This window comes from Gorilla gorilla, chromosome 21 (assembly GCF_029281585.2).
Source record: "Gorilla gorilla gorilla isolate KB3781 chromosome 21, NHGRI_mGorGor1-v2.1_pri, whole genome shotgun sequence".
In the NCBI taxonomy this organism is placed as follows: domain Eukaryota; kingdom Metazoa; phylum Chordata; class Mammalia; order Primates; family Hominidae; genus Gorilla; species Gorilla gorilla.
In genome coordinates this window covers 49,514,103-49,657,212 of record NC_073245.2, presented here as the reverse complement: position 1 = coordinate 49,657,212, position 143,110 = coordinate 49,514,103, and the positions used below count along the sequence as shown (strand labels likewise).

At 52.5% G+C, this 143,110-nt stretch overlaps 1 protein-coding gene and 1 pseudogene across 12 annotated transcripts; one reads left to right on the top strand and one right to left on the bottom strand.

The window, feature by feature from the left end:
• The first annotated feature begins 14,279 nt into the window (after nucleotides 1–14,279).
• On the top strand, nucleotides 14,280–15,081 carry LOC101147490 (large ribosomal subunit protein eL8-like; annotated as a pseudogene).
• Nucleotides 15,082–55,473: 40,392 nt separating this feature from the next.
• On the bottom strand, nucleotides 55,474–133,029 carry SRC (SRC proto-oncogene, non-receptor tyrosine kinase). 12 transcript variants are annotated; one of them, XM_055373483.2, is made up of 16 exons: nucleotides 132,920–132,999; nucleotides 95,736–95,809; nucleotides 78,099–78,266; nucleotides 76,491–76,744; nucleotides 74,709–74,808; nucleotides 74,406–74,423; nucleotides 67,867–67,899; nucleotides 66,889–66,987; nucleotides 66,605–66,708; nucleotides 64,568–64,717; nucleotides 63,036–63,191; nucleotides 60,595–60,774; nucleotides 59,210–59,286; nucleotides 58,302–58,455; nucleotides 58,010–58,141; nucleotides 55,474–57,719 (listed from the first exon to the last, which is right to left on the bottom strand). In XM_055373483.2, the coding sequence occupies exons 4-16, from the start codon at nucleotides 76,738–76,740 to the stop codon at nucleotides 57,511–57,513; spliced, it is 1,662 nt and encodes a 553-aa protein (XP_055229458.1). In that variant the 5' UTR covers nucleotides 76,741–76,744; nucleotides 78,099–78,266; nucleotides 95,736–95,809; nucleotides 132,920–132,999; the 3' UTR covers nucleotides 55,474–57,510. The 12 variants fall into 12 exon arrangements, with proteins under 12 accessions (XP_055229458.1, XP_055229456.1, XP_063558304.1 ...); XM_055373481.2 differs by lacking the exon at nucleotides 132,920–132,999 and adding an exon at nucleotides 114,746–115,119; XM_063702234.1 differs by lacking the exon at nucleotides 132,920–132,999 and adding an exon at nucleotides 113,764–114,106.
• Nucleotides 133,030–143,110: the final 10,081 nt, after the last annotated feature.

The window sequence follows — 143,110 nt, the reverse complement described above, 5'->3', positions numbered from 1 at the left end:
GCCCATGTGGTAAGGAAATGAGGCCTCCTGCCAACAGCCCTGGGAGGGAGCCATCTTGGAAGCAGATCCTTAGCCCCAGTTGAAGCCTTCAGGATGCAGCAGCCCCAGCTGTCAGCCTGACTACACCTCATGAGAAAACCTGAGCCAGAAACACTCAACCAGGCTGCTCAAAGAATTTTGACCTCAGAAACTGTGAGAAAATGATTTTGTCATGTTAAGCTGATTGCATGGGCGTAATTTGTTGTTATGTTGTAAAAGATGATACACCAACTTAAGGAATCTGATATTTCTCACAGGAGCAATGGGGTGCAGTGGAAGGCGTTAGAGAAAGGAAATGACATAAAAAGTTCTGGGATTAGTGCTATGGTCTGAATGTTTATGTCCCCCCACAAAATTCATATGCTGAAATCCTAATCCCCAGGTGATGGTATTAGGAGGTGGGGCCTTTGGGGGATGATTAAGTCATGAGGACTCTACTCTTATGAATGGGATTAGTGCCCTTGTAAAAGGGGCCTGAGGAAAAAAACAAACAACTCCATTAAAAAATGGGCAAAGGATATGAACAGATACTTCTTAAAAGAAGACATACATGTGGCCAACAAGCATATGAAAAAATGTTCCACATCACTGATCATTAGAGAAATGGAAATCAAAACCATAGTGCAATACCATCTCACACTGGGCAGAATGGCTATTATTAAAAAGTCAAAAAATAACAGATGCTGGTGAGGTTGCAGAGAAAAGTGAATGCTTATACACTGCTGGTGAGAATGTAAACTAGTTCAGCCACTGTGGAGAGCAGTTTGGAGATTTCTCAAAGAACTTATAATAGAAATAATATCTGACCTAGCAATCCCATTACTGGGTATATACCCAAAGGAATAAAATCATTCTACCATAAAGACACATACATGTTCATCATAGCACTATTCACAATAGCAAAGACCTGGAATCAACCTCAATGCCCATCAATAGTGGACTAGATAAAGAAAAATGTGGTAAATATACACCATGGAATACTATGCAGCCATAAAAAAGGACAATATCTTGTCCGTTGCAGCAACATACATGGGGCTGGAGGCCATTATCCTAAGTGAATTAATGCATGAGCAGAAAACCGAATACTGCATTTTCTCACTTATAAGTGGGAGCTAAACACTGAGTACACATGGACACAAAGAAGGGAGCAATAACATAGAGGCCTACTTGAGGGTGGAGGGTGGGAAGAGGGTGATGATGGAAAAACTACCTATCAGGTACTATGCTTATTACCTGGGTAATAAAATAATCTGCACACTAATGCCCCGAGACATGCAATTTACCTATATACCAAATCTGCACATGTACCCCATGAATGTAAAATAAAAGTTGGAAAGAAAAATGAATGATTTTCTTAAAAAGTGGCCTGAGAGAGACTCCTCACCCCTTGCACCATGTAAGGACACAGCTGAAAGGCACTGTCTATGGACCAGGGAGCCTTCATCAGACACCAGATCTGCTGGTGCTGTGACCTTGGACTTCCCAGCCTCCAGAACTTTGAGAAATAAATATTTGTTGCTTGTAAACCACCCAGTCTATGGTAATTTGTTATAGAAGCCTGAACAGAATAAGGCATTTAGAAAGAATTTTCTTGGTCCCAGAGTGAAGAAGGGATTGGAAGTCACAAGGTTCACAGAACACTTCATAGAGGTGTAGACTCTGAAGCTAGGTGTCTGTGCCACACAGCTGAGCCAGGGAGTTGTACTCTGGGCAGAGGAAGAAGCCTGTGCTGGGGCAAGGAGGCCAGACATTGCCTTATGTCAGAGGTGGTAGGTGTAGGTAGAGAATGAGATTCTGAGAATAACTGTGAATGGATGGTGAGCTGCTTAGGCCCTGAACAGGCCTTTCTACCCCTTCCCCATCCTAACCTCAGCCAGCACCAGCAGTTGCTCCAGGATGTGTTGGGCACCTACAGAAACGCTGCTCAACTTAAATCCCTGTGAGCCCCACAGTCAAGCCGACCTATCCCCACTGTGCACTGGGGATGCAGCAGTGAATAAACAGACAAAATTCTCTGCCCTCATCAAGCTTCCATGTTAATGGAAAAAAGACAGGTAAAGAGCAGAAGGAGGTTAGGGGACAAAGACAGGCAATTAATTTTTTTTTTTTTTTTTTTTATTGATCATTCTTGGGTGTTTCTCGCAGAGGGGGATTTGGCAGGGTCACAGGACAATAGTGGAGGGAAGGTCAGCAGATAAACAAGTGAACAAAGTTCTCTGGTTTTCCTAGGCAGAGGACCCTGCAGCCTTCCGCAGTGTTTGTGTCCCTGGGTACTTGAGATTAGGGAGTGGTGATGGCTCTTAACGAGCATGCTGCCTTCAAGCATCTGGTTAACAAAGCACATCTTGCACCGCCCTTAATCCATTCAACCCTGAGTGGATACAGCACATGTTTCAGAGAGCACAGGGTTGGGGGTAAGGTCACAGATCAACAGGATCCCAAGGCAGAAGAATTTTTCTTAGTACAGAACAAAATGAAAAGTCTCCCATGTCTACCTCTTTCTACACAGACACGGCAACCATCCGATTTCTCAATCTTTTCCCCACCTTTCCCCCCTTTCTATTCCACAAAACCGCCATTGTCTTCATGGCCCGTTCTCAATGAGCTGTTGGGTACACCTCCCAGATGGGGTGGTGGCTGGGCAGAGGGGCTCCTCACTTCCCAGTAGGGGCGGCCGGGCAGAGGCGCCCCTCACTTCCCCGACGGGGCGGCTGGCCGGGCGGGGGGCTGACCCCCCCACCTGCCTCCCGGACGGGGCAGCTGGCCGGGCAGAGGGGCTCCTCACTTCCCAGTAGGGGCGGCCGGGCAGAGGCGCCCCTCACCTCCCGGACGGGGCGGCTGGCCAGGCGGGGGGCTGACCCCCCCACCTCCCTCCCGGACGAGGTGGCTGCTGGGTGGAGACGCTCCTCACTTCCCAGACGGGGTGGCTGCTGGGCAGAGGGGCTCCTCGCTTCTCAGACGGGGTGGCTGCCGGGTGGAGGGGCTCCTCACTTCTCAGACGGGGCGGCCGGGCAGAGACGCTCCTCACATCCCGGACGGGGCGGCAGGGCAGAGGTGCTCCCCACATCTCAGACGATGGGCAGCCGGGCAGAGACGCTCCTCACTTCCCAGATGTGATGGCGGCCGGGAAGAGGCGCTCCTCACTTCCTAGATGGGATGGCGGCCGGGCAGAGATGCTCCTCACTTTCCAGACTGGGCAGCCAGGCAGAGGGGCTCCTCACATCCCAGACGATGGGCGGCCAGGCAGAGACGCTCCTCACTTCCCAGACGGGGTGGCGGCCGGGCAGAGGCTGCAATCTCGGCACTTTGGGAGGCCAAGGCAGGTGGCTGGGAGGTGGTTGTAGCGAGCCGAGATCACGCCACTGCACTCCAGCCTGGGCGCCATTGAGCACTGAGTGAACAAGACTCCGTCTGCAATCCCGGCACCTCGGGAGGCCGAGGCTGGCAGATCACTCGCGGTTAGGAGCTGGAGACCAGCCTGGCCGACACAGCGAAACCCCGTCTCCACCAAAAAAATACGAAAACCAGTCAGGCGTGGCGGCACGCGCCTGCAATCGCAGGCACTCGGCAGGCTGAGGCAGGAGAATCAGGCAGGGAGGTTGCAGTGAGCTGAGATGGCAGCAGTACCATCCAGCTTCGGCTCAGCATCAGAGGGAGACCGTGGAAAGAGAGGGAGAGGGAGACCGTGGGGAGAGGGAAAGGGAGAGGGAGAGGGAGACAGGCAATTAATTTTATAGACAGTAAATATATACATAGAGAGAAATACACAAGGTAATGGGGCATTACAAGTTGAGGTAGTTTCAATTCTAAGTAAAGTGATATCTTATCTCAGGCTGCTATAACAAAATACCATCTATTGGATGGTTTAAGCAATATTTATTTTTCATTGTTCTGGAGGCTGGGAAGTCCAAGATCAAGGTGCCAGCGTATTTGGTGTCTGGTGAGAGCCCTGTTCCTAGTTTGCAGATGAAAGCTTTCTTGCTGTATCCTCACATGACACAGAGAGAGGGATCTGGTCCTCTGTTCCTCTTCTTTTAAGGGAACTAATCCCATCATGGATGCTTAACCCTCATGACCTCATCAAAACCTAATCACTTCCCAAAGGCCCACTTCCAAATACCACTACACTGGGCATTAAGGCTTCGACACCTGAATTTTGGGAAAACACAAACATTCAGTCCATAGCAGGTGGTTAGGGAAGGGTTCACTGAGAGGGTAACATGAGCACTTGTGAAGTGAGCAAGTTGGCCACGTGGATATCTGGGGGAAGCGTTCCAGGTAGAGGGAACCAAGTGCAAAGGCTCTAAGGTGGGATCATGACTCCCAATGTCTCTAGTAACCAATAAAGAGCTTTATGAAAATTAGAAAAAAAAAAAAACTAGGCAAAACATTGGAAACAATTGTTTGCAGACATTGAACAACAGGCAGTAGCATAAGACAGTGATCCCTGAAGAAAGGTAAGCAAATCAAGTTAGCTCTACAGTTCACCCAGCTTTCTGTCTGGAGGCATCTTAGGTGCAGGGAGGGGAAATTTAAATAGAGTCCAGCAGTATTGCTGAGTTGATCTTTGAGACCAAGAACAAAGTTCAGGTAGGCTTAGGTGGCTGTAAGTTGAGGGGCAGAGTACCTGACTGAAGGAAGAAAAATAGCTCCGGAAATCTACATGTGTCCTCTTGAATCACTGCCATGTGCAAGGCTTCAGGTGTGTAGGGTGAAATTCCCTGAGGCCAGACAAAGAAAGACTGAAGCATTTTAATTTGAACAATTCCCAGAATTCACACAGGTTAGGAACTATCCCATAAGTAAAGGCTACTGTGGACCCACCCTAAAAGAGCTTAAAAATAAGCCTCAAAATGATCAAAGTAATTAGCAAGTAATTTAACTGCATGCCACTCTTTAACAGAAGACAACACAATTCCAGACCATCAATAGTGTAACATTTACAATGTCCAGCATCCAATCAAAAATTCCTAGACAGGCCAAGAACCAAAAATTGTAGCTCATAACTAGGAGAAAAATCAGTAAATAGAAACAGATCCCAAAATAACAGATAATGAAACAATTAAGCAAGAATGCTAAAGGTCTTTTCTATCTATATATTTAAAAGAAATAGACAATCTTTCTTCTAAGCAGAGGCAACACCAAACCAGGGCTCACGGCTTGGAGAACAGAACAAGGGCTGGGTTGTGTCCTCCACTGACATCCTCTGCCAGGTGCCCTCATGCCATGAACAACCATAGGTGACAGCCCTGGTGTCTGTCTGCTCAAGGAACACCAAGGAGGCCCATGTGGCTGGAGCAACATGAGCAAGCGGGAAAGGAGTGGGAGATGAAAGGAGAGAGGTAACAGGAAATAGACTGGGTAAGGCCTGTGGGCCATGGTGAGAATATTAGCTTTTACTGTGAGTGACACGGAAGCTATGGGAGGATTTAAGCAAAGGTGATTCATGATTCTTCCAGAGGTTAATGGAGGATGAAGAGGGGGTGGGAGTGGAGGATGGACAACAAAGGAGGAAGCCTCTTCAGTTGTCCAAGCACAAGATGCTGGGGCCTGGCCAGAGAGAGGGGCTGAAGGGATTGGGGTTAGAAGGGTCTCAGAGTGGTCCCTTGGAAACAGACTTGGCAGGAAGTGGGACAGATGTGCCGTGGGCAGCAGAAGGAGTTAGAAATGGCTCAGTCTCCCACTGCAGCCTGAGGCAGGCAGCGGGGCTCAGTGCTAATGCGAACTGGAAGAGAAACACATCTCAGGGTGTGAAGATGATGCAATGGGTTGGATTCTCCTGTGAAGGAATCTAGTGGCTTGAGAAGAAGAGAAAAAGGTGGGGAGTCTTGGTTGCAGGAGCAGTTGGGGAGATGTCATCACAGAGGGCAGGGGATGAGTTCATCCGGGGAGTGTGTGAGGAGTGAGAGAAAGAGAAGGAAAGGAAGACAGACCAGACAGGCAGACCCTGCCCCAGAGTTAGCTGAGCATGCTACAGATGGCTGGATGGAGAGGCAAGCAGATGAAATGTCCATGAGAGTGACAGAGAGGGTGGAAGCCAACCCTGACCATGCCTCAGGAAGAGATGACCCACTTACACATACACACAAGTACACACACACACAGCAGGAATGATGCGTGGACAGAGCAAATTCCATAAGTTTCCTCTGGAGAGCAGAAGGAAGTGCAGCTGAGGAGGATGAAGGCAGGGGTGGGAGAAGGGGGCTCGGAGAGACAGGCCCACAGACAGGCAGAGACACAGGGGCAGTACACAGTGGGGGCACACACACTGACTCACGTATGGGAGCTGTCCAGCTCCTGGAAGATGCTCAGTGTCCAAAGTGAGTGGATGAATGGATGGCAGAGCAAGTGGATGCACAGCGGTGAGAAGTCACCAAGCGAATGAGAATCAGAAGGAGAAAAAGCTCCAAGTAAAGAGGAACCCACAGATGTGACCCAGGGTGAGACACACAAACACAGTTGTGTTGCAACATGGGGACCAAATCTAGAGGGAATATGGAATAATGAGAGAGAATGGGAAAAGGAAGGAGAGAGATTCAGAGAGGCAAAGAGGCAGATGTGTGCACACACAGACAGACAGAAAAGCAGGCACACGGCAGCCTGATCACACACTGGGGACCCTAGAGTGAGACACAGAAAGAGGCCATGCACAGAAGCTGCTACCACCTCACCAAAAGAGCAGGGACACCAAAATGCTCATCGGCAGGAGGAAGCCAGCTCAACCATTGTGCATCTGATGAAAGAATGTGATGCCTCTCAATTCTGACACGGAAACAGACCCAAGACACATTGCTGAATGAGGAAGGCCACTGCCAAATCACATGCACAGTGTGTAGTATTTATGTTCAAACAACAATAACCAAACCAACAATAATAGAACAAGTTTTCTCTTCTTTCCTTCCTTCCTTCCTTCCTTCCTTTCTTTTTCCTTCCTATCAATCATCTAGCTAGCTAGCTACCAGTATAATGCACATCAGTCTAATAACTGAGGATCCATGTGGGAAAATAAGTAGAAATCAGGATTTGGGAGGAGGTTTCAAAGGAGACTTTAGTCCTTCCTTCCTGAAATTTTAGTGTTTTTGTTTCAACTTGAAGTTCCTCCAGCTTCAGACATTCCTCAGTCTTCCTCTGTGCTGACACTCAAGAGAGAACTCAGAGGCAGGCTCTCAAGATGCCCATGGTCTGGCAGGAAAGATCCCCCCAAACACATGCATGTGCCTGGCTGTTCCTAGGGGTGTGATCCTGTGATGCTATGGGGGCTTTCAGGGGAGAGGCCCTGGGACTTCATCAGGGAGGATGAAGTGCCTGAGCCAAGAGAAGCCTTGCTGTGTGCCAGGCAGACAGGTGAGAGGCGTTCCTGCCAAGGGCAGCTTGAGCAAAGGCCAGGAGGTGGGGAGAGGCTGAGTCTTTCTGCACTGCAAGAGGTTCCTTGTGACTGCCCTGTCGGGCAGAAGGATAAGTCACCAAGAGTGTGAGGGTTTGGCCTTGTCCAGAGCCTTAAAGCAGGAAAAATTGGCTTGAAGTTTATCAGGAGGGTGGGGAGGTGGGGAAGCTGGCTTAGTGGGGTTAGGCCAGCGAAGGGTGAGCTGCCAGGTGGAAGATTTAGAAAGGTGGCTTGGGTGGCCTCACCAAGTGTAGACAGGAAGGGGCAAGGCTGGAGATGGGAAACCCGGGAGGCCCTGGGAGCTGACACCCAGACGGGATGGTGGTGGTGTGCTGGAGGCACAGCCCTATGGTGGGACTGGATGTGGTCAGAAGGAGTCAAGAAAGTGCCTGAGACTTGGTCTACTTGTGCGGAGGATGGGGAGCTGGGCAGGTGAGGAGGTTGGAGAAAAGAAGAGCAGTGTGGGAAGGGCAGGGAAGTGTCTAGTCCTGTGCTCAGGTACATGGATGTGCAAGTCCCAGTTCAGGAGAGAGCTCTATGTCCAAGAAGGACAATGGGTGGCCACAGATGTCTTGGGGGTGGAGGAAGCTGCCCTTGGGGGACGGGCAGGGCAGGAAGGGGTGGAGGACTGAGCCCTGGGAAGCATCAGTACTGAGAGGTGGATGGAAGAGAGAAACTGCCCAATGGGTGGGAGAAAAGCCAGGAGCACCCAGTGTCCTGAAGGAGGAGACAGTGGCCTCCCAAGCAAGGATGGGCACCCCAATCAGGACCCCAATGGGCCAGGAGAAATGAGGAGGAAAAAGGGACCATGGGCTTTGGCAAGAAGGAAGTCTATGGAGAGCTCTCTTGAGAACCGTGGTGGGCTCAACGTGGCTGAGGTCCCTTGCCAAGGATGGGGTATGCGTGGGCTGGGAATGGAAGCAAGTAAAGCCAAGGGTCCCTTTCCCAGATTTTCTGCAGATGGACAGAGAGAGAAGACAGAGCATGGGAGGAACAGGTCACCAGAACACATCTCTCATGCTGGAAAGCAGACTCAGGAGGAGGGAAGAGGATGGCTGTCACCAGGGCAACCATGCTGGCCATGGGATGAAAGGAGCAAAGGAGGAGATGGGAGATTTGGGAGAAAGAGTCAGCACAAGTTTAAAGGAAGGAGGTGGGGAGAAGGGGAAGCCTGGATTTCTGTCCCTGGAGATGGAGGATGAGAGCATAAGATGAAGCCTGGAGAGGAGAGAGGTTGGTTGGAGCCTGGGGAGTCTATGATGCTGGGAGTATGACTGAGTGGGGCTGAGGACAGGACAGTGAGTAGACAGGTCTGGGACAGGGGAGATGAGCACAGAAATGCAGAGGAGTTTGTGTGCAGGGACCTCTGAAGCCCTGGTGTGGATAGTATGGCCCATGGAAGGACAAGGGCAGAGGGGTGAGGACACAGCCCTGGGGAGCACTGATAGTAGAGATCAGGAGGAAAGAGAAGGGTCTGAGAAAGTGGCCAAGACAGAGCAAACACATGCATATATGCACATGCAAGAACACACACGGTGATGCTTGGAGACTTCCAAAGTCCCTATCACCCCATCTTCCCATGGGTGGTAACTGGTCCTCTCTCCCCCTGGACTCCTTAGAACACAGCCAGGGATTTTGGAGTCTTTGTCTTCAACAGAGCACTCAGGTGCTCAATGTATGTCAGGTGGTAGGAGGGAGGGATGGATGGATGGATGTATAGATGGATGGATGGATGAAAGAGTAGGTGGATGAATGGGTGGGTGGACATATGTATGGATGGGTGGATGGATAGGTGGGTGAATGGGTGGATGGGCAGATGAATGGCTGAATGAATGGATGAATGAATAGATGGATGAGGAATGAGTGGATGGATGGATGGATGGATGGATGGATGGATGGATGGATGGATTGATGGATGGGTGGGTAGATGTATGGATGGAAGGGTGGATGGGTGGATGGGTGGATGAATGGATGGATGGATGGATGGATGGATGGATGGATGGATGCATGTATGGATGGATGGATGGATGCATGGATGCATGGATGGATGCATGTATGGATGGATGGATGGATGCATGGATGCATGGATGGATGGATGAATGCATGCATGGATGGATGGATGGATGAATGGATGGACAAAGGAAGACAATTATCCCCTCATCTCCACACGATGCTGCAGCAGGGACTGAGAGAATGGGGGCCTTTAGCAGCCCCTCGGAGAAAGAGTTGGCAGGGAGGGGGAACAGATGGGCCGTGGGTGGCTAAACAGGAGTAGTCAGAGACGATGCAGGGCTCCTGGCTGCAGCACCACACCGAGGAAGGCACTGACATTCAGTGTTAATGAGAACAGGAAAGGGGCCAGTTTGTAGTGCAGAGATGATTAGATGAGTTTGAGGTACCTCTGGAGGGCCCCAGTCAACACTGGCTCCAAATCTGTGGCATGCAACAGAGAATGAAGGTGGGTGATTTTCAGACGCAGAAGGAGATCGGGGGGTGTCCTTACAGAGGCCTCTATGCCCAAGGTGCATAAGGGGCACCTCTTGTGCAGAGGGCAGGTGCAGCGCAAGAGGAGGGAAAGAAGAGGACAGGAGAGGACAGATGGACAAACCTTGGTCCAGAGCTCACCAGGCATGTTGTGGATAGATGGAGTTCATGAGAGTGACAGGGAGGGTGGGACCCAGCCCTGACCATACCTTACAGAGAAGTGACTCACACACATGTGCACCTGTGCACACACACAAAGAGTAAAACTCTCCAAGCCCCAGAAAGAGAGAGAGGGAGCTGACAGGGAAAGTGGTAGGCACACACACGCACGAACATGTGCGCACACATGCACAGAGCAGGAATGACGCAAATCCAATAAGCCTCCTCTGGAGAGCGAGAGGGAGTGAGGCTGAGCAAGATGCAGGAAGAGGCAGTGTTGGCGGGGCACATCAATAATAAAGTTAAAAAATGAAATGAAGAGGGGGCGGCAGGACCCTCGGGGAGCTGAGACGCAGGCAGATGCAGAGATGCGTGCACATGGAAGAGGAAGGAAAGACGGGGGAGGACAAGCCTGACAAAGGGCCTAAATAGAGGGGTGCACAGTGGGACCCACACCTCCACACAGAAGCAGCCACAAATCGTGACCCTTGGGGCAAGGGCCAAATCTGGAGAGGAGGAGAAGAAACGAGGGAGAGGATGAGGAAAGATGAAGGAAGGAAGGAGAGAGACAGACTCCCAGAGACCTGAAGAGGCAGCACATTCCACGGACAGACAGAAAAGAACCCACATACTGTAGACGAATTCTGAGGACCCCCCTGCCCCGCCGCCCCACCACGCCAGAACCCAGCAGAGGGCAAGGCAGAAGAGGAATCAGTGACAGATAAGGTTGTGGTGACATTATCTGTCATGGTGAAAAGGGCAAAACACCCATGTCCATCCACAGGAGAGCTGGTCACCCACAGTGCAGCTCTCTCCCGAAAGACCCAGATCTGTGAAACAGGGTGCATCCTGGGGTATGCTTGCACACTGGCCCTCTGGGGAGAATGTTCCCTATGGGTTGCTTGTGCCCGCTTCTGTAGTGTAAATACTACCACCATGGCCAATTTCAGGCTAGCATCATGCCATCGCTGAGCAGGATGAGGAAGAGGTGCCCACCTCAGCTCTTGCACACCAATGACGGTGCACTCACATGTTCGTGGAAAGAACTCGAAGACTCACCACTGGACAGACAAAGCTATTGGCAAAATTTACACAGAGTAAATGGTATTTATATTTTAAACAACACCCCACCACCACCAAATGCAGCTCTATTTTATTTAGATGAGAGGACACATATAGGCTGTGTGTGGACAGGATCACACAGAACTGGCCACAGAGGTTCCCCTTTTTGGGGGAATTGGAGGTGGGAAGCGGGAGGGAGAGAGAAGAGACTTCAGCCTTTTGTCACGCTTTAACTTTGTGAAAGCACAAAAAATTTTAAAAATTTTGTGCAAAAATAATTTCTTCATGTACCACACATAATTAAAAACTAATTTTTTAATTAGGAGAGGAAGAAAATGGAAGGAAAAAAGGGAGCACGAGAGTGAGGAGGAGGGAGCGCTCTCCTCAGTCTGTCTGTCCTCAGTTCGTCTGTCCCTCCGGCCTCTGCCATAGTCACAGCCATTCAGCAAAGACAAATCAGATGCAGGTCCTGCCCTCAAGGTGCTCACAGCCTGGGGGTGGGGAAAGTTGCCCAACACACATATATCTGGGTGCTCCGGACACAGAATCCTCACCCAATAGGTCAGGGGCCCCCAGGAAGAGCTTAGCAAGGACTCTTTTGAGGAGGACAGGGGGCTTCCCAGGGCCTCCCATGACCCTGCTCAGCACAGCTGCAGAATGAGAGGGGAGATGCTGGATGGGGTCAGCATGAGGACGGTCACACAGGCTCTAGGGAAGGCTGCCTGGGGGGGCAGAGCACAGGGAGAGGGAGGATGGGGCCCTGGGGACATGGACACAGAGGGCTGATGGAAGCCAAGGAGGCTGCAGAGGAAACAGGAGAAGGGTGGCCCGAGAGGTAGAATCAAGGAAAGAAAGGGGCTGAGAAGCCAGGAGAGACCCCCAGCATCAGAGGCCATCAATGGAGAGAAAATGGGCTGTGGGGTTTGGAGGCCTCTTTTCTCCCCATTGGCAGGTACAGAGCAGCTGCAGGGGTGAGCAGGATGGGAGGGAGGGAGGGAGTGGCCACAGCCAGGGATGAGAGTTCCCACCTGGCTGGTCTGGGATGAAAGAAGGCATAGGAGGAAGAAGGGAACAGGTCAAGGGAGAAGGAAGGACTCCTGGGTAGGAGTGGGGTGAGCTTGCCCACCTGCTGAAACAGCGCAGGGGAGGGTCTAGGGGAGGGGACAGCTGTTGCCTGGGCAACGGCAGTGCCTGGGAGCACAGAGAGGATCAGAGAAGAAGATGGGAGAGGGCCCTTAGAGGAGGAAGTGGCCCTGGGCTGGAAGTGGGAGGCAGGCAGAGGGCATGGGGCCTGCCTGTTTTCAGTCCTGGATTTGGGAAAACGGGGAAAACACAGAGCCTGTGGAGGACTTAGTGAGTCAATGCTGTTGGCAGGGTCTTCAGTGGGCTGCATGGTTGAATGCGCGCTGCTTCAGCAGAGAGATCTAGCGTGGGCCCAGAGATGTGGACATCTCTCCCTTTCACACACCACACACACTGTGAGGCACAGTGACACAAACACATGGGTGGCATCTATCACCCCATATTTTCATTGCAGATGGTGAGTCTGCTTCCTCATGGACACAGATGCACCAGGATGTCTCCTGGGCTCTGGGAGCTGTGTGTTTTGTTCAGCAGAACATCCAGTAGGTGTTCAGTGTATGCTTGTTGGATGGATGGATGGATGAATGGGTGGGTGATGGATGGGTAGATGATGGATGGGTAGATGATGGATGGGTAGATGATGGATGGGTGGATAGATGAATGGATGGGTAGATGGATAGAAATGATGGATGGATATGTAAAAAATGAATGGGAGGAAGGATGGAAAGAAAGGAAGGAAGAAGGAAGGAAGGAAAGAAAGGAGAGAAGAAGGAAGGAAGGAAGGAAAGAAGGAAGGAAGCAAGGAAGGAAGGAAGGAAAGAAGGAAGGAAGGAAAGAAGGAAAGAAGGAAGGAAGGAAGGAAGGAAGGAAGGAAGGAAGGAAGGAAAATAGATGGATGTGTGGGTGGATGAATGGATGGAGTGGTTACACAGGCCTATGGTCCAGGCATGAGATGCTAAGGCCTGCTGTGGCCAGGGCTGAGGCGTTGGGTTAGGGTCTTGAACAGCCCCTTGGAGGAAGATTCAGCAGCAGGAAGGGGAGACAGATGTGCCATGGGTGACAGGAGAGGGAGGTGTCAGAGATAACTCCTGGCAGCTGAGATAACTCCTGGCAGGTGGTGGTGCTCAGTGCTGAGACCAGGAAGTGTGTGGCTGGCCCTGGGAGGTGATGGGTTGGAATGTGAAGATGACTTGTGGGTGAGAAGCTCTGGGTCCATATTGGTTTCAAGTCTGATTCTGCATTTGAGGGCAGAGTTCGGATGGCAAGTGAGGGATAGCGGTGTCAGCCAGAAGATTGGGACCAGGACAAGGAGTGGGGCCTGATCTTGGAGGACAGGAGGAGGAGATGGAGTCGAGAAGGAGAGGGGAGGACATAACAGATCATAGCCTGGAGCTCAGCGAGCACTGTGCGTGCAGAGGGATGGGGGCAGGCTGGGCCGGGGTGTTTGCAGCTAGCTCGTCTGTAATAGTGATCATGGGGAAGCAGCTACATGCCCATCCACAGAGTGGCATCAACCACCATTCACCTGGCCTCCGCACTACCATGCAGCAGAGATTCTGAGTCCTGGAAGCCATCTGTGATCCGCTGTTGTGCAGAAAAGCCCACCACAGAGCAGGTGTGCCTGGTTCAATATGATTCTCATTTGACATCAAAACCAAAGCCAGCACCACCCACAGGACTTGCCTTTTTTCATGAGAAAATATCATATACAGAGAGTGGAATGATTCTCCCAAATCAATACTGAGATTACTTCGGGGGAGCAGTATTTGTACCCTGGGCTAGATGGGATGGGAAGTGGACAAGAACACCGGTCTTATGTACAACACTTTGATTTTTGCTTTTTACAAAGACAGTGGGTCCGTGAATGACTTGTGTAATTAAAAATTAATTTTACAGCCAGGTGCTGTGGCTCATGCCCCTGTGGTCCCAGCACTTTGGGAGGCTGAGACAGGAGGATCACTTGAGGGCCAGGAGTTCAAGACCAGCCTGGACAACATAGCATGACCTCATCTCTACAAAAAAGTTTTTAAAAATCAGCTGGGTGTACTCTCTCCTCTCACTGCCCAAGATGCCGAAAGGAAAGAAGGCCGGGGGATGAAGGTGGCTCCAGCCCCTGCTGTCGTGAAGAAGCAGGAGGCCAAGAAAGTGGTGAATCCCCTGTTTGAGAAAAGGCCTAAGAATTTTGGCATTGGACAGGACATCCAGCCCAAAAGAGACCTCACCCGCTTTGTGAAATGGCCCCGCTATATCAGGTTGCAGCATCAGAGAGCCTTCCTCTATAAACGGCTGAAAGTGCCTCCTGCAATTAACCAGTTCCCCCAGGCCCTGGACCGCCAAACAGCTACTCAGCTGCTTGAGCTGGCCCACAGGTACAGACCAGAGACAAAGCAAGAGAAGAAGCAGAGGCTCTTGGCCCAGGCCGAGGAGAAAGCTGCTGGCAAAGGGGACATCTCCACTAAGAGACTACCTGTCCTTCAAGCAGGAGTTAACACCCAGTCACCACCTCGGTGGAGAATAAGAAAGCTCAGCTGGTGGTGACTGCACACGATGTGGATTCCATCAAGCTGGTTGTCTTCTTGCCTGCCCTGTGTCATAAAATGGGAGTCCCTTACTGCATTATCAAGGGGAAGGCAAGACTGGGGCATCTAGTCCACAGGAAGACCTGTGCCACTGTCGCCTTCACACAGGTTAACTGGGAAGACAAAAGTGCTTTGGCTAAGCTGGTGGAAGCTATAAGGACCAATTACAATGAGAGATACGATGAGATTCACCGTCACTGGGGAGGCAATGTCCTGGGTCCCGAGTCTGTGGCTCGCATCGCCAAGCTCAAAAAGGCAAAGGCTAAAGGACTTGCCACTAAGCTGGGTTAAATGTACACTGTTGAGTTTTCTGTACATAATTAAAATGATACAAATTTTGCTTCAAAAAAATTAGCTGGGCATAGTGGCACATACCTGTAGTCCCAGTTACTCAGGAGGCTGAAGTGGGAGGATCGCTTGAGCCCAGGAGTTAGAGGCTGCAGTGAGCTATGATTGTGCCACTGCGCTCCAGCCTGGGCAACACAGCAAGACCCTGTCTCAAAAGAAAATGAATGTTATAAAGGGTGAGGGGAGAGGCGGCAAAGGAGGAGCAAAAGAGACTAGTAGAAAGACACACCTTCCATTTGTCCATCCTCCTCTCCAACTTGAGACCCAAAAGGAAGCCAGGTGCAGGTCCTCTTCTCAGGAAGCTCCATGTCTGAGCGAAGAGAAAGATGCCCTCATACCCATGCCCAGGGGCTCCTGGAAGACAGGAGTCAGCCAGCAAAGGCCTCTGTGGGGAGGACCCAGGGCCTCATTGTCCTCATTGCACCTGCCAGTTGTACACTGTCCTCCCACCCAGTTTCCTCACTCTTATCTAGTTTGGATTCCACAGTCCCTCTCTCTTTGTTGTTGAACTTGCAAAGCCTCAGCCCTTCAACTGCACAGACTTTGATTCTCCACTTATTCTCAGCCTCCTTTGTTTTTTTCAATGATGCCTTATTCTTAATACGTGGAGGGGGAAGGAAGAAGAAGGAGGCCAGAGGTGGAGTAGGAGGACGTACCTGTAGGGTGTTCATAGGGAGACTCCGTCTCCACCCCTAGGCAGATGGGAGCTTACATCTGGACTTTACTGTGTGCAAAAAGGCATGGACAGTAAGCCACCCTGTTTCCCAGAGAAAACTGCCCCAGCAGAAAAGGCAGAACAGGAAGAAGCGGCAGGAAGTTCAGGCCTGGGGCTCTGGACCTTGCCTGAGCCTGGTGGTGGGTTCAGAGCCAGCCACAGGTAGCCATAGAGAAGTGGGGCTGTGGAGAAAACAGCAGAGCTTAGGGTTCCCTCCCCAGCACTTCTGTGCACAGGAGTTGGTGGGGGGCAGGGCAGGAAGGAGACGTTAACAGAAGGCCAAGATCTCAAGAGAATTTCTCCCTGAACTCTGGGCTTCTGCAGGGCATAGCCTGGGGTTTGGGTGTCTGTGTCATAATCAGAGTACCTAGGAAGTGTCCAACTGATGTTTGGTGGTGGAGGGATGGATGTTGGAGGGATGGATGGATGGATGTGGTTCAGGCACTAGATTCTTACATCTGGGCTGAGGCAGGGGCTGAGGGGATGGAGAGGGATTATCTACCTGCCCTTTTGAGGGAGATGTGGCAGGAAGAGGGGACAGATGGACCATGAAGACAGGGATAAGAGCAGCCAGAGGTGACTTGGTGCTCCTGGCTGCTGAGCCCTGGGTGGCAGAGATGCTCAGTGCCAATGAGAATGGAGATAGAGCACCTCTGGTGGGTACAAAAACAATGCGATGGCTTGAGCTGGGCAGGGCTTCATCAAGCTTAAGTCTGTGTCTTAAGGGGAAGGGAAAGGGTCTGGGCTGCATGAGGGGCCGAGGGGGTGGTGTCAGCACAGAAAGCCGTGGGTGAGCACATCCAGGGAATGTGTGCAGAGCAAGCAGAAGACTCCAGATAGGCCTTGGGGCCCCATGGTGTGAGAACAGACAGAGGGGGAGTTAGGGAAGTAGAGGAGGAGAGACAGGACAGACAGACCACCCTTGGCACTGAACTAACTAAGCAGTTTATAGACAAATAAAAGAGCAGGAGACAAACAGCAAGGAGAGTGACACAGAGGGTGGGGGGCAACTTTAGTCACAGCTCAGAGCAAGAGATGAGACCCACATGTGTGTTCACAACAGTGACTGGAGAGGAAAAAAGGACATGGGTCCTGGCACTCAGTAGCTGCTGTGTTTGTGGATGGATTGATGGATGGATGGATGGATGGATGGATGGATGGATGGATAATGAATGAATGGATGGAGAGATGGATGGACGGATGAATGAATGGATGGGAGAACAGATGGAGAGATGGATGGATGGATGATGAATGGATGGATGGATGGTTGGATGGATGATAGATAATGGATGAATAGATGGAGTGGAAGGATGGGTGGATGGATGGAGTAATTCAGGGAGTAAGAATAAAATCAGATAAAAGAGCCAGGAAGAAAAAGACTCCTATGTGACCACTTTGCTGGTCATCATTGTGATAACCAAAATTTCCTCTGGGAAAGGGGGTGGAAACTAGGATCAGGAAAATCAATAAGAAATTTAGAACTTTAGAGCAAAACTCCACAAGCCCCAGAAAAGAGAGAGCTGCAGGGGAAAGTCAGCCAGCACACGCACAAAGCACACACACACACACACACACACACACACACACAGAGATACACTGCAAGAATGACGCACAGCCTCAGAGCAAAATTCAATAACTCTCCTCTAGAGAGAGGGAAAGAGCAGAGATGAGCAAGACAAAGTCAGATACAGGAAGAGAAGGGGGAGTAGACGTCAATAAAAGTTGAAAACAAGAGGGGGCGTGAGCCATGCCAGCAGGCAGTGGGGGTGGCAGGCAGAGGCCCAGCATGGGCTCACAGGGGAACCAAACCCTCCAAAAGGTGTGCCACTCCGCACATGGCACCTGGGAGGGGCTCCAAGCACATTGGCTGGATGGATGTGTGGATGGGGATGATGGGTGGATGGAGTAACCCGGAGACTAAAAACAAAACCTGATAAAGGGCTTGGAGAGAGAAAGTTCTAGATGCCCTCTACTTCCCCTGTCCCTTTCACCCTTCTCCTTTGCTCTAGGAGGCTGATGACACCCTTCAGGGAGGTGCCCTGCCCTCTGGCTTCCAGCTGGGCTTGGCCAGTGAGATGGCCAGCAGGAGATGATGGGGGAGGAGAATGAGATAAGGATGCCTATCCCCCCGGGTCACCTCAGGCTGGGTGGTCCCTCTCCTAGAGGTCTCAGCTCCCAGCAAGGCAGCCCCTCTAGGTGACAGTTTGCCTCCAGGGCCTGGTCATTCATTACTTCCACCCTTCACCCCTTAGGGAGTAGGGGGTGGTCACAGCCTCACAACTATTAGCTCTAGGTTTCTGCAAAATCCCACATCCTACAATATAGCACCTTTGTAAACAAACTCGCCTCAGATTTTCCTAAATTTAAGTGTTCCATCCCTTTCCTGTTAGGACCCTGACTAACACAAACCCACAGTGAAAAAAATAGACAACACAAACACACACGCCCCATGCTGGGACACATAAAGTGACAGCTACATCTAGAAAGAACAGGGAGGGATGAGAAGCTGAGAGGGAACAAGAAAGAAAAGGAGACAGAAAGAGTAACCCAGGGCCCCAGGAGGCGGAAGGGAGAATGCGCTAATGGGAAGGGGAAGCAGGGACACAGGTGTTCGTGGCAACCTCATTTTAATTACGGAAGAGTAGAAACCATCTAAATGCCCATTACCAGAAGAACGGCCAATAAACCATGACAGCTCTGCCTGCTGGAATACTATGCAGCTGACAAAAAGGCAGATGGACAGCTTTATATATTGAGATGGAAGGAGATCCCCAAAATACGTCAAGTCAAAGTCCCACTGAAGAGCAATATTCATAGCTCAATGCAATTTCTATGGGAAAAAAATGCCCTAAGCCAAAACCTACCAAAAAAATCAGATTCTTTATTTATTTATTTATTTATTTATTTATTTATTTTTATTGATCATTCTTGGGTGTTTCTCGCAGAGGGGGATTTGGCAGGGTTACAGGACAATAGTGGAGGGAAGGTCAGCAGATAAACAAGTGAACAAAGTTCTCTGGTTTTCCTAGGCAGAGGACCCTGCGGCCTTCCGCAGTGTTTGTGTCCCTGGGTACTTGAGACTGGGGAGTGGTGATGGCTCTTAACGAGCATGCTGCCTTCAAGCATCTGTTTAACAAAGCACATCTTGCACCGCCCTTAATCCATTCAACCCTGAGTGGATACAGCACATGTTTCAGAGAGCACAGGGTTGGGGGTAAGGTCACAGATCAACAGGATCCCAAGGCAGAAGAATTTTTCTTAGTACAGAACAAAATGAAAAGTCTCCCATGTCTACGTCTTTCTACACAGACACAGCAACCATCTGATTTCTCAATCTTTTCCCCACCTTTCCCCCCTTTCTATTCCACAAAACCGCCATTGTCATCATGGCCCCTTCTCAATGAGCTGTTGGGTACACCTCCCAGACGGGGTGGCGGCCGGGCAGAGGCTGCAATCTCGGCACTTTGGGAGGCCAAGGCAGGCGGCTGGGAGGTGGAGGTTGTAGCTAGCCGAGATCACGCCACTGCACTCCAGCCTGGGCAACATTGAGCACTGAGTGAACGAGACTCCGTCTGCAATCCCGGCACCTCAGGAGGCCGAGGCTAGCAGATCACTCGCGGTTAGGAGCTGGAGACCAGCCCGGCCAACACATCGAAACCCCGTCTCCACCAAAAAAATATGAAAACCAGTCAGGCGTGGCGGCGCGTGCCTGCAATTGCAGGCACTCGGCAGGCTGAGGCAGGAGAATCAGGCAGGGAGGTTGCAGTGAGCTGAGATGGCAGCAGTACCGTCCAGCTTTGGCTCGGCATCAGAGGGAGACCGTGGAAAGAGAGGGAGAGGGAGACCGTGGGGAGAGGGACAGGGAGAGGGAGAGGGAGAGGGAGAGGAAAAATCAGATTCTATAGGGGAAAAATATACATTTTTATGTTTAAAAATATGTATGTAGTATAGAATGATTCCTGCTAAAGTAAGAACTGGTTTTCCCCAGAGGAAATGGCTAGAGAACAGGATGGGAGGAGTGAGTGTCAAAGGAGACCTTTAATCTTATTTGTAATACTTTACTATTTATGCAAAGATGATGTGGTCATGTGTCACTCAAGTAATTAAATATTCATATTTTTTTCAAGACAGGCTCTTGCTCTGTCACCCAGGCTGGAGTGCAGTGGTGAGATCACAGCTCACTGCAGCCTCGTCGAACTCCTGGGCTCTGGTGATCCTCCTGCCTCAGCCTCCCTGGTAGCTGGGACTATAGGCACATATACCACCACACCCAGCAAATTTTCTGATTTTTTTTGTAGAGACGAGATTTCACAATAAGCGTTAATGTTTTGAAAGAGAAAGAGAACAAGAGAGTTAAAGGAAGAGAAGAGATCCTCTAGAAAGACACAACTTTCATCCATCTGTCTGTCTGTCCTCCCCTCCAGCCAGCCTCTCCTCCATGCTGAGCACCAGACACGCAGACTCTTCTTAAGAAGCTCAAAGAAAGATGTCCAAACCTAGCCGTTCCTGAGGGTCCCAGTGCCCTTGGGGGGCAGGGGAGCTTCTCCAGGGGAAGGTTCAGCAGGGCTCTCTGTGGGGAGGACACAGGAAGGAGCCCTGTGGAGGCCATGGCCAGGGGAACAGCCCCTCAGGGCAATGGATGTGGGGGTCCCAGCTCAGCAGGAAGAGTTGGCCACAGACACAGTCAAGGTGTGAATGGACCCTATGGCCTGAGAGGGGTGGAACCGACCCACAGAAGAGTTTGTGCAGCAGGTTGGGGAAGGCAGGGCCTGGCCTGGGGAGCGCTACGACGCAGCAGATCACGGAGCAAGAGGATCCACCAAAGCAAACAGGAGAGGTGGCAGGACAGACCCTCACTGTCCCAGGAGCTTAGGGAGGAGAGGGATCCCGGTCCTGGCACCTTGACCAGGACCCCTCATGAACGAGGGGAGAGGAGGAGATAAAAGATCCTATTCCATTTGGCAAACAGGTCAGTGGAGGCCCCAGGTGAGCCCCGTGGTGGGCTCAAGGTCGGGGCAGGTGGTGGTCACAGAGGGCCAGGGAGGGAAGAGGAGAAAGAGCCTGAAGTTCCATCTCAAACTCCTCTGTGGACGGAGGAGAGAGCAGATGAGAGGGAGATGGGAACAAAAAGTCAGTGGAGGGAAGTGAACAAGTTTGCCTCTGAAAAACCCAGGAGAGGGGAACATGGCGTTGCCAGGGCAACCACACGAATGGGGTAATGGAGAGGAGTGAAGGGAAGACGGGGTGGGAGTGTGGCTTAGAGGAGGCAAACCTGAAAGGTGGGGGCAGTAGAGGGGAAGGGCGCCCGGACTCGAGTGCCCAGGGATGGTGAAGGGGAGCACAGGGGAAGGATTGGGAAGTCAAGGATTTCTCCCTGGGCTTAGAGAGTTTGTGATGCTGGTGGGACGTCCAGGAGGTGGGGGCGGGTAAGAAGATGTTTAGATGCGTGGGCCTGGGGTGTACGTAGGGGGGCCTGGGTGGACACAGAGGCAAGCGGAGGGAATCTCAGAAGCCCCACAGGTGGGCGGCCTGGCCCGGGGAGGGGGTATGCGTGGACGGGTGCAGATGGAAGAACACAGCCCAGGGCTGGCTGATGCTGGAGGGGTGAGGGAGGAACGGGTGTGGAGAAGTGGGCAATGCAGAAAGACACCACACGCACACATACACACAACACACAACACAACACACACACAACACACACATGCACACGCACACGCACAACGCACACACACAACACACATAACACAATATACACAACACACACCCACATGCACACACACATTACACACACACCCTGAGTGTGATGCTCGGTGACCCAACCCAGTCTTCTTGTGATATAACAACTGGTGTGTCTGCCCTGGACTCCAAGTTTCTTCAGGACACAGCCTGGGTGGGACTCCGGGCTCTTCACCCTCAGCAGCTCACACACAGATGTTCAATTCACGTTTGTTGAATGACTACTGGATAGATGGGCGGGCAGACACAGACAGATGAAGCAGGACAGGAAAGGTGGGAACCAACCTTGACCTTGTGTACACACTCATGCGCACACTGCAGGAATGATGAACAAACAGCCCAATTCAACAAGCTCCCCCGGAGAGTTGGAGGAGCGAGGCTGAGGGAGCAGGAGACAGAGGCACCGAGAGAGGGGGTGGTGCATCAGAGAAAAGTTTGAAAAGTCAAGGAAGGGGAGCAGAAGCCTGGGGAGGCAGACAGGCGGAGGAGCAGGCGCGCAGCCCACCCGCCGGCTCCCAGGAGGCGCTCACGTGTTTTTGTTAGGTGGGTGGTGAACGCCGCAGCATAGAGAGGGCAACCAAGCCTGAGAAAGGCCTCAGGGGGGAAAGCCCCCAGGGCGACGCAGATGCCCAATGACTCCCACACCTGCCCTTCCCGCCCCACCGGCCCCCCTCCTCCTCCCTGCTCTGGGCTGGGGAGGCTGAGCCCCGTGGATGAGCCTTGGGCCTACAGCTTCGCGCTGGATCTGGCCACTGGGGACCCCCAGCAGGAGAGTGGAGGAAAGAGGGAGGGAGATCAGCATGTCTGCTCCCCTAGAGCTCAGGCTGCTGTGCCCTCTGCTCTCAGCTGCCCTCTCAGCTGCCTTCTGGAAACTTCTCCTCCCTTGTTCCTTCGGATTCACTGGAAATCACAAGTTTGCTGCTCTCCTGGCTCCTGCACCCCCTCCCTCGGCACCTTTGTAAACAGACCCTCCTGAGGCTTCCTAGATTGGAGGGAGACATCTGTTTCCTGTTGGGGCCTGAATGAAGATAGGAGCAGGGGTCAAAGGGCACCTCAGTCCTACATGGAAGGCTTCAGTTTTTTACAAATACAGTGGGTCCTTATAGCATGTGTGGAGTTAAAAAATGATTTTCCAAAAGGAGATGGGAAGCAACAAGGGGAGAAAGAGTAAGAGGGTAGAAGAGCAGAGCTCGCAGATGCCCCGTCTGTCCTCATCTCCACACTTCCCTCAGTGCCAAGACCCTGAGAGAGGTCACACCCAGGCCCCACAGAGCCCGTGGCCTGGCGGGAACAAGGACGACTACAAGCCTGGTGCTGAGTGCTCCCAGGGGAGTGCTCCCTGCATCCAGGAAGGCCCAAGGGAAGGCTCATCGGGGGCTTCTCTGGGGAGGACAAGGGCCCTCTGGGGAGGACAAGGGCCCAGGCCTTCTTCTCTACAATGGTGGGGCGTGGGAGAAGGGGACGGAACCTGGTGGCCACTCCACATGGAGCCTCCCCGTCAGGCTGATGACATCTGGGCTCTGCATAGAGGGCCAGAGTGGAGCCTGGCCAGGGTCAGCCTTGGAAGGGCAGGAAAGTGCTGGGGAGCAGGCAGGGCAGGGCCCTGGAGCACCGGAGTCCCACGCAGCTGGAAGGAGAAACCCTTCAAAGGAATGGAGGAGGCCCAACTGAGAGGTGCGGGAAAGTCTGGCCTCCGTGTCTGGGGCCCAGGGAGAGGCTGCTGTCCAGAAGCCAGCACTGGCCTCCATGGGGCAGGGGAGCGAAGAATGGATAGGCTGCAGGTTTGTCAAGGAGCAGGTAGGCAGACTTGCGGGGCACTATGAGGGGCTTAGGGCAGGGGTCCTCAGTTGCAGAGGGGAAGGCAGAGAAACCTCCAGGCCTAATACTCCCTCCCCAGCTCATCTGTGGCCAAACAGGAGGGAGCCTATGAGGGCGCACAGTCTCACCCCCACCTCCACCGCCTCATCTACCTGCTGAGAGGGCCATGGGGAAGAGAGAGCGTCAGGTGGGGGTGGGAGTGAGATTTTGCGGAAAAGATTGTGAAGACCTGGGGCAGATTAGAGGTGGGGCAGGGAGAGGGGAGGGGTGGCCAGACAGCTGGGTCTGGGAGTGGGGGTGGGGGTAGGAGGATGGAGAGTTTGATCCTGGCTCAGGGAGTCTGTGAAGCTGGTGGAACCAGTGAACAGAGCAGGGGAGAGAATAGTGAACATGTGATGTCTGGGGCTTGAGCTGAAGAGCCGTGATGGGGGGACACTGAGGTGAGGCAGCTTGTGGCAGGGCCTTTGAATTCCCAGGAGTGGACAAGCAGGGAGATCTCAGGGAGGGGGAGAAGCAGAAGGGGGAGGCGCAGCTGCAGAGGTGTCTGCGCTAGAGCAAGGAGGAGGCAAAGGGGCTGGAGAAGTAGCCAGGAGTGACCCCACCCATGCACACATGCACCCACACACATACACACATGCACACACACACATGCACACGCAGGTGCACACTCATATGTATACACATATGCACACACGCACACATGTGCACATGCACACACACTGTGATTTGCAGCGTGACATAAAGTCTTAGGAAGCCTCCATCAGCCATCTTTTAGTGCAGGCATAACTGCTCTGTATTCTCCCTGGACTCTGAGCTCCCACAGGCCATGGCCTAAGGCTTTGTGGCCTGTGACTCCAGCGAATACCCAGTGGGTGCTCAGTGCAAGTCTGTTAATGGATGGATGAAAGGATGGACGATGAGGGGATAGGTAATGGGGGAATGGATGATGGGTGGACAGAAGATGGGGGGATGAATAATGGGAGGATGGATGATGGGGGATGGATGGGTAATGGGGGAGATGCATGATGGGAGGGTGGATGGATGACGGATGGATGGATGATGGGGGATGGATGGATGATGGGGACATGGATGGATGATGGGGGTGAATGGATGATGGGGATGGATAGATAATGGGGGATGGATGATGGGGGATGGATGGATGGGGGTGGATGGATGATGGGGACATGGATGGATGATGGGGGATGAATGGATAATGGAGGGATAGATGGATGGATGCTCCCGGCATCACAAACCTGACAACTGGGCTATGTCAGGGGCTGAAGTGATCGGAGTGGGGAGGGGGCTGCTTAGCCACCCCTTGGAGACAGACTTGAAAGGAAAAGAGGACAGATGGGTAGTGGGCAGCAGGAGTGAGTGGAATCAGAGATGACTCGTGCTCCTGGCTGTGAAACCCCAGGTGGTAGTGAAGCTCAGTGCCAATGATAACTGAGTGAGAAACGCATTTGGAGGATGGGGACAAGATGTGCTGGGCTTGAGTGAAAGAGCCCAGTCTGTGTGAGCCACGATTCACCGGCAGGAAGAGGAGAGAACAAGTAGGGTCTGGGCTGCAGGGGATGCTGGGGTGTCAATGCGAAGAATGACTCTGTGAACCTCAGGGAGCTGGTGAAAAGCTGGGGAGGGAATGATCCAGGACAGGAACGTGGGGCCCCAAGATGTAAGGGTAGGTAAAGCAGAAGGAGTCAGGAAGGAAAGAAAGAGACAGGACAAACAGGCAGACCCTGGTCCCGGCTCAACAAGTATGGTGTGTTGGATGGATGGACTGGCAGATGGATGAAGAATCACTGAGAAAAACAGAGAGGATGGAATCCAATGAAGACCAACATATGTACACATGTGCATGCACACACAGCAAGACCTGGAGAAAGTGGGAAACTTTATGAGCTTGAGAAAAAGAGAGGGAGCTAGGGGGAAGCTGTGCGCACACATGTGCGTGTGCACACACATACAAACACACACAGCAGGAAGGATGCACCAACTCAGAGCAAAATTAAATAACACTTCTTGAGAGAGTGGGAAAAAAACACACTGAGCCAGGAGACCAAGACAGAAGCTGGATGAGCAAGATGATGTGTACATTCAAAAAATTAGAGCATGGGAAGTAGAGCGAGGTGGGGTCTTCAGGGAGATGGCCAGGCAGGCAGGTGAGACCCAGGCACATGCGTGCACACAGACACCCTGACACACACATGGCCAAGCTTGAACACCAGTTCCTGGAACAGGCTCAGTGCATTTTTCTGAATGGGTACACGGTGGGTGGGAGGATGGGTGGGGTAGCCCAGAGGGTGAGAACAAAAACCTGAGAAAGGCCCCAGAGAGGAGTCACCTGAAATTATCCTAATTTGGTTGTGATATCACTTTCCTGATGGGACCTGTTACTGTTACATAAACAGAATGGGGAACAGACAACACACACACTCCCCACACACATACTCAAGAACTAGGGCCAAGTCCAAGGGGAACTGGGAAAGATGAGGGAGAAACAAAGGGCAAATGAGGCCAAGAAGGGGAGTGACAGAGCACTTGGAGACCCCAAGAGACAGATGAATGCCCAGACAAGGTTTGGAGTGCCCTGGAACCTAAAAGAGGGAGCCAGAAGGAGACGTGTGTTTTCACTGCAGCCTCGTCTGTAGTGGTGAAAAGGTAGACACAACCAAAGTGTCCTTCCCTGGGGAAATGTCTAAATAAACCCCAGTGCCTCCCTTTTCCAGAATCCTATGCAGCAGAGGAAAAGAATGTAGTGCAACTCTCTGTTCTGAAGGGGTAAGAGGGCCCTATGGGGGCTGCTGGAGGTAAAAGCCCCTGGAGAACAATGTATACAGTATGAGGCCATTTCTTTAAAAAACACCAAACAGTATTCTGCATTTTCTAGAGGAATATATATGCTTCCATTTCCAACTGTTCATTGACTTTTTTTTTTATATTGGCCATTTTTACATTGGCCTTTTATTGTGCAACCTTGCTAAACTCACTTTCTAGTTCTGGGGGGGGGTTGTAGATTCTTTGGAAGTTTCTATATAGATAGTAATGTCATCTGCTAATGGAGACAGTTTTAGTTCCTCCTTTCCAATCTATATCTTCTTTTATTTCTTTTTATTGTCTTATCGCACTGGCTAGGACTGCCAATATCACGTTAAATAGAAAGACTAAAAGCAGGTGCCCTTGCCTTGTTCCTGATCTTAAAGGAAAGCAGTATCATCATTGGCTTTGTTTTGGGCTGTTTTATGAGAGAGAAAGAGAGAGAGAGAGAGAGAGAGAGAGAGAGAGATGAATTTTTTCCCACTAATTTGATAACTTAGTTTCCTCTTAGGAAAGAGAGGATTGGGGACCAGGAGGTAGGGTGGTGGGTACAGTGGAAGAGACTTTAGTCTCATATGTAATGTTTTAATCTTTTAAGAAGAAAATGTATTTGCATATCACTGATGAGATTGGAAAGTAAAAGTAATTTTGGTTAAAAAAAAATAGAAGAATGACAGGAAGGGGAGAAAGGGACTGATAAAGAAGAGGATGAGGCCAGGCGCAGTGGCTCATGCCTATAATCCCAGCACTTTGGGAGGCCAAGGTGGGTGGATCAGTTGAGGCCAGGAGTTCGAGACCAGCCTAGGCAAAATGGTGAAACCCCATCTCCACAAAAAAATACAGAAAAATTAGCCAGGTGTGGTGGCATGCCCCTGTAGTCCCAGCTACTCTGGAAGCTGAGGTGGGAGGATCACTTGAGCCCAGGAGGTCAAGGCTGCAGTGAGCTGTGATTGTGCCACTGCACTCCAGCCTGGGTGACAGGCTGAAACCCTGTCTCAACAATAAAAGGAAGAAGAAGAAGAAGACAAAGAGGAAACCCACAGACATACATGCCTTCCGTCTATCTGTCCATCCCCTTCCCCACCCAGCCACACACATCCCTAGCCTTCCTCTGTGCTGACATCCACAGAAGACCCTGACATCAAGGTTCACAGTCTCGTAGGGGAGAAAAGTGCCCAAACCAAGGCATGCCTGGCTGTTCCTTGGGGGAGCTCTTGGGAGATGATGGGGGTCCTGGGGGAAAGAAGCCAGCAGAGGCTTCATCAAAGGGGACATACAGTGTCTTATTCTTGAAAGATGGGTTTGGGAAGGGAAGGAAAAGAGGTCATTGTAGCCGATGGTGAGGAGGAGCCCATAAGACACCCATAGGGACCTCTCACATTGGGCAGATGAACGTGCAAAGGACAAGAGACTGAAGATCTGGCACACAGGAGGTGGGTAGAGGGCCCTGCCTGAGCACCTTGGCTGGCACAGAGGAAGCAGGGGTGGCAACACTGAAGCCAATGGCTCCCTCCCCAGCTCTTCTGATGATGGAAGGAGAGAGGGGACAGAAGGGAGACAGATCAAGATAAGAGTTTCTCTACAGGTTAGAGAGAAGTGGGCATGCTCCCCAGCTGAGAGCAGCCAGGAGAGAAGGGAGAATGGCCGTTGTCAGGGCAACAATACTGGCCATGAGGATGGAGAGGACCAAAGGGGAAGACAGGGGAGAGATGTTAGAGGAAGAATCGGCAAGAAATTAGAGTCAAATTGAAAATGGATATCTCTTCCCCATCCAAGGAGGAAGAGAAGGTGTCTGGGTTTTTGGTCTCAGAGATGGGGGTGGGAACAAGGAAGGGGAGTGGGGATGTTAAGGGGTTTGGTGCTATCTTGGCAAGTCTGTGGTGTTGCTGAGCATCTGAGTGGATTTGTCTAGTATAGCATCTACCACAAAATATTTAAAAATGGAATAACTGAATAAAGTAATAAATTAACAAATGAATAAATGAATGAGGCAAACCAGAAGTTATATCAAAGCCCACTATGTGAGAGAGAAACAGAAATATGACCCACAGTGACACAGACAGGCACAGACATGGGTGTGCATTCACACACTCACACACACACACACACACACTATGATGCACTCACAAAGGGGAGGCCAAACCTGTGTGGGCTCAGAGAGAGAACCCTGAAGCCAAGAGACAAGGAAGAAGGGAGCTCAGAGAGCAAGTCAGGGAGGCAGAGAGGTGAGTGGAGGGCACAGAGGTGAGAGCTATTAAGGAACCAACCTGAAAGGACCTGAGCCATGCCTGTAACCCACAAGAATTGACAGAGCGCCTACTGCATGCCAGACAGTGCTGAATGACCAAATTACAGCACAGAGCAGAACAGATCCACCCTGCTGGGTGGATGTACATGAGCACCGTCTGCGTGAAGCGCATCTCTGCAGCCCTGATCAGGGACAGCATGGTGCAGGCACACTAATCATGGAAGGACCTGGGCCAAAGCGGGAGGACACAGCCCTGGTGGAGGGTTGGATGGAGGAAGGAGGTATGAAAAAGTGATAAGTAAGACAGATGCCGGCTAGGTGCAGTGGCTCACGCCTGTAATCCCAGCACTTTGGGAGGCCGAGGTGGGAGGATTGCCTGAGCTCAGGGGTTCAAGACCAGCCTGGGCAACATGGCGAAACCCCGTCTCTACCAAAAATACAAAAATTGGCAGGGCATTGGTTCATGTGCCTGTAGTCCTAGCTACTCAGGAGGCTTAGGTAGGAGGACTGCTTGAGCTGGGGAGGCAGAGGTTCCAGTGAGCCGTGATTATGCCACTGCACTCAAGCCTGGGTGACAGAGCCAGACCCTGTCTGAAAAAAAAGAGAGAGATCACTCCCCCAAACACACTGTGTGATGACAAAAGGGACATAAAGTCTTGGTAAGTCTCCATCACCCATCTTGAAGGGCAGTGACAACTATTCTGTCACCCCTCTGGACTCTGAGCTCCTGCCTTTGGGGCCTGTGTGCCCAGCAGGGACCCAGTGTGTACTCAGTGCAAGTCTATTAATGGATGGGTGGGTGATGAGTGGATGGACAGATGGATGGATGGATGGGTACAGTGGTCCAGGCTTCAATTTTCTAGGCCAGGGCTGTGGCAGGGGCTGATAACATGGTGGGGGTTGGGGGGTGCTGAGCAGCTTTTGGGGAAAGATTATACAGGAAGAACAGATGGGCTGTGGGCGGCAGGAGAGTGAGGACTCATAGATGACTTGGGGCTCCTGGCTGTGGACCCAGGCAGGCAATGACACTCAGCGCTAACGAGAACAGGGAGAGAAACACATCAGGGGTGCGGAAATGATGTGGTGAGTTTGTCATCCACTGAGTTTGTGATACCAAAGACAGCTGAGGATTGGCTTTGAGTATCCAACTTGTGAGCATGAGGGCGACCTGGCCCTTGGGGCCGTCGGCACCAAGGGCAGGGCAAGGTGGTGCAGAGGAGGAGGGTGGAGCTCAGGACATGCACCGGGGCCCCAAGATGTGAAGGAAGGTGGAAGAAGAGGACGAGAAGGAGACAAAGGCAGGGATGGCAGACAGTGTGCATTCACACATGCACACACGTACACGTAATGGAGCAGCCCAGGTCCTGACATGAAGCAGGTGTTTAATCAACCTCTTGTGGATGAATCAACAAAAAGATGGAAAAGGTGTAAATGACAGTGACCCAGAGACCAGGAACCGCCCATCCCAAGTCCCAGGGGGAAAGAAGTGAGAGACTGACAGATGTACACACACACACACACACACACACACACACACACACACACAGCATGAATGGCTTGCAGACTCAGAGCAAAAACCCAACAAGGCTTCTCTGTAGAGAGAAAGGGAAAATGTGGCTTTGGAAGGAGATAAAAACCCAGGCATTGAGGGAAGGGAGATGGGACCCTCAGACACACAGCAGGGACATGGATACAGGCACCCTACAGATACAGGCACAAACTCACCTCTCACTGACTGGCACAGAATATTTTAGATGGATGGATGGGCGGGTGGATGGATTGGTGGATAGATGGATGGATAAATGGAAGAGTGGATGAATGGATGGGTGAATGGATGAGTGGATGGGTGGGTGAATGGATGAGTGAGTGAGTGGGTGGGTGGATGGATGGATGGATGGATGGATGGATACATGAAAGTGAATGAATGGATGGGTTGATGGATGAGTGGGTGGAGAGATGGATAGATGGATAAATGGAGGAGTGAATGAATGGATGGGTGAATGGATGAGTGGATGGGTTGATGGATGAGTGGATGAGTGAGTGGGTGGATGGATGGATGGATAAATGGAAGTGAATGAATGGATGGGTGGTTGGATGAGTGGATGGGTGGATGGATAGGTGAGTGAGTAGGTGGGTGGAGAGGAGGATGGGTGGATGGATAGGGGGTGGGTGTGTGGATGGATGGATGGAATAATCCAGAGATGAGAACAAAACCTGATTGCTTCTCAGCCTTTTGGCTAATATCGAGTGAGAGCAACACATGATAAGGGTCCAGAATATGAGAGATTCACAGATGTGTCCACACACACATATCACACATCTACACTGTCTAGCATACCATCCACCACAAGGTATTTAAAGATGGAATAACTGAATAAAGTAATAAATTAACAAATGAATGAATGAGGCAAACCAGAAGTTACATCAAAGCCCACTATGTGAGAGAGAAACAGAAATATGACCCACAGTGACACAGACAGGCACAGACATGGGTGTGCATTCACACACTCACACACACACACACACGATGATGCACTCACAAAGGGGAGGCCAAACTTGTGCGGGCTCAGAGTGAGAACCCTGAAGCCAAGAGACAAGGAGGAAGGGAGCTCAGAGAGCAAGTCAGGGAGGCAGAGAGGTGAGTGGAGGGCACAGAGGTGAGAGCTGTTAAGGAACCAACCTGAAAGAACCTGAGCCATGCCTGTAACCCACAAGAATTGACAGAGCTCCTACTGCATGCCAGACAGTGCTGAATGACCAAATTACAGCAGGGAGCAGACCAGACCCAGTCCCGGCTGTCCCGGAACTGACCCTCCAGTACAAAAGACAGAAAGAAAGGAGGAGTAAATTAATGAGATCATTTCAGATAATGATAAGAGCGAAGAAGAGGATAAAGTAGGCTGGTGAGACTGAGTCCGGGGGATGGTCAGGAAAGGCCATCCTGAGGAGGTGGCATCTGAACCTAGCACTGAGTGACAAGAAGGAAGGACATAGCCTTGTGGATTCCTGGGAGGAAAGTCTTCCAGTCTGAAGGAACTGCAGGCTGAGCCCTAAGACAGGAATGAGCTCGGTGTGTCTGGGGGACAGCAAGCAGGTCAATGGGGCTGGAACCAAGCAAGTGGGAGGGAAGCAATGCAGGAAATGAAGCCAGAGCTGGGATCAGGGTCACATCATGTCAGATTTTGTAGACTATGGCACAAAACTTGGATGTTATGAGCAGGAGGTGGCATGATACTGTTTACAAGATCCCTCTGGTTCTAGATGGAGAATGAGTTGGAAACAGGAGTAAAAACAGGGAGCCCACAGAGGAGGCCGGGCTGGTGTCCCAGAGGAATGATGGGGGCTTGAGTTAGCATGGGGCAGCTAGGGTGAAAAACATGGAATGGATGTGGGGAGCTTTGGGAGTTAAGTCAGTACTTACCAGTGGATTAAACATGGATATGAGTCATGGAAGAACAGGGGGCTCCAGAATGACTTCTAGGGTCTTAGAGTGGTATCATTTACTGATGTGGGAAAGACTGGGGAAGGAGCAAGTTTCTGGGAAGATGGAATGAGTTCTGCTTTGGACATAGTGAGTTTGAGATGCCTCCTGGACATCCAAGTTGAGATGTGGAATGGGCAGTGGAGTCGAGTTCAGGGAGAGCTGGAGTTAGGAAGACATCAGCAAATAGATGGTGTTTCAACCCAGGGAGCTGATGGAGATCAGGAGAGGGTGTGGGTACAAAAGAGAAGGGGGCCATTTAGAGGTTGGGGAAGCAGCAGGATCCGGCAACAGAGACTGAGAAGGAAAAGTACAAGAGTGTCGTATCATGAAGGCTGAGACGAGTGAATGTTTTGAGACTGAAGAAGTGATCAACCTCATCAGGCACTGCTGATGGGACAAAGAAGACGAGGCCTGAGGAGTGACCGCTGGATAGGACAAGATGGAGGTCACTGGTGATCCTGCCAAGAGCAATGCCAGCAACAAAGTGGGGATGGAAGGCTAATTAGAGGGGCTAAAGAAAGAATAGTTGGGGATTGACTTCCAAAGTCTTGTTTTGATCAAAGACGTGCTCAAGCAAATGAGGTGGAATGGCAGCACATGAATGCTGGGGAGTGGGATGGCTCAAAATTGAGATTTCAGAGTTGGCACTGTCATTGTATGGCAAGACCAAAGATGTGATCATAGCTGCAGTTGAACAAAGGACAATATTTTGGGCACCGTGGAGGTCCAGATCACAGTGTTGGCTATGCCATCCATGTTGGCATTGAAGTTATCAAGAATGGCCACAGAATTCAGAATAGAGAAGACAGAGAACCAAGAAACAAACAGTGATTGAGGGGACACAAGAAGGGCTTGGCAAATGACCACCCCAGTGAGAAGTACTAGTGGAAGTAAACAACACAGAATTAAGAGTGATGTGGGGTGCCCTCCATGGTAGGGCACATGGCAGTCTTCTTTACCAGCACAAGGACCCCAGACAGAGAAGGAGCGAGTGTAGGTGATGACGCTGAGTCCACATGGTCCAGGTGGAGCAGCAGGTGCCTGAGGGACCTCGAGGTAGAAACCTCCAGGAAATAGCTAATCAGAGGCTCAGAATAAAAGTTAGGCAAGAGACAGAGACTCCAGAATCATCAGTATTTGTGTGGTTATTGAAACAGTGAGGAAAAGAGGGGAAAAGGAGTCACGAGGAGGGCTGGGGATGCAACCCTGAGGATGAGAGAGGGTGGCATGTCTGGAGAGACCCTTGTTTTAGACGTGTGTGTGTGTGTGTGTGTGTGTATGTGTGTGAGATACAGGGTCTCGCTCTGCCGCCCAGGCTGGAGTACAGTGGCACAATCTTGGCTCACTGCAACCTCTGCCTCTTCACCTCAAGCGATCCTCCCACTTCAGCCTCCCAAGTAGCTGGGATTACAGGTGCCTACCACCATGCCCAGCTATTATTTTAGACTTGAGTGGTAGCTGTGCCAGGTCCTGAAGTGAGGGCAGCCAGGCAGAGGCCCAGCTTGGAGGATTGAAGTCAGGGGCTCATTTGGAGTATGTGACGTTTGAGTGGCCACAGACTGACACATGGAGATGGCCACGGGGCAGCTGGACATCCATGCCTGGGGTTCAGGCCCAAGCTAGGAATCATCAACACAAGTCTTGCTGGTTTTTCAAGTCATAGGACTGGGTGAATCAGGATTCCCAAGGAAGTGAGAAGAGAAACAGAGACCGAGAAAGAGAAGATAAGCAGACATTGAGCCAGGGGCTCACCAACGTTTCAACAACCTCTACAAGGGGTTCTCCAGGGGCTGGTCATTGGAGGACATGAGGAGAAATGCGGGAGGGACATCCCAGAAAGTGCTGAAATGCTGCCGAGAGTCAGAGGAAGAGAAAAACTAACATTTAAAATGTCCATGAAATTTGGCAGCATGGGGACCACCTATGAGCTTGACCAGGGCAGAGGCATCAGGGGAAGGGGCTGATGGGAGTGGGTGGAGGAAATGGGGCTAGTGGCGGTGGCGGGAGTGCAATTCTTTCCCAGAGGTTTTCTAGGAAGAAAGGAAGGAAAGGAATGGAGCTGTAGCTGGAAGAGAGATGAAGTCACGGGAAGGATCTTTTTCTAAGACCGGAGAGGCTTGCAGGCTGGCTCAGGAGACCCAGGGCATTTCCAAAGGGCAGCCATCATTCAAAAATAGTAAAAATTGTGCCCTAGAGAAAAGGAGTGTGGGGGACGGGGAATCTGAGAGGAATATAAGGAAAAGAAAATGGCATACCCATGGGGTCGTTCACTCATTCATTCATTCAGAAAATCTTTAGTCACAGCTACCCGTTTAATCTTTAATTACAGCTACGGATTGCAAACCTGGCCCTGCCGCAACAGCTTTTCGGTATTTGCCTAATCCTCGAGATACTCCATGAGGAACATGTCGTCACCAGCTTCGTTAACGGACACGGGGACTTAGGAAGGTAACAGGTGTTTGAGTAAGAAGTGGAGGGTGAGAGCGGAGGTGGTGGGCCAGGGAAGGGGCCCCAGAGGACAGTCGGCAGGAAGTGGGGACAGATGGGTGGTGGGCGGCAGGCATTAGAAGAGTCAGAGATGAGTCCGGGCTCCTGGCTGCAGCCCCAGTGGGTGGTGACGCCCAGCGCTAATGAGAACAGGAGAAAAACACATTTGGGGACTGTATCGACAGGCAGTGGGCTTGAGGCATCAGTGGAGGGGCCAGCAGGTGCCGGCCTTGTGCCTTCATCCAGGCGAACGGCAGGGAGGGACTCTGAGGGTCAGCACCGTGGGTAGGGAATGGGCTTCCCAGTGAGAAGGTGCAGAAGGTGGACAGGGTACAGGAGCCCAGGGCAGGACAGAAACTGCAGAAAAGAGAAAGATTCCAGGGCCCTTTACACTGAGAGAGAAATGCTTGACACATACCACCTCACACCACCTTACAGGGTGATTCTGGAGCCAGACAGCCTGGGTTCAAATCCTACCTTCACTACTTACTTGCCGTGTGACCTGGGACAAGTCTTTTCACCTCTCTGAGCCTTGGTTTCACCATCCGTGAAAGGAAATAATCATAGGGTCTATACTTGTACCGTAAGGATTAAATGAAAAGCCCACGGAAGGTGCTTAGGACAGTTTCCAGCATGTGGTGAGCGCTGTGTAAGGATTCATGGCTGCTGCTCTTCTGTTCTGTCTTGTTTTGTCCTTGAGCACCAATAGCCTTGAGAAAGGCAGACGGACACAAAGAGACCCATGATGTGACTGAGGCTTGTTAGGAGAGAGCCCGGAGTGGAAGCCACTTTCTAAAGGGGAAGCAGGAAAGGCTTCGGAAGGAAGGGCCATTTGAGCAGGGCCTCGAAGGATGCATAGAAGTTAGCCAGGTGGAGAAAGAAGGTGTGTTCCTTCTTCCAGCTGCTCCCAGGATCCACTGAGTGCACTCAGCCCCATGCTAGGCAGGCGAGGAAAATCTCCAGAGAGAACTGGAGTGCCAGGCCCACCCTCCGCCACCCCTGGCCTGGGTACGAGGCAGGTGCAGAGAGACAAATAATTACAAGAGAAGATGGGAACAGCAGCAACAATGAGGTGGTGCCCAGGGGTCATGGGAGCCCCAAGGCAGGATGCCCACTTGCGGGGTGACAGGAAGGGGTGCTGTGAGAAGAAGGGAGCTGGGTAAAGGGGAGGAGGAGGGAAGGAGGGTGCATCCCAGACCGAGGGGACAGCCATAGCAAAGTGTCAAAGCTGGGAAAGGCCACTCATGTCCCCAGTGATCCTGACCAGCCTTCCCTCCCCCATCCTCACCGCCTGCAGCCCTCCATAATTTCTCTGCCATGCTTATTCCCTGAGTATCTATTAAACATCTCGGAGGAGCCACAACTGTGTGGATCAACCTCTTTCCTTCTTCCCCACTGCCACCGCAGCCCCTCACAGTCTCTGCACCTTCCTTCTTCTTCCTTGCTGCCAGAGGGCACATTACCAAACTCCTCCACTGTAACAGATCACCCCCTTGCTCTATAACCTTCACTAGCTCCCTACGGGCCATGCAGTAAAGTCCAGAATTCCTAATGTCTGCTAAAACGGGGCAACAGCAGCTTTCCTGGCATTGGCCCAGGCTCTTCCCACAGCCAAGACCTCCCCTCAGGGCACTTTCTCACCCCTCAGTCCCCACTGGACACGCCTCCCTCCTCAGCTCCCTCTCCCTCCCTGGCTCCCTCTGTCTCCCACATCACCCCTTACTCTGCATCCTTCTGGACTCTTGCTGTCTCTCTGGGCATCTCTGTCTCTCCCTGGGTCTCTCTGCCTTTTTGCCTCCCTTTATCTCTCCCTCTGTCTCTCTCTGTCTCTCTATATCCCTCTGTCTCTCTGTCTCTCTCCGGGTTACTGTTATGCTCTGGGTTTCTGCATCTCTTCCTCTGTTTCCCTCTGTGTCTCTTCATCTCTCTGTCTCTGTCTGTCTCTCTCCCTCCCTCTCTCCATGTCTCTCTCTCTGTGTGTCTCTCTGTTGCCCTCTCCATTTCTCTCTCCCCCTCTGTCTCTCCCTCTCTCTCTCTCTCCTCCCCGCTCTCTCTCCATCTCTGTCTCTCTCCCTCCCTCCCTGTCTCTCCCTCCCTCCCATTCTCTCTCTGTGCCTCTCCATCTCCCTCTCCATTTCTCTGTCTCTCTCTCTCCCTCTCTGTCTCTCTCCCCACCTCTGTCCTCCTGGAGTCTGTGTTCCATTCCCCTCACGCGCAGCTGGTGGCCGGCACGTTGGTGCAGACCCTAAAGCCCTCTAGGGCAGGCTGTGTGCTGAGTCCCAGTCTTTGTGTTGGGCTCCAGGTCTGCCCCTGGAGGGTCTTTCTCCTGGCCCCCAACCCCACAACTTTTGTCTTCTGTTTCTCAGTGCCTGTCTCTAGAATTAAATTCCATTTCCTTCCAATCCGTGGGTGAGTGCTGCTGTGCGTGTGGTGCCCGCATGCCTGTGTGTGTTCACACATCTGTCCCTCTGTCCACCTGCCTTGGTCAGGCCTGCTCTCCAAGTCTCTCTGAGTCACTCATTCAAATGCCAGCCAGGGAGCCCTCCTGTGCGCCAGGAGAGGGGCTGGGGGCGCCATCGCCAGTGATAAGAATGACTGTAGTGCCATCGGAGAAAACGTTCCTGGCACTGGCCAGGTGCACAGCCTTTGGAAGAGAAGCTAGTGGCAGCTCCATGTCAGAGAGGAGGAAACTGGCGCTCAAGGGTGAGGATGAAAGCAGCGACCCTGGAGGGAGACTCAGACCTACCTGCTCCAAATCCACACTCCATGCCCCTCTCTGATGTCCTCCTGCCCTGTACTGAGCTGGAGGCCTTGGGGAGAAACTGAGGCAGAGACGGGGTACAGCTAGTTCAGGGTCAGAGTTTAGGCTGGGAACCTCATGATAGTACGGGACTCTTATGGGTCACTCCATCCCTCTGCTCACCATTCCCACCCCCACCCCCCAGGGCCTCTCAGCCACACTGTGAAGTCACTGCAGGCTAGTGGAGGGGCCCCAGGCAGAATCCAGGCCTGCAACGACAAAGCCCAGGCCAGGGCAAGGGGGCAGGGAGGAGACAGGACCTCAGGGAGATGTTTGGGGTTCAGAATGGCAGGAAGCAGGACACTCCGGCTTGGGTGGCTGAAGCCAGGGGTCAAGCAGGGGTCCCACTGCGTGCTGACAACAGGTAATTGGTGCTCCCATGGCACGGCCCACTTCCCAGCCCCTATGAGGGTAGAGCAAGAGGGAAGCTCCTCTGTGGCCAGTCCCCTGGTCCCCTACCCCCTCATCTCCCGGGCCACATGAGGAAAGCTCCTGGAAACAGAACCGTTTCCTGCTTCCACTCGCTGCTGGGAGCTGTGTCGTCTGCCTACATCGCCCCACTCCACTCCTCGAGGCTCTGTGCCATCCTTTAGGAACCCAAAGACAAAGGGATGGGGACAGGAAAAGGGACTGGGGGCCACAGGCAGGCTCCTAGCACAGTCATCCCTGCATCCCGAAGCGGGCAGAGGAGGAAGGAGGAGGGAGGAAGGGCGGAGGACGCGGGGTCTCTTTCTGTCTCTCTCTCCCCCCAACTATTTCTAGCTTCCCCACACACGCACACACACACGCACTCTCACCCACACGAAGGGAGAGAGGTAGGAGACCCTCAAACAGACGGACCTTCCCAACAAAGACATTCAGATGGGCTGACGAAGACACACAGGGGTGCCGCAAGTGGGGACCCCTAAATGTTTCTGAAGGAATGAATAAGAGAGTAGAGAGTGGGGTAGAATCTGCAAAGAAAAAGTGAGAAAAACAGTGCACAGACACAAGGCAAAGATAATGAAAAGCTCCCCAAAATGTCGGCGACGGCTCCTCTCTCCCTGGGAGGTGGGAGCACAGGGATTTTTATTTGTCTTCCTCTGCACATTCTTTTTGGTATTTTCCACCTTTTCTACAGGGAACACATATGACATCTGAAACCAAAGGAAAACAATAAATGTCATTTCTGAAAGAAAGGAAATGTTCGCAGAGGGGAACAAAAGCTGGCAGGGCTGCAGAGGCGGTGAGGGAAGGCGGGAGTACATGCAGCCTGGCTCACACCCACCCACCGCACACACACACAACCCTCAGCGCCCACACTCACACACACCACACACACACACACACACACACACACACACACACACATAGCCCATTCTTCAGGCTCACAGCAGGAGCGGCGAGAGTGAAATTCCAGAAATCTCCAGGAAAAAGGGTGGAGAAGAGGAGGAAGGAGAGGCAGCCAGGAAGGCTGTAGGTGGAAGGACAGAGAGACACACTCACTCACCCCCGCACAGGCACACCTCAAAGGGACACGAGCAATAGGCACCAGCACCCTGTTACTCCTGTGGGTGGTGGGTGCAATGTTCATGGTTTTTTTTTTTTATTACAAAGGTAATAAAGCTCTCTGTGCTCACGGCAGATAATTTAGAAAGAAATGATGCTCCATTTTTGAATGAGCAAAAGAAATGATGAATGGGGGTGACCCGGGGGAATAGAGGGAGAGCGAACTATGAAGAAACCACAGAGAGGAGGCGAGGGAGACAAAAGTAAGTGGAGGGACACACACACACACACACACACACACACACAGAGGATGTAGTGAAGGACAAGATGGCAGTTCACAAAGGTGCAGAGAAAGGAAGGCGGCAGAAAGACAAGCGCACACACAGGCAGAAGGTGTCCAGGGAGCCAGATGTGTGGACACCCCACCCCCCATATGCACCCCAGGAGCTCCCACAGAGTAGGGACAAAATCCAAGGAACCTTGAGAGACAGCAGGAGGCACACTCTCCCACAGACACACACAGTGTGGCCCGGCACCTGCAGAGTGGGGTTTGTGAATGAATGAAAGTGGATGTGTGTGGGAATCCACAGGGTGAGGGCAGAACGGAGACGGAGGAAGGCGCCCAGAGACAGAGGGGCTCAGAGACAGACCAGAGAGACGGTGACAGACTGAGAAAGGCAGAGTCCCTGAGAGGAACAGAGAGATGGCCAGGCAGAGCCCAAGGGAAGAAGGGGCGGACAAGAGTGTGCAAGGTATGCACACCTGTGCATGGGGGCCCGGGCTACAGACCAACGTGGGGGCCACTTCCCAACCTACACCCAGGGGCCTCTCTTCTTGGGAAACGGAACCCACAGAGGCTTCGATTGTTTTCTCTGTATTTTCTAAACATCCTGTCATGAAGATGGAGCGTTACCTTTGCAATCGGGAAAAAAACGCATGGCTGGGAAGAAGAAAGAAGATAAAGAAACAAAACTGTCGCAGAGGGAGTGAATGGAGATGAAGTTACAGAGAACAATGAGGGGAGGCCATCAGACGCACACGCACACACACACACAATATGCACACATGCACACACGCACATATATACACACATCAACATGCACACATATGCTTGCATACACATGCATACACACACATACACACGTGCATACACACTCACGCATACACATACGTACACACATGCGTGCATGCACACGCATGCACACGCACACAGGTGTGCACACACATGCATACACACACTCATGCATACACATACATACACACATATACATACACATGTGTTTGCACACGGGGAAGGAGGAGCAGGGAGGCTGTGGGCAAGGAACGAGGAGGGGCTCGCAAGGTGGGGTAGGCCTCCAAGGCACTGAGCCCCAAACCCCAAACAGGCTGGCACCCACTGAGAAGGAGACTGGGGTGTGTTTGGGGCGACCTGCTGCTATGTGCAGGCTTCCAGGGTTAGGTTGGGCTGCAGCCGGTTCCCCTTGAACCTACCTCGATCTGGGGGCAAGTCTGGGCTGACCTGGAGGCCGGGCAGGGAAAGGGTCTCCCAGAGGAAGGTCCCAGAGCCCAGGAGCACAAAGTGAGGCCCTGGGGAAGGAAGAAGAGTTTGCCAGAGGGGGAAGAAGGCATGGGGGAAAGAGGGGCCGGGTCACCAGGCAGAGGACAAAGGCTGAGCACAAGGACAAAGGCTTGGAGGAGCAGAATATCCTGGTGTGAGACACGGAGACAGATAGCGGCAGAGACAGAGGACAGAGGACAGAGGAGGCAGGGGCCAGGCGGGGCCTGGGCGTGGGCATCTGGAGGACTTGGGACAGACACTGCTCTGGGTTTCTGACCCTGATGGGAACGGAAGCAGAGGCCACAGAGGAAGCCAGCAGGGTCCTTCCAGGGAGAGTTGGGGTGGCCGTAGAGAGGGAGGTGGGGATTGAGAGCTGTCGGGGGTGTGGAGGGGAGTTCAGGAGTCCTCACGATGGTTTGTGGATGGGGGAGGGGCAGGCCAGCCCTGGCCTGGGCGAGTGGGCTGAGGGTGGGAACCTCCAGCTCTGGAACCAGGGACCAGGTGTGACCAGAGGGTGGGTTTAGCTCTGTGGCCTCCTGGGGAACATGGGGGATGTGGGGGATCCCTCAGGATGGAGCTCCAGGAGCAGTGAGACCCAGCTGGAGGCACCAGTGAGAGGACAAGACCCCAGGATGGACCCCCCCAGGGCCCCCAGCAGGGTAGGGGTAGGCAGAGGGAGGGGAAAGAGACACACTCACAGACACACATAGACACAAACACTCAGAGACACACAGACACACACACAGACACACTCAGAGACACACACAGACACACATAGACACATTCACAGACACATAGACACACACAGATACAGACACACACACAGAGACACACACAGACACACATAGACACACACAGACACACACTCAGAGACACACACACAGACACATAGATATACACACAGTCACAGACACACAGACATACACACAGTCACAGACACACACTCCCACACGGACCCATAGAGACACACTCACAGACACACAGACACACACAGAAACAGACACACACTCAGAGACACAGACCACAGAGACACATACTCCAGAACACACACAGACACACTCCGACACAGAGATACACAGAGACACACACACACTCACAGACACACAGAGATACTCAGAGACATACATAGACACACACATACACAGAGATACACAGACGCACATACTCAGACACACAGATACACACTCAGAGACACACAGAAATACACACACACACTCACAGACACACACAGAGATACACAGAGACACACGGAAATACACACTCACGGACACACATAGAGATACACAGTCAGAGACACACACACTCACAGACACACACAGACACACAAAGATACACACTCAGAGACACACAGAAATACACACACACAGACAGACACAGAGATACACACAGACACACAAACACACATGCTCACAGACACACACACAGATATGCACTCAGAGACACACACACAGACACACACAGATGCACAGGAGTCCAGAAGAAGGGGGAGAAGACGGAGCCTAAGAGAGGAGGAGGAAGGGAAATACGTGGCATGAGCAGAGTCAGACATGGCACATCTGGAAAAATTGAGAAGGGAGGAGAGAGGCCAAGAGATGGAGAGAGAGGAAGAGAAGAACAGGAGCAGAGAGAGACAGAGAGAGAGGCTGAGAGACAAAGAGAGAGAGACAGAGAGAGTCTGAGAGATGGAGAGAGACAGAGAGAGACTGAGAGATGGAGAGAGACAGAGAGATGCTGAGAAATGGAGAGAGACAGACAGAGGCTGAGAGATGGAGAGAGAGATGCTGAGAGATGGAGAGAGACAGAGAAATGGAGAGAGACAGAGACTGAGAGATGGAGAGAGAAAGAGACTGAGAGATGGAGAGAGACAGAGAGAGGCTGAGAGATGGAGAGAGGCAGAGACTGAGAGATGGAGAGAGACAGAGAGAGTCTGAGAGATGGAGAGAGACAGACAGAGAGGCTGAGAGACAGAGAGAGAGAGAGCCAGAGAAGAACGGGAGCGGGCAGTGAGTAGCAGGCACTGGGAAGCTGCCCACCACCTCCCTTCCCTCCCTCCCAACCTCTGTCTCTCTGACAGCCAGGGCAGATTTCAGTAACGCCTTAGAGACAGAGAACAGGCTGGAGGCAGGGGAAGAGCCAGAGAAACACAGACACGCACACACACACACACACATGCACACACTCACACATGCACACACACACACGTGCCCAGCCAGCACACGGGAGCGACTCGAGGGGTGCTGCCTGAAGGAAGGAGTGGATGCGGTGACTCACAGAATGAGCACAAAAGCCAGACCCCGCAGAGAGGGGGCCAGGCGGGGGTTTGGTGTTGTGTGTGTGTGTGTGTGTGTGTGTGTGTGTGTGTGTGTGTGTGTGTGTGTCTCACATGCTCAAAGAATGACAATGACCTCCAGGGCTAGAGCAGAGAGAAAGCAAAGAGTACAGTGTGATGAGATAGATGGATGGACAGACAGACAGACTGACTGAGAGAGGGCACTGGGGGGCACTGTGACACACACACAGGGCAAAGTATTTGATGCTCAAAAGGAGCAACGAAGCACTAATGCTCCAGTGGGGGAAGGCGTTGGAGAAAGACAGTCAGACAGACACACACAGTAGGGAGGAAACTGGGCGTGGGACACTCAGAAGAGGAGCAGGAAGACAGAGAGGGAGAGGAGGAGGCGCCGAGGGGCCAGGACACACGGCCCCTCTTCTCATCCTCCAGAGTCCCTCTCTATAGCCTCCTGGGGGGAAGCCGCTCCTGGGCCCAGGGGACCCAGAGCCGAGTGGCTCACGGCCTGGCCTGACGGACAGATGGGACACCATCAGCACACGGTGTGGCAGGAGTGCTCCTGGAAGCCCCTCCCCTCAGGAAGCCACGGTGGCAAGGGAGACACGGACTCTGCTTAGGGGTGGGAGGCACGGGGAGGGGAAGGCGGGAACAGTCCCCCAGTCTGCAGGGGAGGGGACTTGGAGCAAGATGCCCGATCACCGGGGCAGGTTGGGAAGGGACACCTCACACAGAGAGGTTGCAAGGGCCAGGAGGGGTGAGAATGTGTGTGAGGGCGGGGTGGTGTCTGAGATGACAGGCCATCTGGGTGGCCAGTGGCTGGTGTGGGGGTGACAGAGAAGGGGTAAGGCTTGAGAGGCAATGGGGGTTGAAGCATGCAAGGGTTTGACGCCCAGGCTAACGCCTGGACGGCGCCCGCGGGATGGAGGGAGCCCAGGAAGGGTTGAAGCAGCCAGGGACACATGGCCAGAAGTGCTTGAGAGGCAGCCACGGGCTCCATGTGCACACTGGAAAGGGGAGGACAGAGCTGGGTGTGGCCTCCCTGGGGACTGGGTGAATGCGGGGAGGGATTTCCACTGCATCCTGACCAGACAGAGCTCAGAAATGAGATTGTTCATTCAATCAAGCCCCTTCTACATGCCAGGCACTGTTCTAGGAGCTGGAGATGCAACACTGGACGAGACAGACATGGGCCTGCCCTCATGGGGCTTACAGCATAGTGGCAGAGATGATAACATGAGAGACTGAAACTAAGCCAGAAATCAACGAGTAAGAGGATGGCAGGGAGTGATCAGTGTTATAAAGACAAACAGCAGCGTAAGGGGAAAGAGAGTGACAGAGACGCATTCAGATGATGTGGCCACGAAGGGCCTCTCTGGGGATGGGCAGTCCAGGCAGCAGGAACAGCCTGTGTATCGAAGGCACAGAAAGGGCAGGGCAACTGCAGCACAAAAAGTGGCGGGGTCTGTGGGCGCCCGAGGAGGGTGCAGGCTAGAGCCAAAGGGCCTTCCCTGAAGGTCGGGTGAGGGCCTTGGATCCGCTTCCAAAAGGCAAGGCTCCTGGAGGGAATCGGGGCTCTGGTGAGGACTGAGGAGCATGTCAGGGCCCTGCCTGGCTCTGCCCAGCCCTGCCCCGTAGGAGTCTGTGGGTGCAGGGCTCAGGTACACCTTGAAAGTTCCAGACAAACTCACTCAGCGGCAGGAAGGCCACCAGAGGGGCGAGGGTGGGAGCTCCACGGCACAGACGCAGGCCTGACGCACGCGGGAAGGGGAAGAAAGCTCCAGAAAGGCTCAGAGGGAGAGAGAGGGGGGCTGGAGACCTCTCTCCAGCCACTATGCTGTAAGCCCCATGAGGGCAAGGCCCCCTACACCGCCAGGGGCTCCCAGATGACGCACACACCAGGCCCACGTGGGGAGAGGGTCTCAGCTGCGCTGTGTGACGCAGGCCTCGCGCCAGGCAAGGCAGTGACAAGCAGACCCTGACAAAGCCCCCAGGAGGTGACTCAGGGAAGACGAGGGGGAGACGGACAGAGAGAGGGGAGTCGTGATGCCTCCAGAGCCCCCAGAAAGGGAAGGAAGGGCACATGGATGGTACCACCCAGACAGACACCTGCACTCAGGGAGTTCCCCTAACTCATCTCTGCACCCAGGCAGGACTGGCCAGCAGCCCCATACACCGAGACAGACACACAGACAGTCCCCTACAGACAGCTGCCATGCTGCAGGCCTCCCTCCACACCGGCAAAACCGGCCAGCCAGAAACCCACTCCAGGACACATAGAGCACCACACACACACCCCAACACAAGAAACACACACACGCACAAATCAGACGCCAGGACTGCCCAACAGCAGAATGCACACACACACACATCTCTCACAGACACGAAGACAGAGAGACAGGCAGACCAGATACGCAGCGCCGACAGACAGAGACAGACAGACAGACAGGGACAGGCCACAGACCCTCCCTCAGACAGGCCGAAACACCCCACTGCAGTGGAAAGAGTTGGGTGGGACAACAGGAGGCAGGAGGAAAGAGAGGGGTTCACTAGAAGAGAGAAGTCACAGCTGAGGAGGAGCGTATGAGCCTACGGCCCGCAGCCCAGCACACTCCACTGGAGTCTCCCCACCAGACCAGGGACCAGGGCCGCAGATCTGCCTCCGTATCCCTAAGTCCGCCCCCTGTGGGTGCTGGGTCAGGGAGCATCTACCAAAGGCACGACCAAATTTGCCTGCTGTGAGCCAAGTGCAGGCCAGAGCACTGCACGGGCTGCTGCACTGCAGGAGGTGACAGGTGACAGAGACTCCAAGGAGGGGACTAGAGCACAGCCCAGGAGGGGACATGAATCCCAAGGCAAGGTGCTGGGGAAGGGATGGGGCGAGACCCATTGGGGGACCACATGGACCGGACGTAGGCGAGGAGGGGAAGGGGACCAGCCCAGGGTCTGAGCTGGGTGCTGCCAGGTAGTGGACATATGAGGTGGGACACCCCAGGCTTTGGTAAAGAGGGGTGTGTGAGTCCATCGTGAGGTGCGCATGGAATGTCCGGAAGGTTGTATGCAGGGAGGGCTGGAACTCAGGGGATGGAGGTGGGGTGGTCCCTACAAAGGGGGAGCTGAGCCCCAGAGTGGGGACAGGCACCAGGCGTGGTGGGAAGGGAGAAGAGGACGAGGAACAACAGTATGTTAGAAGGCCAAGACTCGGAGAAGGAGTCCTCTGGAAGCAGGGCAGGCTTAGGGGACCAACGTGTCTATAGTCAGATGCCAGAGAAGCTGAGGAAGATGAGGACAAGGTCATGTCTGCAGGGCGGTAGGCGAGGTACTGGTGAGAGCCATGCGGGAGGTCAGGCACAGATGGCAGCTGGAGTGAGTGAGAAGGAGGTACGGACAGCAAGACAGCTCAGGATGTGGAGGGGAGGGATGGGGTAGGGGCTTGAAGGGGGCTGGGGGTTGCTCTGCAGCGGAAGAGATGGACTGTGATGAGTGGACAGGTCTGGGCTCGGCTCGGAGATCCTGGCTAGAGACCCCATTGTTGGCAGCATATGTGTGGAGCAAAGGGAGTTGGCAGAAGGGAATGGGGGGGATGCCGGGGGCAGGAGGAAGCGGCCAGAGCTGGCATGGAGACGGACAGGCCGGCACATGCCCAGGGTGAGAGCCAGCCTGCGCCCATCCCTCAGAGACAGCGAGGGGAGGAAGGAGGGGTGGGAGAGCCAGAGAGAGATACAGAGCTGGGCTACCCTGGAACAATCTCGATGGAGCCCCCAGGAGTGGGAGAGAAAGGGAGGAAGGCAGAGGTGGGGGAAGGAGAGCGAGGGGGGAGGTGGTGGGCAATCGGGGAGACGCACACACACACACACACACACACACACACACACTCCTACAGGGACGCACAGAATAGAAGCAGAATTCAATAACAACTTGGAGAGGGAGCGGAGCGGGAGAGAGCAGGCAGGGAGGGTAGTAGGGGAGGGAGGTAGGCACACGCGGAGCCCGTCTTAGGAGGTGTTCAATAACCGCTGATGGAGTGCAGGAACAAAGACAAGGGGCTCCCAGAGGGAAGCAACAGCTGAGAAAGTTGCAGGATAGACAGACAGACAAAATGTCATGCATACACACAGTGAGAAACACCCCGAGCCTCAAGGGGCGGGTGGGAGGGAGCCTGCACTCGAGGGCCAGGACGCTGTTTCTTGCTCTGGGTGGTGGAGGCACAGGTGCAGACACATGTGAAATTCATCAAAGCTTTTCATTTCAGATTTGTGCATCTTACGATATGTAAGTTAGATCCCAATTCTTTAAAATGAGAGGAAGAGGATAAAAGGTGGAAGGAAAGGTGAATGCGTCAGACAGGGAGACAGGAACAGACACACACACACAGGTACCAGTGATGCCCAGGGAAGAACAAAACCCGACCAAGTCAGAGGAAAAAGGAAATAAAATGGAACCTGACCAGGAGAGAATGACCAACTCCTAGACCCCCACATGGAAAAGGAGAGGCCCCTGGGAGACCTGAATTGGGGGTAGGGGATTTATAAGGCAGGAAGGAAATCGCCTTGAGCTAGAGGGGGGCATAAGAGAGTGGCAGGGGAATAGCCCGGCAGGGGTGACCTGCTGGAAGTGGAGAGAGGCTGCATGAGGCCCCCTGATGAGGGAAGGAGCCAAACAGGATGCCGAGCCGGAATGGGCCTTGAAGGGTTTGGGGCCGGGTGATGGGTGTGGGGCCCAGGAGGCAGCTTTGTTCTCAGGTCCCGGTCCAGAACCCATAAGCGGGGAGGGATGGAGATGGAGAGGTGAAGAGGGTGGGCACTGAAATGGCCCCGCAGGAGGGTGCAGGGGGGCGGGTGACAAGAGTGCAGGCCCAGGAAAGGGGTGGGGAGGTAGAAAAGGGCCCACAAATAACTCTTGGACAGACAGACAGATGGATAGATGGATGGATGGACAGAGCACCCTCTCTCATCTGCAGAGCGAAAGCAAAGCCTCAGAGATGATGCAGAAAGAGACAAGGAGAGGTTTAGGGGAAGTGGAGAGAGAGATGGATCCGGGCAGGTGTGCAAAGGTCAAGATGGAGCAGAGAGAGCAAAGGGGAGAGGAGATCTGTCTCTCTGTCTCTCCCCCCTACACCACACACACACACGCACGCACACACACACACACCTGTGTGCACAACTCACAAGAGCTGTTCTGCATGTGTGGACCAAAGGAAAGTACAAAGGAAATTACCCCAGGGTGAGAGTGAAGGATTAGGTACAGTGGCAGAGATGATGCCCTGACAGCTTGTCACATACTGGTTCACGTGCACAAACCTCGCCCTGTGAACCCACACACATACAGCCAGGGCAGATTTCAGAGTGCCTTAGAGACTGGCGAGAACAGGTGGGAAGGAGGGAGAAGTGGAGACACACACACACACACATACAGCCCAGTACACAGGAGAGATGTAGAGGTGTTGATTGAACTGAGGGACAAGTGCAAGGGATTCAGAATGAACACAAAAGCCAAGCCCTGCAGAAAGGGGGCCAGGGAGGGGCTGCTGTGACCCTCCACACACACACATACACACACACACACATGCACATTCTCTCTCTCTCACACACACACAGGCAGGAGCAGCTGCTCCAAGACGAGTGTTTTGGGAAGAGCTGTGAAAGTGAAAGAAACAAACCCCCAGCCGATGGCAGCGACCCCCACGCTGGAGCAAGGGGAGGCAGCTGCTGCTCACGCCGGAATCCCACCAGCCTGCAGCCACGGTAGGCAGGAGCCTCGGGGAACAATGAGAAGCCAGACCTGTGAGCCGCACATACACATGCTCACGCCTGGGAGGTCCCTATGAGTGTGTGTGTGTAGGGGGGCGCTTAGGAAATGAATGGGAGGTGGAGTCATGGCCAAAACTGTTGGAAAGAGAGCAAGAACACACACACACTCATTCATACACATTCACAAGACACACACATACACACGCACACAAACACACAGTCATGTACACACATATACACACTCATACACACACATGCACTCACACGCATACTCAGGTACATACACTCACATGCACACATATACACAATACATACACACTCACATACACATACACATGTACACTCACACAGGCACACACACTCACATGCACACTTACACACACACACCCCACACACACACATACACGACTTTGCAGCCACTTCCTAATGGGAACAACTAATTAGTGCCTGAATGTGCTAGGCTAAAACCAACAGGCAAAGATAGAAACAAAGAGACAAAGACTCAGACAACAGAGAGAACAAAAGACAGAGCGAGAAAAAGAGAAACAGAAACGGAGCCAAAGACAGGAAAAGAGAGAGAGAAAAGGAGAAAGAGAACGACCCAGTGAGAGAAGTGTGCCCTGGCCACCAGGGCTGCCTCATGGGAATGGCTCAATCAGGATTTTACGAAGGAGCAAGTGAAAGAAAAGAAAGAAAAGAAAGGAAAGAAAGAAAGAAAGGAAAGGAAGGAAGGAAGGAAGGAGGAAGAAAGGAAGGAAGGAAAGAAAGAAAGAAGAAAGAAAGAAAGAAAGAAAGAAAGAAAGAAAGAAAGAAAGAAAGAAAGAAAGAAAGAAAGGAAGGAAGGAAGGAAGGAAGGAAGGAGGAGAGGCCTCGATGGGTGGGAGGGGCCTCAGCACAGCCGTCGCTGGATGCAGGCAACAGCAAGGGACCGCAGGCCACAACCACACCACACACATGCCGTGCTGCACACACGCTGTACCACATCCACACCACCCAAACCATGCAATACACAACCATGCAGCACACGCACCACACACCACACACACCGCAGACCACACTCACACCTGGACTGTGGAAGAGAAGGTGTGGGGATTGGGGGGGACAAAGGGAGGGTGAGGAAGGGGGGACCCAGACCTGAGGATGCCACGTGCACACGCTCACACACACACTTATATACAGACACACTCACACACACAAATGCAGGAAGCCCAGAGAAAAGACAAAATGCCAGCAAAACCTCAGAGAGGAGAGGGAAGGAGGCAGAAGGCAAATACAGGAGAGACAGGTGCCGGCTGTGCACTTGTCACCCTCTCTTGGTGTCTGTCTGTCTATATGTTGGCCTGGCCCTCTCTCTCACTCCCTCCCATACACACACACAAACACACACACACACACACACACACACACACACCCTGCTGGGCAGGAGCAGCTGCTACATGGTGTTCTAGAAAGAACCAAGGGGGAGAGGGAAAACAACCACCACCCATAGCAGTGACCCCAACGCTGGAGCAAGGGGAGGCGGGCAGGCAAAGGGTTGGGAGCAGGGAGCATGGCCCACCCTGGAAAGCTCACAGCCTGCAGATCTGGGAGAGCAGGAGACCTGGGGAAAGATGAGGAACCAAGACCCCTGCTCCCTGGCAGACACACCAACGCACAGACACAGGGACACACACAGGTGTTTGTTGCAGGAATAAATGAATGAATGAGGGGACCCCGGAGAAAGAGACAAACCTGTTATGGTGAAAGAGATGAACATAAGCCAGGCACAGTGGCTCACGCCTGTGATTCCAGCACTTTAGGAGGCTGAGGTGGGCGGATCTCTTGAGCCCAGGAGTTCAAGACCAGCCTGAGCAACATAGTGAGACCCCGTTTCTATTAAAAAAAAAAATAGCCAGGCGTGGTTGTGCACGCCTGTAGTCCCAGCTACTCAGGAGGCTGAGGTAGGAGGATCACTTGAGCCCAGGAGGTTGAGGCTGCAGTAAGCCGTGATTGCACCACTGCATTCCAGCCTGGGAGACAGAGCAAGACCCTGTCTCAAAAAAAACAAACAAACAAACAAAAAAACAAACAAACACAGAGAGATGGACACAGAGATGAAGAGGGAGGATGTGGCGTGCGTGTGCATGCACACATGCACACACACATACACACACACGCATCATCTTGCTTTAATGCACTAATACAAGGACAAACTGCAGAGGCAAAATGAAAAAGACAGACACAGAGAGGGTAGAAGGCGGGGAGCATACACAGCCTGCTCGGCATGGCATTCGCCCAGGCCTGGCAAGAGGAGGGGATCAGTGAATCTATAGCCCATGCACCATACTTTTCGGACCCCAAGAAAATGTTTCAATTTCTTTTAAAATCAGAAGAAAAACGAACTTTTAACTCAAAGAAAATGTCTCAGTATGTCCTATTAATATATTCGTGTTGATACCAATGCTATCGTAACATGTAATTTTTAATTTTCTTTTCTAAGGAAAGGGCAAAGGTGTCTAGGCCCACGAAGGTCCAAATGGGACTCCAGTTGGGTGCCCAGCCTGCGATAAGACCAAGGCCAGGACAGATCTCACTGCAGGGAGTATCAGAGACAAGGGAACCCAGCAAAGGGGGTTATCAAGAGGGCTTCCCGGAGGAGGTGGGATTTGCAGGCTGAAGAAAGGAAAGATGTCGGCCAGGTACAATGGCTCATGCCTGTAATCCCAGCACTTTGGGAGGCTTAGGCGGGCAGATCATGAGGTCAAAAGATCAAGACCGTCCTGGCCAACCAACATGGTGAAACCCTGTCTCTACTAAAAATACAAAAATTAGCTGGGTATAGTGGCGCACTCCTGTAGTCCCAGCTACTCGGGAGGCTGAGGCAGGAGAATCGCCTGAACCCGGGAGGCAGAGGTTGCAACGAGCCAAGATTGCGCCACTGCACTCCAGCCCGGGCAACAGAGTGAGACTCTGTCTCAAAAAAAAAAAAAAAGGAAAGATGTCAGGCAGAGGCACCATGAGCAACGCCTGCATGGTGGGGATCAGGATGCCACAGGTCAGCCGGAGCCAGGCCAGAATGGCAGGTGCGGGAGACACAGGGCTCTGAGTGGGGCCAGAAGTGGTAAGAGGAAATGAAAGCCCACAGCAGAGCGTGAGAGAAGGCTGAGCCACCCAGGGCATGTGGCTCTGTGCTGGAGGTCCCCCTGCTGACGGAGTGGGAGTGGACAAGTGAGTTGAGTTTTCGGAGGTTGCAGGTAAGATGTCCAGGGATGGTTGCCAGGGAAATTGTCCAGGAGGCAAGCCTTGAGGCTGAGGCTGGACCAGGATGGGGAGTGAGGAGAAGAACACCCCCAGATGCCAAGTCCAGGAGCCTCTGGGACAGGGGAAGTGAGGTAAGCAAGAGATTCATGCACAGACACACATGTACACAGGTGCATACATGTAGACAGATGCAAACACACACTGACAAGGTGGCAAGAACAGGAGGGAGGGAGAAGGGGAAGTCAGGTGGGAGGTAGATGGACAGACACAAAGGCACAGAGATCTGGATACATGGACACATGCACACGTGCCCACACACACAACCTGGGGGTGGAACAATCAAAGAAAGAGATGAGCATTTAAAGAGACCACAGCAAGAGGCAGGCGGGAGGCAGAGGCTGACACACAGACGGACAGATGGACACGGCCCCAGGATCCCAGGAGACACGCTCCAAGGGCTGGGTGGGAAAAGCCCCAGAAAGGGGAGGGCTGCGGGGAGTGAGAATCGGGATGGACCTCACAGACGACAAACAGATGGACAAAAAGCTTCTCTCCCTGCCGCTCCCTCCCCACCACCAACTCCAGCCCCTCTGTCTCCATCCCCTTTTCCTGTCTGTCCTGTCTGAATCTCTGAATCTCTGCCCGTCTCTTTTTCTATGAACCACAGCGTTTCAGAGCCTCCGAGAGAAAAATGGGAAAAGAAGACAGAGATGATAGAAAATGCAGAGTGTACGTGTGTGTGTGTGTGTGTGCATGTGTACGTGTGTGTGTGTGTGTGTGTGTGTGTGTCTGTGCATGCGTGCACCCAGCATGAAGTCTGGTTTGGAGAATGTAACTAGGGAGGGAGGAAGAGAGGGGACGAGAGAAGCAGAGGATGAACAAAGAGACTTTCGAAGCTCATAGGAAAAAGCCTGGGAGGCAACAGCAGCAGGGACACGCATATGCCGCACACCCCTACACACACCACACACCACACACACCCTGCATGCACCCTGGAGACATGCCCCAGACTCCAGGCGGGAGGGGTGGAGCAGGGGGTGTGAAATATGGTTGATTGGTTTGTTTGTGTTTTCCTGTATCTTTCCTATTTTGCCAGAAAGAATATATATTCTTTTTTTGTCATGGGGGAAACATTTTAGTTTTCTCAAAAAGAAAAAAATGCATGCAGAATTAAGAGTAAAACCAACTGAAGGCAGAAAGTAAAGGCTGAGGGGGCATGGAGCCCTGGGGTCTCATATCCCCGGGAGACACCTGGACACTACACAGGGCCGAAGGAGGGGACAGTGGGGCCAGGAGACTGTGGCCCAGGCAGAGTGGATGACATCTCTCACCTCTGCACTCCATCTCTGTGTGTCTATCTCTGTCTCCCTTACACACCAAGTCCAGCACAAGCCAACTGGACACAGGCCCAGAGTGAGGAAGTCCCAACTGGAGAAGGAGCCAGAGACAGAAGTGGGAGAGACAGAGCGACTTTCCCGCCTGCCTTCCCTGAGCAGACATTACCCATGTGGCGGGACCTGGGATCACTAGGGAGAACGTCACCCAGTCCCTCAAGCGCTTGTTCTAGTGGGCGGGCTGACAAGCTCTGCGGATTCCAGGGCGTCAGGGAGAGCTCCCAGGGCTGGTCTGTGGCCTCGGAGATGTGCTTTGCAGGATGAATAGGAGTTTGCCAGGTTGTAGAGAGGGAAGAAAGGGCATTCTCAGCGGTGAAAGCAGCCTGGGCAAAGGCATGGAGGTGTGGGAGGGCCTGGGAAGAGTCAGAGATGTGAAGAGGTGGATAGGGAGAAAAATCTGAGAGGCAGAAAGGGAGGGTGGGGACTAGAGAAAGAGAGACAGCACCCAGGCAAAGAGGAAAAGAGACAGAAATTAGCAACAGTGAGACAGAGAGACACATAGAGAAAGAAAAAGAAAATCAGCCAGGCATAGTGACTCACACCTGTAATCCCTGCACTTTGGGAGCCGGAGGGGGCAGATCACCTGAGCCCAGGAGTTCAAGACCAGTCTGGGCAACATAGCAACACCCCGTCTCTACAAAAAAAAAAAAAAATTAGCCGGGCTATGAGTGCACACAGCTGTGGTTCCATCTACTCGGGAGGCTGAGGCAGGAGAATGGCTTGAGCCCAGGAGGTGGAGGTTGCAGTGAGTCACTGCACTCCAGCCTGGGGGCAGAGCAAGACTCCATCTCAAAAAAAGGGAGGGAGGGAGGGGAAAGGGAAATAAAGAAAAAGAAAAGGAAAGAGAAAGAAAGAAAAAAGCAAGGAAGGCGGGGTGTGGGATTTTTAAAAACCTACATATTAGGTACAACGTACGCTACTCGGGTGACGAGTGTACTACAAAATTCACCCCTATATAATTTATCCAAGTAACCAAAAACCACCTGTAACCCCAAAAGCTACTGACATTTTTAAAAATTAAAAAAGAAGAAACAGGAAATTGATGTAAGGCCAGAGAGGGCTGGAGAGGCACTGACAGACAAGAGAGAGGAAGAGAGAGAAAGACTCAGATGGATAAGGAAGAGGAGAGAGGCCGCGCGGTGGCGGGTCCCTCCTGTCCCGGCGCGCGGGGTTGGGGTTGGACCCTGCCGCGCCGCGCATGCGCACGCCTGAACCGCCGCGGCAGCGCGGGCGAGCGCTTTGTCCCGGTTGTGCTCGCACGTGGCCCTGCGCCCCCGGGCACACGTGGGTCCCGCCGGGAGTGGCCAGCGCTGGGGGTGCGAGCCCAAGCTCACACGGGTCCACGGGCACACATGCTGTTCCCACCCACATCCACGTGAACCCAGCTGCACACCTCGGTGCCCACACACTCCAGGAGCCCACAGGCTCATGAAGCCCCTGGATCTGTGTTCACACAGTACACGCACATTCTGCACACACAGCCAGAGCAAGCGGACCGGCTCACCTCATCGCGTTAACGCCCAAGCACACACATCTGGGACGCATTTCCATGAGCCCAGGCTCACAGACCACCTAGACAGGTGCTCACACACAAACATCCAAGCACCATGTCTGCGAACAAACAGAGCCCACGCACATACCCCCATGAACACAAAGGCACACGCATCCAGGTATACTCCCACCAGCAAGCAGAGAACACCTGCCACAACCTCACATCCAGAACCCCATCTCTACTCCTAAGACACACGCACACCCACACACACACACACACACACACACACCCGCCCCCTGCGATCTCCAGATGCCACCCAGATGCCACCCTGACCTGGACACTATGATGTGTTTGGCTTGTGAAAATAATACTGAACAGAAAAATGTCCAGTTTTTGAAATTTGTTTTTAATTAAGCAATGTTGTGGCCAGAGTTGACTCCGGTGCACAGGTGTGTGATCTGATGTATATTTGTGTAAAATAAATGTGTTCGTATAGACGGTTGCACATCAACCTTCAAGACTGTGTGCTTCGGTGGTGGGGAAGGAGGGAGGAGTGGAAGGGTCTTTGGATTTTTCTTCAGCGTTTTCAGGACTTTTGTGGCTCGACCCAGCACCCCTGCCCTGCACTCCTAGGAAACACACGAAGAGCACACACAACGGTATTCTCGTCGTGTATTTGTGATCTCCTCTAGGCAGGCCTGACAGCCCCACTCACTCCCCAATGTCACTGCTACCATCCACCACGGACATTTGAGTCCTGAACTTGTCATGCTCAGGGAAGTCCTGTGATGTGCCTTGTCCTTCTCCCAGGTGCTCACCCCCTAACACAGGTGCAGATGTTCACAAACAGCCACATTCTGCCGTAGCTGTCTCCAATCTGATGTCACCCCTGCCTTGGCCTGAAGCTCTCCAGCTACTAGTGCTGCCCAAAGCACTGCCCCTCAAGGGGCAGTTTGTTCTCGCATTCCGCCCCATCTCGCTTTCCAGCACACAGTAGATGTTCAATAAACTGTTGATCAAATTCTGAGGTCTGTTTGTGTTTAATCAGACAATATGCAAAGTATTTACAACCAATTCTGGATACCCCCCCCCCCCCAAGTCTGGGCCTTGGAATTTCGGAGCCCCAGGCCCGGCCCAGAGCCAGGGGTCCCCCAGGCCTCTGCATAGTCATCTGAAATCTACAAAACACTGTTAAAAAAAAAAAAAAAAAAAGGACAGTATTAAGACACCTTACACAAAGGGCCTTAGGCAGTTGGAGAGGGATTTGAGAGCTCGCTGGGGTAAGTGAGCCCAGATTTGACTGGAATGGACGGGAGAAGACTTGGGTAATAAAGACGTATGAAAGGAAAAGTTGAAATTTCATAGGCAGGCACTGCTTGGCCTCCTTCCCCACTGGCAGGGCCTGGCTGGCTCAAGAACCCCTGGCAGTGGGAATGTTATTGCTATGATGAGGGGGCCATGGTGAAATGTACATGTTTGGGGATGGAGCGGGGGGACATTTTTACATGTTAAATATGGACGCACATGGAGACACGCACACATGCACACACATACACACACACAGGGACCCTTGGCAAGATGCCACAAACTGTCAGCTGCCCCTTTACAGATGGGCACACTGAGGCCCAGGGAGAAGCCACCACACACCCGAAGGCTGAATAGAGCCAGAGCCCAGTCTCCTGATGTCCCAGGGCTAGGCTCACCATGTATGTCCTGCCACAGGGCCTGGACTGGAGCTGAGCAGTTGCAGAGGCCATGGCCACATGTGGGGCAGACTCTGCAGCCCAGAGAGACAGCAGGGGCCACCCAAGGTTACACAGCCAGTCCTGGTGCATGGCAGTGGGTAACACGTCCTCTTTCACCCCCGCTTAGGCACTCTTTTCCCTCCTCATGAGTTAAAGGGTGCCGACTTGGGGAGGAGAACAGGGCCAGGAATTGAAATGCCACAGGACAAAGTACGGGGAAGGAGGCCAGGACCAGGGCCTCCTGGACTCTTGGCTCTTCTATGTCTGCTTGATTGCCTCCAGAGCCGAGGGGCTCGCTCTCTTTCATGGCCAGCTGGCTCTGAAGGTCAAACATCACCCACCAGCTGATTGAAGCCTCTCTCTCCACACCTGCACCTTTTACCCTGATTCCCCAGCTCAGCCCCACATCTGCCTCCATGCTGTTCCCAACAGCTGGGCTGAGCGGGCAGCGGCAGTGGGAATCTGCCATCTCGAATGCATCCTCAGACCCCTTGTCTCCTGGGCTGTCCCAGTCTTTCCATGATGCCTCCGACGAACTGTTGGTTCCTGAGGATGACAGAGGGAGCACCGGGTTCCAAGCTCGCCTCCACTCTGAACTGCTCCGTGGCCTTGGGCATGTCACATCCCCTCTCTCAACTGTCTCCCCATGGGTGAAATGGGGGCAAGGAAGTGATGATCTCGAAGGGTCCCTCAGGTCTAAGGAGGGCAGGGTTTGAGGGGGCACTCATCCCACCCACCCACCATCATCAGGCCAGGCAAGGCCTTGTGCTGCCCAGCCTGGGAGCAGCGGCAGAGGGTCTGTCTCGGCAGCCTCCGCCTACAGGTGTTTCCAGAATGGATGGCAAGGGGCAGGGTGGCGGGCAGGCGGGGCCAGGGGCCCATCGCTCCTCTTTGGAAAGGCTCTTTGGCCAGCTCTCGACATAGACCGGGGGTGGCACAGAAGTGGGGAAGGAGTTCAGTGAGTGGAGTAGGCTGAGGCTGGAAAAGGGCACCCTCAGCCCCGGCCCCAGCCCTTCTCCTGGTTCCTCTTCCAGAGACCCACAGAGCTCCAGGAGGGAGTGCAGGGAGAGGCGTGCGGCCACAGCAGGAGCTGGACAGAGTCACCGTGCTGGTCTCGCATACCCACCGCCCTCTCAGGCCACCCTAGGTCCAGAAGCCCCTTCCATGCCACCAAAGAGGAAGGGCCTCGCCCCTTGCAATTCAGCCCCACAGAGAGAGGACCAACAGCAGGCAGGCAGAGTGGGGCAAGCCCCGAGACAGGGGTCACCCAGCCCAGGATCCAAGCTGAGAAGCCGGTCCGGGCCCGCCTGTGCCTAGAGGTTCTCCCCGGGCTGGTACTGGGGCTCCGTGGACGTGAAGTAGTCCTCCAGGAAGGCCTGCAGGTACTCGAAGGTGGGCCGCTCCTCAGGCTCCTTCCGCCAGCACTGGCACATGAGGTCGTGCAGGGACTCGGGACACTCCGGCGGGCAGGGCATCCGGTAGCCCCGCTCCACCTGGTCCAGCACCTCGCGGTTCACCATCCCTGTGGGCAGAGCGAGGCATGGGGAGCCCGGCTCCGGTGAGGAAAGTGGGGTGGGGGAAGCTGATGGGGAGGGCAGCGAGGGCTTCCTGCCTAGGACAGGTTGGGTGTGACCATAGATAAGTCCTGTCCCCGAAGCTGAGAGCATGGACCATCGAGAGAGCCTAACATCAGACGCTCAACTTCTTTGTTTTACGGATGGGGAAACAGGCCCAGCAGGAGTCATGACTTGCCCAAGGCCACCAGGGCAGAGGGGTTCAGGGACCAGAGACAGGCCATGAGGACCTTCTTACCAGGGTAGGGCACCCGTCCCTTTGTGGTGAGCTCAGTCAGCAGGATCCCGAAGGACCACACGTCCGACTTGATGGTGAAGCGGCCATAGAGGGCAGCTTCCGGAGCCGTCCACTTGATGGGGAATTTGGCACCTGCAGGAACGAGAAAGGTCAGGGCAGCTCTGACCTCCTGTCATGACCGCTCTGCTAGATAAGCACCATGAGGAATGACAGCTGAGGAAAAAACTGAGGCTCAGAGCGGGACGTGACCTGTCCCAGACCAAGCGCGACATACCACACAGCCCCTGCCCACCTTGCCGCGCCGTGTACTCATTGTCTTCAATGAGCCGAGCCAGCCCAAAGTCGGCCACTTTGCACACCAGGTTCTCTCCCACCAGGATGTTGGCTGCACGAAGGTCCCGGTGGACATAGTTCATCCGCTCCACGTACGCCATGCCTGAGGCGATCTGCAGGCGGAACCGTGGGAGCCTGGCTCAGGTGCCACCCATGCCCTCCCAGGGCCACAGAGCACTCTGGGGCTGGAGAGCCAACCACCCCTTCCCCACCCTCCCCACACTTCTTCAGGCAAGTGAGGTCAGTTCACAGTAAATGCTGTTGGCATCGAAAGCAGGAGCAGTGCTCTGCGGGAGTAGGGAGCACAGGGCACAGAGCAGAGGGCAGAGGGCAAAGGTCAAAGGGGAGGCACGAGATCAGATGCAGCCAGAAAAGCGAGGTGACCAGGGAAAGAGGCCCCAGCGGACCCAGACACAGATGAGTGCCAGGTCCTGCCTGCTGCCCAAGTCCCCTCTCTGAGCCTCAGTTTTCTCATCCGTCCAATGGGAATAATAGCCAATCCTCGTCACTGCTGGTCGTGATGAGGATTAAATGAAAAAAAAAGGCTTGTTGACCACTGCCTATAGCAAGCATGAACACGTCTGCTAAGCGACTAAATGACCTTTACAGAGACGACAACTGAGGCCCGAGGTCCCACAGTAAGTCAGTGACCCCTGATGCCCAGGTAAGGGCTTTCTGCTGCCCAGAATCACCCCTCAGGGCACCTGTAAGCAGACCTGGTAAATATGTGCAGCAAGATCAATGAGTGTGGAGGCAATCAAGGCAGGCTTCTTGGAGGGGGCACTCAAGAGGCCAGAACTGGCTGCACCAGATGGGTCTGGGTGCTTGAGGACCAAGGGTGTGGGGAGGCGGGAGGGGCTGACTCACCTGAGCAGCCATGTCCACCAGCTGAGGCAGCCGCAGGTACTTGCCTGTCTCCCCCTTGAGAAAGTCCAGCAAACTCCCTGGGCAGAGAGAGACCCAGCTCCAGCTCCTGCCCTGTCCCTCTGCCAGGATGCAGTGATTCCCAAAACCCGTCCTCCCAGGTGGCTGGCCTTGCTTTAACCAGCACAGCAGATTTTATGTAAACTCATCTCTGAATAAAGTCTCACTCAGTGCTTGTCACTCAAAAGGCAAGCAGGATGGGAAACAAGCAGAAGTCCACCTCCAGGTGAACACGTAAACTGTGCTAATGCAGACAGCGGAGTCCTGCTCAGCAACAACAGGAACAAACTGCTGGGAGATGCAACAAGGATGCATCTCAGGCCGGGAGCAGTGGCTCCTGCCTGCAATCCCAGCACTGTGGGAGGCCGAGGCGGGAAGATCGCTTGAGCCCAATAGTTTGAGACCAGCCTGAGCTACAGAGTAAGTCTCTGTCTGTACAAAAAATACGAAAAAAAAAAAGTAGCTGGGCAGGATGTTGTGCACCTGTAGTCCCAGCTACTTGAGAGGCTGAGATGAGAAGATCAATTGAGCCTGGGAGGTCAAGGATGCAGTGAGCTATGATCACGCCACTGCACTCCAGCCTGGGCAACATAGCAAGACCTCATCTCAAAAAATAAAAAATTTAAATGTAAAAAGTAAAAAAATGATGCATCCCAGATGTAAAAGATTCCATGTATGAAATTCTAGAATAAACAAAACAAATTTATAATGACAGAAAGCAAATCAGTGGGTGCTTGGGTTTGGGGCTGGAGGGTACTGTCTGCAAAGGGCATGAGGAACTTTCTGGGTGATGGAGATGTTGTATATCTTCATTATGGTTAGGCATACACAGTAAATCCACTTGTTAAAACCCACTGAACTGAACACTTAAAAGGGGTGTATTTTATCATATGTAAACTATACCTCCAAAAAGTGGAATTTTGAAAAATAACTAATTAGTTTAAAAATTACTGTGGCTCACACCTGTAATCCCAGCACTTTGGGAGGTGGAAGTGGGAGGACTGCTTGAGCCCAAGAGTTCGAGACCAGCCTGGGCAACACAGGGTCCCATCTCTACAAAAAATAAAAAATTAGCTGGGCCTGGTGACACACACCTGTGGTCCCAGCTACTTGGGGAGCTGAGGTGGGAGAACTGCTTGAGCCTGGAAGGTTGAGGCTGAAGTGAGCTATGATTGCACCACCACACTCCGGCCCGGGCAACAGAGAATTTGGCTCTACTGCATTCCACCTTTGAAGATGCCCATTCTAGACATGAGAGGAAATGAGGCTCATGCCCCCTGCCCTGTCTGGAGTGCCCCTGCCCCCTGCCCCGGCCGCCCAGGCCTCACCCTTGCTCATGTACTCCGTGACGATGTAAATGGGCTCCTCCGAAACCACAGCATACAACTGCACCAGCTTCTCATGCCTCAGCTTCTTCATGACCTGGGCCTCCTGCAGGAAGGCCTCTGGAGACATCGTGCCAGGCTTCAGGGTTTTGATGGCCACCCTGGTGGTACCGTTCCAGGTCCCTGTTGAGGAGGGATGCAGGCTGACTCAGTGGAGCCCCCCAACTCCTACCACACAGGGATCCAGGATCTGCCCGCCTGGGCGCCAGTGTCAGCTGTGGCCTCCACAGCCATGTGACAAACCCAGTCAAAGCCTGGGCCCTTTCTGAGCCTCAGTCTCCCCATCTGTACAATGGGTACAATGACAGGGTGCTCCTCATGGCATTGTTACTAGGATTAAATGCTCAAGAACCAGTAGCTGTTGTCGGGACTGTGATTATCAAGAATGTCCAGGCTGGGCGTGGTGGCTCACGCCTGTAATCCCAGCACTTTAGGGGGCCGAGGCGGGTGGATCATTTGAGGTCAGGAGTTCAAGACCAGCCTGGCCAACATGGTGAAACCCTGTCTCCACTAAAAATACAAAAATTAGCTGGGTGGTAGTGGTGCGTGCCTGTAATACTGGGTACTCGGGAGGCTGAGGCAGGAGAATGGCTTGAGCCTGGGAGGCAGAGGTTGCAGTGAGCCGAAACTGCGCCACTGCACTCCAGGCTGGGTGACAGAGTGAGATCCTGTCTAAAAAAAAAAAAGTCCTAAACAGCAGCTTATTAGCCTAGACAGATAGGGGACCAAGGTTCCAACTCAACCGGTGTCACTTCTGGGTTAGTCACGTTCCCTCTGAGCAGGACTTTGAACGTGCCTCATGTGTTAGCAAATGCAATGTGTACTGGTGGAAGCCAGGAGTGATGTGGAGCTGGCCCAGGGATTTCTAAGGCTGTTGCCAGAACAAGAGGTCACCTCTGGAGCCCACCCGCTCCCCAAAATGAGACACTGTCCTAAGCATGAGGGCTTGGGGGTCAGGCTGGCCAGAGCCTGACTCTCACCTCTGCCTCCTGCCAGCAGAGAGACCATGGGAGAGTCAGTTCCCCTCTCTAAGCCTCAGTTATCTCATCTGGAAAATGGGGATTCCATAGTGCCTACCCGTGGAGCTGTTTGAGGATTGAATGAGATTTTAACCACTGGGCCAGCCCCACCGTGAGGGCTCAGTAAGTAATGTGGTTATCATTTCACTACTATCTGCTTTTCTAACTGTGGGGCTCTGGGGGAAGCTGCATTCTAGACCAGCATGTTTAATCCAGGTTCTTGTCCCAGCGGGCCTGGAGGTTCCTTTGATGTGTGACCTTGGGCCCATTCCTCCCAGACGCTGGGCCTCCGTCCGAGGGTTGGGGCTCAGGCCAATCTCTGTGGCCCTCCTGGCTCAGGCCATCTGCATGTGGCACTTCATGAGTCGACCTGGAGCACCCAGGGAGGAAGTGAGGCCCTTCCCAGGGACAGCACCTCTCACCCAAGCCAGAAATGAGTTTTGCAGCCACCATAATGGCTGATGCTGTGCATTCACCCAGGTTTTGCTCAAGTCCTCACTTTGTGGCTGTGCCCACACCCTGGCTTCTCACCCTTCTCCCCTCTCACCAGCTCAAAGCCCACGCCTCCCCTTCCCAGACAGCCTGACCTCCAGCCTCCCGGCCTCTGTCCCTGCAGTGCCTTCCACCCATGAGGCCGCTCTGCTCTCCTCCATCAGCCCTCTGGAGGGCGGAACGTGGAGGCAGTGGGAGTGAGCGGAGATGCGGCTCAGATGAAACCACCTTGAAAACAGCGCACCGTGATCCCCGCTAGCACCATGGGCTTACGGGGTTACAACTGCCGTCTCTCCTCCACCCTGGCCTCCGGTCCCTCTGTGTGAGCAGAAAGCATCCGGTGGAAGAGGGGCCTGGGTTTTGTCAGGGCTGCACGGTGCTCATGCTTTGCTGTTTCTCCAGGGTTAGACGGGAAATCGCTAACAGGCCCAGATCATGCCAGACCTAAGCTTCCCAGCACTCCCTCCTGCGAGCCGGGCTTCTCTCTCCATGGCAAACAGCTAGCACGTGGACACGCACTGGGTCAGGGTCTCCACCATCTCCCGTAGGTCCCACTGTCACCAGCCCCATTCACAGTCGGGAAGACTGAGGCTCTGAGTGAGGCCACCGGGCCCAGCCTACACAGCAGGTCTGTGCAATGCCCAGCCCTGTACGGATCTTGGAATCAGGCGCTATGGTTTGCACGGTCCGGGGCACAGCGCTTGGGTGGCCACAACCCAACTCGGTGCCAGCCACCGCTGGGGAGCTCCAGATTTACAACAGGGCCCCGTCATCCAGCAGAGGCAGCTAAAGGCAAAGGGACCAAGGGAGCCCGGAGCTGCCACACGGGGTGGGGGGTGGATGCCTCTCCCGAGGGCAGGGGCCAGGACTTACCCATCCACACCTCGCCAAAGCAGCCCTGGCCCAGCTTGACCTCCAGCCGCAGCGACTCCCGAGGGATCTCCCAGGCATCCTTGGCCAGGCCCTGAGTCTGCGGCTTGGACGTGGGACACACGGTGGTGAGGCGGTGGCACAGGCCATCGGCGTGTTCTGAGGAGGAGGCAGGAGGAGCAGTTAGGCGGAGCTTCTGCCCTGGGGCCTCCCTGCCCCTCAGTGTGTGTCGCCCTACATGCCAGATGCACACAGATTTCAGGGGACACGCAGGGTGCCCTCAAAGCCAGGCATCTACATCTGTGTGCACACAGCCCCACCCCCACACACAGTGCTTTATGCATCTGCTGAGTCAGTCATTCAGTCAGTCATTCAGCAGACAGTAGGAGGTGCCAGGAACCCTGCGGGGAGGGAACATGTCCAGGGAACCTGCCCTCAGGAACTCAGAGTCCAGGGAGGAGCCCCACTTCCCTAATCACCTCCCAGGACCACAGATGTGAATGTGACTGGAAAGCTGTTCGCGCAACAGCAGGAGTGTCCTGGGAGGCTTCCTGGAGGAAGCAACAACTGAGCTTGGATGTGCAGGAGGGTGAGGGGTTAAGTAGGGAAGAGCCCTCCAGGCAGGGGCACAGCCAGAGCAAAGGCTCTGAGGAAAGAACAGCTGCAGGGCTGGAGAAGCGGAGGACAAAGGGGCGCAGGGAGCAGGTGGGGAAGGGTGGCACCAGGCGGAGGTGGGGAGGCAGTTAGGATTAGACCACTCAGGGGCCGGTGGGGGTCTTTATCCCAAGATTCCAAGACAGCCCCTGGAGAGTTCTGATCTGAGGGAAAGGGGTTCAGAATGAGCCACACAGTGGTGGCCGAAGAGACAGAGAGTGGTGGGCGATCCCAGAGGAAGTCAGGAGGCCAAGCTGAGAGGAGGAGGAGGCTCGGGGTGGGGAGTGGACCAACACCTGTGCACAGAGGCCATGTGTGCCACAGACACACGGGCACACAGGCACCCATAGGCCCCTGACACTGCAGTCAGCTCCGGATGCCCAGGTGGGTGGGCTACAGCACTGTGCCCACGCCCGAGCCCTCACCCAGCACGCAAGCCCCGCGAGCTCCCTCTGCCGCTCTCTTCCCTCTTTGCTGCAATCGATCTGGCCGCCCCCTCCTCCTCTCCCAGCAACCGGTTCAGACCGGTCCTAGGGCTACAGAGACAAATGACACCAGCCTCTGTCCCCTCCCTTCCAGCTTACTCTGGGGCTCCTCAGGGCAGCCCCCTCCATACCAGCCAGCTGCAGAGAAAGGCGGGGAGTGGGACACTTCGTGGAGCAGGGAGAGAGGGGGACAGGGAGGAGGGGGGCTGGGGGAAAGAAGAGGAAGAAGAAGGAGACAAGGAAAGGAGGGAAAAGGGAGGAGAGAGGAAGGGAAGGGGGAGGGGGAAGTGGGGAGAGGAGCAGGATAACAGAAGTCCCCACCCTTCTAGGCTCCAAGGCCCCTCCCCAGGGTCTGCAGCTGAGGCTTTGCCCGCCCGCCCTCCGAGGCTGGCTCACTGGAGTAGTAGGCCACCAGCTGCTGCAGGCTGTTGAACTGGGTGCGGGAGGTGATGTAGAAGCCGCCGCTGTCCAGCTTGCGGATCTTGTAGTGCTTCACGTTGAGGCCCTTGGCGTTGTCGAAGTCAGACACTGAGAGGCAGTAGGCACCTGCGGGGCACCGAGGGGAGCCGTGACCGCCACGCCCTCTCCCCCGCAGGCCGCTGCTCTGGACACCTTCCTGTGCCTGCCTGACATTGGAGGGAAGGGAGGCCCAGGCGGGGCCCCAGGCCCACCCTGTCTCTCAACAGCCAGCCCCGGGGCAGCCACAGAGGCAGGGCCAAGGGACCCAAGAGACACTTGATTAGTACGTCCTGCCACGCACCCTTGGCCCCAGCAAGACCTCCATATCCCAGGTGCACATCCTAGCTATGAGACTTGGAGGGGTTGCTGGCCCTATCTGGGCCTCAGTTTCCTCCTCTGCACAATGCGGGTGCTCCCAGGGCTGCTGGGGAGATTCCATGCAACCACATATAGAAGGGCCCGGCACACACTGGGCACTCAATAACTGTTTGCTGGGAGCCTGTGAGTGGCTCCCTGTGGCTGTGTGGCCCTGGCCTAACTGCTTTCCCTCTCTGGGTCAGCTTGCGGGGGCACTGTCCATGTCCCCCCAACCTCCTTGCTGAAGACAGCCCCAGGCTCAGGCAGGAGGGGGTGGTTGGCAGAGGCTTTGGCCGTTGTGGGCAGGAGACCACGGGCTGGGTGTGGCCTGAAGGCTGCCTGGGTCAAACGGGGCCAGCCCTGGTGCCGCCCCTCTTTCCCTTGAGCATAGAAAAGCTTTTGGCCGGAAAAGTTTCCTTCCATCCAGCAGGCCTGGGTAGGACCAGAGGCCAAGAGACGCCCAAATGTCATCAGGGAACAAGGCTGAGCCCTGGAGGCAGGGGCAGAGGCTCCAGCAGCCAGGTACAGGCCTTCTCAAGAGCCTGGCCAGGCAGTGCATGGGCATGGGGGAAGCCCAGCCATCCTAGCCCACAGACCTCCCCTTCTGCGATCTTCAGGAGATTACAATCCCAGCATACAGAAGAAATGAGGTCCAGAGAGGGAAGTGGCCAGCCTGGGGTCACCCAGCAAACCAGAGACAGGGCTGGGGCTCAAACCCACATCCGGGGACTCAAAGCCTGCCTTAGGCAACCATGATTTTCTACTGATGGCCCGGGAGGGTGCATGTGGAAGCCACAGGCCTGAGGCTGAAGCCAACCCCGGCCACATGTGCATACACGCACAGGCATGCCCATGCCCAGTAGCCACACGCTCACACAAGTACACGCTCCCTAGGCCCTCAGGCACCAGACAAACCACAGCAGTCCATTTCCACACAGCAACACACAGACAATTCCACCCCACATGCACACACACACACGCCCAGATGTACACACAGCGTGCACACCCGCACATGGCTGCACGACTGCTCGTAAATGCATGGCTCGACATGGATGCTCTGCTCCCCATCTCCTGCTGAGCCCCAGGCCCACAGGAAGCAGCTCAGCTTGGTTGCCATGGTGACGGGCGCCTGCAACCCACTTTCAGAGGGGCTGGAGAGAAAGGGGATGGTCTTCATTCTCTGGCTCAGGGGAGGGACAGGAGAGGGGCAGGGACGAGGACTGCGGTTGGGGGAGGGCAAAGCCAGCCTCCAGCATCCAGTGCAGCCCAGGGACCCCTGGGGAAGAGGAAGAAGCGGGGCTCATTGTAGCAGCACCTACCCTGGGAACGAGCCTGTTACTGTGTGACACTCAGACCTCCAGACAACCTATGTTCATCTTTTACCTGAGAAAACTGAGGCCAGAGAGACTAAGCCTCATCTTTCTCTGGACATCCGGCCACCGCGGATCACTCAGCGTTCCTCAAATGCACCTCCCTGACTTTGATCCTGCCATTACCTCCACCCGGAAGGCTCTTCCCTCCCTACTCCACAAACCAAACTCCTGCTCATTCCACAACACCCAGCTCAAACCACTCACAGAAGACTCAGTATCCGCTGGCCAGCAAGAGTGCTCGTACCTTTCGTGGTCTCACTTTCTCGCACGAGGAAGGTCCCTCTCGGGTTCTCCGCATTGAGCAGTAACCGCTCTGACTCCCGTCTGGTGATCTTGCCAAAATACCACCTGGGGGTGGGAGGACGGAGGATGGTGCTGACTGTCCGGGCTTCTGCCCACTCCCAGTGCTTCTCCCTGGATATGGCTGGGGCGCTGGACAGCCAGACCTCCCACCCCAGCCCAGGAGAGGCGCTCTGCACCGGCAGTGTCCAGGGACAATGGGTAGAGGCAGCCAGAGACAGTACTCACTCCTCGGCCTGGATGGAGTCGGAGGGCGCCACGTAGTTGCTGGGGATGTAGCCTGTCTGTCCTGTGCTGAGCGAGTGGGCCAGCCACCAGTCTCCCTCTCTGAGCAGGGACAGAAGGAGGGAGGAAAGGAGAAGGGAGCCGTCAGCCACAAGCCCGGTGCCCACCATCCTCCTAGGTGCTGTGCTCAGGGCTCTAGTGGCTGAGGGAGGCCCATGGAGGTGGTGGGGCCAGCGTGAGTCCCCGCAGCATGCCAGGTCCAGCTGGCCTGGAACTCCTCCCCTCCCTGGCGCAGACGCCTTTTTGCCAAAGCTGGATCAGATGGACTTTGTCTTGGACCAGGGCAGGACTGGCCTTGGTCATCTGAGGCTCAAATCCATAGGGGAGGAGTCCCGGGACAGGAAGAAATTCACTTCCTTTCAGATGTACCAAGACATCTCAAGATGCCGAGAGCTGCCTTGGGAGGGAGGGAGGGAGCCCCCTGTCTCTGCGGGCAAGTAAGGTTGTAATAGAAGAGATTCCTGGCTGAGAGAAAGTCAAGTGAGACCTACAAAGTGTCCCCATGCTCTGAGATTCGGAAGCCCGCTCCTGGGAGCTGGTGAGACCTGGGTGGAGGCAAGCAGGGGCCCTTCTGGGACCCAGTGACCATCCAGGCCCCAACCCTGCAAACTAGAGCAAGGCTTGCCTCTGTCCCAAATCACGGGTCACAGCTAAAGGGCTCCTCGGCTGAAAACTACAGGCCTCCTCCTCCAGCCTACCCATCTGCAGGGGGAAACTGAGGCCAGAGGGGGCTGGGACTTGCCCAAAGTCACACAGTGAGCCTTGTCAGAGGGGGTGAGGTGGCAGAGCCCCAATGCCCAGGGCACTTCTATGCGAAAGTGAGGAGAAGGAGTGGGGGGTGTGATGGGGATGGGGCAGGAGGAGCTCCCGGCGTGGTCAGGTCCCCTGGGCCTGGGCAGGAGCGGGGAGGGGCGGAAGTACCTTTGCAGCCATCTGAATGTGAACCAGGTCTGGCTGGAGCGGGGGTCCAGAGACACAGAGGAGGGAGGAGAGAGCGAGAGCCCAACAGGAGAGAAGAGGCAGAGATGGGGGTGGTGAGAGGCGGAGAGTGGCAGAAAGAGCAGGGGAGAGAGCGGGAGAGCCAGGCGGTGCTGGGGACAGGGGACGAGGGGGCAGCCACAGAGGCCTCACATCCAAAGCAACCAATGGGACAGGGACAGGGTCCACAGGGAGTGAGGAGAGGTCAATGGGCAGGGAGACCTGGGAACTAGGGTCCAGCCCCCTCTCTTTCCCACTGTACAGCTGGGAAGACTGAGGCCAGAGAAGCAAAGGCCTCTTTGCTCAAGGTCACACAGCCAGGCCCAGGCTCCTGACTCCCAGATAGGAGCACCCCCTGCAGGGTGCAGCAGGGCTTGACAGCTTGCTGGGCTCTTCTCAATCCAAGGCCACTTTTGTACTTCACCAGGACCCTGAGAAGACACACGGCAGGCAGGGTGGCCCCCACCCACCGCCAGGGCCCAGAGAGAGAAAGGCCCTTGCCTACAGTCACACAGTCTGAACATGAACCTGGATCCCTGGCTCCCACTTCTTCTGAGCTGCCCCTGGCCATATTCTTCAGCCCATATAGAAGATGGAGAAGTTGAGGCCAGGAGGGAGCAGGGCTTGGGGAGCTCTCCAGGGACCTGTCGGAGGACAGGTGAGCACCTGAGACCCTGGGGTTCGGCCGGATGGCTCGAAGTGAGCCAGAGGGTGTTGTGTCCCCTCCTGATGGAGTGAGGCAAGGGGGTGTGACTGGGGCTGTGTGGTCTGTCTTGGCTCTGTGATGGCTACACACACACTCGGGCAGGGGGGCAAGCCATGTGGGGTCACTGGAGGGAGGGCCCGGGAGTAAGGAGGCAAGACCCACCTCAAGGAAAGAAGCCTTTGGATGCCCCAAATGCCCACCCACCTCCTTGTACACCCACCCGGGGTGTCCACATTAGTCTCTCCCACTGACCCCCAAGGCCACCCTGCAAGGGAGGAAGGCAGGGCTCCAGGCCCCAGATGAAGAAACTGGCTCAGAAATGTCAAGCGATCAGCGCAGGGACACACAGCACCCAGGCCAGGGTAGCCCAGCACTTTATTTATTTATTTATTTTTTTGAGATGGAGTCTTGCTCTATCACCCAGGCTGGAGTGCAACAGCACGATCTCGGCTCACTGCAAACTTCACCTCCCAGGTTCAAGCGATTCTCCTGCCTCAGCCTCCTAAGTAGTTGGGATTACAGGCAAGCCCCACCATGCCCAGCTAATTTTTGTATTTTTAGTAGAGACGGGGTTTCACCATGTTGGCCAGGGTGGTCTCGAACTCCTGACCTCAAGTGATCTGCCCACCTCGGCCTCCCAAAGTGCTGGGATTACAGGAGTGAGCCACCGCGCCTGGCCAGCACTTTCTTTAGAGAGTTGGGGAAACTGAGGGACAGAGAGGTGCAGGGACTTGCCCAAAGCTACAAAGCAAGGACTCAAATCACAGAAAACAGCTCTCTGAGATCTTTCAGTTCAAAGCCTCCATTTACCAGTGGGGGAAAATGAGACATAGACAGGCCAGTGATTTGCCCAAAGCCACACGGTCAGTCAATGGCAGAGCAAGAGTGAGAAGCAGGGCCCCTGACTGTCCACAGCCAGGCACAGTAGGGCCTCCCCAGGCCCCAGAGAGGCTGAGACCTTTGGGAAAGCCTGTGGCAGATGAAAGAGGAGGCTGCAGGGCAGGGTCAGAGGACAGGCCACAGCGGGAAGGGGCCAAGGTCTAAGGCCAGACGCTAAAAATTGAGGCCGTTTGACAAAGCTGCAGTCCACAGGCTGGCCGGCCTCTGGGGAGCCTCCAGCCACCCAGAGTGGAAGGCTGGCAGGAGGCCTGTGCTCGGAGGCCAGCCAAGCAGGGCCCAAGAGCGAGAGGAGTGCAGCTGATGCTACCCAGATTTCAGCGAGCAGGGCTCCCAGCTCCCCAGAGTCAGCCCACCTGTGAGTCTGGGGTTTCATGGTCTAGTCTGGAGGTTTCATTTCACAAGGGGCAGGGAGAGAGATGAGATGCACTCCAATTTTATTGAAGGACCCAAGGTCCAGTCTCAGCCTGGCCCCTGATTTAGAGGGGTCTGAGGGAATGGGCTCCAGTGCTGGACTGCCCTAGACACCATCCCAGCTCACCACGTGCTGGCTGTCTGACCTTGGCCCCTCCACACCACACTCACCAGTCTCAGTTTCCTCATCTGCAGGGTTAGCCATGTCTCCCTCCCAGGATATAAAATGCCAGAACAGACAGTGCACGGTGGCTCACGCCTGTAATCCCAACACTTTGGGAGGCCAAGGTGGATGGATCTCTTGAGGTCAGGAGTTCAAGACCAGCCCAGCAACATGGCGAAACCCCGTCTCTAATAAAAATATAAAAATTAGCTGGGCATGGTGGTGCGTGCCTGTAATCTCAGCTACTTGGGAAGCTGGGAAGCTGAGGCAGGAGAATCACTTGAACCCAGGAGGTAGAGATTGCAGTGAGCCAAGATCGCACCACTGCACTACAGCCTGGGCCACAGAGCAAGACTCGGTCTCAAAAAAAAAAAAAAAAAAAAGCCAGATCAGAGCCCAGCACAACATGCATCAGCTGTTAGATCTGGATTTAGCTAAAAAATAAAAATAAAAACAACTAAATCGGTATTTCCACAGTGACCCTTCCTATTCTTCAAAACGTTTTTAAAAACCAAAGCAGCACAGTCCCAGTCTCCAACAAGGATTTGCTGTGTGATCTTGGGCAAGTACCCTGCCCTCTCTGAGTCTTAGTTTCCTCATATGTAAAAAGCAGACAACATTCACAGAATCTCCCTTGCAGGCAAAGTGTGTAAACAGTCAGCGTCATGCTGGGCTCAGAGTAAACTGAGATAATGACTGTGATGATCATCTGAGCCTCAGTTTGCCTACCTGTGAAATGGAGATATCAATCCCCATCTTCCCATGTCAAGGGCTTGGGAGGCTCAAAGCTGCCTCCGGTGGCTGCGGTCACCAGTCACAGCAGCATCAAGCCATCAGGGAGAGGAGTTCTACGGCATCCGGCACCTTCCCCCGGGCCTGGTCCTCATCAGGTGGGCAGCAAGCAGGGAAGGAAGGGAAGCCTTCCCACCCATGGCTAGAAGAAGGGCCAAGAGTCCCAGAGCCACGATTTTTCACAACTGCTGGTCACCAGCTGTGTGACCTCAAGCAACTGACTTCACCTCTCTGAGCCTCAGGATCCTCTTTTGGGGCCCTAATCCTTGGGGCCAGCCAGGGTGGCGTGTGGCTCAGGGGCACGGCAGCTTTGGAACCTGGGACATGTGCCAGCGTGGGCACTGACATTCGCTCCCTTGGGCTGCTGGGACTGGTTGGGAGGGCACTCTGGGGATGGCCGCTGAGCTGGTGCACCACAGCTGAGGCTGGCCAGGTGGGCAGTGGCCAGGAGGTCAATTGCCAAGCCCCAAGACCTGGAGCACATGGTCTGTGGGGTGAGGGAGGAGCGAGGCAGGGGTGAAGCCAGCACAGGTCTCTGGAGGAGAGCATGAAGGCAGGACCCCGAGGCTCTGGACTCCCGAGGTGCCCCCTGCCGCCATGCCGGGGGCAAGGAGGCAGAGGCCAGCTGAGGCGCTGTTGCCCAGAAGCGCCTGCCAGAAAACTCCCAAAAGAAGCTCCTGGAATTTGGGTGGGAGGAAGGGGCAGTTCAGGGAGCAACCCAGAGTCAGACCCAGAGGGGCCCTGACTCCTGAGACTCGGATGTCAGATGAGGGAGCTTGAGGCAGTCAGACCTCAGCCCCAGAGGGCTTCCTCATGCCCAGGGCCACACAATACCCAGAATACCAGGACCCAGGGCCATGTGGCACCAAGATCCATGGCGGGGGATCTCTGGGTCTGCTACCGCGAGGACCCCCACTTGGCCAGACCCCATCCACAGATGGGTTCCTCCTCTAGCTCTCTACTGCCCTGACAGCCAGCCCAGCCTCCACACGTGCCTGGGCCCCATGCTAGATTCAGAAAGCCCCCCACTCTTACAGGGTGGGGGAGGCACTGCACAGTAATAGGCCCTGAGCACTGCTGGCAGAAGGACGTGCATGCAGGCGGGTCCCCGGGATGAGGTGTGAGACTCAAACACCTTAAATTCAGGTGGCCCATCTCCTACCAAGCCCCGCCCCCCAAATCCCTTTCCCTCTCCTCTTCTACTAATACCAGCCCCCCACCTACACCTCCCTCCTTCACTTCTTTTTTTTGAGACAGAGTCTTGCTCTGTCACCCAGGCTGGAGTGCAGTAGCACGATCATGGCTCACTGCAGCCTTCAACTCCTGGCTCAAGCGATCCTCCTGCCTCAGCTTCCTGAGTAGCTGGGACCACTGGCATGCGCCACCACACCTAGCTAATTTATTTTTATATTTTGTAGAGGCCAGGTCTCCCTATGTTTCCCAGGCTGGTCTCAAACTTCTGGGTTCAAGCGATCCTCCTGCCTCAGCCTCCCAAAGTGCTGGGATTACAGGCGTGAGCCACGGCGCTCAGCCACCATCTCTGACGTCTAAGCGAAGGAGCATTGGAGCATTGTGACATGAGGAGGGGCTCCCAATCCACCCACCCCCATCTCCCAATCAGCTACCCCAGGGTCTTCCCTGAATGAGATTCCATCACTTCCAGGCCTCCTGGCAGCCCCAGCCTCCTGGCCAAACCTCCCCCAGCCCACCCTCCCTGGAAGGCAAGAAGAGTGGAGGGAAAGGGCTAGAAAAAGGCAAGCATGGGGCTACTCTCTGAATCCAGGTGAAAAAGGCAGAACCAAAGTTCTCCGAGCCCTTCCTGCCTCCACAGCTCTGCCCCAGCTGTCACCCCAGTCTGAGACGCTTGGTAGAGACTCCACCAGGACTTCAGAGCCATCCTGCTGACGCCCCTCCCCTGCACGGGCCTCTCCCTCCTGTGGCCTCTGCTGCACCTCCACTGAGCCTTCGTGAAAGGATCATGGGTCGGAGGGCCAGCCTAGTCTTCCAGCTCTGCCACTACTAGCCATGTGACCTTGGGTAAGTTATTTCACCTCTTTGGGCCTCAGTTTCCTCATCTGTAAAATGGTGCAAGTAAGACTTCCCATTTCTCGAGGCTATGGTGATGCGTAAATAAAATAACGCAACTTCAAGCACTCCGCACAGGGCCCAGCTCACACAGAGAGCACAAGAAACGGTGACATTGTCACTGCTGTTCATTCATCCTGTTCACCATCACCTGCTGGGCACCCGCCACTGTGCTGAGTTACAGGTGCTATGGGGACCCAGAAGTGAGGTGCACCAGAGAGCCGCCCTCCAGCAGCTCCCAGTTTAGGGGGGAAGCAGACACGAACAGCTGGTGACAATAAGGAAACTGTAGCTTCGCACCAGGACTCGGCCATGCAATGGGGGAGGCGGAGCCAGGAGAGCCCCCCTCCCACCCCCCCGGCCAAGAGCAGCTTGAGGAGGGCAGAAAGTTGCTGCTTCGGTTCCAATCCTGGCTTTGCTACTTGGCAGCTGTGTGACCTTGGACAAGGGCCTTCACATCGCTGAGCCTCAGTTTCCTCATCTGCAAAATGGAGACAGCCCCCTCCCCGATCACTTCAGCCCTGGCTAGACTGCAGAGAGGAGTCAATACAAGGACACAGGTGGAGACGACTGGCATGGCAACTGGCACCTCTGTTCCCTTTTGCTCCCCTGAGAAGGCAGTCCTGCACTGATCTTGAGCGATGAACAGGAGTTCCCCAGGCAGACACTGGAGAAAGGGCATTTCAGGCAAAGGGAAGAGCATGCGCAAGGCAAGTGGGGCATGAGCAAGCCAGACACGCTCGGGGCAGTGGAAACCCCCAACTTCCTTAGCCAGGCCTTCGGGGACACCCAGGGATCGATTCTCCTCTGCCCTCTAGAACCTTCCTGCCTTCCACACCCGTGAAGGCGTCAGCCCCCTCCAGCCCGGCACCTTCCCGCAAGCTGCCCTTCCACCACCTCCACCTGCCAGATAACTTTCCTTCGAGGCCCTTGACCCTCTCAGTCCCTGTGGTCATCACCGGAGGCAGGCCCACAGCAGGGGCTCCAGGAGCCGACTCTGGGCTCGCCCACTGCCTGACTCTTGGCCTGGGCTGGGGCCATGTGCTATCTCCCTGGCCACATGCTGGCTCCAGGGGGACGTGGCCAAGGCCTTCTCCACCCAGGCTATCCCCATCACAGCACTGGGTCCTGCATGCAGCAGACACTTGGGTGGGCTGACGGGGCAGAATGGGAGGGTGAGTGAGTAGGAAGGTGGATGGGGAGGAGGTGTGCAGGAGAGTGCAATGGAAGGGCCCCTGATCGCAGCCTGCGTTAAGGTCCAGGACCTAATCAAATTGGTTGAGGGGGGAGAGGAGAAGCTGGGAGGTGAGGAGCAGCCAAGAGAGCCAGAGATCACAGGCAGGGAGTGGAAGCACATGCAGACAGCAGCCCCCACCCCCCGCGAAGCACCCCGCCCAGCCCGCCGCCCACGGAGCATGTACACACCTGACATCCACCTTCCTCCTAAGGGCCAGCGAGAGAGAAGCAGAGAGAGGGAGAAGCTGAGAGAGGGCTGGAGGGAGCAAGCAAGAGCCAGGGATTGGGAGGAGTTCCCCATGGCTGGGGGAGCAACAGCAGGTGCTGCCCAGGGCGAGAGTGCAGCAGGCGCCTGCCTCCACACTGCCCTGGGCTTCGCACTGCCCTGGGCTCTGCACTGTGCTGCCCTGATGCCAGATCCTGCATGAGCCCCTGCCCGCTTTGAAGTCCCACCACCCAGCCCTGAGGGGCAATAGGGAAGGGGGCACTCACGTGTTGTTGACAATCTGGAGCCGCTCGCCTTTCTTGAAGGACAGGTCTGTCTCCGTCCTAGACTCATAGTCATAGAGGGCCACAAAGGTGGTCACTCCACCTGCAGAGAGGGGTGGGGTGTGTCAGAACAGTGGGGCCACAGCCAGGGAAGGCATGGGCAGGATAGCCCTGTACCCAGGAGGTGTGGATTTGTCTCCCACACACAAGTGCTCAGCCCAAAGACACAGTCAGGTTCAGTGAAGATGGGCCTGTGCACGTGTCCACTGAATCCGTGTATCTGCGCATCCCTGCAAGGGCATGTGGGAGCGGGAGCATCCCTTCCTGTCCGCGTCCGTCCCCGGGGCTTTGGGCAGTGCTGGGTGCTGGCTTATCTGTTTGGTGCCTGTCTTGCTCTAGGAGCAGAAGTCGCCAATAACAAGCATCTTTGTTTTGTTTCCAGAGCCAGGCACATAGTAGGTGCTCAAGAAAGAGCTATAGGCTGAACGAAGCGGTGAATGAAGAACACTGCCCCAGGAGGCTCGCTCTCTCTCTATAAAGTGTGTCACTCTGGGCGCTCCTGGTGTCCAGGAAGATTTGGCTCCAAGTAACTGCCCCCTCAAAAAGGCCCCCGTACCCCCTTCCACCATTTTAAGCTACAGCCTCCACCTCCTCACATCCCCCAGCCCTCCCTCCCTGCCTATTTTGCGCCTTCGCAGCAGCGCCCCTTCTAACACCCTCCACGAGCTGCCCTTTGCTTCCTTCCCCCAGGTGGGTTCTGTCTGCACCGCTGGGGCCCGGGCAGCAGAGGAGCCCTGGCCTGTAGTAGGAGCTCCACATATACTTATTGAACAAATGAATGGTGTGTCTGTGGGTCTGTTTCTCTCGCTTGGGCGTGCGTCTGCGTCTGAAGGGTCCACGCCTGTCCGTGTGTCTCTGAGTGTTCTCATGTTCTCGATGCACCTGTGTGTATCTGTCTCCTGGGCGGCCACGATGGTGAGACGGTGATTTCCAGCTGAGCGTGTGTCTGTGTCTTGTGTGTGTCTCTGAATGCGCTTCTGACGGCATGTGCGTGTGTCTTCAGCTACAAGTGTGAGGTCACCTGTGCATGTGAGTTTGTATCTGGGTACATCTGCGTTGGGGATGTGTCTGCGGCTGTCTGTGACCCTGTCTCCACCCCGCATGTGTGCGTGTCCCTGGCGGGGGTGTAGCCGTGTGTGTGGCCCAGCGTGTGCCTGTGGGGAGAGTGCACGGGTCTGAGTGAAGTCTGCGTGGAGTGTCTGGGGCACCGCCGCGGCTCTCCAAAGCGGCCCTCTCCGGGGCTGCGGTGACCGCAGAGCGCCAGCAGAGGGCGCAGGGGCGCATCCTGGCGCGGGCCCAGCCGGGGCCGTCCGGTGCCCCGTTCCCCCAGCGACCCAGCTGCCCCTCCGCCGCACGTGGGCCGCGCGTCCCGACTCATCTCTGGGCGGACCCAGGCAACGAAAAAGGCCTGCGCGCCAGGCAGCAGCAGGCCCGGTCACCGCGCCGCCCCTCTCTCTGGGCCTCAGCGTCCCACTAGGACCCCATCACCAGACCCCGCGTCCTCTGCGCCTGCTCCACCCCAAAGCCAGCGGCGGCGGCGCGGACGCTTCACAGTGTGTACGGCCGCCCCCCCCCCCCACCCCCCGCACACCCAAGTCACCCAGGGGCGCTACCCCTGGCGAGAGGAAGGGCCTGCGCAGAGGGGGCGACCCCGGGCACACAGCCCCGCCGCCTCCCCGCCGTGGCCCCAGGTGGGCGAGGACCCCGCGCCGCCCACGCACTGACCGGCCAGCGGGCCCGCCCTCTGCGGGGAGGTGACGGTGTCCGAGGAGTTGAAGCCTCCGAACAGCTTGGGCTCGGCGGCCGCGGGGGCGAAGGCCGCGCTGGGGCCGCGGTGGCCGTCGGCCGAGGCTGGCTTGCTGGGGGTCTGCGAGGCGGGGAAAGCGCCCCCGCCAGCGCCGTGCACGTTCTCGGCGGGCTCCAGGCTGCGGCGCCGCTGGCTGGCATCCTTGGGCTTGCTCTTGTTGCTACCCATGGCCCTGGCAGGAGAGAGAGAAGACACTGGAACAGGCAGGGCTGCCGGGGCCCCTTGGCCGGCCTCCCTCCCACCCATTCCACAGATGGGGAAAACGAGGCCCAAAGGGAGGCACCAGGGCCGGGCGCGGTGGCTCACGCCTGTAATCCCAGCACTTTGGGAGGCCGAGGCGGGCGGATCACTTGAGGTCAGGAGTTCGAGACCTGCCTGGCCAACACGCGGAAACCCGGGCTCTACTTGAAAAAAAAAAAATTAGCCGGGCATGGTGGCACGCGCTTGTAGTCCCAGCTACTCCGGAGGGTGAGGCAGGAGAATCGCTTGAACAGGGGAGGCAGAGGCTGCAGTGAGCCCAGATCCTGCCACTGCACTCCAGCCTGGGCGTCAGAGGAATACTCTGTCTCAAAAAAAAAGAAAAAGAAAAAAATGGGGGACAGGGGCACCAGCCTTTTTGGGAGAGTTAGCCTCTCAAAACCTCGATGTCTTCATCTGTAAAATGAGCGTAAGGATGGCATCCATCCGTAAAGGGCTTCCTCGGTCCAGCGCCAGGAACGGAAGAAATGCCTCATAATCAGAAGCCCTGACCTTACCCACCCACCTCCCCCTGAGTCACTGTTTCCCTCCCTCCTGGCAGGGACAGTATCTGAGCCACGCCTATGTCCCGGGCACCTAGCACATGGAGGGGGCTCATTGAGGGTTTGTTGAATGAATACGTGGCCGACGGGAATTGCCTAACGATGGGGAAAGGTGCTAAAAGTGGCAGCCAAGGCCATACAGCAGGAGGTTTGAAGCAGAGATGGCTGGGAGCTCACTCCAGCCACAGGGCCTTCACACATACCATTCCCACTGCCCAAATGCTGTTCCCTGGCCACTTCACCAGGGTGACTGGTGCCTCCTTCTGTTCTCAACTCAAAAGTCCCCTCCTTGGGAAGTGTTCCCCAAATCCTTTCACTGGGTCCCCCTGACTTCTGTCTGTCTTTGATAACATGTGGTCCTGTTTTGTTTTTGTTGTTTGAATTCATGTGGTTATGTGACTACTGTCATGGGCTTTTGTTCATCTTGTTCACTGCTGTGCTCCCAGTGCCTAGCATGGGGTGTGGCACACAGTAGGTGCTCAGTAAACAGCTGAATGAATGAATGACTATTTAAGAGCTAAGGGACTTCAGAGCCAGAAACGGGAGGTCCAGAGAGACGGAAACACAGAGTAAACCAAGTTGAAAACTCCCCCTGACGCCCACAGTCCTGCCACCACCCTCTGCCTCCCATTTCCCCATCCGCAGGCCCTGGCTGGTCCCAGCTCCCACCCAGATTGGCTGGGATCTCCCCACCCATCTTGAGCCCTGATAGGGCCATCATCTCACCTGGTAGAAGGCAGGGGCTGTCCCAGAGGACCTGGGAGGCAGCCTGGGGTCTTGGCACAAACACCAGGTGTGGAGTCAGGGGTCTCGAAATAGAGGCCCTGCTCCACCTCTCCCCGCTGTGTGTCCCTAGGCAAGTGGCTTTCCCTCTCTGGGCCTCAGCGTCCTCATCTGCAAAGCAGGGATAAAGCAGACATCTCAGCACTGTTTTGAGGGTGTCATTAGAAAGAGAAATCATAATGGCGCCCACTCTCTGATCACTGTTCATCAGGCTATGGCTCTAGCAGGCCCAGTGCTAAGAGCCTCCTAGACCTGAAATATCCTTCAACCCTTCCAAAGTGTTTTCAACCCTCTCAAAGCAAGAGCGAGACAGGGTATGGCATGGTGGTGAGAGTGGGCTCTGGAGCTGGGCTCTCCACATCCAGATCCTGGCTCTACCCCTAAATAGCTGTGTGACCTTAGGCACGTGACTTAACTTCTCTCTGTGCCGTTTCCTCATCTGTAACGATGGGGTCATTGTGATAAATGCACAAGACACTGTAGGGTGCTAGGGGCATCACAGGTCACCCTGCACCTCAGCCGTTATTGATATTGTGTGATTCTGGACACACCAGGGAGGCGGGTTCCGATTATTCTTTGGGGAGGCAGAAGGCCTGGGAATCGGTCCAGAATTTCCTCTGAGAACCCATGAGTGGGGAAAAGGCCCCCTGACTGGCTGGGTCCTCGGGCAAGGCTGTTTGCCGTGAGCGCCCAGCCCAGCTATGAGACGCCCCCTGCCTGTGTGAATTTCAGCCTGTCCCGTGCGCCCCTGGGGCCTCAGGCTACCCAGCTGCACAATGGGGGTATGGTTTGCATGCTCCCTGGGACCACCCAGCTCAGAGAATGTGGGGTTGGGGAGGCCCTGGGGAGACCTTGAACAGCTCAAGGGATTACCATGGTATCCTGAGGGACAAGTCAATGGACCTGGGGACAGGTCCAAAGTCAGTTTCTATGGCAACCTATTCCATTGAGGTCACGATGCCCATCAGCACTCACCCAGCTGGTGTCCCACAAGAACTGCTGACCTGGTTACCTGCAGCCCAAGGCTTGATGGGGGCCCAACCAGCCCGCCCCCTAGCCACTTGCTTCCTGGTGCAGCATTTATAGTACCTACTAGCAGGCCCTGTGCTCCTCACTATAGGGGGACATAGAGATGAATTAGCCAGGTCCTGCCTCAGGACCCCAAAGCAGGGGACTTGTTTATGAGAGTTTAAGAGGAAGTAAAAATTTTAAAAAAAAATTTTTATGGAGGAGGAACTATCTAAGAGCCTGAATTTTCTTTAGAATAAAATAAATGTTGAGGAGTGAGCTCCCTGTCACTGGAGGTAATCAAAGACAGGAGAATGGGTGCTTGGCTGATGTGCCATGAAGGGAGACAGAGAGCCAGGGCTAGACCTTAAGGGCCCTTCCAGTATCAAGGATACATGTCACCTCTTGGAAGGGGACAAGAAGAAAAGACACAACCCCTGACCCCTGCACTCACAAACACGAAGACCACTCCCCACTGGGGCACTCAGAAAAAGCATAACAGGGACCTTTAAGACGAAGCTAAGGTCCTGAGCCACCAAGTGCAATGTTTGTTGGTTTGTGAGACTGTTTTTTTGGTCTTGGTGGTTGATCCTGGTGTTTGTGGAGAGGCAGACGGTTGAGGTTAAGAGCCGGAGTGCTGGAGCAGACTCCCTGGTTTGAATCCTGGCCTGCCGCCCTTCGCCTCAGTTTTCCTCTCTATCGATCGGGAATAACACCCGTGTCAGGACTGCTGGGAGAATCCGTGAGAAAAGTACACGGAACATGCTCAGGATGGCGCGGAACGTTGCCAGGCCTCCGTAAATGGTAACTTTTATCATTCAGAGTGGACTCTGAGAACTACAAGAAGATTAAAAAAAAAAGAAAAGAAAAAATAAAAGAAAATGCCCCATAATTCTGCCCCTAGAAGACAAACACCTGGGTGTGGTGGTGCGTTTCCTTCCAGCGTCACAGCAACGCAAGACGGTCAACAAACTGGGGTCCACCCAGTGCCCTCCACTGTGCACTCGCGGCTGTCAGGGCCAGGCAGGATCCATCTCCATGCCCCCAGAGACCAGGACGGGCCTGACACCCACTAGGTGCTCTGGAACTATTTGCAGAATAGACAAAAGACTAAATGGGCATGGATGTATAATTTGCATCCTACTTTATTCCTGCAATGCCACACTGAAAAGACTAAATATCATTCCGTGGTATTCAAATACTCCCAGAGCTCAGACCTTGAATTGGACCTTGCTCTAAGTACTTTGCAAACATTGACTCATCGGCTCCTCATGATAATCTAGGAGGTAAATACTAATCATGTCTTTATCTTACTGTTGAGGACATTAAGACACAGAGAGGTTGAAGAACTCGCCTGAAGTCACACAGCATGGGTGAGAGTGAAAAGGGGCCACCACACTGGGCAGGTGGGAATCAGGGGCTGAAACTCACAGGCCCCACCTCCTACCCCCAGGGACTGTCTCTCACAAAGCAGCCAGATGGCCTTGGAAGAGGGGTGAGAGGATAAAGCAGCCCACCCCACTCCCAGAGAAAGCCTGAGAAAGCTCCGAGCAGAAAGTGCTTGAGCAAGAATGGCCCACTGAGGGTCATGCAGGTAGCACTGTGGCCCCCACTTTCCAGATGAGGAAACTGAGGCCCTGAGATACCCAGAGGAGACTCTACACTGCCGCCTCCCTCTTTTCACTCAGTGTGTTAGTGTGTTCAGAGCATCTTCTCAGGCCACTCCAAGCTCTCTCGTTCTTTTTCTTTTCCTTTTTTTTTTTTTTTTTGAGATGGAGTCTCACTCTATTGCCCAGGCTGGAGTGCAGTGGCGTGATCTCAGCTCACTGCAACCTCCGCCTCTCGGGTTCCAGCGGTTCTCCTGCCTCAACCTCCCAAGTAGCTGGGATTACAGTCACCGAATACCACGCCTGGCTAATTATTATTATTATTATTTTTTTTTGAGACAGAGTCTCCTCTGTCGCCGAGGCTGGAGTGCAATGGTGTGATCTCGGCTCACTGCACCCTTCGCCTCCCAGGTTCAAGCAATTCTACTGCCTCAGCCTCCTGAGTAGCTGGGATTACAGGTGAGTGCCACCACTCCCGGCTAATTCTGGTATTTTTAGTAGACACAGGGTTTCACCATGTCGGCAGGGCTGGTCTCGAAAGCTACACGGCTCTTCACTCGATGACTCAGTGAGGGTGGGAGTTAGTCTCGGAGGGCTGCTTCCATGCTGTGGGACCTCACGAGAGACCACCCTCCTCCCTGGCACAGAGCTCCATCCTTGCACTTCCTGGTTCTGGGGCCCAACTGCCGAGTCACCATGAGTTGCTCCTTGGAGAGGGGCCAACCCCCCTCATCTCTTCCGCCACTTGCAGCCTCCAAGGTAGAGATAGACCCTTGCGGGGGTCAAGGGGAAGCAGTGGGGGCCCCACAATGGGGCTGCCTGAGGTTCCCAGGGAAAGGTGGCCCCTTTCCTTCGGGAAGCCACTCCTCACCGTGGGCTCTGGACTCCTCAGCAGACAGGGGCCTGCACTATGGCTCGCTCCCTCGAGAGGTGCCGAGTTGCTGCTATAAGAACTTTTCCCTCGGCGTTCCCAGTGCCTTGAGCTCAGCAGGTCCCCAAGTGGCCTAGTACCTCCCGCTAAGCCTGCATCTCCCCCCAACCCCCATCCCCATCACTGACTCAGCGACACCCCTGCACATCCCACCCCAGTCATTCTCCAGGTATTCGCAGAGCACCTGCCATGTGCCAAGCCCTGTGTGGGGCTCTGCCCTTGGGGAGCCCCGGGGTAGTTCCTGAATCTTCCTCAAGCGCATTCCTCCCCTCCACCCTGTCTATCTCCAGTCCTTCAGGCCAGGGCCCTGTGATCCTAGGCCTGGACACAGCAGTGTGGGCCCCTCCAGTCCACCCTCCCCTCACAGCCAGAGGCGGCTCTGTAAACCTCACAGACGACTGGGCCTCCTCCGCTTAAAACTCTCCACAGAAAGCCATTAACAACCTATGTGTTCCTCAGAGAGGGGCTGGTTAAATAAAGGGGCTCCAGTCCTCAAGTGGACAGCAGTGCAGCCATTACAAAGAATGAGAGCTGAGAGTGGCCTGAGAAGAGACCCCAACACACTGTTTCAGTGAAAAGAAGGCAGTGGCAGTGTAGAATCTCCTCTGGGCATATTAGGGCCTCAGTTTCCTCCTCTGGAAAATGGGGACGATGCTACCCACATAATAGGGTTGTGAGCAATCAAACATGATAATGCAGGTAGTGGGCTTAATGTGGTGCTGGGCCTGTAGCAAACATGAGCTGCTATTATCTCTGTAAAGAAGATTGAGCCTGGGCAACATAGTGAGACTCTATCTCTATAGAAGATTAAAAATTAGCCTGTAGTCCCAGCTACTTGGAAGGCTGAGGTGGGGGGATCACTTGAGCCCTGGAGTTTGAGGCTGCAGTGAGCTATCATCGCGCCACTGCACTCCAGCCTGGATGACAGAACGAGACCCTGTCTCAAAAAAAACAAAAAAAAAGAGAAGAAAGAAAGGAAATTGCACACACACACATGCACTCTGCCTGAGCAACACAGTGAGACCATGTCTCAAAAAAAATAAAAATAAAATAATAATAATAATAATTTTAAAAAAACTAAAAGAGTAGAATCGGATTGTTTGTAACACAAAGGAATGATAACTGCTTGAGGTGACGGATACCCCACTTACCCTGATGTGATTATTACACAATGTATGCCTGTGTCAAGATATCTCATGTACCCCATAAATATATACACCTACTATGTACCCATAAAAATTAAAAATTAAAAAAACTTTAAAAAAAGAAAGCTCTGGAAGGATTCCAAATTCATCACAATGTTTCATCTCAAAAGTGTGGGATGGGGAGAGGAAAATCCCTTTTTCACTTTACACCCTGTATCAGTTGACATTTAGAAATGACTTTGTCATGATTTTCTAAAGTGACAATTTTTTAAAAATATTCAAGAGCTTCCCATCATAACCCAGTGGATGAGGCCTAAAGCCATCACCTGGGTCCACACGGCCCTGCAGCTGGTGGTGCTGCCGTCTCCCATGGTGTGTCCCATGCTCCCACGGCGTGTCCCATCCTCCCACAATGATCTACCCAACCACAGGGTGCCACACGCTCTCTCTCACCTCCTGGCTCACAGATGCTCAGACCACACTGCTGTTCAGCCACTACACACCGGCCCCTTCCTTCCTGACTCTGAAGAACATCATCTCACCTCTTCTAAGGGTGGAGAGTAGGCCAGGAGCTTAGGAGCTGAGAGTGAGGACTCCAGTCAAACCTGGGTTCGAGTCCTGGCTGCACTTCTTAGTAGCTACATTTTCTTGTGCAAGTCACTTTGCCTGTGAGTTTCCTCCCCTTTAAAATGGGGATAGAAACCTAACAACTGAAAAGTACGAGTGAGAGTCCTTGTGGCAGAAAAAGAATAAGTGCATGATAAACAGCACACAATGTTGTTTACTGTTGTTATTATCATTCCAGGGAATAAGAGGAGGCAGTGGCAGGGCCTTGAATGCCAAGCACAAGGCTGGGCGCTTTACACACAGTTGGTTCTTAATTGACCCAACAGCACAGTGACGCAGGGACTGTAACTGCACCCACTTTACAGATGGGATCAAGGTTCAGAGAAACTAAAACCTTGTCCAAGGCCACCCAGCAAGTGAGTGCAGCAGAGCTGGGATGCTCACGGTTCAGGAGAGCAGTGTCAGAACCTACCTCTGGTACCCCGCCCACTGTGCCAATGACCCCATGCAACCCCCAAAGCAACACAGCAAACCCCAAAGCAACACAGGGGTCAGAGGGCAACCTATGACCTCATCGCCCACATCTTAGACCCTCCAGGGAAGCAGAAGCATCACAGAGCAGTCAAAAACTACAGGTGGGGCCGGGCACAATGGCTCATGCCCGTAATTCCAGCACTTTGGGAGGCCGAGGCAGGTGGATCACCTGAGGTCAGGAGTTAGAGACCAGCCTGGCCAACATGGTGAAACCCCATCTCTACTAGAAATACAAAATTAGCTGGGCATGGTGGCGCATGCCTGTAATCCCAGCTACTTGATAGGCTGAGGTAGGAGAATCACTTGAACCAGGGTGGTGGAGGTTACAGTGAGCAGACATTGTGCCACTGCACTCCAGCCTGGGCAACAAGAGCAAAACTCCATCTCCAAAATATGTATATATATATATATACAGGTGGCCCGGGGCCAGAATGCCAGGTTCAGATGCCAGCTTGCAACTTCCTAACCATGCAGCCTTGGGAAATGGGAATTGGTGTGATTGTTCCTACATAATGTGGGGTTCATTGTGAGGAAGCATGATGTCATATTTGTAAAGTGCCTGGCACATAGAAAGTGCTCAATATCTAATTGGCTATTATTATGATTTCTGTGGAAGACCTTGTTCAGACGCTTGCCCTCTTTTGCAGTCACTTTGACAGTTAGGCAAAAGCCTCCAAAATGCCTACTATATGTGCCGTGCCCTGTGCATGGTCCTGAGGGGTGTTGTCTGGTGGAGTTGATTAGGAGCCAAGGCCTACAAAAGCCCCTTTACAGGGAAAGAACCCAGAAAAGACAAGGATATCACTATGGACTGAATGTGCATCCCCCACCCCAGATTCACATGTTGAAGCCCTAATCCCCAGTGTGGTGGTGTTTGGAGGTGGGCCTTGGGAGGTGATTAGGTTTACATAAGTCATAAGGATGGAGTCCTTATGATGGGATTAGTGCCCTTATGAGAAGAGGAGGAAACCAGAGTCCTGTCTCTCTCTACCATGTGAGGACACATTAAGAAGGTGGCCATTTGCAAACCAGGAAGAGAGTCCTCATCAGACACTGAATCTGCTGCCACCTTGATATTGGACTCTCCAGCCTTCAGAGCTGTGAGAAATAAATGTTCATGGTTTAAGCTGCCCAGTCTATGGTATTTTGTTACAGCAGCCTGAATGAACTAAGATGCATGTCCACCAGTTAACCCCACTCTAAGACACTTGCCAATACAATTAGCTTAGAAAAAGAGGGTTGGGTGTGGTGGCTCACACCTGTAATCCCAGCACTTTGGGAGGCTGAGGCAGACGGATTGCTGGAGCCCATGAGTTTCATACTTTCCAGGGCAACATGGTAAAACACCATCTCTAAAAAAAAACACAAAAATTTGGCCAGGTGTGTTGGCTCATGCATGTAATCCCAATACCTTGTGAGGCAGAGGCAGGAGGATCACATGAGCCTGAGGAGTTTCAGACTAGCCTGGGCAACATGGTGAAACCCCATTTCTACCAAAAATTACACAAAAGAAATTAGCCAGGCATTATGGCCTGCACCTGTAGTCCCAGCTACACAGGAGGCTGAAGTAAGAGAATCACTTGAGTCTGGAAGGTTGAGGCTGCAGTGAGCCATTATCACAGCACTGCACTCCAGCCTGAGCAACAGAGTGAGACTCTGTCTCAAAAAAAAAAAAAAAAAAAAAAAGGAAAGAGGCCAGGTGCAACAGAGTGAGACTCTGTCTCAAAAAAAAAAAAGGAAAGAGGCCAGGTGCAGTGGCTCATGCCTGTAATCCCAGCACTTTGGGAGGCCAAGGCAGGTGGATCACCTGAGGTCAGGAGTTCGAGATCAGCCTGGCCAACATGGTGAAACCTCATCTCTACTAAAAATACAAAAATTAGTCAGGCATGGTGGCAGGCACCTGTAATCCCAGCTACTCGAGAGGCTGAGGCAGGAGAATCACTTGAACCCAGGAGGCAGAGGTTGCAGTGAGTGGAGATCATGGCACTACACTCCAGCCTGGGTGACAAAGTGAGACTCTGTCTCAAAAAAAAAAAGAATAGAAAAAGAAATTGAAGAATAAATGGAATTAGAAAAGAGAAGGTAAGAGTATTATTATTGGCCAGGTGTGGTGGCTCACACCTGTAATCCCAACATTTTGGGAGGCAGAGGCGGGTGGATCACCTGAGGTCAGGAGTTCAAGATCAGCCTGGACAACATGGCGAAACTCCATCTGTACTAAAAGTACAAAAATAAACCAGGTGTGGTGGCGCATGCCTGTAATCCAAGCTACTCTGGAGGCTGAGACATGAGAGTCGCTTGAACCTGGGAGGTGGAGGTTGCAGTGAGCCAAGATTGCACTACTGCACTCCAGCCTGGGCAACAGAGCAAGACTCTGTCTCAAAAAAAAAAAAAAAAAAAAGAGTATTATTATAGTATTTGGTATAGGTATAAGTCTGGGAAATCCAAGAGAATCTACTGCAAAACTATTAAACCAAAAGCAAATTAAGTAAAGTGGCAGGGAATTAAGTTAACATTCCCAAATCAATTATGTGTATATATACCAATTGCAATTAGAAAATAAAATGAAAGAAAGCTTAGCATTATTAAAATATCGGCCAGGGGCAGTGGCTCACACCTGTAATCCCAGCACTTTGGGAGGCCGACGTGGGCAGATCATGAGGTCAGGAGTTCAAGACCAGCCTGGCCAATATGGTGAAACCCCATCTCTACTATAAATACAAAAATTAGCAGTGTGTGGTGGCAGGCACCTGTAGTCCTAGCTACTCGGGAGGCTGAGGCAGAAGAATCACTTGAACCCAGGAGGCGGAGGTTGCAGTGAGCCGAGATAATGCCACTGCACTCCAGCCTGGGCAACAGAGCAAGACTCTATCTAAAAAAAAAAAAAAAAAAATTATTCATAAATCAATCTAAAAGTTCAATGTGATCCCAATTTAAAAAAAAAAACCAAGTTTTTTTTAACTAGGCAAGTCAATTTCTAAATTTGTAAGTAAAAACATATGAATAAGAGTAGCCAGAGAACTCCTAAAAAGAAGAGTAATGAGGGAGAAACAGCCCAACCAGACAGTAAACCTTACTATAAAGACACAGTAATTAAAACTGTGTGCTATTGGCACATCAGTACATCAGGGGAACAGAATAGAGTCCAAAAGTTGTCCTGAAACATATGGGAATTTACTATATAATGAAGATGGCAGTTTATACCAGTGAGAAAAAGGTGGATGATTTTTAAGATGGAGCTAGGACCAACAATCTGCCATCAAAAAACAAAGCTGGATCTCAATCTCACTATATATGCCAATAAATTACAAATCAATCAGATTTAAACCACAAAATACTCAAACAATAAAGCTCTAAAAAGGGGAAGAGCTGGGTGTGGTGGCTAACGCCTGTAATCCCAACACTTTGGGAGGCCAAGGCAGGAGGGTTGTTTGAGTCCAGGAGTTTGAGACCAGCCTGAACAACATGGTGAAAACTCATATCCACAAAAAATATATATATGTATATGTGTGTGTGTATATATATACATATATATACAAATATATGCATATATGTACATATATGCGTATATATGCACATATATGTACATATATGCGTATATATGCACATATATGTATATGTGCATATGTGTATATATGTACATATATGTGTATATGTATATATGTACATGTATGTGTATATGTATATATGTACATATACATATATGTGTGCATATGTGTGTATATATGTACATATACATATATGTGTGCATATACGTGTATATATGCACATATACGTGTATATATGCACATATACGTGTATATATGCACATATACGTGTATATATGCACATATACGTGTGTATATATGCACATATACGTGTGTATATATGCACATATACGTGTGTATATATGCACATATACGTGTGTATATATGCACATATATGTGTATATATGTGTATATGTACATGTATGTGTATATAGGTACATATGTGTGTGTACATATACGCGTATATATGTACATATATGCGTGTATATGTACATATATGTGTGTGTACATATATGTGTGTATATGTACGTGTGTGTACATGTGTACATATGTGATGTGTGTGTACATGTGTACATATGTAATATATGTGTGCATGTGTACGTATGTACATATATGTGTGCATGTACATGTGTACATATATGTGTGTGCACGTGTACATATGTACATACATGTGTGCATGTGTATATATGTACCTATATGTGTGTACATGTGTATATATGTACATATATGTGTATATGTGTATATATGTATATATGTGTATATATGTATATATGTGTATATGTATTTATATATGTATATATGTGTGTGTATATATGTGTATATATGTGTATATATATGCATAAAGGGGAAAAGATAATGAATTTTCATATCTCTGAATGGGGAAAGCATTCCTAAACATAACATAAGACCTAGAAACCATTTTTTAAATGATAAATCAATCTACATAAAAATCTGATATGGCTCAATAGACATCATAAACAAGTTCAAAGGACAAACAAAGAAAAATAATTGCAACTCATATGATAGGTAAGGGTTTTTTTTTCTTAGCATGTATATAATAAGCTCCCATAAAATAAGAAAAATGACAACATATAGTTTACAGAAAAAGCAAACAAATGGCTCGCAAACATATGACAAGATGCTCAACCTCACTCATAAGATAAATGCAAATTCAAACCATACCAGCCACCCAACAACAGCAGATACACATTCTTCTCAAGTGCACATGGAACATTCTCCGGGATAGACCATATGCTACACCATAAAACAAGCCTCAATAAATTTAAAAGGAGTGAAATCATACAAAGTATGTTTCCAACCACAATAGAATGAAGTAAGAAATCAATAACAGAAAGAAATTTGGAAAATTCAAATATGTGAAAACTAAACAACACGCTCCTCAATTACCAGTGAGTCAAAGAATAAATCACCAAAAAGCTTAGAAAATACTTTGAGATGAAAGAAAATGAAGATACAACATATCCAAATATATGGATGTGGTAAAAGAGAACTTAAAGGGAAATTTCTAGCTGTAAAATCCTATATTTTTAAAAAAAGAAACCGTCTAGATGTGGTGGCTCACGCCTGTAATCCTAGCACTTTGGGAGGCTGAGACAGGTGGATTGCTTGAGCTCAGGAGTTCAAGACTAGCCTAAGCGACATGGTGAAACCCCCATCTCTAAAAAAAACACACACACACACACGAAAAATCGTCAGGCATGGTGGCACCTGCCGGTAGTCCCAGCTACTCGGGAGGCTGAGGCAGGAGGACTGCTCAAGCCCCGGAGTTCAGAGCTGCAATGAGCCATGATTGTGCCACTTACACTCCAGCCTGGGCAACAGAGTGAGACCCTCTCTCAAAAAATAGAAATAGGCCGGGTGTAGTGGCTCACGCTTGTAATCCTAGCACTTTGGGAGACCAAGGGGGGCGGATTGGAGGTCAGGAGTTCAAGACCAGCCTGGCCAACATGGTGAAATCCCATCTCTACCAAAAATACAAAAATCACCCAGGTGTGGTGGCAGGTGCCTGTAATCCCAGCTACTTGGGAGGCTGAGGCAAGAGAATTGCTTGAACCTGGGAGGTGGAGGTTGCAGTGAGCCGAGATCACACCATTGCACTCTAGCCTGGGCAACAAGAGTGAAACTCCATCTCAAAACAAATAAATAAATAAAAATAAAAATAAGAAAGATTTCAAATCAATAACCTAAATTTCTACCTTAAGACACTGGGAAAAGAAGAGCAAACTAAACCTAAAGCTATACAAGGAAGGAAAGAATAAAGATTAGAGCAGAAATTAATGAAATAAAAAATAAAAAGCAATAGAGAAAATCAACAAAACCAAGAGGTGATTCTTTGGAAAGATCAACAAGATTGACAAACCTTTAGCTAGATTGAACAAGAAAAAAAGAGAAGACTCAGATTACTAAACTCAGGAATGAAAGGGAAGACATTATTACTAACCTTAAAGAAACAAAGATTATAAGAGACTACTATGAATAATTCTATGTCAACAAACTAGATAACTTAGATGAAATTCCTAGGAAAAAAACACAAATTATCAAAAAATAAGAAGAAATAGGCTGGGCACGGTGGCTCACGCCTGTAATCCCAGCACTTTGGGAGGCCAAGGCGGGCAGATCACCTGAGTTCAGGAGTTCAAGACCAGCCTGGCCCACACATATATGGTGAAACCCTGCCTCTACTAAAAATAAAAAATTAGCCGGGCGTGGTGGCACATGCCTGTAATCCCAGCTACTCAGGAGGCTGAAGCAGGAGAATTGCTTGAACCCAGGAGGCGGAGGTTGACGTGGGCCGAGATGGCGCCATTGCACTCCAGCGTGAGCAACAAGAGTGAAACTCCGTCTCAAAAAAAAAAAAAAAAAAAAGAAGAAGAAGAAGAAGAAGAAATAGAAAATTCAAATAAATCTAAAGCAAGTAAAGAGATGGAATTATTAATTTTAAATCTTCTCACAGAAGCAGCCCAGGCCCAGATAGCTGGACTGGTGAATTCTACCAAATATTTAAAGAAGAAATTATACCAGTTCTTCTCTAGGAAACACTTCCCAACTCATTTTCTGAAGCCGGTATTACCCCGATACCATAACCACACAAAGACATCACAAGAAAAGAAAATTACAGACCAATAACTTTTATGAAAATGAATATATATATTACATATATATAAATCTTCTACAAAATACTAGAAAACTGGATCCAGCAACATATGAAAAGAATTAGATGCCATGACCAAGTAAGACCGATGTCAGGAATATAAAGTCGGTTTAACTTTTTTTTTGAGACGGAGTCTTTCTCTGTCACCCAGGCTGGAGTGCAGTGGCATGATCTCGGCTCACTGCAACCTCCACCTCCTGGGTTCAAGCGATTCTTGTTCCTCAGCCTCCCAAGTAGCTGGGATTACAGGTGCCTGCCAGCACAGCCGGCTAATTTTTGTATTTTTAGTAGAGACAAGGTTTCGCCATGTTGGCCAGGCTGGTTTCGAACTCCTGACCTCAGGCAATCCTCCCGCCTTGGTCTCCCAAAGTGCTGGGATTACAGGCGTTAGGTACCAAGCCCAGCCAAAGTTGGTTTAACTTCTGAAAATCGATTAATGTGATACACTATACCAATATAATAAAGGTCAAGAACCATGTAATAATTCTAATACATGTAGAAAAAAGCATTTGACAAAATTCAACACTCCTTCATGACAAAAACGATAGAAGGGAATCTCCTCACCCAGATAAAGAGCAGCAATGAAAACCTCATGGCTAGGCCGGGTGTGGTGGCTCACACCTGCAATCCCAGCACTCTGGGAGGCAGAGCCGGGTGGATCACCTGAGGTCAGGAGCTAGAGACCAGTCTGGCCAACATGGTAAAATCTCATCTCTACTAAAAATACAAAAATTAGCTGGGTGTGGTGGCAGATGCCAGCAATTCCAGCTACTCAGGAGGTCGAGGCAGGAGAATCGCTTGAACCCAGGAGGCAAAGGTTTCAGTGAGCCAAGATCGCACCACTGCACTCCAGCCTGGGTGACAGAGTGAGACTCCCATCTTAAAAAAAAAAAAAAAGAAAAGAAAGAAAAGAAAAAAGAAAAAGAAAACCCCAGAGCTAACATCCTACTTAACGGTAAAAGACTGGGTGCCATCCCCCTAAGATCAGAAATGAAAAGAATATCTACTCTCACCACTTCTATTCAAGATTGTACTGGAGCTTCTAGCCTGGACAATTAGGAACGAAAATGAAACATAAGGCATCCAGATTAGAAAGGAAGAAGGAAAACTCTCTTTTTTTGCAGATAATATGATCTTATATATAGAAAATCCTAAGAATTCCACCAAAAAATCAGTAGAACTAATAAATGAGTTCAGCAAGGCTGTAAAGTACAAATCAATATACAAAAATACATTGTATTTCTATAGGTTGGCAATGAAGAATCCAAAAATAAAATTAAGAAGGAAATTTATGATAGCATCAAAAGAATACTTAGGAATAAGATTAATAAAAGTATAAAACTTATACTCCGAAAACTACAAAAAAATTTCGAAAGAAATGGAAAGACATCCCGTGTTCATGGCTCAGAAGCCTAAATATTATTAAGATGGCAATACTCCCCAACTGGTCTGCTCCCCATCAAAGTCCCAGCTAGTTTCTTTGCCAAAATTGACAAACTGATCTTAAAATTCATATGGAAAGTCATGGGACCCAGAATAGCCAAACAGTCTTTAAGAAAAACAAAGTTTGAGGACTCACACTTTTCCATTTCAAAACTGTAAAACAACAGTAACAGCATGGTACTGGTATATGTGTAGACTTCTAAACCAGTGGAGGGGAATTCAGAGTCCAAAAGGAAACAATCACATTGACAGTCAATTGATTTTATACAAGGGTGCCAAGACAATTCAAGGGAGAAGAAGCTGGACACCTTCCTCAAATCCTGCATAAAAATCAACTCAAATTGGATCACAAACCTAAATGAAAGAGGTAAAAATAAAAAACTCTCATAAGAAAATATAGGCGTAAATGTTATGACCTTGGATTATGATTTCTTTTTTTGTTTGTTTGGTTGGTTTATTTGTGTTTGTTTGTTTATTTGTCTGTCTGTTTTGAGACAGAGTCTCACTCTGTTGCCCAGGCTGGAGTAAAATGGTGCGATCTCAGCTCACTGCAACCTCCGCCTCCCGGATTCAGGTGATTGTCCTGCCTCATCCTCCTGAGTAGCTGGGATCACAGGTGCCCGCCAACGCGCCTGGCTAATTTTTGTATTTTTAGTAGAGACGGGGTTTCACCATGTTGGCCAGGCTGGTCTCTAACTCCTGACCTCAGGTGATCCACCCGCCTCGGCCTCCCAAAGTGCTGGGATTACAGGTGTGAGCCACCGCACCTGGCCAGATTATGATTTCTTAAATACAACACCTAGAGCACAAGCAACAAAAGGAAAAATAAACTGCACTTCATCACAATTAAAAACTTCTGTTTTCCAAAGAACAACATCAAGAAAATAAAAGCACAACCCACAGAATAGGAGAAAATATTTGCAAATCATGTATCTGACAAGGGACTTGTATCTACAATATATAAAAATCTCTTACAGTGGCTCATGCATGTAATCCCAGTGCTTTGGAAGCCAAGACAGGAGGATCCCTTGAGGCCAGGAGCTTGAGACCGGCCTGGGAAACATAGTGAGACCCCTACTAAAATTGTTTTAAAAATTAGCCAGGCGTGGTGTTGCATGCCTGTGGTCCTAGCTACTCAGGAGGCTGAGATGGGAGGATTGCTTGAGCCCAGGAATTTGAGGTTACAGTCAGCTATGATCACAGCATTGCACTCCAGCCTGGGTGGCAGAGTAAGATCCTATCTCTACAAAATGAAAAAAAAAAAAAAATTAAGTCAGGCACGGTGGCATGCACTTATAGTCCTGGATACTTGGGAGGCTGAGGCAGGGTGATCACTTGAGGCCGGGACTTTTAGACCAGCCTGGGCAACATAGTGAGACCCTGTCTCTAAGAAAAAAAATAGACTACATTAATAATAAAAATAGGCAAAGAACTTGAATAGACATTCCTCCAAAGAAGATATACAAATTGCCAATAAGCACATGAAAAGATGCTTAATGTCACTAGTAATTAGGGAAATACAAATCAAAACAGCCGAGTACAGTGGCACATGCCTGTAATCCCAGCACTTTGGGAGGCTGAGGTGCGAGGATCACTTGAGCCCAGGAGTTCGAGACCAGCCTGGGCAACACGGTGAGACCCCATCTCCACAAATTTTAAAAAAAAAAAAATTAGCCAGGCGTGGTGGCACACACTTTTGGTCCCGGCTGCTCGGGAGGCTGAGATGAGAGGATTGTTAGAGCCCAAGAGTTTGAGGTTGCAGTGAGCCTTGGCAACAGAGTGAGACCCTGTCTCAAAAAAAAAAAAAAAAAAATCAAAACCACAATGAGATGCCACTTCACAGACACTAGGATGGATGGCTAGAATCTAAAAGACAAATGTTGGCAAGGATGTGGAGAAATTGGAACCCTCAGACATTGCTGATGGGAATGTAAAATGGTGCAGCTGCTTTGCAAAACAGTCTGGCAGTTCCTCAAAAAGTTAAACACGGAATTACCATATGATCTAGCAATTCTACTCCTAGGTACACACTTGAAAGAAATGAAAAACATATGTCTATACAAAAACTTGCGCATGAATGTCCAGAACAGCATTACCCATAATAGCCAGAAAGCCCAAATGTCCATCAACTGATGAATGGATAAATAAAATATGGTATATCCATATGATAGAATATTATTTGGCAAGAAAAAAAGAATGAAATATTGATCCATGCTACAACATGAGTGAATCTTGAAAACATTATGCTAAGTGAAAGAAGCCAGCCACAAAAGAGCACACTTGAATGATCCCATTTCTATTAAATGTCCAGAATAGGCAAATCTATAGAAACAGAAACTAGATTAGTTGCTGCCTAGGCCTAGGGAAGGGAAGTTTAGGGGGAAGTGGGGAGTGACTGTAATGGGTAAAGTTTCTTTCTGGAGTAATGAAAATGTTCTAAATTTGACTGTGGTGACGATTGTACAATTCCGTGACTCTACTAAAAACCACTGAATTGTATACTTTAAATAGATAAATTGTATGGTATGGGAATTTTATCTCAGCAAAGCTGTGATACACATTTTTCAAATAAACTACACTGGGGGCCACTGTTCACCTATCAGATTGGCAAATTGCACTTATGCAATTTATCCCCAAATGTGATAACACCCTATGCTGGTGAGAGTGAGGAGAACAGAGGGTGTGGTGACACCAGCACAATCTCTCTGAAAGACAATTTGGCAATACCTATCACAATTACACACCCACCGGCCCTGCAAGGTGGAATTGATCCTAAAAGAACACACGAACACAAGGCATATGATTGAGGATATTCATTTGTGGAATTGTCTAGAACAAGCAAAAGCCTGGAAACAACCAAAATATCTGTCCTTAATTAAATAAAGTGTGACCACCATACATGCAGTGGAATACTATGCAACCATGAACAAGAAAAGTGCAGCACAAATACATGATCTCTGAGGTACACTGTCAAGAGAAAAAAGTCAATTGTGTGTGTTGGACAGGGTAGAGTGTGTGCTATCATTTGTCTAAAAAAAAAAAAAATTTCTGGCCAGGGATGATGGCTCATACCTATAATCCCAGTACTTTGGGAGGCCAAGACAGGAGGATTGCTTGAGCCCAGGCATTCGAGACCATCCTAGGCAACATAGTGAGACTCTGTCTCTACAAAAAAATAAATAACTGGCTGGGTGTGGTGCGTGTGCCTGCAGTCCCAACTCCTTGGGATGCTGAGGTGGGAGGATCGTTTGAGCCCAGGATTTCGAGGCTACGGTGAGCATGATTGTGACACTGCACTACAGCCTGGGCAACAGAGTAAGACCCTGTCTAAGAAAAAAAAAATTCTTTGCAAATGTATAATATTGAGTCAAGTGCAGAAGCTAAAAATATCAACACCTGGCATTCCCATCATTATTGAAATTCACATTATGCTAAAAAAATTGTTAATATACATGCTTATATATGCTTGGATCTCCCTGGAAGGATACACCAGAAATTTTTTCAAGTGGTTGCCTCTGGCAAGGAGACCTGGGTGTGAGAGAGGCTTACTTTTCCCTGTCGTGTGTGTGTGTGTGTGTGTGTGTGTGTGTGTGTGTGTGTGTGTTGATGTCTTTTCTTTCCTTTTTAAGAAAAAACACAGGCTTACCTGGTTTCAAATCCTGGCTCTGTCTCTCATAGCTGGGCAAGTTGCTTCACTTCTCTGAGCTTCTGTTCTCTGTTCTGTAAAGGGAGGGATAATAGGATTAATATCCACCTTGTGAGGTTGGTGTGGAAGATGAAATAAGACAGCACAAGCTCAGGGCCTCCCCCTGTGCCTGGCTCCTAGCAAGTGCACAGTCCCTGTTTGCCATTCATCTGTTACTATGGACACGGCAGTGCACTGTAACAGGGACCACCAGAGAGCCTCAGAGCAAGTGTTCCAAGGACCAGCATCTCCTCTGGCTGGGAGAAACTGGGAAAGGCTTCCTGGGGGAGGCAGCATTTGCGAAGGGCTTCAAGGACAAGGATTTCCACAAGTAGAGATGAATGGGGGCCACGTTCTTGGCAAAGGGGGCCACACAAGCAAGAGGCCGGAAGTGGGAAAGCCCTGGACAGCCACTCAGTGGTGCACTCCTGGGCTTCTCCAACAAGATTTAGCTGAGCACCCACTGCGCCCCAGATGCCGTAGTGGGAAAAACAGTCAAAAGCCATGTGGCTGGGCTGGCCGAGGGAGGAACTACTAAAAGTATCGTGACAAGGATAACGAGGGGCCAGGTCCACGTGCTCATAGAGCAGGCCAGGAAATGGAGGCTCAGAAAGGGAGAGGGGCCATCAAGATCACACAGCAAGTTCCCAATTTCTGAACATAGCCTCTCTCAGCTCCACCCTCTCCTTGTCCCCTAGACCTGGAGAAGAGAAAGTCCAGAGGAGTCCTCCTGCCATGCCCTCATCACGGGGTGGACACAGAGGCCAAATAAACCAGGGGCCCCACAAGGAGGAGGGACGGTTGGTCCTCAGAGGATAACAACAGCTACGGCGTCACCATCACGGTGCTCCTGGGTGGCGGGCACCATGCTTACGAGCTCAGTGAACCACCCCAACCCTCTGTGGTGGGCTCTGATTTGCAGATGAGGAAACTGAAGCACAGAGAGGCGGGGCTGCTTGCCTGATATCACACAGCTCATAAGACACAGCACCGGGAGGCAAACCCAGACTATCTGGGTTCCACCGTCTCGTACCCCAGAGCCCATTCCTCAAAGGAGGCCCCGGCAGGGCATCTATCAGTGATCGCATCCTCTCAGAAGGGCCCAGGGTGGAAGCTGTTCTCAGCCAGTCCTGGAATGCCTCCTGATAACAGTACCCCAATGGCAGGGGAGAGGTGGGAGGCAGGGCAGGGAAGAGCAGTGGTGGGTGTAGTATCAGGCCTGTGCGGGGATGGAGGGGGAAGGTGGTGGGCAGGGACTTGGCCCATTAGCAGCCATCCTCTCCCTGATGGGAGAGCCGAAGGACTTGTCAGGCACCTGCCATGCACCACGCTCATTACCCCATCGCACAGATGAGGAAACTGAAGCACAGACAGGTTAAATGGTGTGCCTGAGATCCCAACTCTTAGCAGCCGAGTGACAATCCCTAACCCTCTGCATGTCTCCCTAACCGGGACGGCCACCCAGAGCCCCTGGGAACCGCCCAAGGAAGGAGCCTGGGCTCCTCTTGGCAAAACCCAATGTCATCAGCTGCTCTGGTCCAGGTGGGGGTGGAATGGGGTGTGCTGATGGGGGTGCAGAAACCCACACTTCTCCCCCTCACATCCTCCCGCCTGGGGTTCACGCTCCCCTCCAATGTTCCCAGCAGCCCTGTAGCAAGCTGTGGCCACACTCGTTTTACATACAAGGTCACAGGGGCTCCAGGAGGCTGCCCCAGCCAGAAGGCAGACAGCCAGGATACCAGCCAGATCCGAGGGACACCAGAGCCCATCCTACCCCACCTCCCCTGTGAGGAGCACAGCAAGGGCGGCCCAGGAGGGAGCCTGGGTGCAGAGGCGCAGGTGGAACAGGGTGCCAGGTGGGCAGGGCCTTGTTCAGAGCGAGGTCTGGCCAGAGTGTGTTCCGGTATAACTGGGTCACTGCTGGCCCTTGGCCTAGGCACAAGGGGGCCCGGGGAAGACCCCTAGAAGGATATGTTCAATGCAAGTCACGAAGGCCTGCAAAACTGAGAGCAGGGCCAGGAAGCTTTTCTCAGGCCCCTGGGAGCCGGCGGTCAGAGAACAGTGGCCCTTCCCACAGTGTCTTGTCAGGGACCGTCATCTCCAGCTCCAAAGGGCCAGAGGGGCAAGAGGAGACACCTAAACCATGGTGGCCTTCCCAGAGGAGGGGGTATCTCAGCTGAGGCCCAAAGGCTAGGCGGTTTGTGAAGAGAGGGTGGGGAGTGTGATCCAGGCAGGTGGGATGGCTTTGACAGGGCCTGCAGCTGGGACCGCTTAGAGAAAGGCGAGGGAGCTATGTCAATTTCAGTCCTGCAGCCTCAGTTTCCTCAGCGGCAAAATGGAGGAAAGACTGGCACACCAGGGTGGCTCTCTCTTCCCTATACCCACTTCCCACCATCTCTCCCTCCTCCAAGCCCCCACAACCTGGAGTGAGGTCACTGAGAAGGAGACAGCATCTAGGGACTGGTGAGTTGGAGGGGTTAGGAGGCTTCGTAGACACCCCCACCCCACCCCAGGAACCATCCCAGAGTCTGTCACCAGGCAGCCCCGTAACGGGGTGGGTAGGGCAGCTCACAAGGCCAGGGGGTCACAGCCCCAACCCCCAGGAGCTTTTGTGGGCCCTTCTCCTTGGCAGCTGAGGAGGCTAAGGCTCAGAGAAGGGGGCTGCCAGGCCTTGGTCACACAGCAAGGCCAAGGCCTGCCCTGGAATAAGGGTGTGGGCTGGGGGCAATGGCACTGAGGATAAGATTCTTGGGGCACCAGGCCCCAAAGCACTGAGCTGAGGAGAAACTGGAAGAGGAGACAAAACCTTGGGGCCCAGCCTGCTGAGGGCTAACCACCACATGGCTGAGTGGAAGGCTTCCATGAGAATCACTGTGCGGCCAGGAGCAGTGGCTTGCACCTGTAATCCCAGTGACTCAGGAGGCCAAGATGGGAGGATCGCTTGAGGCCAAGAGTTTGAGACCAGCCTGGGCAACAAAGTGAGACCCCCATCTCTACAAAAAAAAAAAAATAGAAAAAAAATGTAACCGGTCATGGTGGTGCCCAAGAGTTCCAGCTACTCAGGAAGCCGAGGTGGGAGGATTGCTTGCACCCAGGAGTTTGAGGCTGCAGTGAGCTATGATTACACCACTGCACTCCAGCCTGGGCAACAGAGTGAGACCTTGTGTCAAAAAAATAAATAAAGACATAAATAAGAGCTAACCTGGGCTTCAGCATCTCTGCCTGCACACAGAGACCCCGGCATCTCTACCTGCACACAGAGACCCCAGCATCTCTACATCTCTACCTGCACACAGAGACCCCGGCATCTCTACCTGCACACAGAGACCCCGGCATCTCTACCTGCACACAGAGACCCTGGCATCTCTCCCTGCACACAGAGACCCCGGCATCTCTCCCTGCACACAGAGACCCCAGCATCTCTACCTACACACAGAGGCCCTCAGCAGCACTCCTGCCCTGCCCCTGCTCAGTGTCAGGAGAGGATCACAGAGAACACTGAGGTGGCAAGTTTTGCTCTCTCCCAGCCGTAGGTCATCTTTCCGAGAGCCCCCAGCTGCCCCACCCCTGATGGCTGATGGCTGATGTGCCTTGTGGAGATGGCCGCCAGCCGGCCCCTGCCCACGGCACCCACTGTTCCCTGCCAGCTGCTTTGGGAACACACAGTGCCCCCTCCTCCCCGCCCACACCCATGCAGTATCTCCCTCCAGGGACACTGGTGGGCAGGAGCGCCTAGTGGCCAGGCCCCTCCACACGGCCCAGCCTGAGCTCCAAACTCACCCCCTGGCCCCGTTCAAGCCTGCAGGTGGCCTGCCCCTGGCTGTGTGGTCACAGGAAGGTCAGCCTGCCTTTACTCATCCATGAAATGGGTCTCTGGCAGGTCTCAGAGGGAGGAGAGGGCATCCGAGACAGGCTGGGGACAGGTGACCGTAAGATGATAAAAACGATCGACACTCCAGCCTGGTGATCACAGGACCAAGGCCAAACTCGGATGGAGGGGGCCTGCCGCAAGCTCCCATCCCTTGACCCTCCCTTAAACTCGTAACTACCCTCTAGCTTCCAAGCCTTTGCACATATTCTTCCCCCCTCCTAAGCTCCACCACCCACCTCCCCTTTCACTGCCCCACCATGAACTACAGTGTACCCTTTCGGCCTGACCACAGGCAGTACCTGACCTTGCCTGCCCCCCCACAAGCTGAGAGAGGGACCGCCACCCTTTTCTGGGCTCATGTAGCCTCCACCACATAGGGATTAAGAGCTAGACTGCCAGGATTCAAAACCTAGCTCTGGCCCTTCCTTGCTGTGTGACCTTGGGAAAGTTACTCCACCTCTCTGTGCCTCCACTGCCTCTCCTGTCAAATAGTGATACACATCATCTACCTCAGGACTGTTGTGAGGATTAAATAAGTTTATATCTGTGAAGCACACAGGACTGGACCCAGACCCTAGCAAGTGTGCCCTAAGTGTTTGCTATCAGTCAAAAGAGTAGGAGCAGCTATTCTTTGTTGAGCACCTACTATGTGCCGGGCCTTGCTAGGCATCCTACTTGAATGATCTCACAATAGCATGACAGCGGGGGCTATTATGAACCTCGCTTTATGGCAAGGAGGGGGAAGTCCAGAGACATCAGTTGCACCATCAAAATATATCTGGGAGAGGAGGGGATTTTTGCTGATATTAAGAAGTTAGGCCATTAGATGGTGGCTCACTCCTGTAATCCAGCACTTTGGCAGGCAGAGGCAGGAGGATCACTTGAGTCAGGAATTGACTCAGGAATGACCAGTCTTGGTAACATAGAGAGACCTCATCGCTACAAATTAAAAATTTTAAAAACTAGCCAGGTGTGGTGGTATGCACCTGTAGTCCCAGCTACTCAGGAGGCTGAGGTGGAAGGATCGCTCAAGCCCAGGAGCTTGAGGCTGCAGTGAGCTGTAATTGCACCACTGCACTCCAGCCTGGGTGACAGAGTGAGACCCTGTCTCACCAAAAAAAAAAAAAAAAAAAAGAGAGAGAGAAAGAGAAAGAAATTGTTAACATTTTTTACATGGACTTTAGTTTTATGGCTACTTTTTAAACACAAGAGTCCTTGTCTTTTAGAGATACACACTGAAATATTTCACACGTGAAATATGATGCCTGTCACTTGCTCTAAAATGACACAAGATAGGATGGGATAGAACAGGTGTGGAGGAGGCGGGACGGCCATGGGTAGTGGTGCTTGGCTCAGCGATGGGTTCATGGGGTTCATTCTATGAACATGCCTCCAGAATAGAGTGGGAAAAGCAAGATTAACTTAAATGATGCAAAGAAAAGAAAATGCTTGGCCCTTTGACCCTCCCAATAACTACCCCCAGACTGAGCGAACTGCCACCCCCTAGACTAAGGCAGCAGCCACCTCACTGGTCCACCCACCTCCACCCTCAGCCCCCAGTCTGCTCTTCACACAGCAGCCAGGTGCACCCAGAACCCTCGTGTGACCACATCTCACTCCAAGTCCAAAGCCTGCGTTTTAGATGGCTCAGGTGCCCTCCCTGATCCGCCCTCCTCTCTCCATTCTTCCCCTGTTCTTCCCCTTTCTCACTCTGTTCCCCTGGCCCCCTCCAGTTCCACCAGCACTCCAGGCTCTCCCCTGCCTCGGGGTCTCCCCACTGGCTGTTCCCTCCCCAGGGAGCTGCATGGCTCCTCCCTCCCCTCCTTTGTTGTGAGCTTCTTTGAGGTGTGAGGCCTTCCCTGGCCACCATCTAATTGCGACCCATCCTCCACGAGCCCGCCAGCAGGCCCACCCGCTTCCCTGCGTTATGGATTCGTGGCCCTTACCGCCTTCTTACGGGCTGTGTGTGCAGTTTCCTTATTTGTTCTGTTCTTCTGTCTCCCCCTCTAGAATGTGAGCTTTGCAAAAGCAGGGATCTTTGGTTGGTTCCTTGCTATCTGCAGCTCTAGAACATTGTTGAGCACAGAAAATATTTGTGGGATGGATAGACCGACGGATGGGCCCCACCTAGGGCCCCACAGGAATAAAAGGTGGCAGCCCTCGGCCCCAGATCTGTCCAGTCCCACAGCCTATGCCCCACCACTGTGCCCTCCTGCCACCTGCCTGGTCCATCTCTGCGGTAGAGCTTCTGCCCACCCTGGCTTACACAGGGCAGAAGCAAGTCTGAGACAACTCCAGGCCCTGATCCCCACCCAGCATGGCCCAGGCCAGGAACTGAGGTCCCAGAAGATGTTTGCTGAGTGAGCAAAGAGTGAGTGAAGAGTGAGCAAGGGGCCGTGCGCGGGCCAGGGCAGCCAGGACATGCCTGGTCCCGTGTCCGCGGCGCGAACATGCTCAGGGACAGTAGACTCAAACCGGCTCTGCCAGTGGGGCTGGGGTGGAGACGGCGGGCTGGGGCAGACACCGGCAGACATGGAGGGGTGCACTGGGGACGGGGCCTGCAGCCCAGAAAGGGCAGAAGCCCAGCAGGGGGGCCACGGAGCTCCTACCAAACTCACGCCCTGGAGAGCACAACTGTCCCAGCCCTGACCGCTCTTCTGCTTCCTCCCAGGCAGAAAAGGGGCCTCTATCAGACCCCAACCCCTGGCCTGCACTGTAGGGGACTGGATCCCTTCCCAATGGGTCCTGTGCAGGGCCTGGAAGCCCTCCAAGGAAGCGTACTGCCTGGAAGTGGGTGGCGCCTGAACAAGGCAAGGAGAGGTGAGCCCTGGGCTGTGCAGAGACCACCCGGTACGGAAACCCTGATCTGTCCCAAGGTGCTGGGGAGACTTGAGTGAATCCACGAGCCCTTCTGGACTCAGTTTCCCTGTGTGGAAAGTGGTGTTGGGTATGGATTCCAGGACTGTGAATCCCAAGGTGCTGAGTTACCTGAAAGGGGCCACTCAGCCCTCCAGCCCCTTCCCAAAGCCCAGCTCTGGGGTGACCACGGCCAGAGCCTGGGCCCACACACATGCCCTTACTCCCCACAAAAACAACAGTAATCAAAATCCTTACTAACTACTGAACACATGGCGTATGCGGGACATCAGGTCGGCACTTCACACTCAGTCTCATCGGCTCCTCCTGCCAGCACTGTGGGGTAGGGACCGTTACTGTGCCCAGCCTCCTCCTCTCAGGCTGGCTAATACAGAGCAGGGAACCCTTCTGAAATGTCAGTTTGAACCCTTCGTTCCTGCTTAATACCACCCACAGAACCCACACGCCTGACACAAAGGCCAAAGTCGTCACAGGGGCCTCCAAGGCCCTCAGTGGCCTCCACCAACCCCATCCCTCCCCTCGCTCTACTCCATCCACACCAGCCGCCTGCCCCTTCCCTGAGAAGCCAGTACACTCCTGCCTCAGGGCCTTTGCACCTGCTGTTCCCGCACTGGCAGCGCACTCCACCCTCACCTACACCCTCACTCCCTTGCCTCCTTCAGGTCTTCAGGACTCAGCCATCTGCTCAGACAGGCCTTCCTCGACCACCTGTTTCTTGATACACCCAGCCAACTCTGCTCTCCAAGTCTCAGCTCCAAAGCCACTTCCTCACAGAAAGCCTCCCTCAAACCCCAGTCCAAGTGAGGATCTTCAACTTCTGCTTCCTAGCATGGACCGACCACAGCTCTGATGACATAACTCACTGTGTGAGAACCTGTCTCACAGGGACGGGGGCCACTTCTGTCTTCCCTATAATTTAATACTCTGCAGCAGGTGTAATATTCAAAACAATGAACAGCTGGGATGCTTGGGTACCAGTGGGTCAGAACCGACACTGGCCAAAGGCACACAGCCGAGCATGGAGTGAGTACCTGATCATGGATGGATGGATGAATGGATGGATGGAAGAGCAAGCAGGGCACCCACAGTAGGCCTGGGACTTGCCTGAGAAGGTGGCCCAGAGAAGAGAAGGGCCCATCCGAGCTCACAGCCAGATGTTGGCCAGGGCAGCTGTAGCCAGCCCAGCCTGTCCTCCTGCACAGCCCGACTTTCGTTTCCCACCCTCTGTGTCTGAGGAAGCTCCTTCTCCCCAGGGGAACTGAGTGAAGAGAAGGGGCAAGCAGTCCCCTGCTCCCCAAGGACAGGGGCTCTCAAGATCCATCCGCCCTCCACAAAGGGGCTTTGTCCTCTGTGCTGAGAGCCCAGGGTAGACCGGAAGCCGCCCCCCACAGCCCAGCAAGTCTCAGTCCCCGAGCCGGCTGGGGCAACAGCTCTAGACGCAGACCCACGAGGCGGGCAGAGTGCTGGCACAGCTCTTCACAATATCATTTCATTCTCTCAGGAGCCGTAGGAGAGAAGCTCTAGTGTGACCCCCATTTTTGCGGATGGGGAAACTGAGGCTCTCAAAGGCCAAGGTCTGCCAGCCAGCAGGTAACAAAGCCTGGATTCTAATCCAGGCCCATCTGGCACCAGTGCCAACAGCCACGGCTCTCAACTCCCCCTGTCTAGAGTCCAGACCCTCCAGGTTCAAGAGGGCAGAGGGGGTCTTTATAGAGGCAATCAGGCCTAGCCCTTCACCCAAGTCGGGGAGCTTTGCCCTGGTGAGGTTTACCCGAAAAGGAAGGGAGGCCGGGCCCTAACCCCAGAGCCCTTGCCCAATGCCCCAGGCGCCTTGGGAACCTGCCAGTTGGGCTGCAACACGTCTCCACCACTTCCTGCCAGGCAGGCGTCTTCGAGGAAAGGATGGACAGGCAGAAGGACCCAGGGGCAGAAGCTCTCCACCCTGCCCCCCACCACTCCCCTGTCCATCCCAGACCTGGCCATTTCCCCTGCCAGTGCCTGCTTCTCTCCAGGCCCATCTGTTCTCAGTGCGGCCACCAGGGCCACCTCACTGAAGCCACACTGACCCTGACCCAGACACTACCCAGAATGTGGGATACATTACTCTCATCCAGTAGCCCCTCCTCACTGCCCGAGGAGCAGGCCCCCAGGCCCTCTACCCATTGGCACCAGCCAACTGACCCAAGTCAAGACTCCATGGCTCCTCAGACCTCCAAGAGGAGCTGCTCACGGGGCACCTTCAGGCCCTTTGTCAAGCTCTATCTCCCCTCAGAGGTCCCTCCCATCCTTCCGGTAAGTCAGGGTACCTCCTCCCCCAGGAAGTCTTCCCTGACCCACTCCCTCCAAGGCCCCAGGTCAGCCCCTACCTTTTGCCCCAGGGAGAGGTTTTAGATCCCTGTCTTGAACCCTGTGGGCTGCCTTTACTTGGCAAAAGTAATTAAGCCTCTGAGGCCAGTCTGATCCTTCTCTGTACTCCACACCTGCAGCAAGAGTCCGGCCTCAACCTGCTCTGCTCTCATCACCCCCAGGCCCAAGCCTGAGTGCCCTGTGAGGGTTTGAGGCTCTGCCTGATCAGCCAAGCCACCTTCTAACCCTCTTGTACCTGGCCTGCTGCTCCCCACCTCCATGGCTATCCACACTGCCTGGCTACTTCCTACCCCCAGACATTTTTGCACACGGTCCCTTCTTCCCGGCCCACCCTCACCCTTCTTTTTTTTCTCATGAGCTCCTGCTCATCCTTTAAGATCCAGGCCAGGTATCACCTCCTCCGGGAAGCTCTCCTGGCATTGTGCTGGGCTGCCATAGTTCATATGGCCCCTACCCCGTGGTGCCATAGGGAAATGACTGGAATCTGTCTGGCTCCCCCAGAATATAAGCTATGTCCCAAGTACATCCCTAGGGTTCCCAGCACCCATCACAAGGCCCAGATATCACCGGTGGATAACAGAGAGTCCAGCTGCCAACTCCCTACCCAGAGAACCCAGGGGCAGAGCCCAGGAGCCGCTCCCAGTGGCAGCACTGAGTCCTATTTTGCCCGCGATGCCCACAGCTCTAAGGTATGGGTGGAGTGGGCGGAGGGGGGAGCTCGCTGCAAATGGCCAACTGGTAACCAAACCCACTCCGTTTCTAAAACTAGGGCACAGGAGAGAAACGGGAACAGCAGTATTGTCCCCAAATAGAACTATGTCTCATCTGGTTCCGGGGCCTTCGGGAACACCTGGCGGGGTGGGGGTGGGGAGGGCAGGAGGCTGCTCCCGAGGCTTCAAACACAAATCTAAAGTTTAGAGGGCAGGGGAGTCAGCAACACCCAAAATCACCACAGTTGGCGCTGAGATCCTGCCCACTTCACCCAGCGCCAGTCCAAATCCCCACATTATGGGGTCCTCTCCCACTTCACCAACCTGGCTACAGGGTGCTCCCCAAACTGTGCCACCTCCAAGCCTGTGCTCACGTGTATCCTCTACCCAGGATGCTGTTTGCCCCTCCTGCCAGTCAGGATCCTACCCGTCCTCACAGCCGTACCCATTAACAGTGACACTTTCTATAAGCCTGGCATGGGGAGAATGAGCGCATCAAGCCTTCCCAACAGCCCGGTGAGGAAGACTCCTTACCCCTTCTCATAGGTGGGAAAACCAAGGCTCAGAAAGAGAAGCCACCACCCGGGGCACGCGGCAGCAAAGGCAGGCAGACGCAGTGATGTGGCAGGATCTGGGTGCTGGCAACCACAGGGCACCCAGAAGGCCTGGTGGGGATTGGTGCAGTCTCCCAACCAGGCCCAGCCTTGAGGACTTGGCACAACTCAGGGACAAAGTCCACAAGGCACAGCCCTGGCCTCCCAGGCAGAATAAAAAGCCAGACCTCACCTCCCCGGCCCTGCCCCTGCCCCTGCCTAGGGTGGCTTCTAAGAGACTGAGGAGACACACTGGCGGGATAAGGTGGAACTGTCTCCCCAACAACATGCACAGAGCATGGCACAGATGAGAAAATTGAGTCCTGGAAGTCCGTCCCTGCAGCTGTTGAGTGCTGCCTCCAGGCCAGGCCTTGAACTAAATGCTTTATGGAGATGACCGTACCCAGTCCCCACCCCAGCCCCACCAGGTGCACACTTGTTACCCTCATTTCCCAGATAAGGAAACTGAGCCTCAGCGAGGGGAAGCAACTGACCCATAGTCCCAGGGCAAGCAGGTGGACAAGGAGGCTTCAACCCAAACTAAAGGCAAGAAATTAGGACCTTGATTGAGTCTCTTCTCAGGTTCTAGGCCTCAGTTTCCCCATCTGGAAAGCAGAATGCGCCCCAGGAGACTTCTGGCTGTGACATCACATTGTGACCTGGCGGATGCTATTTCCTTTCTCTCCATTTTCCCATCTGGATAACGGGGTGGTCTTTCCCTTCTTCCCCAGGTTAATACAAATTACAATAAAATAACACGCACCGAGCACTTACTGTGTGCTGGCATTGCTGAGAGCGTTGGACACAAGACTTCATCCTTGCAACAAGCCCATGGAGTGGGTTCTACCACTAGGCTCATTTTTCAGATGGGGAAACTGAGGCACAGAGCGGTTAAACTGACTCACCAAAGCCACACAGCTAGTGGGTGACAGCAGTTGGGGGTAGAGGAGAAGTCTCCCTGTCTTCACGCTGCCCAGTGAGGAACTGTGGGGAGGGCTGGAGGGCTGATCAAGGGTCTATGGAAGCAGAGAAGGCCCAGCCCAGATGAGGCGGGGCAGGCCTGGCATGCCCAGGAGGCCCTGGGTTCAAATCCATGCACTGGATGACCTTGGGCAAGTCCCCTGGCTCCTGAGCTTCCTCTTTGGTGAAATGGGGCCGGGACCACTACCCCGCGAGGCTGCTGTGAGCATGAGACAATCATTTGCCTGGCACTGCAGAAGGGCTCAACTCCGTGCTGGAGGAATGAATGCTGGCTGAAGGGACCACAAGGGCTCACGGTGGCTCATTGCTCCTTCAGGGTCCCGGGCGTGTCTGGTCCTCCCTTCAGAAGTGGGAGGAAAACTGGCCCAATCTGCCTCTTCTCTGATTTTTAGAAGGAACCCTCCAAGTCCCTTCAGGGCTGTGTGACCTCAGGCAAGTCACTTTACCTCTCTGAACCTCCAAATCCTCCTTTTGACAATAAGTCATGCTTTTCACAGAGCTCTGGGAGAGGGGTTCCAGACTGAGGAGACGGGCTCAGTGGGGAAAGAGTCCAGTTCCATTTGCCCAAGCAGAGAGAGCACCTGGCATGACCCTGATTTGAGGTCACAGTTTCCTCATCTGCCACACAAAGTTTATTACGGTGGTTCTGTCTGTCTCAGCCCCGCTGGTGCTGGGGATGCACAGAGGTAACTGCGGAAAGTTCTTTGTAAACTGTAAAGGGCTGTGCCCTTGGGAATATGATGATTACCATATTCCCTTAGAGGCAAAAAGAATCCTATGACTTGTCATCTAAGGCAGAATGTGTCAGAGCCATGAGGAAGGGCAAAGAAGGGACAAGGTGAAGTTCATTGGTGGATGTGGGGTCAGTACGGACTCATGGACTCAGTGGGACTGGGAGGGTGGTCACAAAGGCCTTCTGAAGCCAGAAGCATCTTAGCCACTGGAGGGGTACTGAGAGGGAGGGCACACCAGGCAGTGGGAGCTGCAGAGGCAAAGGTATACGGCCCGATAACCCCGGTCAGGCAGGAAGACAGCTACGGCTCGAAAATGTGGGAGATGATCGGGGCAGGGCACCTCTAGGGGCCCTTGATGTGCAGCCCGAGCCCATCCCTGCCTCTCTCTGAGCTTCAGCTGCCTCCCAAAAAACAAGAGCAGGAACAGCTCTCACCTCTCAGGTCAAACGGGCAAGGATGCTCAAATAGAATCACCTTTGAAGAGAGGGGCCCATTCAGTGAGGCGGAGGAGGGAGGCCAGGGTGAGGCATCGGGGCACTGGGAGGCTATGCTAGGTCACAGGCAGGCAAGGGCTAAGGCAGAAGCCAGGCTCAGGGAGGCTGGATGGAGCTGGTGGCTTCCAATCAATCCAGTCACCAAGCTTGTCTATTTCTAGTTAATCTTCCCCCCACTCCCTTCCCCACAGAACAAGCCAACCACAGACAAAGGTGGCTGGTCACTGCCCCGGTGATTTCCGGATCAATTGGCCTGCAGAGGCCCAGGATTCCTGCCTCATCAGGGAATCACCTTTCTAACAGGCACTCATAAATATCACGCACTTCCTGAGTGCAGGCCCTGCACCCAAGCACTTGGCACACATTGGCTCATCGGATCTTCATGCCATCTTGTCAAAGCTGGTGCCAGCCTCGTCATCCCCATTTCACAGATGGGGAAACTGAGGTTCTAAGCTGTACAATCATACACAGCAAACAAGTGGCCAAGCCACGATTTGAACCCAGAACCAACTGGCTTCAAAGGCTTTGCTACTTCCATTACCCTTTATGGCATAAGCATCCTTGAGCACCCAAGATCCCAGTACTCCGGGTCCGACTGGGGAATCCATCAGCCAGAGCTGGAACCCAGAGAGTCAGGGTCACCTGCCCCCAGCACCGCACCCCTCCTATACCTGGGAAAAGTTTTAGCCACGTTGGGTACTCACTTAATTAATAAGAATCAGATACCCACAAATTACTCAGCAGCCAGAAGTCTGGGCTCACACCTCACTTTGCTGCACTCCTGTGGCCCCAGCTCTTAGCCTCTCTGAGCTTCAGTCTCCTCTTCTGTGTAACAGGAATAAGAGTTTGACTGCTCCCAGGATGGAGCAAGGGACACAATGGGTCACCTTATTATGACCCAGCTCAGAAGGGCATGACATGAAGATATCGACATCAGACAAGGTAAAAGTCAAGGCCATGAATTTGGGCAAAGCAGCCTAAGATAAGCTAATCAGACCCCAACAGGGAGGCCATGCTTCCCCAGGCCACTCCAGCTCAATTTCCACTCCCAGCAACTGGATTCTGCCTGTGCCAGCCTCATAGCCCAGCAGGTCCAAGGGTTCAAAAGAACCCGTTCCTAAAGTTTCTCAGTGGGTCCACAAATATCACCACCCACCCACCACAGACATCCCCACCCCTACATGAGCACCAAAGAAGACTCCACTGGGCCTGCCCCTGGAGCACTCCCCAGCTAGGATCACCATCACAGAGCCTCAGTGGGAGGAGTCCTCACCATACAGATGAGGAAACTGAGGACCAGACAGGAAGGGATTTGGCCAAGATCATTCAACTTCTCCTCCCTTCTGGCTTCTCCTTTTACTCTGGAACATCTCTGGGTAGTTCTAAGGGAGAAGAAGGACCAAATAGACCAAAGTTGGGAGAAAGTCACTTGCCCAAGGACCCAGAGCAAGGAGTAGGGAGATGAAGGTCTGGCTCCCAGCTCTGAGATCCTCCCCAGTCATCTATCCCTGACTCAGCCTTACCAGGCTGTACTGTGGGAAGGAGGAGGCTGGCTGGCTGGGGAGAGTCCTGGATCGAAGACAAGAGCTCTGCATTTTTCTCCCAGCTTAGATGATTTGCCCTGGGTCTTTCTAGCCTCAATCCCCCCCATCTCTGAAAGGAGAAGGTTAGAATAGATCAAGAATGACAAACTCATGGCACACATACAATACTCTCTTATCCTGTGCCCATGGCAGACATGACTAATCTATCACAGCACTCTTTCCCATGAAGCCAACACTGAGCCTCAGAATGCTTCTCAACACAGCACTCTAGGCCAGTGGGATGAAAGCCCAGAAGCTTCCCTAAACTAGATAATATCTGAGTCCCCAAGAGGGAGGAGAATGGGGAAAGAAAAATATAAAATTTTCTAAGCACCCAGTAGATTTGAGCCACGGGGAATACATTAGCTGATTTAATCCTCACAAGGGAGGTGTGCAGAGGCTGAGGTTCAGAGAGACTAAGTGACTTGGCTTTGGACAAACAGCAGGGAATGAGGCCTTGAACACAGGGGAGGCCTCTACTGGGTCTCCCTCCCCCAGGAACAGCGACACAGAGCCAGCCACCAGGTGGGGACCTAAGGTACAGCCTCATACCACCCTCTTGTTAGCCTTACCAGGTACAAGCCCTAGGCCCATTTCACAGCTTCAGAAACTGAATCACAGGACAGGGCATCAGCTGCCAGAGGAGGCAGGACTTGAGCAGGTGCCTGGCCCTCCCCCGCCTCCACTGATTGAGTCCCTAATGTGTGCTAAGCACTTTATTTCTGTCCTCTTGGGACATCCTGGGAACCATGACTCACTATCCTACTTCAGGCATGAAGAAACTGAGGCTCCCCAGAGGAAGTGGCCCCCAGGAGCTCAAGGGGAAGCCAGAGGGGTTTCCCACGGAGATAAGGGGTGGGGGCCATGGAGGGGAAGGAAAGGGTTGTGGGAATCCAAAGGGAGATAGAGATGTGGGGACACACACCGAGGCAGGAAATGAAGCTCCAGCAAAAGGCCCAGAGCAGGGAAGTGGTGGCCTTTTTCAGTGGCTCTGCTGGACTAGGAGTCCAGAGCCTACAGCCAAGGCCTGGCCCTGTCACTTGGCAACTGGGAGACCCTAGGCAAGTGGCTTTCCCTTCCTGGGTCTTAGTACTTACAACCGGAAAATGGGACCAATCACACCGAAGGCAGGCTTCGAAGAAGCGGGGCTGGGGCTAGACGCATGGCATTCTCCCCAGTTTAGCCTCTTCATACACAGAGAAGGCAAAGAGAGGACAGGGCAGGACTCAAAGTCACCCTGCACATTGGCGACCTTGGCTGCCAACATCCTCTCCTGAGCCAGCCCTGCCCCAACCGGCACCTTCAGACTCAATGAGACCACCCAGGCAAGGGCTTGACGACAGAGCTAGCAGGGCCAGACCCAGAGAGGCCGAGTGACCTGTCCAATGCAACAGCCCAAAGCAGGTCCCATTTGCCAAGTACCTACCGGTGCCAGACACTGGGCACACAGCCCTCCTTTAACCCTAATCCAACAAGGAGGTATCTATTGTCCCCATTTTCATGACAAAGAAACTAAGTCTCTCAAAAGATACAGTAAATGATCCAAAGACACACAGCAAGTGGGACGGTCAGAACATAAACCCAGGCCTGTCTGACTCTTAAGCCCTTACCAAACCTTTGGTCCCCATCTCTCGGGCTGACCCTTCCCTTCTCCCTACCTCACTCCCAGCTTCCAGCCACCCAGCATTGCACTTCCCACACCCCCGGCTCTCATCCTCTCCAGCCTTGCTGCTAGTGAACTCCTACTCCACTTCCAAAGCCCAGCCTCAAATACCCGCTCCTCTTGAGACCTGATCTAGGCCTCCATAAAATTTTGGAGTCCAGCCTACAGATCTAGGTCTATCATCAGATCTATTTCTATTGGTCAGCTCCGTACCTCTGGGCTCCAGCTTGGGGCTGTTCACACAGGGGACACCAATCAGCCCACTGTGTGACGATGAAGGCCAAACTCCTCCCCAGGGCCCACAAGGCCCCAGCATGGTCCAGCCCTGCTGATACACCCCCTCATTCTACCTCTTACCCACTCCCCTTCATTGTGCACACTCCAGCCTCACAGCTTCCCCCACTGATTCTCCATGACAGCACATGTCTTGGCACATACCTCAGGGCCTTTGCACATGCACTTCCTGCTGCCTGGCAAGCCCTTTCCCTAACTCCATGCCTGGTCAACCCCTACATGCCTCCTTCAAGATTCCTGTGTACCCTAGGCCTCTCTCCCTGAGCCCTTATCATATCTGTGATTATATAGTAACTCAACTGGCAACTTGTTTGCAACTTTGCTCACCCTCCAGATTCAAACTTCTGGGAGGCCAAGGACCTGTTCCCAGCTCTCCAGCAAGTATCCAACCAGGCTGACCACACCCCACCACCCCAGGGCCCCCGGGAAGGGAAAAAAGAGCTCCCTCTCCCCTTCTTTGCCGAGTGAACTCTTGCTCGTCCTCAGCTCAGGCCCTGCCACCTTCTAGAAGCCTCCATGACTCCCACGGCTCCCACTCCCTGCTAACCCCAGCACAATACTGCTCAGCCCGAGTTCCAAGTTCCTGGTACACAGCAGGTGCTCAATTCAATACAGGGGTCACAAATGCTTATACATGGGGAGGTTTGAGAAAATGGGGTCAGCTGAGGACCACGGAGATGGGCAGAAGGTCCCTCAACATGTCACTGAGCCATCTCCTCCTGGTTCCTGGGGCTTGGGGGAGCCAGACATCCTTCCACCCCACCCCCCAGGTCACAATCAGAGAAGCAAAAGCAGGAACCAGGCTGAGCTGTGCACAAGTCATGCTCCAAGAAGAGCTAGGGGACAGGGAGAGAGAGCCACGGGCCTTCCTCCTAGAAGAGAGGGGCCTAAGTTAAGCCTGGCGGGCAAGGGCAGATAAGCAGCACCTGGAGGAGAGGGCACTCTGGGAGGGACACAGTTTAGGAGCAAAGGCCCAGGGGCATGCGGGAGGGCCTAGGCAGGCAGTCAGCTGAGAGAGGTGACACACTGTAAATCATTTCCTTGGGTGGAAAGACCACATCACCACATCACCAAAAAGGCCTCGTGGCTTTCATTCAATCCCTCAGCAGAGCAGTCTTTTCCGACACTGCTGTGTGTGCAGTCCTGTCCTGCGAACCTCCACTGCCCCATCACTGGAGGGATGCAGGGACAGCCAGACTGTGGTCTCTGAGGTCTGGGCTTTCATTCCAGCTTCCAACTGTAGGGCCTTGGTCAAGTCACTTCCCCTCTCTTAGCCTCAGTTTCCCCATCAGCAAAATGAAGATAAACAAGAGTCTGTACCTCCTAAAAGGTGTTCAGTAGATGTTGGCAGCTGTCATTACCATTGGCCCAGTTTTATATGTGGCAAAACTGAGGCCAGAAGGGAAAAGTGAGTTGCTTACGGTCACCCAGCTGCTGGCTGGCAGGACAGTGCCAGGGCTATTTCTTTCTCAAGGCACCAACCCATCCTCTTCTAGAATGAACTAGCCAGCAACCTCACATCTCACCCATCTTTCTCAGCCAATGTGCCCAGTGAACAATTCATTTATTGAGCATCTACTACACGCCAAGCCTCTACCTGCAGAAGCGCTTAGCATCTTCACCTGAGGATTCTCATTTCACGTATGGGGACTTAGAGGGGCAGTCTCTTGGCCCAGGTCACTGGGTAAGACAAGAAGACTCGGTGCCTTGATCCCCCAGCCAGGGGGCTGAGAAGAGGGTCTGCAACAGGACCAGCCTGGCCCACCCTTGAAACCAAGTCTGATCCCAGCTGCACTGTGGCTGTGGCTGGGCCTGGACTTACCCCAGGTGACCCAGCAACCACTGCCCCATATTGTACAGAGTCCATGAAGTTCAGGAGGCCTTGCCCAGGGGCACACACAGGCTCTGTCCACTCCTAAGTCCACCTGAAGGACGCAGGGGCTGAAAGGATACCACACAGGTGAGCCCCTTCTGTTCACCCCATCCTTCCACCAGCCCAGCAATTCCAGCCAGGCCCACCTGCCACCAATGAGGAACCCAGCTCAGAGAGGCAGGCAGTTGTCTGAGGACACACAGCAGGGCAAGTGGCAGCCCTGGTGGGGACTCAAACCCACCCCCAATCCCAGCCCAGGCAGAAGGTGGACCTGGCCCGGTGGCCAACCCCCAAAACTTTTGCCAACTTCTAAGCCGGCTGGTAGCTGGGCCTGCTCAGGGGCGAGGCTGGGGGCTGTGGGCAGGGGAGACCAAACGCAGTCTGGCCCAGTCCCTTCCAGGCCGGCAGCACCAGGCCCTACCCGAGGCCCCATGAGGGCAGGGAGGTCCTGGCAGTTCGGCCTGGCGCCCTGACCCCGGGGCCCCTCAGCCCGCCCTGCCTATCCCCCCACCTCCCACCCGGGGCCGGGGGGCGCAGGGCCGGGCAGCCCAGGCAGAGGCGGCGCCGACTGGCTCAGATTTCAGATTTGGCCTAGACCTGGCCCGGGGGCTAGGGCCCAGCTCGCTGGCTTCTCTGGGGGATCCTATGGGGAGCACGAGCTGGAGGGGGTCCCCACGCAGCCAGGACCCCTGCGCCCCCCCGCCCAGCCCCCTCCCCCCGCGGCATCACAACAAAAGGCCGCGCCGGGCATGGCCCCGTGCGCCCGCCCGGCGCTTGGGTATCGCGGCTCGGCCCGGGGGGGGGGGGGTGGGAATTGGGGGGTGGACAGGAGTCCCCGCCGGCCCGCGATCCGACGCCAGGGTGGTCCGGGGCGGGGGCTCCCCCGCGCTGGCCGGGGCGGGGGGTCCGCGGAGGGGCGGGGGGCGCTCACCTGGGCCGGCGGGCGGGCGGGCTCACCGGCAGACGGACGCACGGGAGGGCGGACCGCGGGACGTCCAGCGGGTCGGGCAGACGGCGGCCTGGCCGCTCCGGCTCCCAGGCCGGAATGGATTCCGGGCCGGGAGAGACAGATCGAGAGAGAAAGGGAGGAGGAGGAGGAGGAGGCGGCGGCGGCCCGGGGAGGGGAAGAGGAGGGAGGGAGCGCGCGAGCTGGGAGGAGGGGCCCGGCAGGCAGCCGGGAGGAGGAGGAAGGAGGAAGCGCGCGGGGACGGATTCCCCGCCGGTGACCCGGGAGAGACCCAGGCGCGGCCCGAGCCGGGGGTCCGGGCGGGGTGGGGACACCGGGCACAGAAGCCCCGCCTCCCACTCCGCCAGGGCGCCGCACCCCGCGGGCCCCATCCGCCCCCAGGCCAAAATGCCCTCCCCAACCCACCCACCCTCTACGCCCCAGATCCGCCTCTCCCGAAATCACGATTGGTAATAATATCAGCGGGCGTGGAGCGCCCGCTCTGGGCCAGGCGCCATGCTAAGCTGCTCAGGTCGACTTCAGGGTTTAATCCTAACCACCACCTGGCCTGAGCGGCGGAAGATCGCCCCACTTTACAGATGGGGAAACTGAGGCACTGACAAGAACCAGGCCTTGGACTTTAGCCTTGACCTGAGTTTCTCAAAGTAGGGGCTGGGGCAGGAGGGACAGGGTGGGGAGGAGCGACATTTATTTTAATAGTTACGGGTTCATTTTAAGTGCATAAGGACAAAACATCGCTGGCAGCCCATCGGAAGTCCCCTAGTTCTAATTATTACTGCTTAGGAGGGGCTGACCAGGGCATCTGAGTGGCAGTCACACTTCCAAGTAAGTAAAGAGGCTAAGTACCTCTGAACCAGGGCAGGAAATGTAGCAGAAAAACGGGACATTGAGGAAATGCTGCTTTAGGCCACAAAGACTCCCCTCTCACCCCCTGGCGCAGGCTCCAGGGCTATCCTTTTGGGGCTGGGCACCCCACTCTTGGCTCCTCACCTGTCCTGGAATCCTAGCACAGGGAAAGGTGGGCCTGGGTCCAGCTTTAAATATCACACCTGCCTCCATGTTCCTTCTTTGAAAGTTCTCCCATTTCACAGATGGGAAATTAAGGCCCAGACAGGTCAGGCTTCTATTCCCTGGGCAAAGGTCCCTGCTGAGAGGAGCTGGGAGGAGCACCGTAGAATGTGGAAAGCAAAGGCCTCTGGGTACAACATGCCTTCCAGGAGACCAGGAATGAGCAAAGCCTTACTCTACACTGATCTAGGTTCGCATCTAGGCTAGCTGCCCCTCTGCTGTGGGGTGGACAAGTCGATCAGCTTCCCAGCCCAGCCCCCTCACCTGTAAAACCGGAGTGAACATGGCCACAGAAGATTCCGGGAAGGTTGGAACTGACCAGTGTGAGGATGGTCAGGTTGTGCTAGATGAATGGTAGCTCTTGCGGTGATAAACTGAGGCTAGAGGGGAAAGGGGCTGCTTGAGGTGCCACAGCCAGTCAACAGCAGAAGCCAGCCTGGGCTGGTGAAATGGCTGCACTTGTTTGCAAGGCTGGCTTAAAGATTAACCGCAGCTTCCCAGGGCTCAGGGCGGGCCCCCAGCTGGAGGAGCAGGTTTCTCAGCCCTCTTCCATTCCTTAGACATGTCTAAAGGCCTTTACTGGCCATACTGGGCTCGGGGGGAGGCAGGGACATTTACCCAGTGACACGCTGGAGCTGGCCCTTACCTACTTGCAAGAACTGACTGTGCTCATCTCTTCCCAACTCCATATTCAAGAATGTCACACTGATAGCTCCATGTCAGCCACAGTGGAAGTATTTACCCCTTGGACATCGGAATACGCTACCAATCAAGCCTCTTTTTTCTTCCAGAGAGCTGGTTGTTCAATATGTACGAGCACATCACTAAACTCATCCCCAGGAGTTCAACAGAAAATTCTGGGCTTTTCGAGAACTGGGATGACAGAGAGCTTAAAAGCACAGATTTTGGACCAGACCCAGGTTCAAGTCTCAACTCTGCCACTTTGCAGATAATGTAAGAAGCCTCAGTATGCCAACCTGCACAGTGGGCTAAAGATATCACAGCCCCCAGAAGACGCATGTAAGGATGAAATGAGGTGATGCCCGCTCAGCACATGTGAAATCTCATTCTCATTCATACCCTACATGCTCTTATCAGAGAGGAGGCAACTTAGACAAGTAAAGGTTCTGCAAGCACAGATGCAGCTTCCCACCTGAAGCCACTGCCGACTTCAAGGGCCTGGCTCAGCGGCTGAGGTTCTCAGGAGGATGTGGCCAGCACAATGGTTCCATTATTGAGCGTTTGAAGCACTCTTTATTTTTAACCACCCCTCTGGGCTTTTGCTAGGCTGTAACCCCTGCCAGGAAGGCTCAGCCCCTGTCCCTGGCTACCTCGCCTTGTTCTTCAAAGTCCAGAGTAAACGCCACCTTCTCCACAACATGCTTCCTGACATGCCCTGATGGAGGCACGTGCTAAGTCCATTCTGAGTGTGTCTGTCCCCACCCTGAGGGCAGTGACCAAGGCCTGGCCCATGCCCAGCACGGAGCAGGCACTGCCCAGTTGGCCAGGCAGCACACACTGACTTGGGACCTACAGACAAGAGTTCAAGTTCCAGCTCTTCCCTTCAGTGACTATGTGAACCTGCCTTCTCTGGGCCTCAGTTTACTCATCAGTAAAACGAGGGTAACAACCCTGGCAAGTTCCAGGATTGTGCAGTTGGGAGTTGCTGGTCTGGCCTGGTAGATAAGTGACTCTTTGTGCAAATTATTTTGCTTAAAACATTCTTTGTTGGTAAAGCAGCAACTCATTGCTTAATTCCTGCAAATCCTCGTTAATGGACAGCAAGCATTTATTGACTGCCAACTGTGTATATGGCCCCAGGCCAGTCTTAGAACACCAACAGGAACCACTTCCCAACCCAAAAGCACCCAGCAGATGATAGATGATATTGACGTCAACATTGCTGAGATGGTGAGTGCTGGTGGATAGTCCTCTGTCTTCAGAAACCTCCTCTTCCCTCCTTCCCTCAACCTGGGTGGGCCAAAGCCACAACTGAGGGCAGGGTGGAGGGGGTAGGGTGAGGCCTGGCCCTCCACGACTGGCAGTGAACCCACGAGCCAGAGTTGTCCCATGACATGGGATCAGAGGTGCTGCCCACAGCACACCTAGTGCCCTGGTGACTCTGGCTCAATGATGGCTGATCTGCCATGCCCAGCCCCAGCCCAGCTCACCCTTGCTGCAGCAGCCAGGAAACTGGACCCATCACAGGCCTCAGTGGGAAATTCCAGAACAGTTCTGCCATTCTCCCCATGGTGTGCTGTGAGTGGTCTAGTTGAAGCCACCAGGCTCAGGGCTACAGGACAGGGTGGGGTGGGGGATGGGCTCTAGCCTGAGTCTGTGGAATGGGCTTGGCACCTCCCCTGGCACTGCACTTCACAGTTTACACAGAGATGTCGTGCTGTGCAGGCCCTGGTCTCCTCCCCTCCTCTACCTGCCTCCTGCTGTCCCTCCACAAGCAGTCCCTGTCCTGAGGCCTTTGCACTTGCTGATCCCTCTGCCCAGAAGGTTCCCCACCCCCTAGTCCTTGGCTTGGCTTCACTCATCCTTCCTCCTGCAGTGGTCATTTATTGAGCATCTACTATGTGCTAGGGTCTGTGCTACATGCTGGGATACAGCAGTGAAAAAACCAAGGCTGGTCTCTGGTCTCTAACTTAGAGGAGTCAGGGATGGGCAAGCACAGGGGCTGCAGGGCCCAGAGTGGGGCCCCCAACCCAGCATGTGTGTTGAGGAGAGAGTTGTCTATGGAGAGTTTAGAAGCCTGGGGAGATGGTTGCCAGGTGAAAATGGGACAGGGAGGCAGGGCATGGTGGGTCACGCCTATAATCCCAACACTTTGGGAGGCTGAAGCAGGAGGATCACTTGAGTCCAGGAGTTTGAGACCAGTCTGGGCAATATAGTGAGGCCCTGTCTCTACAAAAAAAAAAAAAAAAAAAAAAAAAAAAAAAAAACTAAAAATTAGCCAGATGTGGTGGTGTGCACCTGTGGTCCCAGGTACTGGGAAGGCTGAGCTGGGAAGATATCTTGAACCCAGGAGATCGAGGCTGCAGTGAGCCATGATCGTACCACTGCACTCTAGCCTGGGTGACAGAGCAAAACCCTGTCTCAAAAAACAAGATAATTATAATAACAAACAGGACAGGACAGGTGTTCAGGTAGAGGGACAGTGTGAGCAAAGACAGAGATGGGGAAGGAACGCCGCTGCGTCTGCAACTCCATGCAGAAGCAGGTGGTGTTTTCGAAACACAGCATGGCGGTTGGGCTGGAGTCGGGGAAGTGAGGTGGGAAGGGTGGTAGGGGAACCAGAGGATCCCTGAATGCCAGGCGTGGCTTCTGTCCTGGAGGTGGTGGGAGCCACGGAGGGTGGTGAGCAGAGCAGGGCCTGGGGAGACATGGAGTGGCGGTCACATTAGGGGACAGGGAGGGGGCAGTCAGGAGGCCTCTGTGCTGAAGAGCAGCGGGGACCCAGCTGATGCAGAAGGCCTGGCTCACACAGGAGTGTGTGCATGGGAATATATCCGTGTTCCAGGAAGTGAGGCCAAACTGGCCGAAGGTGGGAAACCCAAGACACTAGAGAAGCATCCCCAACCCCACGGGAGTCAGGAGCCAGGAGCAGATGAGCTTGTTCTCCCCCAGCGGCCGGCACCGGGAGGGGCGTCCAAAACATGGGTGTCAAAGGCAGAAAAGAAAAATCTGAAAAACCATCAGAGCAAAGAGGAGACATGATCCTGGGGCAGAAAAAAGACATTAGGGAAAGACTTAGGAAGTCTGACTAAAGCATGGACTTCAATTATAATAATGTATCAGACCAGGTGCAGTGGCTCATGCCTTGTAATCCCAGCATCGAGGCTGAAGTGGGAGGATCACTTGAGTCTAGGAGTTCAAGATTAGCCTGGGTATACAGTGAGACCCCTGTCTCCACAAAAAACAACAACAAAAAATTAGCTAGGCGTGGTGTGCACCTGTATCCCAGCTACTTGGGAGGCTGAGGCAGGAGGATCGCTTGAGCCCAGGAGGTCAAGGCTGCAGTGAGCCGTGATGGTACCACTGCACTCCAGCCTGGCTAACAGAGTGAGACTCTGCCTCTGAAATTTTTTTAAATAATAATAATGTATCAATATTGTATTGATTCATTAATCATAACAAATGTGCCCCCGTCAGGGAAGAGATGGTGATAGCAGCACCTGAGCAGGTGGCGCCTGAGTGGTGACCTTCAAACGGCATTAACCACTGAGCACAGCCCCACACATTCAAACCCTCACAGCCGGACCTTCTGGGCTGTGTGGCCGGTTCACAGATGGGGAACCTCAGGCTCAAGTGTGTCTCTACCCAGCCCAGAATCTGGAGACAAAACACAGACGTCAAAGGCAGAAAAGACCTGCCTGTGTGAAAATGGGGGAGACGCCTGGCCCCACTGGGCTCGCATGACGGCCAAGTGCCAAGAAACTCAGACGCTCAACACCTCACTCCCCTCAGGCTGCAGAAGAGGCCCAGAGAAGGACAAGCATTCTCCCAAGGTCACACAGAGAGTCGCTGGCAGGCAGAGCCACCATCCCACCCCAGCCCAGGCCTCCTTCCGCCACATCCCGGAATGTTTGTGAGAAAAGATGAAAGGAGGCTCGGCCCTTGATCTGCCTGGCCTGATGGGAGGGCAGAGGGCAGCCGGAAATCTGCAGCTAGAGCTGTGACCCCACAGTCCACAGGGGGTGAGAAACCTGCCGCACAGAGAGGAGACGGTCACGACAGGAGGGCTGAAAGAATCATTGTAAAAATAATCACCATGGCTCACAGTCCTGGTGCAAGGAGTTTCCTGAGCAGGGAATCGCTTCCAGGGACTCTGGATGTAGCATCTAGTTCATTCTTCACAACGCAACAAGGTAGGAGCTATTGTTATCCCACCGTACAGATGAGGAAACTGAGACTCAGTGAGGTGACATGATGTGATGAGGAAGGGCGGGACCTTGAATCCAAACCCAAACAAAATTCAAGCCTTCCTGGCTGGGTGCGGTGGCTCACGCCTGTAATCCCAGCACTTTGCGAGGCTGAGGCAGGTGGATCATCTGAGATCAGGAGATCGAGACCAGCCTGGCCAACATAGTGAAACCCCGTCTCTACTAAAAATACAAAAACTAGCTGGGTGTGGTGGCAGGTGCCTGTAATCCCAGCTACTCAGGAGCCTGAGGCAGGAGAATTTCCTGAACCCGGGAGGCGGAGGTTGCAGTGAGCTGAGATCGCACCACTGCACTCCAGCCTGGGCAACAGAGCAAGACTCCCTCTCAAAAAATAAAAAAATAAAAAAAAAATAAGCCTTCCTGAATCTGGAACTCAGGCGCTGCGGTTCTGTGCTACCCCGGTCTGTGAACCTCAAAGCTCACATATTTCACATCCAAGAGCAAAAGGCCAGATCCACAGGGGCCGGGCAGGGAACCACTGCTGCCCCTCTGAGCACTGGCCTCCACCTCAATGGAATGCCTCCATCCTCCACATTTCCTAGGCATTGGGAAGATGCAATGTAGCAATGTTTTGTGGGAGTACTTTGAAAAGTAGATAGAAGAAAAAATATTCACACTATACTCCACCCTCAAGGAGAGGAACATTACTCCCCAGTCCCTAGGTGTGGGCTGTGCTTGGTGGCTCCCTTCTAAAGAGTTCAGGGTGGAAAGAGGGGTGGGGGCGGTGCCTTTGCAGTGCAGGAAGCTTACAAACGCTATCTCAGCCAGGTGATCAGGCCAACATCAGCAGTGATCGGGCCTGCTGATAACATTTGCCCTTGATATGATGCGATTAGAATGGCATTTTACCTCTGTGGTCTTTCTCCTCAGAACCCGGAACCCCAGTCTAGCCATGAGAAAAGCCTCAGACAGATTCTAATAGTGGGGCATTCTACAGAACACCAGACTAGGCCAGGCACTGTGGCTCACATCTATAATCCCAGCACTTTGGGAGGCCAAGGCAGGAGGATCACTTGAGGCCAGGAGTTCAAGACCAACCTGGGTGACATGGTGTGACCCTATCTCTACCAAAAAACAAATTTTTTAATAAAATTAGCTGGGCATGGGGGCACATGCCTGTAGTCCCAGCTACTCAGGAGGCTGAGGTGGGAGAATCACTTGAGCCTGGGAGGTGGAGGCTGCAGTGAGCTATGATTGTGTCACGGTACTCAAGCCTGGGTGACAGACTTAGACACTATCCAAAAAATAAAAATAAAAGGCCAGGCAAGGTGGCTCATGCCTGTAATCCCAGCACTTTGGGAGACCAAGGCGGGCGGATCACAAAGTTAAGCGATCGAGACCATCCTGGCCAATATGGTGAAACGCCGTCTCTACTAAAAATACAAAAATTAGCTGGCCGTGGTGGCGCATGCCTGTAGTCCCAGCTACTCGAGAGGCTGAGGCAGGAGAATCGCTTGAACCCGGGAGGTGGAGGTTGCAATGAGCTGAGATTATGCCACTGTACTCTGGCCTGGCAACAGAGCAAGACTCCATCTCAAAAAACAAACAACAACAACAAAAAAAACACGAAAAACAAAAAATAGAACACCTAACTAGTATTCCTCAAAACTGTCAGGGTCATCAAAAAAAGAAAAGTCCCAGAAACTATCAAAGCCAAGAGGAGACATGATCCTGGGACAGAAAAAGGACATAGGTGCCAGGCGCGGTGGCTCATGCCTGGAATCCCAGCACTTTGGGAGGCCAAAGCGGGTGGAACACCTGAGATCAGGAGTTCGAGACCAGCCTGGCCAACATGGTGAAACCCCATCTCTGCTAAAAATACAAAAATTAGCCAGGCATGGCGGTGCATGCCTGTAATCCCAGCTACCCAGGAGGCTAAGGCAGGAAAATAGCTGGAACCCAGGAGGTGGAGGTTGCAGTGAGCCGAGATCATGCCACTGCACTCCAGCCTAGGTGACAGATCGAGACACTGTCTCAAAAAAAAAAAAAAAAAAAGGGACATTAGGCATTAGGGAAAAACTAAGGAACTCCATAGCAAATATGGATTTTAGTTAATAATAATGTATCAATATTGGTTCGTTAATTGTAACATACTATACTATCATGGATATTAATAATAAGGGATTCCCTAGCAAGCCCACTTGAGAAAAAAAAAACTTAACATAACAATAATAATAAGAGAAATTGAGTGTGGGGTATCTGCCATGTTCTAGAGCAACGGACTGAATTTTCGGACAGGGAGGAAGCTAAGACACTTGTCTGTAAACATTTCCTTCTAAACCCAGGGAAACTTAGGACCAGAGAATAGAAGTGACTTGCCCAAGCTCAAACTGCAAGTTTATGACAGAACCTGGACTAAGATCAAGCTTTCTCAATGTCACAAGAATTCAGTAACAGCCTACTGTATACAAGGCACCAGCCTAGGTCCTCATCATGGTGAAGGCTGGTGGGGAGGTTCAAAGATTTGTCCATGGGTCAACACCTCCCCAAGGCCAGGTCTCCAGGGACACAGACTCTGCCCTTTGAAGGCTCCAGGCCAGAAGAGGAAACAGACCCTGAAACACTATGAGCAGGAGGGCCAGAGAGCGACACACTTTGGTATCCAGGAGACCCAGCCCCACTGCCTGCAACCCTGCAACCTCCCTGAGCCCCACTGAGCTGCTCAGTAAAATGGAACTAAGGATGGTGCCAACTGTCAGTGATGCTGAGAGGTACAACAAGGAGGTGAAATGTGAGACCCTGTGCATTGTGGACACCCAATAAACAGTGATTCTTTTTATTTTTAAGTGTGTTCTGAGTGCTACAGGAGTTCGGGGGTGGGGAGCATTTGTCAGTTTGCCTTGATAGGGGATTCTCGGAGAGTTTACCAAACGAGGGACATTTAGATTGAGTCTTGGCTGGGTGCAATGGCTCACGCCTGTAATCCCAACATTTTGGGAGGGTGAGGCAGGAGGATTGCTTGAGCCCAGGAGTTTGAGACCAGCCTGGGCAACATAGCGAGGCCCCGTATCTACAAAAATGATTAAAAATTAGCCAGGCATGGTAGGTGTGCCTGTACTCCAGCTACTCAGGAGGTTGAGGCAGGAGGATCACTTGAGCCCAGGAGTTTGAGGCTACCGTGAGCCATGATTGTGCCACTACACTGCAGCCTGGGCAGCAAAGCAAGATCCCATCTCCAAAGTAAACAAATAAAATAGATTGGGTCCTGAAGGATGGAAAGGACTTTGCCACACCGGAAGGATGTGAAAGCTGCAGCCCCAGCTTTCAGTTCTCACAGTCTGGTCCGAGAGAGAAGGGGACACGTCAAGTCACCCTCCCAGGGGATTCCCACGCAACAGGACCTCCCCATTTCCTGGCCTGGATGGCTCCTTCCTGGCCTCCCTGGCCTCTGAGATTCACCAGTGCCTGAGCCAAGGCCACAGGCAGCAGGGGAGGGGCAGGGGTGGGGGCACGCACCAGGGCTGAACAAACCCAGGGCTCGTCTGGAAAGGAAACCAAACCCTGCCTCCCACTCACCAGCTGAGTGTCACTTGTACAGCTTCCTCCTTCTGTTCCTGTTCAGGAATTACCCAGGCAGGGCTCTGTGGTGGGGCTGGGGGACGGGGGCGGGGGGGGGTGGGGGTGCCCCAGAGGCGGGGCCTGGAGCCTCCTTGGTCTGCTCTGGCCACTCGCAGACTCATCCCCTCTGGCTGACTGGACTGCTCCCAGACCCATTTCTCTCCTCAGCAGGCCAGGTTTCCTCCCTCCTCCACACACCTGCCCACGCGGTACCACCATCTCCTTTCTGCTGGTCCAAGCCCCACTCCCCTTTGGCCCACCCCCGGCCCTTCCTGGAAGTCTTCCACAGAGATCCCTCCCAGTCTTGCCTTCCTTATCGTTTTTATCCATTCAGGCCTGCATGTCAGCTCCTGTGCTGGAGCTGGGGACAGATGAGCGAGCAGTGAGTGACCAAGACTGGCACCGTCCCTGCCCTTTGGACCTGGGGCCTCTAATCCCTATGTCTCGTGTGTCCCGCATGCTTCATCCACACCCCGGTGGGGAATCGGAAGCCAGGACTGCAGTCCTGTGCAGCCTCTGAACAGTGTGGCCTTGGGCAAGTCCCTTCCCCTCTCTGGTCGGAGTGGTTTCCATAGCTGCTAAGGGAAGCAGTGCGATGTCCAGGGGGCAGGCAGGAGGGATGGTGGTGACTGCTCCCCCAACCCTTCCTGCCCCAATGTAATGCCCTGCAAATAAAGTTTCCCTCCAAGTGGAACTGGTAAAATGCACACACGGGGCTCTGACTCATCAGAATTTTTTTACAGAAACAAATACAGGGGTCAGTGGGAGGGACCTGCCGGGTGGCTGAACATCACGGTTAAGAGCAGACCTGGGTTTGAATCCTGCCTCGGTAGCTGTGTGGCCTTGGAGGTCATTAACCCCCGACTCTCACTTCTCTCATTGGTAAAACGGGGATACTTGTACACACCTCATATGGCTGTGTAATGACACACATGCTAGATACCCAGTGAATGCATATTATTATCATTTCTGATGCAGCCGGACAAGTCCATTAATAAAGTAGATAATTATGATGGCCTTAAAATTAATAATGTAGATCCACATAACTTTTATTTTCTTTTTTAGTTCTTTTGAGAAAAGGTCTTGTTCTGTTGCCTAGGCTGGAGTGCAATGGCACAATCACGACTCACTGCAGCCTCAACCTCCGGGGCTCAAGAGATCCTCCCACCTCAGCCTCTGAAAAGCGGGGACTACAGGCGCACACCACCACACCCAACTAAAGATTCATATGTTTTGACATGGAAAGAGTTCATGTTATATTAGTAAATTAAAATATTATAGCATTAATGATGTAACTATTTCTGTCTTTTAAAAAAGTGGGCACAGGAAAAATGGAATAAACACTTCCATGATACTAGCAGTTGCCCTGGGGGTGGGGGATCACCGATGAACTTAATAATTTTTTCTTTTATGCTTGTCTTTATTTTTTACGTTTTCTTCTCTCTCTCTTTTTTTTTTTTTTGAGACAGTTTTGCTTTTGTCATCCAGGCTGGAGTGCAGTGGCGCTATCTCGGCTCACTGCAACCTCTGCCTCCCAGGTTCAAGCCATTCTCCTGCCTCAGCCTCCCAGCTAGCTGGGATTACAGACATGAGCCACCACACCTGGCTAATTTTTGTATTTTTAATAGAGATGGGGTTTTGCCATGTTGGTCAGGTTGGTCTCGAACTCCTGACCTCAGGTCATCCACCCGCCTCGGCCTCCCAAAGTGCTGGGATTACAGGTGTGAGCCACTGCGCCTGGGCATTTTTTAAGTTTTCTACAGTGAGCTAATGTTGCTCAGGCAATAGAAAATAGCTTAAGTTAGTTTTATGTATTTATGTGTTTTTTAGACACAGGAGGTCTCACTCTGTCACCCAGGCTGGAGTGCAGTGGCTTCATCGCAACTGACTGCAGCCTCAAACTCCTGGGCTCGAGGAATCCTCCCACCTCAGCCTCCAGAGTAGCTGGGACTAGAGATGAGCGCCACGACACCTGGCTTGCCTTCCTTTCTTTCTTTCTCTCTCTCTTTCTTTCTTTCCTTTCTCTTTCTTTTTTTCTTTCTTTCTTTCCTTCTCTTTCTTTCTTCTTTCTTCCTTTCTTCCTCCTTTCTTTCCTTTCTTTCTTTCCTTCCTTCTTTCTTTTCTTTTCTTTTTCTTTTTTTTTTTAAGAGATAGGGTCTCACCATCTTGCCCACGCTGATCTTGAACTGGGCTCAAGTGATCCTGCCACTTCAGCCTCCCAAGTAGCTGGGACCACAGGCGACCACCACCATGCCTGGCTAATTAAAAAAAAAAAAACAAAAAACTTTTTTTGTAAAGACGAGGGCCTCCCTATGTTGCCCAGGCTGGTCTTGAACTCCTGGGCTCAAGTGATCCTCCTGCTTTGGCCTCCCAAAGTGCTAGGATTACAGGTGTGAGCCACTGCACCCGGCCTATGAGTTATTTTTAAAGTGCCATCTAGCGCCCTCTAAGCACACGGATCTTTGCTTCCCAACTAGTCGGGAAGCCCAAGTACGAGGCCTAGTCCACAGCCCAAGGTTCCTGGGGGCCAAAGTCCTCAAGGCAGCTGGTCACGCACTTGGCCTTTCCGCACCCGCTCTGGGCTGGTCCCTCAGGGAGCACCTGCTGGGGATGCTCTGTGACGTCCGTTGTGCATTTTGCACCTGTCGTGGCACCATTGATGAGAAAGAGTGCTACCCCCAGGAGGAAGTGCCCAGTTCTTCTCCGTGACGTTCTGGGATGTCCCCTTCCCCTTCCCCTTCCCCTTGGCCTTGACTCACCCTTTCTACGTCCACACATGTTCCCGGGGTAGGGCAGAAGCGGGTAATGAGGAAGGGAGGCTCCTTTGCACTGGGCCTGGGCTGAGGACACAGCCAGTGTTAGCCCAAGAGGAGCCAGCCCACTGTCTGGTGGCTTCAGCTTCACTCTATCTTAGTTCAGGTTCTCCTGAAGCAGAGCCCGAGACTACTCTTTTGAGAAGTGACCCCAGGAAGCTGGAGCAAAGAAGCAGGAAGGGAAAGGCAGGGAAGGAGAAAAGCCAATACATGGAGCGCTCTGGAGGTCACCGCTGTAGGCTCGAGAAGGGACTACCTACCCAGCTGCATGCCAGATCTCCCTCCCCAGCCCTGGCCTCCCTCCAGAACTCTGGACCCATCTGTCCAGTCATCATCCAGACCTTTCCGTAGAACGTCCTCCTACCCCGACACAGTATCCCAGAGACTCCACTCATCCCAGGCAGAACACATCTTCTGTTCCCTGAAACTGGCCCTCCTCTGGGATCCCACCCTTTCAAGAACTTCAGCCAGAGGACGGGTGAGGTGGCTCACACCTGTAATCCCAGCACCCTGGGAGGCTGAGGTGGGAGGGTTGTTTGAGCAAGCGAGGTTGAGGCTGCAGTGAGCCATGACCACTGCACTCCAGCCTGGACAACAGAGGGAGACCCTATCTAAAAAAAAAACAAAAAAGAACTTCCACCAGAAACCTGGCATCCCTAGCCTCCCTCCTCCACTCCAACTATCCCCTCCTTTCATCCCCTCCCTGGTACTCAGGTGGGGCCTGGCTCATCCAGATACCAGCTGTGCCCCTCCCTAATTCATCCTATAACAATCCTTGTGGCCAAGCTCAGTGGTCAAGCCTGTAATCCCAGCACTGTGGGAGGCTGAGGCAGGTGAATCACTTGAGGTCAGGAGTTCGAGACCAGCATGGCCAACATGGCGAAACCCCGTCTCTACCAAAAATACAAGAAAATGAGCCAGGCGTGGTGGTGTGCACCTGTAATCCCAGCTACTCAGGAGGCTGAGGCAGGAGAATCGCTTGAACCCAGGAGGCGGAGGCTGCAGTGAGCCGAGATCGTGCCACTGCACTCCAGCCTGGGTGACAGAGCAAGACTCCATCTCAAAAAAATAATTTTAAAAAACAGTCCTTGTGTTCTTCTTTCCAAATCACAGCTCTGATCCTTCAGTGGCTCTCCAGGGGCCTTAGGCCAAAGCTCACACTTAAGAGGCCACCAGGGCCCCGCCAGCCTCTCCAGTCCTACCTCATCTGCCTGCAAGGCTGAACGGCTGAACCTCCACCACCCCGCTTCCCTGCCCCTGCCGCTGTCTCCCTAGTGGGCCCTGCTCCTGCTTGCCCTCTGCTGGGATGTCCTTCCTGTCTCTAATCCCCTGCTAACTCCTGTTCCATTCTTTGGTCCCTCCCCTGACCCCCAAGCCCAGGTCAAAGCTTCGTAGATCCCATCTGCACTCCTCCCAGTGGATATTTCTCCAGCAGGGAGAGGGTGGGCTGGGTCATCATCATGTTCCAGCATTGCTCAGACCAGCGCTTGATGCTGAACAGGCCCCAACACTTGTTGGGACAGGAATCTCAGGCCTGGATTCCCCAGATCGGCTGGCGCCATGCCAGGCCCATCTCAGCCCCTGTCTGAGGCTAGCACATTAGCTCTGGCTTCCAGAGCAGGAACTGAGCCAGCCACCCCGCCCCCCGTCACACCCTGGGTCTGGCCTCACCTTCTCTCAGGGCCCCGCCAGCTCAGGGAGGACTCCGGAGGCAGGGATCCCCAGGGAGCCCGGAAGGAGCCCAGCCCCAGTGCTGGCTCAGGCCTCAGCCGCCTGGGGCCACAGGCTGTGGCTGTGACCTCTCCTATCCAGATGGTTGGATCTGGGGGAGGCTCCTTCCCACACCCCAAATTTGAACCAAGCCTCGGGCCGCTTGTGGTCCGTGCTTAACTTCCCACCGCAGCTGCATCCCTGTCATTAAACATCTTTAATCATCTAATGGTGCAATTAGCTCCCTGGGCTTTGAGCTGGCTCCGCTGCAGCCTTCTCATTCCTGGAGGTGTTGGCATCGAGGTTTCCAGGTCCTTCTGTTCAACTCAGCAAACACTCGGGGAGCTCTGTCTGTGGAAGCTTGCCCTGAGAAGTACCCAGCACGTGAAGGGCCAGCCTGGGCAGCCTCCCCTCCCTGCCACAACGTGGGCCAGGGATAAGAGGAGGCATCCATCACCAGCCAGGCCCCTCTACCTGCCAGACAGGCCCAGAGAGGGTGAGTAACTTCCCCAAGGCCACAGAGCCCAGGTCTGGAGATCTGATTGAGTGAGGCCTTGGGAGCGGGTAAAGCATTTGTTGAGTGTCTGATGGGGGCTCGTTGGTTAATAAAATGCACACGGCCACTGCCTTTGTGGATTTCACAGGTTGGTGTGAGAGATGGTTGGTAAAAAAAATTGAACCAAGTGATGCAGAAATGCAGAATGTGCTACCTGCTAGGACGGGAGTCAGTGAGGGACAGGGTGAGGAGGATGTGAGGAGTTCTGAGGACAGCAGGTCAGAAAGGCTTCCCAGAGGAAAGTAGCTAAAGCTTGGTTTTTATTGTTCTTATTGCTTTTTAGAGGGTCTTGCTCTGTTGCCCAGGCTGGAGTGCAGTGGTACAATCCTGGCTCACTGCAACCTCAAACTCCTGGGCTCAAGTGATCTTCCCGCCTCAGCCTCCCAAGCAGCTGGGACTACAGTTGGGCAGCTAAACCTCGAAGGATGAAAGAGAATGACCAAAGATTCGGGAGAGCTGGGCACGGTGTCATTCCAGCTCTTTGGGAGGCTGAGGCGGGAGGACCGCTTGAGCCCAGGAGGTTGAGGCTGCAGTGAGCTATGATCGTGCCACTGCACTCCAACCTAAGTGATAAAGCAAGATCCCATCTCAAATAAAATAAAAAATTAAAAGAAAATGATTTGAGGAAAAGAACATTCAGGGAAAGGCCCTCAAGGTGGGAACTGGTTATATTGGATCTGGATGGAGAATGGGTGGAGGAAGATTAGTGGGAGATGGAACCAGAGCTCTTCACGGGGACTGGAGCCTCCTGGGGTATGGGGAAGGGGCTTGAGCTTTACTTCCAGGCTCTGGGAGACCACTGTGGATGTTAAAGGAGGAGACAGGTGTTGGTGACAAGATGTTAATGTATTTTTTTTTTTAATTTTTTGTAGAGACAGGGTCTCCCTGTGTTGCCCAGGCTGGTCTCGAACTCCTGAGCTCAAGGCATCCGCCCGCCTTGGCCTCCCAAATGCTGGGATTACAGGCATGAGCCACCAATGTATGTTTTTGCAAGGCCCTGCCGGCAGCTGCATACAGCGGGATTAAGGGACGTGGGTGGAGACAGGGAGGCCAGCAAGGAGGCTGGGATGTCCTCCAGGAGGGAGTGAAAATGTTGCAAGCCTGGCAGGGGAGGTGGCGAGAGTGGATGACTTGAGTGCATTAGGAGGAAGCACCCACAGTCCCTGCTGATGGATGAGGGGTGTGGGCACAGAGAGGGCAGCTCAAGACGGATTCTCAGGCTTTGGGTGGGTGAGTGGAGGTGCATTTACTGAGATGGGGAAGCCTGGGTAGGAGCCCACTGAGGCCAAAAAGTCACGAGTTTGGTTTTGGCCAAATTATTTTGGGCAAACCTGTTAGATATCCATGGAGATGTTGAAAAAAATGAATAATTTAACCAACACTTTTGAACACACTGCATCAGTTGCCAAGTGCCTTATATGCATTAACTCATTGCAACCCATTGGAAAAGGTGCTACAGGTTGAGTCTCCCTTATCTGAAATGCTTGGGACCAGAGGTGTTTCCATTTTGAATTTTTTTGGATTTTGAAATATTTGCATTATATATATCCCTAATGCAAAAAATAAAAAATGAAATCTGAAATGCTCCAGTGAGCATTTCCATTGAATGTCATGTCAATGCTCTAAAAGTTTCATATTTTAAAGCATTTTGGACGGCAAATTTTTGAATTTGAGGTGCTCAACCTGTATCATTATTCCCATTTCACTGATGGTGAAACTGAGGCTCAGAATATGATGTTTTGTAAAGGATGAGAAAGCCAGGAAGAGCCCGGGGGAGTCCTCATGTCTAATAGGCTGCAGGAAGAGGCCTCCAAAGAGGGTTCTAGGCTTCCTGGAAGGATGTTGTTCTGGGATTAGATGTTGCTGGGAGACCACGTGAGATAAGTCAGGGCCAATAAAGTGTCCAGGTCATTGAGCCACCAATCACAAAGCAGCTCCAGCTGACCTCAGGGAGTAAGGTTTCAGGGGAGTAGAGGCGGGAGCTAGACCACTAGAGGTCCTGGAAAGAGTGGGAGGAGAGGTGGAGGCAGCTAAGCCTGGCTGGGGAGGGCAGGGGGAAGACAGACGCCGCTTACAGGGACTGGGGTCCCAGGATACTCCCCTGCCCATCTAGAGCCAGAGACTCCAGGGATTTGTCAGAGATGGACACTTCAGAATAAGAATTTCCTTTTTGAGTCTGGGCGCGGTGGCTTACGCCTGTAATCCCAGCACTTTGGGAGGCTGAGACAGGCAGATCACCTGAGGTCAGGAGTTCGAGACCAGCCGGGGCAACATGGTGAAACCCCATCTCTACTAAAAGTAAAAAATAAAAAAAATTAGCCGGGCGTGGTGGCATGTGTTTGTAGCCCAGGCTACTTGAAGGCTGAGGCACAAGAATTGCTTGAACCTGGGAGGTGGAGGTTGCAGTGAGCCAGGATCATGCCGCAGCACTCCAGCCTGGGCAACAGAGGGGGACTGTCTCAAAAAAAAAAAAAGAGTTTCCTTTTTGGTACTGATCAGCAGCTGTGCACCTCAGTCCTCAGTATTATTGAGGGCTGTTTCTTGCCTGCGGCAATTCTCCAATGGACTGAGGACAAGGCAGGGGTCAGGAGAGGGCAGGGTGCCTCACTCTCCCCTCTCCCAGCTCGGGGTGTTCCCACACACATTGGGACTCAGTCAGAGCTGAGAGGGCTGCCAGGCAGCGCCTTTATGCTCCCAGAGGACTCTGGACCTGTAGGAGGTGAAAAAGGCCACAGCCTTGGGTGCCAGGATAGGACAGTCTCTCCTGGCCATGGACGGGCGCCCTCCAAGCTCACAATGAACATTAACACTTTCCCCACCCAAGAAGTCCAGAGGTAGGGAGACCTCCGCCATCCCCTGCAAGTACATTCTGGGAAGACCCAGGCCCAGATTGGGGAAGGGCCTTGCCCAAGGTCTCATCCCATTTGTCCGTCACCTCCTCTCATCAGTGCCGCCAGATGCGAACCCTCCAGCATGGCCACCTGCCCCAGAGGCCCTCCTTGGCTCTCCCCTAGGCTTGGTTAGGCCCTGGCCTGTGTTCCCAAAGCCCCTCAGGCCTAATATCCCCAGGCTTGCCACAGCCTATGGTCACAGTCTGTCTGTGTGTCTGCCTAGCCCCACTGATTGGAGGCTGGAGCCAGTACTGATCCACCTGGCATCCCCGGTGCCCAGCATAGGGGCTAAACAGGGCCAGGGCATCAGTGTATTTGTTGAACCCACCTGAGCTGAACTGAACCGCTTGGGCTTTTGCTAAGGGCCATAAGCCTGGATCCTTCTCTGGCTTGAGAAGCAAAGTGCCACATTTCAGATTCGGCGTTTCTACCAAGTGACTACATAGGAGCAAAGACTCAGGATCCCTGAATGATAGGAAACCACAGGGAACATCAGGCATCCTGCCCTCATCTTCCAGAGAAGGAGGCTGAAGCTTAGAGTGATGCGGGTATGAACCACAGGCCTGCCAGCAGTGGGGATGGGTCGTACTCACATGGCCTCAGCCCTGCTCCTGGCTCCGTTTCCATAAATGTGAAAGCCCAGGTTTCCTCGTCTGCAAAACTGAGCTGGACTCGGCAGTCTGTGAAAGCTCGGCCACTGTCCAGTTCCGTGAACTCACAGGCTCCAAGCCCCGCAGCGGGGGGAGGAGAGGCCCTTTCAAGAGGCTGTTTATCATCTTGTTGTACCCCCTTGAGCTCTTGGAGCAAAACATTCCCAAGAAACAGGGTGATTCATTCACAGCACCACTTGCCAGTTCCAGAGAAAAGGCAGCCCGTGAAACATACTCTGTGACTTTTAAGGAGGAGGAAAAGACCTTTTTTTTTTCAGAGACAGGGTCTCTCTCTATTGCCCAGGCTGGAGGGCAGTGACACCATCACAGCTCACTACAGCCTCCACCTCCCTGGGCTCAAGCGATCCTCCCACCTCAGCCTCCCGAGTAGCTGGGACTACAGGTGTGCACCACCGTGCCTGGCTAATTTTGGGTGTTTTTTTTTTTTTTTTTTTAGAGATGGGAGTCTTGCCATGTTGCCCAGGCTGATCCTGAACTCCTGGGCTCAAACAATCCTTCTACCTTGGCCTCCCAAAGTGCTGGGATTTCAGGCATTAGCTACCACACCGGGCCAGCATTTTTTAATGAAATTTCTCTTTAGCGGAAGAAGGCCAAAGAAGCTGGGACACATACGACTTTTTTTCCTCCCGGAGAACCAAGCTTTTTTGGGAGGAATCTATCATCATTTAAGCCTAATTCTCTCAAAACACAAGATGGTACCTTCCAACAACACAAGAGACGACATTGATTTTGAACAATGTGATGGGCTGAACCTGACAACAGCCACTCTTATTGTTGATTGATTAGATGTGGGTTAAAACCAAATTAGATTGGCTGTTTTTGTAGTTCTTGACATGAATCCATGTCAGAACTCTGAGTGTCAAGGAGCAGATTAGAAACTCATGCTGGCTCCTCTTAAATTAAGCAGAGGGAAGCTTGTGGAATGTGTTGGATTGGAAATCTTGCCACCCAAAAAGCCATGGAGGGAGGGAATAGGTGAGTCCGGTTGGGGGTCCTGGGTGTAAAATGGGATAATTGCAGCAGGGTGGATGGCAAGCCTCTGTGACTCACAGAAAACCAGCCTGGAATGACTCCAATAATACAAAGACTGATGGAAAGCACAGTCTCTCATTTTGAAGTCACAGGATATCTATGCCCTGAATTTGGGCCTCCCATAACATGAATGTTATACTCAAGTCTTTAGAAATTATACTTGGAGCTCCCAACCTCCAGCTGGGTGGAGGTGGGAGTGAGTTTCACTTCTTTGCCCAAGTGGGATGCAGTAAGAAAGCTCTGGAAACCTGGATTCTAGTTCCATTCCGATTCCAAAGAGCTAAGTGGCATTGAGTATGTCTCCAACCCTCTCTGGGACTCAGTTTCCTCTTTTGTAAAATCTTAGGGAAAAGAATGGGTTGAGAGAGAAGACGTAACCCTTGAGGTATGGGCTTTCGGGTCATAGTGCTGGGTTTTTTTGTTTTGTTTTTGTTTTTTGAGACGGAGTCTCGCTGTTGCCCAGGCTGGAGTGCAGTGGCGCGATCTCGGCTCACTGCAGGCTCCGTCCCCCAGGATTCTCGCCATTCTCCTGCCTCAGCCTCCCAAGTAGCTGGGACTACAGGCGCCCGCCACCTCGCCCGGCTAATTTTTTGTATTTTTAGTAGAGATGGGGTTTCACCGTGTTAGCCAGGATGGTCTCGATCTCCTGACCTCGTGATCCGCCCACCTCGGCCTCCCAAAGTGCTGGGATTACAGGCGTGAGCCACTGCACCCGGCCATAGTGCTGGGTTTTAATCCCACCTTTCTTAATGAGGCAAATTGTTTAACCCTTCTGAGCTTCAGTTTTCTCATCTGTAAGGCAGAGACAATAATATCTACGTTAATGAATTTGCTTACAAGTTAAATGACATACTGTGTCCCAAACACATAGCTTACGTCCTGACCCACAGGAAAATTTTTTTAAAGTTTTGTTTTGTTTGTTTGTTTGTTTGTTTTTTAATAGAGACAGGGCCTGACTATGTTGCCCAGGCTAGTCTCCTGGGCTTAAGTGATCCTCCCGCCTCAGCCTAGGAAAATATTTTAGGAAAAAACAACTTACACATAACAAAATGCTCAGATCTGAAGCATTCAGTCAACTTGGATAACTGCATATCAAGATATAAAACATTTCCAGCAGGTGGTGCAGGTGGTAGCTCACTCCTGTGATCCCAGCACTTTGGGAGGTCAAGGGTGGATCGCTTGAGCCCAAGAGTTAATGACCAGCTTGGATAACATGGCAAGACCCTGTCTCTACAAAAAATACAAAACACTAGTTGGATGTGGTAGCACATGCCTGTGGTCCCAGCTACTCAGGAGGCTGAGGTGCGAGGATCACTTGAGCCTGGGAGGGCGAGGCTGCCGTCAGCTGAGATCCCGCCACTGCACTCCAGCCTGGGTGACAGAGCAAGACCCCGCCTCAAAAAAGAAAAGCAAAGAAAAAATTCATCATCCCAGATAGTTTTCTCATGCCCTTTCCTAGTCAACCCACTTCCCAGAAGCAGCCGCAGATCTGCTTTCTATCACCACAGGTTAGTTGTGTCTGTTTTAGAATTTCACTGGAATAGAACCAGACAGTACACAGATGCTCCTCAACTTGCAATGGTGTCACATCCTGATAAATCCATCCTAAATAGAAAATATCATTAAGTCAAAAATGCATTTGGCAGGGGAAGGGGCAATGGTTAGGTAGAATGGCTGGAGTTTGGTAGAATGAATAAGATCTAGTATTTGATAGCGTAACAAGGTGACTACAGTCAACAATAATTTGTTATACATTTTAAAATAACTAAAAGAATATAACTGGATTGTTTGTAACACAAAGAAATGATAAATGCTTACCTCAATGTGATTATGACACGTATGCTTGTATTAAAATATCTCGTGTACCCCATAAACATATACACCTACTATACCGACAAAAAAAATTTTTTTAATGCATTTAAGCCAGACACAATGGCTCACACCTATAATCCCAGTACTTTGAATGCCAGGAATTCAAGACCAACCTGGGCAAAATAGTAAGACCCCACCTGTACAAAAAAAAATTTTTTTGAAAAATTAGCCACACATGGTGGTATATGCCTCTAGTCCCAGCTACTCGGGAAGCTGAGGTGAAAGGATGTCTTGGGCCCAGGAGTTAGAGGCTACAATGAGCTATGATCATACCACAGCACTCCAGCCTGGATGATAGAGTGAGAAGTTATCTTTAAAAAAAAAAAAAAAAAGTAAAAATAATGCATTTAATACGCCTAACCTACCAAACATCCTAGCTTAGCCTAGCCTGCCTTGAATGTGCTCAGAACACTTACATTAGCTTACAGTTGGGCAAAATCATCTAACACAAAGCCTATTCTATAATGATGTGTTGAATATCTTAGGTAATTTATTGAATACTGTACTGAAGTGAAAAACAGAATGGTTGTATGGGTACTCAAAATACGGTTTCTACTGAACATGTATCTCTTTCACAGGATCATAAAGTTGAAAAATTAAAGTTGAAAATCATTCATATTCATATTGTGTGTATCTGTAATCATTTCTTTCTTTTTTTTTTTTTAAGAGATGGGATCTCATTCTGTCACCCAGATTGGAGTGCAGTGGTGCAATCATAGCTCACTGCAGCCTTGAACTCCAGGACTCAAGGGATCTTCCCACTTTAGCTTCCTGAGTAGCTGGGATTACAAGCTTGAGCCACCATGCCTGACAGTAGATCATTTCTTGATGGTGTGTAGTATTTCATTGTATAAATATGCTGCATTTTACTCATTCTATTGTTGATGAGCATCAGGGCTATTTTTAGTTTTTGACTGCTATGAATAAAGCAGCTATGAACAATCTAGCTTGAATTTAGTACAAGATTTTTGTGGACAAATATTTTCGTCTCTCTTGGGTAATATCTAGGAGTGGAATGCTGGCTCATAGGTTAGATGTATGTTAAATTTTTAAAAGAAACTCCAGTTTAATTTTTTTAACTTTTATTTTAGGTTTAGGGGTGCATGTGAAGGTTTGTTACATATGTAAACACATATCACGGGAGTTTGTTGTACATATCATTCCATCACCCAGTTATTAAGCCCAGTACCCAATAGTGATCTTTTTTGCTCCTCTCCCCCTCCCACCCTCCCCCTTCAAGTAGACCCCAGTGTCTGTTGTTTCCTTCTTTCCTTTCGTAAGTTCTCATCATTTAGCTCCCAGAAACCCCAGTTTTCTAAAGTGGCTGTACTGGCGGGGCATGGTGGCTCACGCCTATAATCCCAAGGCTTTGGGAGGCCAAGGTGGGAGGATGACTTTAGGCCAGTAGTTCGAGATCAGCTTGGGCAACATAGTGAGATCCTGTCTCTACAAAAAATTTAAAAATTAGTTGCGGGTGGTGGTATGCACCTGTAGCCCCAGCTACGCAGAAAGCTGAGGCAGGAGGATTGCTTGGGCCCAGGACGTCGAGGCTGCAGTGAGCTATGATGGTGTAACTGCACTCCAGCCTGGGTAAAAAAGCAAGACGCTGCCTCTAAAAAATATATAAATTTGGAACAAGATAGAGGTGGTGGCTGTACAACACTGTGAAAGCACTAAAATGCTACTGAATTGTATACTTTAAAATGGTCAGTTTTACGTCATGTGAATTTTACTCTAATAAGTTAAAAAATAAAAACAAAACTCTTCTCTAGAGTCTCTTCCTCATTGATGAGCACAATTTTGCCATTAGTGATTTAGTCCTTTAGATAGTGAAGTGGGCAAGGAAGGAGTGGGGGGAAATGAAGTCAGAGAGGCGAAGGAGGTGAAGTGGTTCTTGCAGGCTCTGTGGGTCCCAGTGAGGACTTTGGCCTTTACCTGAGTGAGATGGGGACAGGTGATGGAGGTGATCTCACAAGTTTTAAGAGGATCCCTCTGGCTGCTGTTTTGAGAACAGACTACCAGTGAGGAGGCTGCTGCAATATTCAGGTGAGATGAGGATAGTGAAGTGGTGAGATAGCATCATTCTGGATTTTTAAGGTTGAGTGTCAAGGAGATACTTCAGGGTCAGAAGTGGAGTATGACAGAGAGAGGGAAGTTAAGAATAACTTCAAGGTTTTTGGCCCAAGCAACTGGAAGAATTAAGATGTTGTTTAAGACACAAAGAAGTGAAAGATATTCCAATGTGTTCATGGATTGGAAGAATTAATATTGCTATAATGTCCATATTACCCAAAGCAACCTACAGATGAAATGTAATCCCTATCAAAATTCTAATGGTATTTTTCACAGAAATAAAAAAGAAAATCCCAAAATTCATATGACCCACAAGAGACCTCACATAACCAGAGCAATCTTGAGAAAGAACAAAGCTGGAGGCACCACACTTCCTGATTTCAAATTATATTACAAAGCTCTAGTAATCAAAACAATATGGTGCTGACATAAAAACAAATACATAGTTCAATTGAAAAGAACAAAGAGCCTGGAAATAGACCCAAGCATATATGGTCAACTAATCTTTGACAAGGGCACTAAGAATACACAAAAGGGGAAAGATAACCTCTTCAATAAATGGTGTTGGGCTGGGCACAGTGGCTCAAGCCTGTAATCTTAGACCTTTGGGAAGGTGAGGCAGGAGGATCACTTAAGCCCAGGAGTTCAAGACCAGCCTAGGCAACATACTGGGACTCTGTCTCTACAAAAAATAAAAAAATAGCTGGGTGTGGTGGTGTGCACCTGTAGTCCCAGCTACTTGGGAGGCTGAGGCAGGAAGATCGCTTGAGTCTTTAGCTACAATGAGCCATAATTGTGCCACTGCACTCCAGCCTGGGCAATAGAGAGATTCTGTCTCAAAAAAAAATAAAAAATAAATGGTGCTTGGAAAACTAGATAGCCACCTACAAAATAATGAAATTGAACCCTTATACTATATACAAAAATCATCTCAAAATAGATTAAACACTTAAATATAAAATCTGAAATTTTAAAACTCCTAGAAGAAAACAGGGAAAAAGCTTTTTAAAATCATATATATGTAATTTAATTAATTAATTTATTTATTATTATTTTTTTTTTTTGCAGAGATGGTGTCTCACTATGTTCTCACTATGTTGCCCAGGCTCGTCTCAAACTCCGGGCCTCAAATGTCTTCCCAGCTAGGCCTCCCAAAATGCTGGGATTATAAGTGTGAGCCACCACACCCAGCCGGGAAAAAGCATTTTGACATTGGCCTTGGCAACAATTTTTTGGATATGGCAACTAAAGCACAGGCAACAAACACAAAAATAAAAAAAATAGGACTGCATCAAACTAAAAAGTTTCTGCACAGCAAAGGAAACAATCAACAAAATGAAAAGGCAATCTACAGAATGGAAGAAAATGTTTGCAAATCATATATATGATAGGGTATTAATATCCAAAATATATAAGAAACTCATACAACTCCATAGCAAAAAAACAACCCAACGAACCCAATTTTTTAAACGGTCAAAGGACCTAAATAGACAGTTTTCCAAAGAAGACATACTAATGGTCAGCAGGTCTATGGAAGGGTTATCAACATCACTAAATATGCAAATCAAAACCGGGAGATATCACCTCACACCTATTAGAGGGGCTATTATTTTAAAAACAAAAGGTAACTGTTGGCAAAGATGTTTAGAAATTGGAACCTGGTACTCTACTGGTGGGAATGTAAATTGGTACAGCCATTATAGAAAATGGTGTGGAGGCTCCTCAAAAAACAATAATAAAAAAAGAACTACCAAATGATCCAACAATCCCACTTCTGGGTATTTATCCAAAGGAAATTAAATCAGTATCTCAAAGAAATGCTACATTCCTATGTTTATTGCAGCATTATTCATAATAGATAAGATACAGAAACAACCTAAATTTTCATCAACTGATGAATGGATAAAGGAAATGTGGTGTACATACAATGGAATATTATTAAGCCTTAACAAAAAAAAAAAGGAGGCCGGGCGTGGTGGCTCACGCCTGTAATCCCAGCACTTTGGGAGGCCGAGGTGGGCGGATCACGAGGTCAGGAGATAGAGACCATCTTGGCTAACACAGTGAAACCCCATCTCTACTAAAAATACAAAAAATTAGCCAGGCGTGGTGGTGGGAGCCTGTAGTCCCAGCTAATCGGGAGGCTGAGGCAAAAGAATGGCATGAACCTAGGAAGCGGAGCTTGCAGTAAGCCGAGATCGGGCCACTGCACTCCAGCCTGGGCGACAGAGCAAGACTCTGCCTCAAAAAAAAAAAAAAAAAAACACAAAACGGAAATCCAGGCCAGGCACAGTGGCTCACGCCTATAACCCCAGAGGCCGAGGCGGGCAGGTTGGATGTCAGGAGTTCGAGACCAGTCTGGCCAACATGGTGAAACCCTGTCTCTACTAAAAATACAAAAATTAGCCGGGCATGGTGGCGAGCACCTGTAGTCCCAGATACTCAGGAGGCTGAGGCAGGAGAATCACTTGAACCCAGGAGGTGGAGGTTGCAGTGAGCCGAGATCGTACCACTGCACTCCAGCCTGGGTGACAGAGCGAGATTCCATCTCAAAAAAAAAAAAAACAGAAAAGAAAAAAAAAAAAAGAAATTCTGCCATTTGCAACAACATGAATGGACCTGTGAAATAAGCCAGACACAGAGCGAGAAATATTGCATGATCTCATTTATATGTAGAATCTAAAATAGTCAAACCTATAGAATCAGAGAGTAGAATGGAGGTTGCTAAGGACTGGAAGTAGTGGGTGACGGGGAGCTGTTGGTTGTGACGGGGAGCTGTTGGTTAAGGGGCACAAAGTTTCAGTTATGCAAGATGAAAGAGTGCTGGAGATCTAATGTATAGCACGGTGACTATAGACAATGATACTGTACTATAGTCATCCCTGGGTATCTGCCTGGGATTTGTTTCAGGACCCCCGCAGACATCAAAATCCACACATATTCAAGTCTCGAGGTGGGCCCTGTGAAACCCACCTCTAGGAGAAGTTAGTCCTCCATATATGTGGATTTCGCATCCCACAAACACTATTTTTGATCTGCCTTTGGTTGTAGATGTGGATGTGGATATGAAGGAATGGTATTTACTGAAAAAAAGCTGCGTATAAGTGGACCACACAGTTCAAACCCATGTTGCTCAAGGGTCAACCGTACATACTTGAAATTTTCTAAGATCCTAAGTGTCCTCACCCCCATGCCCCATCGCCCGACACACACACATATAACTATGTGAGGTGATGGATATTTTAATGAGCTTGATTGTGGTGATTATTTCACAACATATACGTATATCAAATCAGCAAGTTGTATACTTTAAATAGATACTTTGTTTTTTTAAGATGCTCTTTAAGATAGGGAAGACCACGAAAAGAGCAGGCTTGGGGCTGCTGGTGAGATCAGGAATGTGCTTTGAGATGCCTGTTGTGTATTCAAATGGAGATAATGAGTAGGAAGTCAGATATGTGAGTCTGGAGCTCAGGAGTAGGGCTGGAGAGATCCGTCTGGGAGACATCAGCATGTGAGTGGTGTGATGGTTAATTTTATATGTCAACTTGACTAGGCCACAGGACGAGCAGGTATCTGATTAAATAGTATTTCTGGGTGTGTCTGTGTTCCGGAAGAGATTAGCATTTGAATCTGTGGACTGAGTAAAGCGGGTGGGCCTCATCCATTTAAGGGCCTGAACAGAACAAAAAGATAGAGGAAGGTTGGACTCGCCCTCCCGCTGTCTGACTGCATGAGCTGGGACATTTGTCTTCTCTCAGCACTCCAGGTTCTCAGGCCTTCAGACTCAGACAGAATCTACACCATCGGCCCCTTACTGGCTTTCTTGGGTTTCCAGCTTGCAGGCAGCAGATCGTGGGACTTCTCGGCCTCCACAATCACTGGAGACAATATCTTATAAGAAGTCTCGCTGGGTACGGTGGTTCATGTCTGTAATCCCAGCACTTTGGGAGGCCAAGGCAGGTGGATCACTTGTGGCCAGGAGTTCGAGACCAGCCTGGCCAACATGGCGAAACCCCATCTCTACTAAAAATACAAAAACTAGCTGTGCGTGGTGGCACGTGCCTGTAATCCCAGCTACTTGGGAGGCTGAGGCAGGAGAATCGCTTGAACCCGGGAGGCGGAAGCTGCAGTGAGCTGAGATCGCGCCACTGCACTCCAACCTGGGTGACAGAGCAAGACTCTATCTCAAAAAAAAACAAACTTTTAAAGTCTCCTTCTATGTTTCTCTGGAAAATCCTAATACGGGTGGTATTTAAAGCCACGAGCCTAGATGAGATCTTCAAAGGAGTGCATGCAGAGAGGAAGTCTAGGGACTGGAGCTTCTGTGTAACAGAGGATAGAGGACTAAGGACTGAAGCGTGGGCCCCTCTCAAGAGGAGGAACCAGTAATGCAGGAGGGAAATCGGGAGAGGATGGGTCCCGAAAACCAAGAGAACCAAATGCTGCAAACTCTGCCCACAGTACATGTGGAAGAAGGGTTTGGTGGAGCGGAGGATGACAGCCCTTGCTTTCTGAGGGCCATTCTCTGGCCCAGCCTTTAAGGGAGAGAATTTAAGGAAGTTGGATCTATTGAGGTAGCACTGCTCCCGGGAGCCAGAAGCTGTCTCTCTTCCACAAGCTGAAACAGGTCTGCACTACAGGTCTGGCCCCTGCTCTCCCAGCCTCATTTCCCTGTGGTCTCAAGTCCTGCTGAGCCTTTAAGACTCAGCTCCATCACTTCCACTCTGCCAGGTGGCTGCACCGACCCCTCAAGATTGAGCTGGGTGTCCCTGGGAACACCTGCTGCTCCTCTGTTGGAGAAACTCCCCACATCAAACCTGCTTACATGTCTGCGTCTCCCACTCAGCCAGGTGCACTCTGGGTTTCTGGGAAGGTTCCTTATTTCTGCATCCTCAGTTCCTAGCATGGTGCCTGGCATTGAAGCTCTCGGTAAGTGTTGTGAAACAGAAACACTCCGCAGAAGCTCCTTCTCAAGCCAGTATCCAGCCAAGACTGGCCCTTCATTATGCACAATCCCCAGCCCCTGGACTTCCTCTCCTGAAACCTGAAGTGCTGGGAGATCTTGCCAAACCCCTCTGCAGCAGAGCAGGACCCTCATAGCACTGTGCCTACCAACACTCGCTAAATACCTGT

Bases quoted from the DNA above. Each gene is read 5' to 3' on its own strand.
- SRC (XM_063702235.1), bottom strand. From the start codon at position 76,740: ATGGGTAGCAACAAGAGCAAGCCCAAGGATGCCAGCCAGCGGCGCCGC. The intron at 64,718-66,604 runs GTACGAGCACTC...GGTGCCCCGCAG, and splicing joins AGAAAGTGAGACCACGAAAG to GTGCCTACTGCCTCTCAGTG. The intron at 60,775-63,035 runs GTAAGTCCTGGC...CCTCCTCAACAG, and splicing joins CTTTGGCGAGGTGTGGATGG to GGACCTGGAACGGTACCACC.